The sequence below is a fragment of the Eutrigla gurnardus genome (assembly GCF_963514095.1).
Source record: "Eutrigla gurnardus genome assembly, chromosome: 11".
Lineage (NCBI taxonomy): Eukaryota > Metazoa > Chordata > Actinopteri > Perciformes > Triglidae > Eutrigla > Eutrigla gurnardus.
In genome coordinates, this window is record NC_139925.1 from 20,381,650 (window position 1) to 20,509,109 (window position 127,460).

Below are 127,460 nucleotides of genomic sequence, written 5' to 3' on the forward strand. Positions count from 1 at the left end.
CGAGAGATTGAATCGGTAAATCTCTTTACCACGACGGACCGATAAAACGACCGCATTACTGCGTCCGCCGCACCGATCCGCCTGTCAATCTCACGTTCCATCCTTCCCTCACTCGTGAACAAGACCCCAAGATACTTAAAGGAGTCATCACCAGGAAATCGCAATTTCTCTTGTTAAAACATGCATATCTGTGTTTGACCTCAGTTGAAACTTGCCTGAAAGGCTGGAGTTTGAAAGTGGCGCCGTTTTTTCGCTTCTGCTCTTTTTCCGAACAGGAATAGCACACAAGGGTGTGCATTCCTAAAGCACGAGATTTTGATTCTGCGCCTACGGTGACGTCACCGTGGCGGCTACTTGCATAAGCCCACCCCTCTTTCACCACCCAACCCCGCCCCGTCCGCTACCTGAAATCGCCGAAGCGCCGCCATTATGTTTTGGAGTCTGCATGCAGGCTCTGTCCTTCCTGCGGCGAATCAACGTGCGCCTCATTACATATTATACAATGCACATCCGGACCAGTCAAAACCTCGCGCGTAATCTCGCGTGATAAAATCGCGGTACGAAAAAGGGTCAGAACAAGCTCAATGTTTGATTAAAATTTTTTTTTTTTTTCTAATAAGTTTTACGAATTGATCCAAAGCGATCCAAGGGGGGCTGGATACGTATAAAACCAGGTTATGACTCCTTTAAACTCCTCCACTTGAGGCAGGAACTCTCCCCCAACCCGGAGGGAGCAAGCCACCTTTTTCCAGTCGAGAACCATGGCCTCAGACTTGGAGGCGCTGATCCTCATCCCAGCTGCTTCGCACTCGGCTGCAAACCGCCCCAGGACATGCTGGAGGTCCTGGCTCGAAGGAGCCAGCAAGACCACATCGTCTGCGGAAAGCAGGGATGAAATCCAGTGGCTCCCAAAACAGATCCCCTCCGGCCCATGACTGCGCCTAGAAATTCTGTCCATAAAAATAATGAACAGAACCGGTGACAAAGGGCAGCCCTGCTGGAGTCCAACATGCAACGGGAACAGGTCTCTTTCTATCAATATATTACTATAATCAGAAACAAAACAACATTTTTTTGTATTAAGATATTAAGATATAAGATATAAGTTGAAGGTGCCAAAGTGAAAAAAATATAGAGAATAACACAGTTATCAAGAGAGAGATGAATAATAATGACAAATATTGATGCATTATTGCTGGTTTGTGGTTTACGTCACTAACTTCGGACCGTTTTTAATACAGAATCACAAAGACAGACGATTCAAAACCTACGCTCTCTCCTCTCAGCCGTTCTACGTGCCGTCACGGTTTTAAATGAGTAATACTCCATTAACCTTGTGAACCTGAAGCCACTGATGCACAAAGAGCTCCATTACCATCCTGTACAGTCGTTAGGCTCTCCACTAATTCGTCACCTCCATACTCTGCCAGTTTACCACAATAAACTGCCAGCAGAAGGCTTTTTCCAAGCAGCTGAGTGATTAAATGTGCACATCTTCATGTGATTGAAGTGATCTCTTTGAGTTTGTTGGAGGGAGCTACAAGAAATTGTGCAGCTTTAAATGCATAATTAAGCTCTAAGCTTGAAGTGTGTTGACTGGGAAGAAGCAATTTGAGATGTTTCATCTGGTGCTTCATTTAAAGAGACAGCTCAGCATCAATTTGGCAATCGTATATATATTTCATATATATGTAATAATATGCAATGATATGCATGTATTTGTAGTTTTTTAGGCAGGTTCCCCAAAGATGTCGATGTGTAGATTGGTGATAAATTAATCTTCAGAGTCAGGCAGGTGGAATGAGAATGATCTTTATTTAAACCTGCGTCCAAAACCGTGTGTGGCCACACTTGGTTCTTCTGAATGATACTTAGTTACTCCCTTATATGGGCTTTATTTCCTATAGCTGGTGTGTAACGCACATCTGAAGACAGACAACACGGATTTATGTCTCAGGGCCTCATCAGACAGCTAAGCTTAATTTACAACAGGGCCTCTTCTCATCTCCCTCCTAGACCTAAACATTCCTTACACCTTCGCTCATGCAACATCTGGTCAAGTCAAGTCCCAACTAGAATGTGTTGTTGTTCAACTGACCGTTGAACTGACCAGATACTTCATATTTTATAAGCTCACTTCCAAACTACATTCAGCAACTGCACCCACAATCCCTCTGAAATATTAACATATAATCTCCAATATTAAAGGAATTATGTTCCATCACTGACAGCTGACATCAACTGTGTGATCAGTCACATCTTTTTAATATTATTAAATGATATATATTGTGTATTTATATATATATTTTAAATAACTCTATTCTCAAGAAGGACATGCAGTAGTTTTATTCTTAGCTGAGAGCGCCTTGATTGGGTAAAATATTTCAATCTGAGGACAAAAAAACCCACTGTTTGCAGAAATGACTGACTGAGTTACAAACTGTCAGGCTATCTGCTAATTAATGCATTACAACACGCACTTTGATTCTGACTGAATTAATAAGGAAATAAAATAGTGTTACTGGCTCTGTCAGAGGGAGGAGACAGAGAAACGGCTTTGCTAAAGAAACCCTGCCAGTGGGCAGGTTAGATTCCTTCATATCAGGGTTAATGAACTCTGGGTTTTCTAAACCTACTTTCTGGAAACTGGATTTTGCAATTCTATATATATATTAGGGTTGCACATCTCTCTGTGATAAACGATTCGATATGCATCAAGATACACAAGTTACGATTTGATTCAAAAACGATATCCTTTTATTACAGACCGATTCCATTCGAATCGATTCCATACAGCGTAAGAACGATACGATTTGATTCTACGGTTAATATTTGTTGTTCTATGAAAGTGACAGTACAATACTTTCTTTTCAAATATGTAAAATACCACATATCCCCAAGCATTGTGGCTGTATGGCACTGGCAAAAAACAAACAAACAGAACAACAAAATCACATGTCAATGTATTTATTTTTAGACATGGACCAATAAAAAGTCTGGCTGAATCGTTGGCTGGCGGTCACAGGACAGTGTCGTGGACGCTACCCGTGCTGCGGCCGCCTCTTGTGGCGCAAGTTGAGACACAAGCGATTGAGATTCAAAGCCGTCCGTCTCTCACGTGCGGTCGTGGAGTGCCTGCGGTCACACGGCAGCGTCGCAGCCGCCTACCTGTGCTGCGCCCGCCTCTCCACCTCCACCTCCTCCATGTTCCGTGTTGTCTCTTGTTTATAACTCATACAAGCTAGCCAGCTACGGCGTTTCAAGGGCCTCTCGCGTTGTTTTAGAGACGCTGGTGTAATGCCTCCCATAGATATGATGCCGCCGACCGCTTCAAAGTCTCGCGATACCCGATCCATGACTCTGTAACCGATTCATCTAGGAATTCATTGATAATTCGTATTGATTGAGGAGGCTGCTACCGATACAGCCGTATCTCTCACTTGTTGAACAGAATATCCGGTCGCATCGGTTTATCGTTCACAACCCTTATATATGTATATATATATGTATATATATATATATAATGTATATGTTTACATTTAATTCGTTTTTTTTAGTGTGGTTTAATGTTCATCATGGTCTGTCTCCCTTTTTAGTTGTTGCCACTTGAGCCAGGTTGTAACAAATGGCTTGTCATCCATTCAGGTTAGTTTGCTAAAAAGGTTGTTTGGTGCTGCAGGTGGCGGGAGCATGCTGGTGATTGATTAGGTGATTTGGTTCAGCTGCTTGCTGGTTTTGAGGTGTGCTTTGTCACAGAGCTGCTTCAGTCTTTACGGTTTTACTGCAACCTTTGGTTCCTGACCAGGAGTCGGACAGTGTTTACCATTCAGAAGGGAAGTGTTACTCTTATGTTAGATGGTAAGGTGTTTTCCCCTATAAGTTGTGTCCATTGGTTATGTGCAGTTGTTTTTTCAACATGTATCCAGAAGTTTTTTTGAGTCATCTCTCAGGCTTTGTGCTTAATCCACAAGCACACAAACAGCTTGAGTCGTAGCAAACTTTGGTGAGGCAGTGACCGGGGAAATTCTCATATCTATCCTGGAGAACTATCATGTATCGGCTTCTTTGTCAGAGATTTTTGAGGTTCTAATGGTAGCATTTGTGGATGGCTGCTAATAGCATCAGTTTGTGCAAATAGCTGATCATTACAGCAGCTACTGGGAAGAAACATAAGTCTGTCTGATTTGCAGGACGAGGCTTTGCCAGTTGAAAATATGAGATGATGCTCAAGGGTACTTTATCCAGAAGGTCCAGTGGGAAATGAACTGTCAGACCCAAGTGGCTGAAATGAGCTTCCTTTGTAGGAAAACAAGCTCAGACATCCAAAGTGAGTTGCTGCCAGGACCCCCTACTTCCCAGAGGTTTTCTGGCCAGGTCTAACACTGAGGTATCCTCCTGGGGGCCTGGGAATGTCTCAGGTTCCCCAGCAACACATTGAATATGGAGCCTGCTGCCTGACGACCCAGATCATAAGCAGAAGATAATGGATGAATACAGGGAGATGTCGACATTGGGGAGTAAAGAAATGTCATGATCATGTCTTGTGCTATTTATTTGGATCTCGACTAAAGCTTGATGTTTACAGATGTCCAGATGTGCATAAACCCCTGCTCTGTTTCGCCTTCCATTTAACAAGAAATCACTGCAGAAGGTTGGCAGTGACGGACAAGGAGGAAATTGAGGAATCGACCAGGAGACAACAGAGGGATGTAGCGAGAGCGACGACAAAGAACGGAGGCAGACAGAGAGAGAATTGTTAGCTGGGAAATGGATGGCGAGTGGGTGGAAGAGCAGAGGTTATCATTGTGTCTGTTATAAATTTGCCTGTTCCCAATTCTGAGCCGGGGATACGTACGGCTACGTGCTGCACGGAGAAATCGGCAGAGCAGCTGCAGAGAGATTTTACCGCCTTCATAAATTTAGTGCAGCAGCTCACAGAAAAATGGACTAACAGCCAGAGATGTGGGATATTTATGGTGCTGCCGTATCAGGCAGGGAGAAAGAAAGGAAAAGAAATCTGTGGGGTCAGAATCACCGAGTGATTCGAGAAAAAAACGAACACAGAGGTCAGAGGTACAGATTGTAATGCTGTTAACGACAACTGCACTCTTTTAATTAGTGTTTAAATTTGACCTGATCGTGATTAGAAGTAGTCCAGCGGTGTTTAATTTCCTCATTGTTTGAGTCCGTATGAAAGTGCATCAGCGGAGCACATAAATTAGCGGATAGCATAATAGTTAATTATACAGGAAGTTCTTAATGTAGCCTACCACATTTATGTTGTTTGCATGTGTTTTTTTGTCCTCAGATTCAAATATTACAGTATGAATTCGCCCTCAGCTCAGAATAAAACCGCTGCATGTCTTTTTTTTTTTCATTAAATATAAATATATAACTGTGACTCAAAAGCTGTAAATGGATGTCAGCTGTCACTTAAGGAACATAATTCCTATAATAGTGGGGATTATATGTTTATATTTCGCAGTGAGCAAGATCGTGGTGCAGCTAGTTAGAAAGGGATTTTTTTTAAATAGGGTGCGTACCGCATTATAATAATAAAAACAATTAATGCTGTTGATCCAAGAAAAAATTAAAATCTTCTATATTTTAAAGGGGCCATATTATGAAAAAAGGTTTTCTCTGGTCTCTATGTTACACTTTTTAAAGATGAGGCGTCGCTCACTCTTGGAATAACATTTATTTCTGTAGAAAACATAAAAAATGCAGTTCAAATCAGGATTAGCGTGTACACTCAAACACGTTCGCCATGTACTGACTTCTACTTCTACTGGCGTCAGCTACTTTCATAACTCTTAAACAACATGCTATCAATAACAGTACACTTTATAATCAACATAACTCATAAACAACATGCTACTCACTATTGCTACCACAGTTACCTTGAGTCAATACCCATGTTAAGTACCCAAATACATGTTTACTTACTCTTACAGGGACTACAGGTAAGTATTTAGCAACTACGAAAACACTGTCTCTTTTTAGTGTCAAATTACTCATTTTAACAATTATACACAGGTAAGTAATGCATAAATTCAAATGACATAAAAACATGAAAATCACAGATCAGTAATACCACATTACTCCAGACTGAATAATCAATGAACTTGTCTTATTACTCTCTCACTGTTTTTGTATCTCACTGCTTTTACATCTCTATGAATTATGCTTATGAACTGAATTATCTAATATAAACTCACAGCCAGTTACTGTATTATTTTCACATAGGTTACAATTAAAGTTTCAAGAACTAACCACCGCACACTCTACTTATCAAAACCTCATGGAATGCTCCTTTAACCTTCATGACTGGGAAAACATACGCTCAGGCCGTGGCGTTAGCATTCACCGGCAATTAGCATTAGCTTAGCTGCTAAACAATACACACAGTAAATACAGTTTTCTAAAACATTGACTCGGTTCATCCCGTATCACACTGTTTGTTCTCACTACTGCCCTAACCGCATATCTCCAAGCATGAATGTCACTCCCCATAGCTCACACAGGAAGATAGTAGCTTGTGCTTAGCAACCGGAGTCGTCACTATCGGCGGCCACCATCTTAGACACGCGAGGCGGCACACACACACACACACACACACACACACAAACTCGTAACACGGTCAAATTCAATGTCTCTAAATGTCACAGTTGTTAACTAAAGCTCTAATAACATAAACTACTGATGTCTATTACCCGGGTTCTGATTACAGTCAGCTTACCTGTAGAAAACATAAAAATGCAGTTCAAATCAGGATTAGCGTGTACACTCAAACACGTTCGCCATGTACTGACTTCTACTTCTACTGGCGTCAGCTACTGATATCCAGTGAAGTGTACAGTTTAGAGCGCCCTCTGCTGACGAGGCTGAGTTAAGCACGACTAATATCACCCACTCAAAGCACATTCATTCAGAATTATAAACTATTATACAATCGAAACAGTGGTTTAAATGATTTTAGAGCTTAGCTTCACAGAATTTAAAGGGGGGGCAAATAGTTAAACACCCAGTGCCACATCTACACCAATAAACTTATCCTCCCTGAGCCTGCCAACTCCCAGGATGAGGAAAACAAGCGACTCCTGCATGGTCTCTGCAGCCCACCCTCCGGTAGAACGGTGCTCCTAAAGGCTGTTCAGATTCAGCTCCTTTCGTTACGTAACAAAATGAGTCATTTGCATAGACGAACTCCTCTGCACGATGATAGGAGATATCCTAAAGGGGGCGTTTCGCAACACAGCACTGAGAGCCAGCCCGACCAGCGCGGACGGAGAGCCGACAGCGCGGATGGAGAGCGTGGACCGACAGCGCTCCGGAGAGTGCAGCCAGACTTACCGGTCATGGCGCTGGGTGATCCGGCTGGTGCTCTGTGAATAAATCCTGGTGCGGGTGAAGCTGGAGACAATCCTCCCTCTGTCTCACGCGCTCTGGTGCGTCTTCACTGCTGGTCCGCATGGCTACTATCGGATACATTTTCCTATCCAATCCTCGCTCACTCTCCAGCTCCTGCTAACACCTTGTCCCGACTCATTTCCGTGTTTGAAACTACGATCGGACAACACGCTTGTTGCCCTGAGCAGTTCAGGTATGGAGGGAAAGCAGAGCGGCAGTAGCAAGCGGCCTCTGCTTCCACCACCGGCAAAGGGTGAAAGAAAGAGAAAGTCTGTCACTGAAAAGACAGACACAAAGCAGAGGCATGCGAAGTAAAGAGGGCTCAGACCATCATTTGAACGTGGCGAAAGCTCCACTAAGATATGGATCTGAAGAGCGATGCTGATACAGCAGAGTTTCTGTTGGAAAAACAGGGCTCTCAAGTCATGCATTTCAACCTGTTCACACGCCACATCTAGTATTTCTCACGCAGACAAATTAACGAGATTAACGATAAACATTTTCTTATTTTACGCAAATAGTTCACCGAAATGTGTTTCTGAAAACATTTTATGCGAGAAAAAGCTATGCAGTTGCTGAATCTGTCTTTTAGATCGATAACGGTCAGTTTAAAAGATTTTCGAAAGCTTGCGGGAGGCGGCGCCCGTCTCTCGAAACTCGCAGCAACGCGACGGCATTGCACGGTCAGCCAAAATCTCCCTCTGAACTAAGTTTAAAAACTTGAGAGCCCTGGAGCAGGTAATCTTTCGTCTTTATTGTGGATGTTGTGACACAGATAACTTTCATGCCGATGCTGGCTTATGACTGTGAAAGATGTTGTTAGTTTTTTCTGTCTCTGCAGTATTGTTTATTTTATGATGGAGACGTTAGCCTGGACGAGGGGAGGGTGATACGAGCTCGGAGGGGAGGGATTAAGGAGCACAGAGAGGAGGGGTGTGTGTTTGGGGGGGGGATGCTTTTTTTCAAACCTTTCAAATCATAGACCATAGCTTTAACCCTTAAATGATGACAGAGATTGTGATAATACAATCATTACTGTCTTTTATTTATTTTATTTTTTAAAATCTTGCCCACTCTATCTACACTCTTTTTTAATGATTAAAGTCCATATATAGCCTACATGCATGAAAAATCTCTACATCCACTGGATTACACTGGAGGTTCTGCCTCTTTTTTACCTGTTGCCATGGTGAATGGTGGGGAAACGTTGATTTTTCCTGTGCGTCCATCTGTACGTTCACCTGTCCCATCTGTCTCGTGAACGTGATATCACACCTTGAGGGAATTTTTTTCATATTTGGCAGAATTGCCACTTGAACTCAAGGATGAACTGATTAGAATTCAATGTTTAAATTTTACTGTGGCCTCACAAAACCAATTCAACTCGAGTATCTAAATAATAGAATAAAATGATGAACTGGACAAACTGGTCAGGGGGAATTAACCACAAGGCTGTAGTTCTCCCAGTTTCAATTTGTGCAAAAGCAAAACAACAAGACAAAGCCTTGATGTTTTAATAATCTGTTCTGGTTTGAATTAACAATTAAAATGGAAAAACTAATGATTGAAATGATCAGTTTCCACAAAAAGTAATTTAAAACACAAACACAGAAAACTTAAATGCAACCCTAAATATTCTCTAAGAGCTGACTGACTGGCTACACATTTCCCTTCAGAAATGTTATGTTAGTGTGAATCAGCAGTGGCTTCAGGCTGGATGCATTGGAGCAGCCTGCAAGCAGTCGGACAGCGTATTTCTCCACTTGAAGAACACCGTACAATCCACCAGAATGAAAAGAAGCAAGCAACCATTTAGATTTGTTTCTGATTACTTAGGCACTATCTATGAAAATAAAGGCTATTTTTTGTAAAACTCTCTTTTTCTGTTTGCAGATCAGTACAGTTTGCATTATTGTTTGGTTCATTCACGTCACATGTGATGTTGTCTTGAGCGAGGCAGCGTGGAAAGTATCGCCTGGAGGGTCATATCCAGACCTGATATGACCCCTTCCATTTTGTTTAGTTCTAGTCTGGTTCCCCTATTGTTGGCTCTTTATACAGCTCAAGATCTGATTTGTAAGTGAACTCATTAGCTAAACGTTATTTTCACGTGTCAATGTGGAAAGGCAATTGGGGAAAAAATGTAGCAATGTAGAGATCAATGTTTACAGTTTTGCTGGAAGTGTGTTATTAAATTGCAAGCCATGTGTAAAGACGGGAGCGTGCCATCAGTCTGGCACACTTGATGAATACGCTGGCTACAAGTGTTAATGGTTTCAGAGAGAGATTTTTTCCTGAATGCAGTGTTTCAGACCACAAAACCTCCTCATTATTTCTGCAGCTGATTTGGCTTTAGGACGCTCGCCTCTCTGCATATCCATAGGTCGAAGCAAAGGTGAAACTAAATGAAGAAAAATTAAATCGCACCCTTTACATTTTCACAGGAGACTAGATCTACGGGAGATATGTTTAGATAAATCACAAAACAGCATTTAAATCATCATATAACACTGTATCTCCACTAAAATGATTTGGGTTCTTTTAGGCAGGTGACTCATCTTATTTCATGACTTGGCAATGAAGGGCACTGAGTTCTGTATGCACAGTATGTCCCATGTTGTTCAGTAAGCTGTGTTCTGACAGCAGTTTTAGCCTTTGACTCCCAGTCGTGGCCCAAAGAGGCGTTTTCTTCCAGCTGAGTGACTTCTGTCAGTCACCGCCGAGAGGTCAGTGGCGCTTCGGGATCGTTAAGGCTCTGAGGCGTCCCGCCGTGAAGACCTGCACCTAATATCACGCTCCACAACCCTGTCAATACCCTGCAGCACTACCAAACAGCCCGGCTCAGCCTAAACGCTCCCAGAACACCAAAGGACACACATTCATTCACCCCACCGACCGCCGAGGTCAAAACCACGGAGAAGAAATCAGCTCTCGTTTGTCTGGAGGGAAATGTTAGAGTCAGCCAGTAAGACGGCCTGTTAGCTAGTCATGCAGTCAGCTCGTCAAAGTCACCAGCCTTGTTCGTGGCTTTAGTTTAGTGATTAGCTGCTGCTTCCCTGAAAGCTACAGTAACAGAATCCTATACATTGTGTCATGGAGAAAGAAAGAAGGCATTCAAGTCCTAAATGTATTGTCATATTTAAGTAAATTAATCTGAGTTCAACCGACATTCTCGAAAAACCGTCCAGCCTCATATTTCAGCTCATAAACATCGTCTTTACCGGCCATTTTCTCACAAGAGCCAGATCGGTACTGAACACGTGCAACTCTCAACAGCTTGTCGCTCCACCTGTCAGATTCAAGATCAAATTCAATTCTATTATCCCAAATAAGGACATTTGGGTGATCAAAACAGTCATTAATCTAAACAATATGCAGTCCCCCCTTCCAAGCACCCTCATGCTAGCATATGCTGACACCCACACACACATTTGATATGCAATAGGCAACATGAACCCAGAGAAACAAACTCTACATCAGCATTAGATATTCTATTAGCACCATGCGAGTTTTACATTCTGATTACCATTCCAGGTTGCCCGGACTAAAATACCACCAAAGCTCATGTTTTTGTCCCTGTAGAGGAGAGTGGCGGTGAGCAAAGCTCCAAATCCTGAATGGTATCAGGTGAATGGTGGCAGCAAGGACAGAAGAAACAAAGCACCAGCACGCACAGATAAAGGGCTTTTTGTATTATTGCGGGCAATGCTAGAAGCCATCATCAGTGTAATCACTCTAGCAGTGATGTCAAATTTCTGCACACAGGTGAGGCACGAACACCAGTGAGGAAAGAGAATACATAATAAGATCCAACCTTGAATGTCGGCCGACCACCAGCAAAAAGAGGGGTGTGAACATTAACGATCAGAATCAAGGACTGGTGTCACAAGCTCAAAGAGATTTTATAAATGCATATGTAATATTTACATTTTATACCCTTTAATTCACAAAATGACCATCTACTACCAATAATACATGCTAAAATAATAGATAAATATCTTAAAAAACTGATCAAATAATGATCAAATATTGAGAATATTTTGCTTTGCTGATGTTTCCTTCCTCTGTAATAATGTTAATGTATGAACATCATTACGGTTTTCTTTTTGACTATTGCATTCATGCCTCCTTTGTTAGGAGGGACTGTTTGCTGGTGATGCATTCAAGGATGGATCCTATTCTAATTATGTTTTCTCCGTCCTGATTGGTGTTTGTGCCTCACCTGCGTAGACGATTGCCATTACTGCTCGAGTGATTATGCTGATAATGGCATCTTGCAGAAACATAATCGTTTTTTCCACATAATAAACAAAAAAATCCCATTTATTTGCGATTGCTGCTGCTTTGTTTCTTTTGTACTGTCCCTGTCATTTAACAGTCTAACTGCTAAAGGAACAAAAGACTTGCTAAACGGGGCTCTTTGTATTTTCCTATGCAGAATCCTTTCTTTGCCTCCCTACCTGTCTGCCGGCCTCTCAGTGAACATGATTTACTCGTCGCCGTCTGAAAAGACCTTTTACTCTGAGATTTAGTTGCATACGAGTGTCGCATTCTGCCTCTCTGTCCCATCATTGCTATTCTCCTCCTGTTCTGACTTTTCCACCCGCTAGGTCACATGATTCGCCTCTTCCACATGTTCACCTCTTTCAACTCTCCACCACCAGCCCTGCAGTTTATACACCAGCACCTTGTCCACTTCAGGTGCCAGATTGTTGCTACTTGTCTTTGCTTTCGACCCATCTTGAACCAAAACCCGAGCCTGAACCTGATCTGTTGTTCCCGGGTCACCTGTTCCTGAGCTGCCCACCAGTCATGTCCTCTAGATTTATTATCATTAAACTTCTTGTTGTCAAACTTGATGACAAATGCATTGTGTTAGAGGGACCATTGTGTTACATGGTGGTTTAAGCAATAGAAGTACATGGTTCAGTGTAGGAAAACTAAACATAGTCTACAGTATAGGCTACATATACATATGACATATATGATATATATGTATATACATACAAAACCTTTTGAATCTAATAATACAACTTCCTTTGTCCGTGCCAGTATACGGCCCGACTCTATTCAGCAAACTGAGGCTTAAGTGCTTTACAGTGAGTACACAAAGCAGACACTAAAAATGAAGGCTTGCGGACAATGACATTTAAAAAACAAAGTGGACAACATTCATGATACAAGGTGAAACTGTAATAGTTAAACACCACAAGACAAAATATTCACAAAGCTTTGTTGGTAAAATGTTTAAAGGAATATTAAAGGACTTAAAGCTGTTGTTGCAAAACTTTGGAACGTCACCTGTAAAGGTCTGTTCACCTTCAGTCAGCAGCTGAAACCAAGAAATAACCAGCAGAGCCACATCCACTGATCTAAAGGGAAGCACTTGAGGAGTCAATAAATCAGTGGTATGTTTTGAGCAAGGCAATTTAATGCTTCTCCACCATCAGCAGCCAGGAAGGACGTCAATGCAACACAGGCACAGCTTACATCTCCAGGGCTTCATTGTGTTTTTATCTTTACCTTTACCCAACCCAGAAAACTGCTGCCGTCTGTTCTTCTAACTCACATTGTGCACGCACTCTTTCCTTCACTTTTCAAAACGGGTTCAGTGAGAAATGAAAGTACCACACAAACTCCTGCAATTCACAAATCAATGATTCTTACAGTAAATGTATGAGTTTGAAGGCACAGGCTTCTCAAAAAGAGACTTTCATTGATGTTTCTTAACATTATTCATGAGCAGATAGTGTCCAGGGTAACTGTTTGGAGGTCAGCTGTGGTACAAAGAAGACAACCATTTCTTCTGGTCAATAATGGAAAACAAACGGGAGTCGATAATGGAAACAAAGCCACCGCTGCCCATAAACCTCTTTATGTAGAGGAGCTCGATTGTTTGTCATAATGGTTCCAAGAGAGGGTTGTGCAATTAATGGTTTGAAATAACAGTCCTGCTTACAAACTGCAAGACGATGCAGATTTCTAGGCGGGCAATGCTTCAGGCGGCCCAATAAACAAGGCATGGCTGTGCAGAGACCGCTCATAAACAAGGCATTTCATATTCAAGGTGACAAAAGACTGAGCAGCAGCATCTGCTGAGACATGTTGATAAGTCTCTAAAAAGAGTGGCAGGGGAATAAAAAAAATAAATTACAGTTTTTCAGAGAAGCTGGTAACTCTTTTTCTTTTTAGCATTTCAAATTGCCCAAGAAGTTTAGATGCTTCGTTGCCATTTTTTCTTTCCCAATACCTGAACTTGAGTGATAGCAAGTAATTATCCAATCCGTTTTACTGGGGGGGAGTTTGTAATGTAAAATATTGCCAAATTGCTGACATTTTGCTGTTGCAGCATTATTGAAAGAGATATTTGCCCATAGACTTGCATACTCGATCCAGTATTTTAAAAACCCTCTCTCCAACAACATTACGTAATACCAAACTGTAGCAGATTTAAACAGTTGGAAAGACGTAGTTAACAAACAAATCTAAAAAAAAAAAAAACTTTACACAAGTACATTGTGTAAACCTTGGTTAGGTTTAATAAAAACATCATGGTTTGGCTTAAAATTACTATGAAAATGAAACAAAACCAAAACTCGTCCCTGAACAGATTTCCACAGATTAATTTATAAAAAAACAATTTGTGATACGTTAACAGCAAATATAATTCACAACAAAATACAATTCGATGTGTGGGAATGTCATTTTTAGGAGAGCAGGGTGCATTTTAGGCTGCATCGGAGGAATTTAGTGTTACTGTGCTGGTCTAAGAATGGGTATTAAGTTATATCATTAATGAAACGTGTAAAAAAGAGAAAAGACATCTGTGTCTGTAGCCCCAATTGACAATTTACTGCAGAAACACCTTTTCTCACAATAAACAATACTGTGCTTGTTTTAAGCCTCCATCACCCACAAACTGCTTCTCATTTACACCGGATAGACGAGGAATTGTCTTTCCCCCTCGTTCCATCAGGTTTAAAACATCCCTGCTCACCTTTTAAACATCGTCTGAGTCTTTGCAGTTTTGGCCCACCAGCTTGCTGGCCAAAGCCAAAATCCCTACACGGCTTGCAGCAGGTGTTGTGAATACAAAATAGAGTGGGAGTGCATCAGTCATTGGCCGGCTTCATTTGGTATGCAAAATAAAAATGAGTTATACAAAACGAGGCCTGGCAGGGGGCTGCAGAGGGGCTCGAATGCAGCTGCAAAGCAAAGTGACACAGTCAAAGCAATTCATTACAAAAATAAAAAGCCAACACAATGTCAAAGCATAAAACAGCCAAAGGAGCTCATCAGCCGTTTAAGTTGTCATTCGATGTGATTAAATTCAAAATGAACGTAATAAAACTCACTGAAGTTGTTAATTTACAATAAAAGTTTCATTATTAATGACAATTATTTTTGTTCAATCCATATTGCCTGAGGACTAAATGTCAAATGTTGGGGAAAAGTGTTTTCTCTTCAGAATCTTAAAGCGTTTTTGAGATTGTGATCCATGATGACAAAACAAACTCTTTTAGCTAACTCTGTTGACCTATTTGTCATGTGTAACGTACGCACTTCTGTAGTTATTCCAACCCAAATCACAATCTTGTCTTTAACCTAACAAAGTCGTTTTGTTGCCTGAACTTAACCTAGTATTTCACAGAAAATGTTACTTATTTGAACCCAAATCAGTCTTTTCCTCAACCAAAACATGTAGTTTTGATGCCGAAATACTGCACAGGGTTGTGCAGGTGCACTGATTGCACAAAAACAAAACTTAGCGATCATATGAAGAGTTTTTGAGGATATGTTGCCATGAAATGCATTTTTAAACAAGACTGTTGTTGTCGAGTCTGTAGGCATGCAGCTCTGTGAGGCCGTAAATGCTCATGTTTCACAGTCAGCGATCCAATAGTTGTTGAGACATTGAATTTTGGATCAAAGTGGCGAACAGATCAACCAACTTACCAACTTTTGGACCCACACTGCCATCTCTATAGCCAAGCTGCTACCATGGAAACTGAGTCCACTGGATGGATGGGTCCAGTTCCACATCAGTATTTAGACAAATATCCCAACTCTGTCTTCTACAAAATGAGGTTCCCATAAAACTAAACTTCACTTTCAATTATGTTTCCAGGGAAATGTATTTTTTCCTTACCGAATGGTCACAGTTTTAAAGGGTGAAATAAATAGAGAAAATACAGAAAAAATATGTAGAAAAAAACCCAGCAACAATTACACTACACCTCCAAATATCAAAAACGTGTCATTTTCAACATAATTTCATGTTCATCAACCAAATGTGCTTAAAACAAAACAAAGGTTTAGGCAACAAAACTGCTTGGTCAGTATCGTGTGTCAATATCGGTTTGAATTAAAATGACGAAGAAACGGAGACAAAAACAAACCCACCACTCAGATCTCCTCCCCACGCAGACTTCCGTGGACTCGCTGATTTGTGATCCGCAACAAAATGTATGTTCCCCTCGAAGCATATTTCACAATGCTGTGTCGTGTGGGAACATCATTTTTAGGAGACCAGGCTGAATAATCTCCGTCAGTTTGGGTATTAATCTACAGCAGCATTGACAATCTTTTCATCACTCGGAAACGTAAACTGAGTTGAAACTTTTTTTTGAAATATTAACCGGTTCAAGATCCGGAGATAAAAGACATGATTAGCATACTGTTATATCAGCTCATTTTGTTTTCTGCTCAAAACCTTCCAGACACAAATATGTGTTCCCATCCGCGTCTTTGTTTCTGTTTTCGCAAGCAGCATTGCTGGTATCTCTGCTCAGCTCCACGTAAGCCTGCCTTTCACATGTTGCCCGACTCTCTGATCCCAAAAAGCTCCTCTGACGTTCCTGTGTGGCTGCATGGTCAGTCATCATGGCAGATAAAAACAAGCACAGTGACATGATCCAGGAATAGTAATATTAACCGTGATAATACTGATAAAGACCGCGGCTTAGTCTCTTTCTTTGCCCTGCAGAACCAAGATATTTACACAGCATTGTATGTGAAAACCCAATTTGGAAGGAGAAATTACTTCTCTCACTTACCTATTGTGTGGTGGTTTTCAAATGATAGATGACTGTGGAGTGATTGTGTCAGTTGTGTGAAAAAAATAACATTTACAGGAGACATCAGTAAATGGACCTGCATTTATATGCTCTCTTCCACTGTTTCATCACAAAGGCAGCAAGTGATGGAAAAGGATTTTCTGAAAGTTTCTTTCAGAAAACCTTTCTCTAAATTACACTAACATTTATTCCTCTCATTTTCATTACATTTTTTATTCATTTCTTGTCTTTTAATTTGTGCTTTAAATGTATTATCTACCACTCCATTATCAATAAAAAGCAACTGGACATGTTGGCCTTAATTGGTCATAAATTATGTGGAATTTAGTTAAATTAAAATTGTGTTCCTCATTTGAAATACTTAAGTTATGAACCAAAAACCTCCAACACACTAATATAAAGAAATGAACAAAAGCTCTAAACTAGCTCCCCTGGCAGACTGTCCTCCTCGAGAAAACGACCACATAGGTCGTGTGTCAAGCACCGAATTACGACCATATGTTACGTTTCAAAATAGCGCGCCCTCTAGCGGTCAAGTAAATATCGACACTCCGGTGTCTCAGACGATCGCCCCCCACACACGTCGACCTAAACCTACCCCGATTCCACGACATCTTCCCCCCACCCCCTCCCCACCCCCCCCCCTACCCCCCCCCACCCCCATCCCCCCCCCGCGCGCCCCCCCGCGCTACCCCCCCCCCCCCGCGCGGCCCCCGTCAATCACCCCCCCCCCGCGCTACCCCCCCCCCCCCCGCGCGCCCCCCGCGCTACCCCCCCCCCCCCCCGCGCGTGCATCATCGGCAGAGACAGCCTCCACACGTCGACCTAACCCTAACCTTAACCACTACTATCGTTGCGGAAGAATCTCCGCAATACGCTCCCAGAGGTCGTATTCGAGTGCATGGACCAACGACAACTGTGGTCGTATGAGTTGGAGGACTTGTTGCCCCTGGAGTGCTGCACTCGCAGTCTCACAGCAGTTTTCTCGTGTTTCTCAGCATGACATTCAAACCGGTGTATTTATTTACTAATGTACCGCTCGTGCTCAAACCATTATTTTTCAGTCGGGATGACATCATGCTACAAAAAGTTAGGTTGAGGCATCAAAATCCACTTCGTTAGATTTAGAAAAACTGTCGCAAAGTTGCCACATCACTTTGGTGTCGAACAGTGGCGCCGTCAGCCGGAATCCAGTACGCACTGTGCGTACTTTTTTTGAAGGTGAAAAACAAAAATATATGGTGCTGAACCGGGGCCGGATTGGAAGATTCAGCGGGCTAGATATTTAAATTATGCAAATCAGCGGGTCAGGGTGACACCAAACAACGTCTGCCCAAGCAAGTCAGAGCTTTTCTTTCTCTCACACAGTGACCTGGAGAGACGCAGCCGCATTTGAGAGGACGATCGCGCGCGTGTGTGCGCAATTACGCATAGCGTGTGTTGGCCCCTCTCCACTACACAATACAGCTCGGCTCTGATCACTGTGGGCCGAGCCGATGCATGTCTCTCTCCCCGGGCCGGGAGAGTTATCATACAGTACTCTGCGTGTGTCCAAGCGTGTGTGTGCGTGCGTGGAGTGCTCACAAGCGTGCGCTTGTGTTTAGGGCGGGGATGGAGGGCACAAAAAAATATTTGCACCGGGGCCTATCACCATGATATACGCTACTGATTTCACCGATACTGAAAACATTAGATTTTGCTTTAAAAAAGTATTTTTCCATTTGTTGTTGTATTTGCCGTTTTTGTGCGTACATTGAAATTGAATCCTGGCGGCGCCGCTGGTGTCGAACACCCAACTCGTGGTCGAAAGTGTGTGTTGTTTTCTCAAAACGTAATACCACATCACTAGCTCTGGCTGGTGTCATAGTCATGTGGATGCCTTTCATTTGTGTGTCTACCACAAACAAGGACCCTAATTAACTTGTTTTCAACAAAAAAAATGATGGACAATTGTTGACGCGGTACATGAAACCAACAGACTGCAGACTATTTCACAAACAGCCATGAGACCGGGTTCCTCCAGCAGCAGCTCTCTCAGCGCTGGTATCTCAAAGAAATAGATGTTAGAATGATTTACGGCAAATCTAAATAATGTACTACCAAGAGTAGTAATAAACAAAAGATGTCTCATTATTGCCCATTTCAAATGATAAAATAAAACTACCATGTGTGTGCAGGAGGGTTCCCAGCATGAAGAGGTGTGACAGCAGGTGCAGCAGCAGAGCGATGGTCCAGCGGTCTACAGTGGCAGTGTCCTTGCCAGGGATATGGTGAACTGAATGGCTGCTACGATCGCTGGTGTCTCTCGTCCTCTCCAGCCGCTGTAGTGATTCAACAGCCGCGTGTTCGCATTCCAGCTCGTCACATGCTGCCGCTTGGTCAGAGCCCTCGGCGTCACTTTCTAACGCACCGGGTAACTGTAAGGGCTGTTGGCACAAACACTTACTCCCAAAATTAACTAAAATGTTGTTCCCACAAAACTAAACTGCACCTTCAATTATGTTCAGAGGGAAACATATTTTCTTGTCGATTACTTGAGTTTGACAAATTTGTTTTCAAAAAGTCCAGAGAAGTCGGCATAGGGAGGACGTTGTTGTGGTGGAAACTCTTTACAACTGCCCTGGAAACGTATTTGAGGGTGCAGTTTGGTTGTATGGGTACGTACATTTGTAGGTGACAGGGTTGCATACAGAAGACTCTTGAGCACAACCCTCCATAGGAGATAAGTCAGAGACGAAAAGTCAACGAGTGCGAGGCAAAAGAACAAAAACACAGTGAAGGCAAGAGAAAATGATGGAACGCTAGACGAAGGTCATAAGATGAACTGGCAGATTAAACAGAGTTTCCATGCAAAGTGAGCAGTGGCTAATGAGTCACAGGTGACACTGATTAAGGGCAGAGCCGACCATACACACTAGCGGAAGAACACAGAGGAAGGGGATTATCTGAAATGAAAGGAGAGGTAAGTAACATAATAAAACGGGGAAACCCAAAAACAGATCATTTACACAACCACTTAGTTAGCTTGAGGCTGGGCTTGAGATAAGTCCATGAACTAAATACATTTAAATAATGTGACATGAGTACGGAAGTCACGTCACATACATCATTAATGTAACTTCAAAACAACACATTGGGACACGAACACCGGTCTTCAGGGTGAAAGTCCTGTGTCTGTTTGACCCATCCATCGTTGGTCTTTATACTACGCTCTCACAAACCAGGAGCATTTGATATTAATAATGACAAATAGTGGGCCAATGCCTTCGTGGTGATCAGGTTGAGCTACCAGGAGCTGGACTTTAGGCATGGACTTTAGGTTTAATTAGCCCACATCCAGACTGGCGACCCAATGACAGCTGGGATCGACTCCAGCCCCCCCGCGACCCTGAATTCAGGATAAGCGGTAGACAATGGATGGATGGATAGCCCACATCCTAAGGTGAAATCTGGGCACTGTGTTTGGTGAGGAAACATTTGGGCAGACTCATCGTCCGGCCCGCAGGTGGAAGCCCTCCAGGTCGTCCTTCAGGGGTCCCAAGTTCTCCTCCAAGGCAGCGCTGTTAATGACTAATTCATCAAGATATGCACGTGTACAATAAGAAACCTGGCAGAGAACTTGGTCCACCAGCCTTTGAACATTTGCAGGGGCAGCCCATTTGGCAAGATCTCTAACTTGGAGGGTCCAAAGGGAGTCTTGAAGGCCATCAGAGCCCAAGAGCACTTGCCCGATAAATGTACTTCCCCCAGGTTTAAGGAGATCAATTTGTGGAGTTGGATAAGAATCAAACAGTGAAATAGAGTTCAGGAACCTAAAATCAATAGAAAATCTTATCTCGTCTGTGTACATTTTGTTTTGAAAGCAAAATCAGTAGTCTGCCTCTCATGATGTCTGAGTAAAAGTTAAGTTTCTCAAAACTCAGCAATTCACTGGCCTTGAAAGTTAATTTCCTCTCGATAAAATAGTCCACAATTTCCAGCCCTACACAAAAGCCCTACACATTTTCAGATCTGACGCACCTGTCGGTAGAATCCTCATCATCATGATTACAGGAAAAAACACTTGAGCTTAGGGAACAATCAAGATTTAAAAAAAATGTTGACTGTTGGTTACAACAGCAGACTTCTGTGTAAAAGTCCCAGTCGGCAAGTCCAGCGGATCGAGGGCACTCTGTCAGATTTTGAATGGTTACAACTCTCACGCTCCTCCCCCACGACCACCGAGCTCCTTCCCCTCGACTTCGTGCCCTTTGAAATCCCTTGGATCACGCCACCTTTGAAACGCTGGTCCGATGTTGACTCTGGTTTTATCACGGGCACCGTCGCCAGCTTTCTTTTTTTTCCTTCTTTTCCACCGGTGTTTTCTTTTCCTTTGTTGTTTTGGACCTCCTCGTTTCGGTTTTTAACAAGGAATTGGAAGCTTGTTGCTACTTCCCTCCACCTCCCCCCTGTGATAGTGGAACAACCCAAGGGGGGAGGGGCTTGTGTGTGCACGAACACAACCCTGCGTGCTGATTGGACAGGATGATCCAGGTGCTGTCGATATTTTGCGAAACAAACAACAGGCTCTACCTGCAAGTAGAGGCACGTTTTTTTTCTTTCTAAAACCGGATGATTTATGTTGTTCTATCGGAGGATAGTGTCGGCTTCAGTGAATATGCTCAAAAAAATGTTGCAGACAGGGACTTTAAAGTCCAACTATGGCCCTTCAATCCTCCCTGATGTTTTCATCCCTCTTGAGAGGGCAGCCTGAAAGTTCCCAGTCATTTTGACCTGTAGTCACATCCGACGGTGCCGTCGCTACATCGCAGCTGCAAGGTGATCAGTAAAACCAATTGCCAAAAGTGGTTTAACAAAAACAGGATTTTCACTGAAGTTTCTCTTAAAAGCCATGCTTTCTCCACTTGGAACAAGATACTGAATAAATAATTATCAGGTGTTATTATTATTTTTATTATTCAAGTCACTTTTTATTATTCTATAATTAGATTCTGAATAGTAATTTTAATCCCTGTATCCTCTCTCAGCTGGATACTTTCAATTGATTTGTAGTGAGTGAGTCACCGAGCTGGGGATCCCTTCTGTGACCAGCGGACCTGAACTGCTGCATTACATGATGACAAACACCGTGAGCAGCAGCCCGGAGCCTAATGGCTTCTGAGACGGCTCTCTCTCTCGAACAGCAGAATCATGCAGCCTGCAAGGGGGGAGGAGGGGGGAGACGGGGGAGACCTATGAAGTACCTTTCACTGGAACTGAGGCAGTAGTGAAAGCTCTCTCTCTTTCTCCGTCTTTCTCTCTCGCTCTCTCTCTCTCTCTCACTCCCTCACTCTGTTCCTTCCCCTCACTCTGCAGAGTGCAGCCGGATAGTAGTAGCCTCATTGCTGTGGAGACGGGCGGATGTTGGTGCTGGTGAGCGCAGCAGACGCACAAGTGCAAAATCCAGCAGCGACCTGGAAAGTGTGAGTGTGGAGGAGTGGAGTGAAGAGGAGAGGCAGACAGTCTCCATCCTACACCCGTCGGGCTTCTCTGCAGCATCCTCCCGCCTCACCATGAACCTCTGGAGTAAAAAAGTCTGGGGAATTATTTCACACGTCACCCTGATACTTTTCAGCTCGTATGGGGCAACAAAAGGAGGTCAGTGCTTTTTTTTATTTTGGGTGGCAGTAAACATCAGATTTGGGGTTGTGGATCTGCTGCAGGTCAAATGTTTGGAAGTGTTTCTCCAGGTGTAGTTGTTACTGATGTCATACAGTTGTTTTTCTCTTTCTTTGTAAAAACTTTTTTTGTGAATGTTGTGACTTGACGAATGCAAATGAGTCTTTTTGAAAGGCATTTCTAACAATGCTCAATGGGGTGGTGGGCGTCTGTGAAGGAAGCATGCGGGTGCAGACGTTTTCATGAGAAACCTCTCACTCAGCATATTAAACAGTTGCCCTTGAGCAAGGCACTCAAGCCTCACCTGATCCAGTGGAGCTGCACAGGCTGTAGAAGTCCATGGTCGCACTGTAAAGAATGACTGTGCATGTGAAACTTCTTATTGGAGGAGGTTTTTCTCATTTATTTTTTCATTATTTATTTCTTCTCAGAAGGTTAGAAGCTGATTTATGAGATCAAAATTCAGTGTTCATTGAGAAGATCACCAGCATTTCATCTCTGCTACACTGTTGTTGACACTTATTTTGATAATCTTATTTTCCCTTATTTTCTTATCGTCTTTTTGTGCTGGGGGTTTTCATTGTATGCGGTTTTAAAAAATATATAACAAAAATCAAATGTAATAAACATCAGAAATACCAGTTCATTTCAGTTGCAATTTTAATAATAAAAACTATCCCAAAAAGCACACATTATCATTTATGGTCCATCATGGGATCCCGATGTGTGGATGGAAATGTCAACAGAGGGATCATCTTACACAGGAGCTGTTTGCAGGCGCCAAACACCGGCAATCCTGCTAACACAGCCAAGCAGGTGTCAAAGGGGAAATCTCTATCTGACGCTGTAGTAGAATGCTGTCTGAGACAACATGTGTCACCAAATAAGATTTATTCAACATCTGAGGAAATTAAATGGCATATGGCGATTCAGTGTGGGCTGACTGGGACAGACAGATAAATGGCTGATATAACCATGTCAGGTTTATATTCCCCATGACCGGCAACAGCTGCGGGAGAGAGATGGGCTGACATAATGGGCTTTGAAGTACTAACATAAAGAAGAAAAAGAGCTTTCTTTTCCATGAAGGAAACCAGAGTGCCTATCACAAACCATAACCAAAATAAAAGAAAATGTGGCTGTCTCTTTCAAATCAATAAGTACTCTCTTTTTTTGTCTTATCTGAGAGCAAACATACAGTATATCATCCACTTTATAATCTCTGATGCCCAGACCTCTCTCCACATTTTATTTGACTTTGTGTTAGTGCTGAGCCGGTGCCACAGGCAAGGTCTGACTCCAGCTATTTATCAGAGTGAACAAAGGAGGTAAAACAGTTGTGAGAGGGCAGATGTTTCTGTTTCTGTAGAAGGGGGGGGGGCACAGAATGGTGACCCAGGACCTATTTAGGGGAGTTTCTGACAGAGATAAGAAACACACTGACCTACCTACCTACGAGTATTAGCACTTGACATTGAACACACACATACAAATATTCCCCCCCAAGACTGAACTCTCTCTCTCGGAGGTTGAAACTCTCCTCCTCAATACGGTAGAGTAATGGAGTTAGAGTAATGGAGTTAGACCAGCTCAAAAGGACATTTTATACATACAGTATTGCTGTGAATGCTGTGATTGTTTGTCATGTTGATTCATGGTGATAAGCAGTAAATTGTTGACTGTTAACCCAACACTTACTCCATTCATGAGTCATCTATTTCAAGTGTATTCTCATAGGACCTGAGAGATGTAAGCATCTCATCTACCCAATCAGGTTAGGACCAGAGGTGCTTCACTAACATTACAGTCTGCACATCATTAACTAGCATTAGCATATATTAGCATCAGACATGGTTACTGTTTGGCTACAGTTATGCTGCAGACCACCACCATACGTGTATATAGCGCTCTTTGGTCCTTGATAGGACCTATAACTCATTTGACTGCATTTTGTGTCAAGGGAGACATTAAATTCACCCGTTTTAACTGTAAAGGGCTCAATACCCCCATAAAACGCAGCAACCTTTTACATCATCTCCACCACCTGGGTGCTCATGTATTATTTTTTTCTTTCCAAGAGTCGGTCCGACTTATCATCCTGCTGCATAAATCTGTACTCTTTGTACATTCAAATGGTATTTCTGATCATAATGGCAGAGTCATAGTAGTTACTGGTCAGATTTATAATACCCCAATGTTTATGCTCCTAATTGCGATGGTGATGCCTTTTTTAAATTACTTTTCTTCACACTTCCTGATATGTCTTCACATTAATTAATATTAGGAGACTTTAACTGCTGGTTTAATAATCCGTTGCTGTCTGAGTGCCATCGTGTTGGGCAACAGAGTTTGGGTATATTAGAGCTTTGTATTATCATTTATTGTACTAACTTTAAAGTATCTAAGAATCATCACCAGTTAATTTAGCATGATGATACAGCGCCAGAATGCATTTTGTGGGATGATGCAGAAGATGATTTGCTAACCAATTATTAGAACATCTTGTGATTACTTTTCTTTGTAGGGCTATATACCAAATAAGAAGATTACATGGCGTTTTAGAAATAAGGTTTTTGTGGGGCAAAAATAAAAGAATAAAAATAAATCAAGTAATAAATACTAAACTTTTGCTGATAACAAGCAATTACATTACAAGACAAGTATACAAGAAAAGCAGAGTTGACACTCAGTCATCATTTCGAGAGGACCAATTTATCACAAAGCAAAGTCATGTAACATGTATAATCCAGGTACAGTAAAATAGAAAACATTGGCTCAACTTAAAAAAAAATAACGTATCACTTTGCATGCAATGTTTTTAATTAGTTCCATCTCTGGCATTATTGAGTGAAGCCAATGAGTCTTGAGAAATGCAATTCAATGCCACACCGGTAAAGGGCGCTATGATTTTTGTAAAGATTGACCGACCGACCGAGACTCTTGACGTATATCGTCGTTAGCCTCGTTATTGTTTACTTTCCGGCTTTAAACATCCACAATTTTTCAGAACTTGGTGTTTTATTTCTTTGTGCAAAAGCGACAAGGTGCAAACAATAAAACGAGGTGAAAACAATAAAAGTAGCCTATTAAAAGTTTAAATGGCGGTGTTTATGAGTGGAAACCGGAATGCGGTCTCCAGCGGATGTAGTTAGCGGACCAATCACAGCCAATGCCGCTGCGTTGGTGTTGCGTCGCCTTGACGCGCGTCTAGGATTTTTGGGCGGTGCACGTCAGGCCCTTGCGTTGGACGTAAGGGGGGTCCGCAAGGACGTAAGGGGTCTGCAAGCCCCCTTGCGTTGTGTCGACGCGGAAGCATAACTTGGGCTTTAAGGCTTAAATACATTGGACAAGCTTTAATCTAAAAATTGTAGAGATATTTAGTTAAGTATTAAGTGTCTTTCTTTAAACTATTCTAACTTATTTATTTTTTCCCTATTCCATATATCAATTCCATCCTCAAGAAAGTCCATTCCATTCGTTACCTTTTTTTTTCTGTGCATTAGTAAACCATTACACTAAAGTCAGAATAAACAACACATTTCAGTTCCACCTTTCATGGTTTAGTATTAAGTACTTGGGTTCTTTTATCCTTGAGCAATTGGAATACATTGTCTGTGGACAAAACAAATGTTGTAAACAAATGTTCAATACTTAGATTAACAACATTACCTGGCTTTCATTCCATCGTTTGGCCGGCAACCGCAAGATTGCCAGTTCGATCCCTGGCTCCTCCTAGCTGAGTGCCTGGTGTCCCTGAGCAAGACACCTCACCCCAATTGCTCCTGACGAGCTGGCTGTTGCCCTGCGTGGTTGACTCCGCCGTCGGTGTGTGAATGTGTGAGTGATTGGGTGAATGACAGTCATTAATGTAAAGCGCTTTGGAGAAAAGCGCTATATAAATGAGGCCATTTACCATTTCTGAAATACCACTAAAGTTTTTAGAAGTTCTTTTTGTAACGGAGGTTGAGCATGTACACTGCTCAAAAAATAAAGGGAACACTAAAACAACATAATGTAACTGCAAGTCAATCATATTTGTGAGATAGCAGCCTGTCCTATTAGGAAGCAGAACTGATTGGGAATCAATTTCACCTGCTGTTGTGTAAATGGAACAGGCCACAGGTGGAAACGAGTGGCAATTAGCAAGACATGGGTGCCCAACTCCAGTCCTGGAGAGCCACTGTCTTGCATGTATAGGTTTCTCCCTACTCTAAAGGCGGGTCCACACCGGACCGAAAATCGGCGTCTTTGAGAGAGTCGGCGTCCGTGACATGAGTCTCCTTGGTGTGGTCGCTCGAATCGGCCCACGTCGGCGTTCATTTCAGCCAATTCAAATGTGTAATCCACCATTCGAGTCGGCCATATTAAGTAGCCCGACTTCATTTACCGACGCGAGTTGGGCAGTCGGTGCGGTGTGGACCCGCCTTAACACACCTGATTCAAACGATTTTCAAACCTGTGACAAGCTTTAGTTGCTTGATAACGAGCACATCATTAGAATCAGGTGTGTAAGAGCAGGGAGAAACCTAAAACATGCAGGACAGTGGTGCTCCAGGACCGGAATTGGGCACCCCTGCTATAAAAGAATGGTTCTGCAGGTGGTGACCACAGACCATTTCTCTGTCCTCGGCCTTTCTGGCAGATTTTTTTTCTTTTTTTAATTTTAGCAGTGTTTGCACCACTAGAGGTAGCATGAGGCGGTTTGTCCAACCCACAGAAATTGCCCAGTTAGTGCAACTCATCCAGGATGGCACATCAATGCGCACTGTGGCAAGAAGGTTTGCTGTGTCCCCCAGCACAGTGTCAAGAGCATGGAGGAGATTCCAGGAGACAGGCCAGTACACCAGGAGACGTGGAGGGGGCCGAAGAAGGATAACCACCCAACAGCAGGACCGATATCTGCTCCTTTGTGCACGGAGAAACAGAAGGAGCACTGCCAGAGCCCTACAAAATGACCTCCAGCAGGACACTGATGTTCAAGTTTCAACTCAAAAATTGACTCCATGAGGGTGGTTGAGGGCCCGACATCCACGCTTACAACCCAACGCCGTGCAGTGCGTTTGGCATTTGCTAGAGATTGGCAGATTCACCATTGGCGCCCTGTGCTCTTCACGGATGAGAGCAGGTTCACATGTGCCCGACGTGACAGGGTCTGGCGACGCCACGGAGAACGTTCTACTGCCTGCAACATCCTCCAGCATGACCGGTTTGGTGGTGGGTCAGTGATGGTCTGGGGGGGCATTTCTTTGGAAGGTCGCACAGCCCTCCATGTGCTTGCCGGAGGTACCCTGACTGCCATTAGGTACCGGGATGAGATCCTCAGACCCATTGTGAGACCATATGCTGGTGCAGTGCTGGAGTGTGTCAGCAGTTCCTGCATGATGAAGGCATTGATTTTATGGAATGGCCTGCCCGTTCCCCAGACCTGAATCCTATTGAGCACATCTGGGATCATGTCTCGTTCCATCCACCAACGCCATGTCGCACCACAGACTGTCCAGGAGTTGACTGCTGCTCTGGTCCAGGTCTGGGAGGAGATCCCTCAGGAGACCATCCCTCGTCCCATCAGGAGCATGCCCAGGCGTTGTAGGGAGTGCATACAGGCACGTGGAGGCCGCACGCACTACTGAGGATCATCTTGACATGTCTTGAACAATCTCCACAAAAGTTGGATCAGCCTGCGATCTGATTTTACACTTTGATTTTCGGTATGATTCTGAATCGAGACCTCCATAAGATGAGGATTTTGATTTCATTAATCATCCTGATGCTCTTTTGTTGTCAACGCATTGTATTTTGTAATGAGTAAAGATTTCCAACAGGAATATGTTATTCAATGAGAACTAGCATGTGGTGTTTAGGTGTTCCCTTTATTTTTTTTTTGCAGTTTTTATATCAGTCCCATTAACAAGACACAGGCTCAGGGTCACTGATCTGTCATCAGACATTATGGCACCATTATTCACTATCCTGTAATAAGTAGATCAGAATAAACACTTCAGTCTTATAGGCCATCACACTTGAACATTGTGTTTTTGTGTTACACAAAGTGCAATGGGGCAGAACCTACTGTAAGGATCTGATTTTTTTAAACTTATAATAAAATATTGCTAACGTTATTATTAAGTTATTATTATAACTTATTATCTCACTAAACTATATATGGCATACCCCCAACGTTGTGTTCACTTCTCAGCCCGGTATTGCATTTAAAGCTGCAGCTCAATTAATGTAAACCCCAAACAAAAATATCTTGAAAAGCAACTAAAATATACTAATTAAAGTAAAGTAAGTAAACTAAATTTGTCACAGGTTCACTTTTCACTGTCAAACAGACCAGCCACGCAGCTGTTACTGACCAAACCTCAATCGATCCAGTCCACAACTCATTTAACCTTTTGCCGTGTTAAAGCTACACATGTTCAGTGTCACTTAACGTGAGTTCAGTCAGACAACTCACGTTTAACATATTTATTGTAGCAGCAGCACATAATTAGAGTTTGGCGTCTAGGCTCCGGCCTCATCACTCCCCAGCTAAACTTACAAGAGACAATGGGTAGTGATGAGTAAATATCTTAACCGCAGCCTACAGGTGGATGCTGGGGAGGTGGGAGGGGTTTGTACGCAGTTGACAGCAGTACTGACGTGCAGCAGAGGCAATGACAGCCGAAGGGGGGACATGGGAAACGTTAAAATAGCTTAAATAGACCGCCAAATAGGGAGGATGTGAGTGGGAGAAGATTATTGGACTATGAGGTATGTCACATGATTATGAAGGCGCGGCTCGAGTTGTCTGCCTGAACTAGCTCGCAGGCTTCGCTCCATTTAATTGGGATACATATTTAAAACAAAACAAACAAAAACACTGATTTGAAGAAAATGTTAGCTTGCTAATAGTGCCGTTGCTAAATTAGCTTGATTTTCCCCTGAAGTATAGTGCTTCGAGAAAACGACTTCCTTAAAGTTATTCTTCGATATACTTACAGTTAGCAGATGTTGTAAATGAAACAAAGCAGAAATACTTACTTCGAAGATATACAGCAACAACTCTCAAAACAAGTCTGGGCAAGTTCAGGGGTGTCCTTAGCTCTCAAACAATGCATAGGGGAACAATGCACGTGACGCTAACTTACCTACACCTATTGTTAACTTCACGCAGAACTATTTATTTACAATGAATATATAAGTTAAGAACATTTTGTAATTTTTTTAGTGTAACAAAATTCTTAAAATAATTCTATTGTGAATTTACTAAAACATGTTAATGCAACAAACGTAATCTGAAATTAAAAAACAAACAAACTTATTTTAAGAGTTATCCACCAACCCCATGAAAAATATCTTGGTGTGTTTGGAGGGATTCCTGAAATTTGAATTTATGCCACGAGGCAGAACTTTCAGACTTGGCAAAGCAATGTAGAGTGATTAAGGTTGATCCACGACACTTACTGAGAAAAACCTTGCATAAAGTCTACCTTTAGATAATGTTTCTGAGTGGTAGACAGAGAGCTTAGAGGCTAATTGGATGTGGATGGGAACGTCTGTAACCTTTCACTGCAGGTCTGAAGTAGAAACAGTTACTGCAACTCATTTATTGAAAACTTTTCCTGCAGCTATGCCTGGCATGATGACACAAACCTGAATAACACAATTCAGATTATAATTATCCTTATTTATTTATCAGCATCAGTAGAACTATCTTCCATCTGTTGGGAGGTGCTTCATTCTTTCATATACAGTCATACATTAATAACTCTGAGCACGTCACCAACTGTGAATCAACTGAAGAATATGTTATTTTAATTCTAGTTTAGATGCATGAACTTTACCATTTGTAGGTATTTGTTAGAGAAAAACTAAACATTTCTACTTCCGTTCAATTTGTGTTTGCAATACGTGAGTCATTTTCTCCTGATATACCAAAGCAGCGGTTCAATCAGCGGCTGTGATTGCCTCCAGGTCATAAACGTGCACAGACATTTTGAGGGTCACTTGCTCTGACCTGAAAAAGTCTTGAAGCAGCAAAAGCACAAAATCAATGCAAGTTGTTTTTTAGCTGGTGCAATTTGGTGCATTCTGGCAATGAATTTTATCCCTGGCAAAGGCACTAATTTATACATGAAAAGCATGAAAAAAAACATTTTGCCATCAAAAACTATGATGAGTCCTATTTCCATTCATACTGAAAAAAAAAAAAATATTTAAAAAATATATATATTTTGGAATTTAATTTGTTGCTCGGTAAAATTCAGCCTGGCCTTGTGCACAACCTTCGCTTCGGGTGCATTCTGTGAGTGAAGCGTTGCAGTTTAGCTGTGGGATTTGTCTGAAATCTCCAAGCTCAGAAAATAAATGACATGTCGCATGACGATGCTCTTTAATGAAGTCACGGCTGTTGAACAGCGGAGTAGAGTGAGCTGAGCTGGGAACAGCAATTGTTCTGAGCGGAGCAGGTGGAGTTAGGCGATGTATGCTCTATATGTGCAAACATCTGTGTAAGTGAACCGTGGGTGTGCAGAATCTTTCTATTTGGACTTCCTCCCATTCTGTAGTCTTTTAAAAGAAAAATCTTAGTTTTTCCTCCAACTGCAGCCTTCCTCTTAAACACATGCACTGTTTGCTCTTCAAAAAGCTATACAATCTTCAACGCAAAACTGGCCCACAAACAGATTGTGCGAAGCGAGTAATTCCAGCCGAATGCGCAACCACTTATCTCCTCCAATTATCTGCACAATGCTCCCTCAAATGCATGAGCAATAAGGAGAAGCAATTCTCACTGCCGACGTACAGAGTGCTTCTGACGAGGCTGTGTCTGATAGAGGAAACTCGCTTAAAACACTCGAACGACACTTCTCTCTCTCTCTCTCTCTCTCTCTCTCTCTCTCTCTTTGTATCTCTCTAGTGTGGCTGCCCAAGTCCACCGTGGGGATTGTATCTCCTGTCTCAGCTGATTTGGTGTCAGTGGAGTGTGTGTTATAATCGCAGTCTAATGACGGAATATGCGGCTGCACCGCTCACCTGTGTGTCTGTGCGTGTTTGTGTGTGCGTCCTGAGATAAGGAAATCGCCACGTGTGAACATGATGAAAGGAGTGTAAGAGAATACTGTGTGTGTGTGTGCACATAATGCCCATAAACGTGGTTCTTGTACTTGTGTCTGCACATGTTGTGTTCAGATAACGAATGACTCACCAGTTACAGTCACAAGTCTCAGAGGAGAGAGTTCCTCGAGTTAAAACTAACGTGTCAGTCGGTGCTGCATCCAGAGAGAGAAGAGGCGGAGGAAGTGGTGTTTTCTGTCATTTCAGAGTTGGCTGCTTCATCCCAAAGCTGTTTAGAGCTGGGGATCGTCGGCTGATGATGGATGCCGAGTTGGACTGTAAGGGCCCTAGTTTCGTAGACCAGGCGCAATCAGCTTTCAGCGCACCTGCGCCGCGCCAACGGGGTGTGTCCGCCTGGACTTTGCAAGTTTCGTGCACCGCGCAGGCTCAGGCAGGCACACCTCCCGTCTCGCCCACCGGCGCAAGTGGGAAAGAGTGAGGAGAAGAAGGCGTGAGTGGGAGACGAGGAGGAGACGAGGCGTGGACTGGGATTAATACAGCCGATTCAGATCTTCACCAATCAAATGAGCTCCTCTCCTCTCCTTTAATGCGTTAGGGGAGGTTCAGTGCAAGATCCGTCACTTGACAACCCGATGACAGAAGCAGCGCCGCCGCTCCCACCACGCGCATCACGCGCTGTGCGCGCGTATCATAATAATAACAATGCCGATATTATAAAAAACAGGAGAGAGAGAGGGAGATGTTTTGGTCCGAGAGGCTGAGTTTCCGTTACGCGTGCCATCCGCCTTTGATCTGACGTCAGATGTGACGGGACAATCTATATAGATATAAATTCACGTGTTGATTCAATTAGTTGCATTAAATAGTGTTTGTTGTGATTATTTATTGCATTTAAATGTGCCTGGAACTGTGGAAACCTGCCTGTGAGGTCTCGGTGACGTGTGCGCACTGCGCGCCGTCAGCCAAACTTCCACTCCGCCAGCTTCGCATTGAATGAATGGACTTTATTTACGCCTTGCGCCGAAAGTAGACCAGGTTGGAGCTGGCGAGCTTTCAGCGCAGTCTCGGCGAGGCTTTTTGCCACGAAACTTCCGCTACGCCAAGCTGAATCTGTGACGCCTCCCCCTGCTGCGCCGCCACACCCATCTTGGCGCAGGCGATCCACCAAACTGCCAAACTGACGGTGCGCAAGGCTGCACGGGTCGAAACTTGCATTGCGCCGGCTCCGCCACCCTGCGCCGCCCTGCACTGCGCCACGAAACTAGGGCCCTATATGTTTGGTTGTTCAGCCTGAGACTCAATGATTTAATATTAAAACTATCGTTTACCTTTTTTTCTGATGCCCAGCATAAACCAGCCTAGTCGCTGGGAAAAATGTTGGCATAACAGATATGTTTAATGTGGACGTTTTTGCATTCGGTCAAAGCAAGTGATGTATTATATTAAGCGGACGTTATTGAAAGTCACATCGGTATAGTAACAATTATAGCAAGTGAGAATGTCCAGTAAGGGCAAACATTGACTGCTTGTTATGTAACCTCACAACAAGTTATTTATTTATGCTAGTTTTGTTGTTACAGTTGTTACTTTGCACTTTTATCTCACGCTGTTGTTAACGTCAAGTCGTAGTTAACGTCACGTTGTTGTTATGTCAAGTTGTTGTTACGTCACGTTGTTGTTACGTCACGTTGTTGTTACGTCACGTTGTTGTTACGTCACGTTGTTGTTACGTCACCTTGCGTTGTTACGTTGCGTTGTTACGTCACGTTGTTACGTCAGTTGTTACGTCACGTTGTTGCGTCACTTTGTTGCGTCACGTTGTTGCGTCACGTTGTTACTTTACATTGTAAGGTTACGTTGTTAGGTAACGTTGTTTTGCCAATGATCTTGATTCGATCCCTCTGATGGTGTCTGTCATAGAACTATCAGAGCATTTAGCTCCAGGCCAGAACTGGGCTGCTCGTGGTCACATGGCAGGTTGTCAAATAGTCACAAAATGAAAATCTACTGATTCAAAAATATATTTCAAAATATATATATTTTTTATTCAGTCGGGATGACATTACCCTAAAAAAAAAGGCTCTAGAAAAAATACTTTGTAAGAACATTATGGTTTGGTTTAAATAACTACATACAGTTAGGTTAAGGGGAAAAAAACCTCTTAGTTAATTTTCGGATAACTGTCATGAATGTGTCACTTCTCAACAACACTTCAAAAACTGTGGTGTTGAACACTGGTCTCCTGGTCTCGCTTCTTACCACCTAACCTTCAATAACCATTGCTTGTTCTTCTACCTCACTTCCTCAGACCAATGCAAAGCTGTTGACCATTCAATGCCATTTTTCCTGGCAACTATGCCGATGATGCAGGTTAATGTTGGGTTCATCAGACTTTGTTGCCTATATGTATACCATCAGTATATGTCCCATTCTTCCACTCCGTCTCAGAATAATATTTTCAAATAAACATTCAGTGGAGCTGAAGGAATATGCTGCCCATTTCAAACAGAATATCAGCATTTAATATTTCAATGAGCTGGATGTCCTGAGAGGAACAAAACCAGTGAATACAATCAAATTAGTGTGAATGTGTTGTGCAAAAAAAAAAAAAGAAAAGAAAAGCCCACTGCTGTTTATGATTCATGAGAAGCTGCATTTTTTTTTCTATGGCTGAGAGGAGAAAAGTGAGAGTAAGCCGAGGAGAAGCCCCCTCTCATATTTCCTCTTTAGTGTCATTTATGAAAATGTGTGTTCAGAGAACTGGAGCCATGAATGCGATCTGATGAAGGGCTACATTACGGCGACGGCCATTGGGGTAAACCTGTAACCGTCAGTCAGGAATCTAGATTTATGAACCCGGGGACAGGAAGCTGAGTGATAAAGCTGAGGCCTGCAGTCTATCCATCTGAATTTGTCACCCATTGATATGTGCTGAAGGCCGGTCCCACTGGAGCCCTGGCACCCTAAACACACACTCATTCATCACATGGCCCTGCCGTCCCCTCAGATGACTTGGTCCAAGAGGCTGTCAAACTGCTCCCGAGCTCCTTGACTGTAGCTCCGTGCCAGCCACAGTCTTGTCGTTGAAAGTCCGCTCACCATAATTACTCTCTCAATATTTAGTAATACACCACCAGCTCTTGCAGTTGCATTATGTGTTTAATTCATGTGTCCACCACCAAAAAGGACAAAGGGCAAAAATGGACAATTCTTGTCCCTGCACACACAACCTCAAATTGCATTTTGTGACTATTTCACAACTTGTTGTGAGACTGGGTTGAATAAAAACAACCCTGACTCTAGTCAGCTTTAAGGATTCAAGCCCTCATGATGGAAATACTCTCCTGTTTACTTGCACAATGCATCAGGTTGATTACAAGCTACAGGAATAATTATCTGATATCAGATGATGATGACGTTGTCAATGACGTTTATTATAAAGAAGAATATGGTGTTGATGAAGATGAAGAGAACATAAAGCTTGGGAAGAAAAGGCATGATAGAATGATGATGATGATGATGATGATGATGATGATGATGATGATTATGCTAGAGTAGAAGTATATGAACAATATGATTGTGGAGATTAAGATGACGATGATAGTGATGAGAAAGAAGACAATGTTGTGAAGAAGAGCAGAAAAGTTGTTTGCTTGGATAGATGTCAGGTATTGAACCAGCAACAGGCAGAAAGGTAATTTATACACTCCGTGCTGCTTCCTGAATCTATATGAATATATCAGCTATATAATCAACTGTTTTTTTTACCGTAGAGTAACAGAGCCAATACAGTGCGATCAGAATTCAGCAGCTAATCTGTTATTCGGTAGACGCCCAGAATGTATTCCTGCGGCCTCTGGAGGAGTCCTGGCCATGATTTAACAAAACGTGTACTTACTGGAGCTGTCTGTATATTCCTTCAGACTGTAAATCGCCATCTGTTCCCTCTTCCACTCCGGGCTGCCTCGAGGGATAATTAAATCACATGCAGTGTCTTGGTAAACGTGGGTGTAGGAGATATGTTGTGGGTGTGAGAGGCCTGGCTGACATTGAGCACCACAGGACCGAGCTGAGTCTGAGCCACGACTTTAAGATGCAACCGAGATATGGTTTCTGGCCAGCGACTTAATGACTCAGGTAATGAGATGGAAGAGATCGCACACCTGCAGTTCCTCTCGTATTTCTCAAACTTTCTCCTTCTTCAACCGATATTTATGGTGCTTCAGGTCAGGGTCAGTTGCAGAACAGCAGTTGCGCAGATTTGGTGATAAATCTACAGGTTACAGATGATAAAACTTACAATAGACTGTTGTCTTTTGTTACATGTGTCAAGACTCATCATCTCTATTGCGCAGAAATGTGCAAAATGGTCCTAGGAATGTGCAAAGGTTCACTGTAAAAAGTAAAAATGAATGTTCATTTTAAGAAAAACATTGTGGCGGGCGTGAAATATGTTAACTAAGTAAAATATGTAAATGTTTCACAACTCTTGGACTAGAACACCGGTGTCTTTCTCACTGTTTATACTGTATCACTAGCTCTGAGCATTGCATATTCACATGGTTGATTTTAGTTTGTGTGTTCACCGACAGCAGATTTTCACATTGTTTCTGCGGTGCCGTCACCTAATTTTACAGTTTTGGTTCTGTTTCGGTACATATTTTGTGCGTAAGGAGAAAAAAATGCTATTTATATATTCCAAAATTATTTATTTATTTTTCTTATGCACTAAGACATTTTTCACATTCGGACAAATTCAAGGGTATTATGTAAAAAATGAATGCTCTTCATCTCCACTCCGACATAAAGCGGACCGTCACAGTGAGATAACTCTCTGTTGCCCGAGAGGTCCAACTATCCGCTAGGTGCTAGCCTCTGTGCTTTAGCCAGTTCTACTTCAACGTATTTCCGCGTTGTTTTATAGAAGTCGAGAATTACGTTAGTGCTGAAAAATGTGCGCGATGGCAGTGTAGCGTCTTGATTAGGTGACAGAAGCCCGCATCTCTATCTATGGAAAAGGGCTGCAAATCTTTTGCAATAAACATCTGACGCCACTGATCATAGTGATTACTCGGCACGGAGGCGTTTCCACATCCGCAGCGTGTGAACAAATGCTGTGTTCAAGTGCTCCTCTAAAGCTCCGACAGAGCCAATTCAGAGAGAAATACAAGCATGGAAACATGAAATTTTATTGCAAAATCGAAAAGACCTCAATTCACAAGTGCAAATTGAACCGCGCATGGCGTACCATACGGTTCAATATTATATTGAGAACTGTTGCATCCTGGGCTGCCACCATGCAATACGCATTTAAGAGGTCGTGGTCATTTCACGTATTTCTCTGAGATGTTTTTGTGCCATGAGCTTTTGGTCATGCTGGGCTGCTGTTTCCCGATGGAAAGGAATGATTGAGAAAGTTTGGGTTCAGGGTGGAAGGGGCCAGCCAGACTCTTTACTGGAGGCGTACAGGTCCTGGAGGAGCAGCAGATTGCAGCCAATTGCTATCTCCACAGAGCCAATGATAGGCTGGTACACTGCAGCCAAGGACAAGGGCAGACTGCAGCGCACCAGATGGGGCTGGAGGACGTGAGGATGGACTCGATGATGGTGTAGAAGAGCACCATCACTGTCTTTGGCAGGTTGAACTAAATCTTTTTTTGGTGAAGCAGAAGGACTCAACTTGACTGGGGAGTCACACACATCCGTCAATCTAACGATGATGATTTCATATTCTGAGTCATAAAGTGGAACTACTTTTTTTCCCCCTGTAATACTGCCTCAAGAACTGATCTGTACCTCATAACTATTTCAAGAAATGGATGCCACCACACATTTCTCACTTGCTTCACAGGGGGGAAATAAGCTTTGCATATTTATGAAATGATATGCTGAGAAACAAACCACAACACAAACTACCGCTTGAATATTGCATAACGTCTTATAGTAATGAGGAGGCTCTTGGACTCGTGATTTCTAGTCAATATCATCGTAAACTGTGTGGTCTTGGATTATTGTTTTACATGCTGACACTGTTAACCCTCCAAAATTGCAAACATCGACTTTCAGAGATTGTAAATGTTGAACTTTGTTTAAGGTTAGATATCAGTGATGCAGCGTTAATTTTTTGAAGTAAATGTTCCCATTTTGATGCAGGGGACCCTGGACCTCAAAAAGACCAATCCGGGCTGTAAATCAGAGACGGCACGGTGGCGTTTAGGAGTCTGTCCTTCAGAATAGAAAGTCTGGCTTCAGTCCCTCGTGTCAGCAGGCCTCTTCTGTGTGTGTGTGTGTGCGTGTGTGTGTGTGTGTGTGTGTGTGAGACACTGAACGCCTGCCAACTCCAGAAGTGCTGATCAGTAGCTCAGTCTGCGCACTCATCTACCTGCGAAACACGGCCGCGGCAATCAATAGAGTAACGAAGGAGAAGATGTTGATTATCAGTGCGGAACTTCTCAACAGGTGATTATGTTTTGAACACAAAGCCATAATAAAATTTGATTGTGGAATCAGTGAAATGATGCAGCCACGTCGTCGCCGGCACACACACACACACACACACACACACACACACACACACACCGTCTGTCTTTGATGTTTATGTATAATGCAGGCTGCTGCAGTGCTTGTGAAGGCTTAACGAGTGCACATGGTGTGCATTGTACAAACCCTGGATGGTTCAGAGACCAGCTGGTCTACACAGCATCGGCAGTCCTCAGCGTGCTTAAAAAAGTGTGTAAAGTGTAGTTCTTCTCTTGATGCAATGCAGCGTTTTCGCAAGATGTCTGTTCTCTTATACTGTTGGGCTGAACCGCGTTCTTTTTCTGCAATATGGCATGGAGGGGCCTGAAGAATTTTCCATGTCTTGCACAAATGATAAAAAGTAAAATGTGTGTGGAATGAGAAAAAGTCTCCTGCTGTGACCAAAAAAAATCGTGTTCTCGTTCATATCATTAACTTGTAGCTACCAGCTATATTTAAAGGACATATGATGTTGGATTCAGTTTTTTAATGAGTCTCATGGTTTGAAAAAAAAGGAGATGAATATTGAAATATTGAACAGTGACTGACATTAACAAGCTTTTCCAGCAATGCACAAATCATCTTGTTGTTGTGTTGTTCCTTTTACTTGCGTCACTCTACTGGAAAATCCTTGAAATTTCTTGTTCAAGGGCACAATGTCAGGAGAATGTTTCCCTCCAGGTCGATGAAAGTCTAGCTGTCTCTTTTCGGCTGTGGGGGTTTCACTTATCTGTTGGTGTAGAAGAGATTAAAGCTAAACCTGGCAAATTCAGAGTAACAAGGATCAGCAGCAGAGTAGTGCTCTTCTGATAATCAAAAGAATCGTCTGCAAAGTGTGGTAGGAGTTTATGTCAGGAAACAGCAAGGGAAAGTGTTTCTGGCGTGGCTTTATGTACAGTAGAAACCTCATAGTGCAAAAGTGAAGCTAGAGGGGAAAGTAGGGCATCATAGTTTGAAGCTAGTTTGACGGGTGGGTTGACGGCTTGGAGTGAGAACGTGTTGTTTGTCCAGGTCAAATAAATAACTTTAAGAAGATGGGTTATAAAGTTAGGCATGAAAAGGACAGCTTCACTATTTACTGAAATGTACGAACTGTTTTCAGTTACAGTCCAGCCGTTTCAAGTTCGGCTTCAACCACACCTGCTTTCCCCGTCCACATTAGGAGAGCCTCCATCACTAGCAGCCCGGACTGTTTCTCCTTTGACGAGCCTGAGGAACTTCCAGTTTCTTTGGTACATTTTTGGCAGTTTGTCATGAGCTGTGAGGAGACAGATAATTACTCTTTTTCCCATCATGATTTCAATTTGCACGCAACAGCAGCCTCAGCTAGCTGGAAGCAGTCGTGTTACAAAGTATCATGGGAGTACATTTGAAAAGAGAATAATCTTAGTTTTAAAAATGTACGAAAACTGTTCGCTGAATTCTTAATTACTAGCAAATTTGCATAGGAATTATTCTATCCCTATTTTGATCCGTATTAATTGATCTCTGTAACTGATTACTAAAAGCCGTTTCCACTGTATAAGCATTATTAATGGTTGCATTCATTCTCGCAAGAAGTTCAAATGCTGCTTCAAAAGAAGTGAGGTTGTGATGAAGAGAGCACTCTTGATATGCTGCCACAAACTGCAGTGAGTCTATAAACTAGTGAGGTGAATGAACAAGGATCCCTCACTTCCTGGACTTCCCAAGGTGCTCCTTATGTTTTTTCACTGCCCTTGTCCTAAAATTGGATGTGGGTGAAGCAGTGAGTACACTTAGGACATGCATCAGTGAACACAGGAGCAGCACCAACAAGAGCTCCTGCATGGAGCGCAGATATTTTAGCAGTTTTAAAATTCTCCACCATGCAGAAGGTCAGCGCCCCCCCACCAGGGGACGAGACTACAAACACTTTCTGCTCAAAGCAGCAGCCCAGTGGATTTTTAATCTGTATAGCAAATATCAAGAGGGACATGATCAGGGACTTGAGCTCATGTGTTTCACTCTTGCTCTTTGGTTGGTCTATGTAGTCTTTCATTTGTCCTTTAATAAGGTAAAACCAACTGAGATTAAATTAAATCTCTTTTATGATGGCGATTGCTCCAAGAAGGCAGTAAAGTTAAACGTTGAATTCCAAAACTGCTATGAAACTGCAGGTCGCACTTGGAACAGTCAATGAACAAAACCAAACAAAAAGTGCTGTGAAACTAAATAGTAAGCTTTAGGCAACAAAAGTACTTGGTTAGGTGTAGTAAAAATCATTATGGTTTGGCTTAAAATGTCTATGAAACATAAAGGCGACAAAAATACTTTGTTCACATGGGACACTAACAGCAGTCTCCTGCATGAAAGTCCTGTGTTCTCACTCATGCACTTTTCCAACATCCTCTCCATGTGAACTTCCACAAACTAGTTTGAAAGTAATTTGTGTTACACTGAGAGCAAAAGTAATCCACGACAAAATACATTTCCCTTGAAACATAAATCACAATGCACTTTCATTGTGTGGGACTGTAATTGTTTAGAGATCAGGCTGAATCAGATTAAACTGATTCGAACACAGATCAATTTCCCTGAAGTTTAACTGACTTGGTTTTATTCTGTGAGGACTAAGAGTTCACTTTTTTGAGCAGTGTCAGTTGTTTTCATCCAAAGGGTCATCCAAATAAAGTGTCAACTCTGCTTAATGTCCTAACAACATACTGGTGCTATATCAACAAAACATCATTGTGGAAATGCTGTCCAACCTGATAGGACATCTTTACAATGACATATTCTCAATACTGCACATAATCATTTAGTCCATGTATTAATTTTTTTTTTAACAGAGAACCTAAAAAGTGAAAAAGTTAAATTTAGCAATTCAACATTATAAGCTTCATAATAGCTGTTAGTGTTTCTGCATTGGATCAGATAAAGTGTGAATTCGCCCACACCATGTACTGTATTTATACTGTATGTTTTACAGATATTGAGCTACTGACTTCGATTTTCTGAGGCTTCAGAAGGCCACAGTCACAAACTGTCAGATGAAGGGCTGTAGACATTGTTTTTTAGCCTCCAGGCCGAGGATGTGCAGATCCTCACAGCTCAGTAGCTCTTTGACAGACAGGCTGCTTTGCTCCAGCCAGAGCAAAGTGCTGGCAGGAAGTCGGACAGGTCAGAGCAGAAAATAAACTAATCAGTCAAATCAAAGGGCCCCGTCCTTGTCGACCAGCTGATGTGTCAAAATCCTCAAAGTTGTTAGTTACAATTCTTAATTAAATAATTTATCAGGCTAAACAAGTCACTACACTGCAACCCTTCTATTCTAAAAAAAAAAAAAAAGTACATAATCTCTTTAGGAATAGTGTTGAGGTTTTTCTCGCCAATTGCAATGCTTACATACAGTAGCTATTATGGCATCAACTAAAGATGCTAAGATGTGTTATTATAACTAATATTTCTACAATATCACTGCAACATCTCCCCCAGTCTCTTCCTCTGAGCAAAAGGCTTTTTATCAGAGTCCTTCCCGGCACTCAGACTGTCACTTTGGATAAAAATGACATCTAAAGAGCAAAAAAAGTCAAATGTAATGTAAATGTACATTGCATTCACTATTTATGCGGCTCTCTCGCTCTCGTTTTATACTTATACCAGGTTTAAAATTGAATGAGCTCTTCCGTGGGAGGTGCAAGGCGTATGCATTTCATCACTGCATCTTCTGATTTAAAAACCGATTCAGAAAAAGTCCCATTCTTCGAACAATTGTACAAATTTACTTGGAAGGAAGAGTAGCCTTTGATCTCTTTGGTCAAACCGTGGCTTGAGGTTGTTCAGGTTTGCAAAGAGATAATTTACTTTGAGGATTATGCTCCGTGTTTGAGGGATGCGGTGTGATTAGTGCACTCAGAGATGCATGGCTTAATGGTATCAGTGAGCAGCATCCAACCGTGTGTCCCGGACCCTTAAAGGGCTCTGAACCTGTAAATCTCCTGGTTGCTGTTGTTAGTCAAGTGGAAGAAGATGCTCATCAGCTTGATTTACTCATAAATGTTGCAGCAATATGGTAACATGGATGCCGTGGATGGATAGATTGGTGGCCGTTGAAGCTCACTCTGCAGGATAAATGATCATTAATAAGTGTCGTCGGTGTGGAGGGTACTGAGAGTGGAAGTTTAGTTTATAGTGCTACGATAGCTCTGTTTAGGCCCAAGGCTGTGCAGCTAACATTCTTTTAGCAGCCATAACACTCGGTCCTCTGTGAGCCTCTCAAACACTTCTACAGTTTGTTGAATGTGTGCTAAAAGTGACAGACTTGGGATAGTAACTTACAATACAGAGATGAACACGCTAGGAGTAAAACCAGAGACTGTCTGTGGAACAAACAACAAGGTCGATGACGTATTTATGCCGAGACGACGTTATGTTCAGTGTTTACGTAACTGCTACGGTGTTAGCATAGCTTAGCTCTGAAGTTATTTGCGTATCGTCTTAACAGACAGACTTAAACCATGACATTGTACTTTTTACTAATCGTCGTTACTTCAGCATACTCTTTATCCGTATATTGTAAATAAATCACTATGTGTTTTTTTGAGAGCGACCACTGCTGGGAATACAGCTCTATGAGATTCACCGATCCCCCTCCGGGTAAAGGTATAAACTCAGACAGTACAGTTTAGTTTCCCGGTGTGTGTGGGACTTCCACAGCATGTACAAAGCAGTAATAGTGTTTATTTCGGCCATGATTGATGAAACATTATCCGTGTAAATGCAGCGGGTGCCGGTCGGATTTCTCTCTCAGCCGTGTCTCTGTTTTGCGCAACACCACAGACTGTCTTTTGCGTTCCGTAAACAATACGGAATAACAGTAATCAATTTTTGACAATTGTGAATCGATTCAGAATCGTCCGCATTATGATGCATATAAGAATCGATTCCCCCCCACCCCTAGTAAGACATGTTACGCGACCAAAATGTTACAATTCAATTTTAACAGAAAACACACAGTGAAAAGGTTGTTATGCCTGGTTCAGACTATCCGACATGCTTGTCGGTTACAGTGGACATTATGTCAGATTTAGTGATTATGTAGTCATAAAGTCTTGGCCGAGAGACACGACAGACTACACATCTGGTCCTCGAACAATCATTGCTGGTCGTCTTTCACCATGTGTGACGTCATCCCGACTCACCTGATTGCTGAAGTACCTCTGCTAGTTTTCTCCAGTTTTTCGTGATAGTCTCTTGAGGAAACATGAAAGAGGCGGGGCTGTTGTTGCCATGATAACATACATTTTTCTTCCTTTTCATAATTCCCCCTCACAGCACCAACATTGTTCCTCTTTTGCCTCTCCGTTGTTTACAGTTGCGACAAATTGCTTGATGCTCTTATTTGTCAATAACATAATTTGTCATAAGTGACGACATGTCATGGAGGGCAAAAAAACACGCCAGACTTTCTGACAACAGCGTGGTAAAGGTCTGTCAATCATCACAAGGGTGCCCCACCCTAAAGCATACCCTGCTATGGTCTATACGACTCTAAAAGGACCATAATTTACCAAACAATCATCATGCTGTATTGAAGAAGACTTGAGACCATAAACTCACGTTTACTATGTTTACTGAGATAATAAATGAAGCAAGAAGTAGGGTCATTTTCTCATAGACTTCCATGTAATCAGACTTCTTTCTGCAACCAGGGAGTCGCCCCCTAATGGGCAGTAGAGAGAATGCAGCTTTAAGGCACTTGAGCTTGGCTTCACTGTTCAGATTTGGAGGATTCCACCTGGTGCTAAGCCACATCGTTGCCAACTTTGCTACCTTATTGGCAGCAAATGACATACAGAATGAGAGATCATGAGGACATGATCATTGTTATTGTGCCTTTTCACATTCATCAAAAAAAGCAATGGGTGTAACATTTGTTTCCATTTTGGAGGAAATATCCTGGAGAAGTTTTAGTTCCCTCTTTAAATAAGAGAGTGGACTCTTTTTCACCGAAGCTGCAGAAAAAAACGCCTGCTTCAAGGTAAGACAGCTCACATTGTTTCTGTGCGCTTAAGGCTGTCAAATGAAGAGTGAAATCATTTGTTCGACTCTGTTCAGTTGGATATTTGTTTAGAGTTTCAGGGTGACTTGACTGCTGATGGAGGTGCCAACTGATGGAAAATACATCTTGTTATTTACGCCTCTATATCTTAATAGAGAAAGAAAAGTGACTTGGCTTTTTTGTCCTGCAAAAATGTCAACATTTGAGATCACCCTTAAGGGAAGACCTCAGTAAAGCCCCTGGGATAGTCAGAAAGATCTGGTGAGTTTTAACATTTCACAGGCTTTCCTTCACTTTATACAGGCTCGGTGTTTAGCAGTAAGGAGCAGTTTGTAACATTTAGCTCAACGTCCTGCTGATGTGTCAGGGGATTTTTTGCTCCACTGGTTTCAGTCAGCACCCCAAACTCAACTGAAGTGAATTAGTTCTGTGTTTTTGGAAATCCTCGGCATTCTAAAGATCTGTCTATTCTTGCAAAATGTTTTTTACTGCTGGGGAATTTTATTTCACCCATATGGGCTTCATTTTGCAGGAAGTAGCAGTTCACGCTTCAGCGATCCCGTTCCCCCGAGTGCACGTTAATATGTTCATTTTGGACAAATAGTTTAGATTACTACTTTAATTTGCACTATCCAGTCATGCTAATATTAGAATGCCATAAAATGTGCCCCAAAAACATTTTACATACATTTCTCTGTAAAGCACAAAGGAGGCAACTGACTACATTTTCATCCTTTATTTCTGTGATGAGATTATTGTAGATCACTTGTAATTTTTGGCAAACTTGTGGCTGAAAATGAGGATGTAAACTGTGACGGCCCCTCTGGCCTGTTTGCTATTGGTAGGCGGGTCATCCACTCCTGCTGACTGGGAGCACCTGGTCCCAGTGCTTCCAGTTACTGTAGCAGCTGCCACCCTGGTCTCTCTTGTAGAGACTCCATCTATTTGCTTTGTTTGGATCACATCCATTCACTTCTACCACTGACATTACTGCCATCCACATCATCTCTTTTTGCAAACAGATGGCCAGATTAAAATGGTGAATTATTCTTGGAAATTCTATTCATTTTAGTTCCAGTTTTGATATCTGACACTGGTTACTTTAAAACAGTGTGACATGTAACATGCAGCCTGATCTCCTAAAATGTTGGCAATTATGGTTAGAGGGAAAATATTGTGTCGTGGATTATGTTACAAACTAGTCTGCATAAATCCGTATTGACAGGCGATCAGGTGATGTATGTAAAAAAAACACAGAGGAGACTGCTGTTCGTGTTCTGAACAGTACTTTTGTTGTGTAAACACAACCAAGTACTTGTGTTGCATTTTTGTTTCAATTTCTTTCTTTTTTGAACAAACCTATCTATGTAATTTTGTAGCATTTTTTTTTATTTTTTGTTCTTGTGAAAAATGTTTGATACTGGTGACTGTTCGGTCCAGAATAAATATATTTGCCTGGAAACGTAACTGAGAGTGCAGAGCTGGGATTACGTCATATTTACACGAAGAGTTGATACTTCTGTTATGTTGAAACCTTTCTCCTCACTGGATGTATGGTTGGTTGCATTCAGTACCAAAGCTCATTTGGTGTAAGATTGATAAACAATTCTGAAGCAAAAAGAATGTTGCAGATGCTTGAAGGTTGATTAATATTCAAATCAGATGGCATCCCATGATGAAAAAAAAAGAGGGAAAGTCAAAGATTTATTGCAAAACAACTGTTTTGACTCATGTTAAATGATGGATCTAAAATCAAGCACACATGAAGTGATATTTCTATATTCACTTGCTTTCATTTTCTGCAGACAGCGAGAAGAATCCTCTCATGTGCTGAATTTGCGACTTGGATATTTATAATCAAATATTCTCTTTAAAATCCAGAGTTGTTCCTCTCTACCATCTGCCAACAATGTGCTTTTGCACAGTTTTTGCCTTGGAGCGTATATATATATATATATACACACATACATATTAAATATAATGCTACAGAATCAGAACTGCATCTCTATACTCTGAGCTTTTAATAATTCTGCACATTTCACATATGTTTAAACCAGAAATATATGCTCAAATATAGGTTTAGTTGTATGTGGCTACTGGTTAAACTACTACTACTGGTTCAAACACCAGCACGTTCTTAGTTAAAAATAGATACGTTAACAATGTTATAACTCATGATCATCTTAAAGTTAGCGTGCATTGCTAAATTATTGTACCAGATTATGTAGCATCCTGCAAACAACCCTCATCAATGAATTCAAGCCAGATAAAATCAGAAGGTCTGTGAAAGAGAGACCAAAGTCAAAGCTTCTGCGTAAGTTTCCTCAACGGGCAGGAATCCAATATCAAAGCTGCGAGGCTGAGTGTGATTAAATCTAGACTAAACAAAGTAAAGACAGCTCAAGATCCTTCATTAATATAATCTCTCCAGGAGATATCGCTGCTCTCAGAGATAATTTCCCTTCAGCAATAGAGGAATCTCCATTAACAGAGGGGGGGATTTAGCCGAGGGCTCCGCAGGTCACTTACGTTGAAGTTTAATCAAGAAAAAGGGAAAAAAACAACTAATTTAATAAAGTGCCTCAAAAATAAGGAACGTTATGTGTCAATGTTCACCAGAACAAATTTAATATGTAAAACAAATGTGAATGTGTCTGTAAGATAGTAAACAAAAAAGGGTAAATATGTGTTGTGTTACACACAGCATTGGTGCTGCAAAGTCTATTACCATCAATATGCCTCCTCTGACATCACTGATCCACTCCAGTGGCCACTTTGTCCAATGAATGTGTCTGCGTTGTCAGGCACATAAGACACAATGCATTATTTATCCAGCAGTGTCTCATTATGAGCATTTACTGGGTTGATATGAGGACCAGTAATTGGGGATTAGGCTTAATAAATCTTAGACGCTTGGCGTCCTTATAAGGACTATCAGACGGGGTTCAAGGAAGGGCCGCGTCTTGTTCCTGAAATTAGTAATGATTTTTAAACTGTCTGTTCCTTCTGTTCTGTGACCCACAGAGGCGTGTCACAGTCCGCTGGTGTCTAATCTACTGCCGTCGTCCTTCAGAAGCTCCTCACAGTCATCCGGCAGCCACGGGCCGGGCTTCGCCAAGCTGAACCGCAGAGAAGGTGAGTAACAGGAAAAACCATCGTGTCTATGGAGACGGGGAATGAAGAGAGGTAACAAATCACAAATCAGTGGTTGGTATATGCTTGCTTTTTACATAAATGGACACAAAACCTAGATATGGGATTAAGCCTGGATTTCCCAGTAATCCTGGCTGAAGTTAGCCTTGATCCAGCTGTTCCAGACCAGGATCTATCAATCTCATCCAGTATCTCAGTCACTTCGTTTGGAAACCAATGCGTTCATTACAATTATCCTGTTGCTCATTACATGTTGCCATCCAGTGAAGTAGGCCTACTGTCATTATTTACCCATTATGACCTTTATTCCACATGTGATCGTCATCGTCACAGTTCCAATCGTTAATGAAGGTGTTCATATTGTTAGAAAAAGGGATCATTTTAAAGGGACAGTGTATAACATTTTAAGTGATTTATTAGCTAAAATCAATATCTTCATTCATAAATAGTTATTTATAGTAATTGTATTGCAGGGCTCCAGAGTGCGACCATTTTGGTCGCAAATGCGCCCAAAATTTTTATGAGTGCGACTGAAAAAAATTGTAGGTCGCACTGGTGCACCTAACGCTGCTCGGGTGAAAAAAAAAAATCATAAGCGCAGCATCTCTTTGTGTTCTCCTGATCGTGGTCTAAACCAATAAGAGACGGAGCTCGGGCGGGTCCTTGCCTCTGATTGGCTGTGGTCCTTTTCACTGCTGTAAATTGTGTCAGTTCGAAAAATGCGAGCGAGCTGAGCAGGTACTCTGAGCGCTTCGACAATGAGTGCTGAGCGCTTCTCAGGGCCAGAAAGCCTGGCCCTGAGACTCTAATTAAAAAGCCCAAAAATATGCCTTCAGACAGGACTGGTTGAAGCAATTTCCCTGGCTGATGTACGATAAAGAAAGGGACTCAATGCACTGCATTTATTGTCGGGAGTGCGGTCAGAATTCGGCCGGTAATAGTGTATTTGTGGAGGAGTCAACAACATTTCGCATCGAGACGTTGAAAAAGCGCAATATGTCCAAAAAGCATACTACATGCCGTGATAAGTGTGTTAATAAAGTGGCCCCTCTCCCAGCTGCATTTCAGCGTCAGGCTGTATCAATCAGGTCCGCTGAAGAATCTGAAATGATTATAAAAGTCAACGTCGCATACAATATTGCAAAGGAGGAGTTGTCGTTCACTAAATTTAAGTCCAAAATTATTCTGATGAAAAAAAATGCCGACACTAAAGAACAAGACGGCTGCGGAGGTTGGAAACGCCACGTACACGTCATTCATGATTGACTGCGACACAGACGTCTCTACGAAGCAGTGCGTTATTGTCTACTGACGCATTTTGCGAAAAGGGAGGCCGGGAGGCCGGTCAACATTGGACATGTCGAGGTGGAGCATGGACACGCACAGTGTTTGAAGGCCCACATTACAGCATGAGAGATAATGAATGGGAAATTGTATAGTAGCCTATTCCTAATATTATTAAAAATTAATAGCCTAAGTAAAAATATAAGTAGGCTAGGCTAAGATCACATAAACAGTTTTCCATTTGCAATCTATAGGCTAGTGACCTTTTTATTCTTGAGGAAGCCACAAAGCAAGCATTTGCTGCGCTTGGGCATTAGTGTGAAGATTGGCTGGAGAAAAGGGGTGCTCTGGGTGCTGATGGTGTTGATGGTGCTGCAGTTAACCTAGGCCATAAGGGGGGCATCATCATGTAAAAGGAGAGCGATAAAAAGGTGACTTTTTGGCGTTAAAGGCGACACGATGAAAAATGTGGGTGCACCTAAATTTTGTGCTGGTGCACCTAAAAAAAAAAAGTTAGGCGCACCAGTGCAACCAATGCAAAAAGTTAGTCTGGAGCCCTGTATTGACATTGGACGGGTAAGTCCTCAGAAGGCTTCCATGTCCATTTTGAAGACTATAACCGTTGAGGAGGGACAACACGCCTAAACGCGATTTTGTTCAGAGCCAGCGTGAATGAAAGGAGATCACATCAGCGAGAGACGCGTCTGGACCCGCAGGGTGTGAGCACAGGACCGGCTCTCCCCCAGGGCAGACAGCGACTTTTACCGGCTTTTCTTACGCCCGTCACGCACGGATCTCGGATACAGGTGCACGCACGTCCCGCTGTCCCCCCTGGAGCTCACGGAGAGTGAATTTTACAATATAAGGGCTTTAGTCACATTAGTTTGTTTGTTGTTTGTCTAGTTGTTAGCTGATGCTATAGGCTATGACATAGTAATGAAGGCTACCAAAAATAAACAAAACATGGCAACATAAATCACTATCTTGCTCAAGGAGTAATTACTTATACATGCTCACACATGTTTGTTTGAACCTCATCAACCTCATCACCTGGACTGGTATTGGATGACATGTTGTCATAGCTTACAGTGTGCATGGTAGGGCTCCCCCCGAAGGCATAACTCCCCTCCCGCTCTAGTTTTTCTTTTCATCACAAGGTCCAACTTTCACAGGTTTCCTCTGTTGATCTCTGTTTTGAGGACCAGGTCCTACATTTTCCTCTTCTGTACCGGATCTGCACATCCGGCCGCTCAATTTGGTGCTTTAGGTGTGTGGCATTGAGCTGTCCGACATCGATTAGCACAGCTGGAAATGTGCACTATTGAGATGTCCTTCCAGTAATACTCACCATGGTGCCAGGATGGCTTTCAGTCTGTGCAGGGTCTGATGATATTTCATGTGGGCACCACATCATGACTTCTCTCACCCATTGTGGACTGAATGAGTACCTCCGCAAGCTTGACATGGTACCTCAGGCCTTCTGGAGTCCAGGGACAGGGTTTCCTCAGCATCTGCTGCTCCACTGGTGCCTTCACTCTGCCACATTCAGTGGGATTCATATTGAAGCGAGTTGACATGTCATGCCAGGCCTTTGCCTTTGATGGATTACACAGAGGATCCGCCTCTTCTGGTGCTTGTGGGTCTGCTGCTGGTGTTGGTGGCTCCATGAGGGTGATTGTGTTGCCAGACACTGCAAGACAAGCCAAAGTGAGATGGCTTCCTGTGAATGGTTGGTTATGTCCCATGTAGGGGTGACGGAGGGTTGTACCATGTATGATCTTTTTACTTGCATGTGAAGTCAATTTAATTTGGAATTTAAAATAATGCTGAACACCCGTTCTTCAAATAACATTTCATAAAAAAATATAATAAAATACAAAAGTAGATTATTTCAATTTATTGACATCAATCAGTGGATGACCCTAACCCTAACCCTAAATGTCAACAAATTCCTTGGATTGCTATTACGACGGTTACAGTGGATTAGTGGTCAGAGAGTGTGTTTGTGGACTAGACTACTCACACATACAGCACCAGCAATTGTTTGCCACCCTCGCTTCTCCTGTCTGATTATGGTGTTTGTATTTCCTTTCTTTTTTATGAGATGCTTGACCTCCTCACGCCTCCATCAAAAGCTCTTGCTCAGTTTGTGAGAAGTACGCCACAGGCGCCATAGTGAGTTTGGGATCTGCATCAGTGAATCAGTGATCGATCTCTCGGTCTATTTGAGGAAGCCGTGTCACGGGATTAGTTGCACCTGGCTTCACTTAGTCGCAGCTTCTCATCCTGCTTTTGACTTTGTGCAACGAATTAAGCCGGACTGCTCTCATTGGGATACGTAAAACCCAGCTTTGTCATTTATCTGGATCCTGCTGTTGCGCAACAGGCCCCTGGTGGTCCTACTTTTACGCAAATCTGTAGGTACTTGATGACCCGCATAATACAATTAGGAGCCTGGTCTGCTGTTTATTGTCGTGAATTACATTTTCTCCTAACTCATCAAACATTTTCAAGTTTCAAGTAAGAACGGGCTAGTCCGCACAGGAAGGATGTGATGGTGGACTTTCACCCAGGATACAGCAGTTTGTGTCATGTTATTTTGCATTTTATTTTGTTTAATTCTGAGCCAAACCATGATGTTTTAACTTAACCTCATCAAGTAGCTTTGTTGCGTAAACATGACTATGCAGTTTTATAGATTTTTTGTTTGTTTGTTTTGTTCTTTCACCAAATGTTTCAAACTCTAGAAAACTGCAACCCGTTCATTTGTTCAGATTTGTTCAGAAAAAAGCGTGTGTCCCTGGAAAACCTAATTAAGAGTGCTACATTTGCATCTACTGGACAGATGATTGCTAACTGGTTACATATTATCAGGAAACAATCCAAATAGTTATTGTTCTGTCTTCCAAAAAATCTGGGTGATGTTTTGCAATATCCTAATCCCAACATTGTTATGCATATGCATACACATAGTGTATGTGGAATATTCTGAAGTTAATGTTGTTTTTTTCTCGATGAAGATACGTTAAGGAGCAGGCTATTATAATATTCGACTGATCATTAAGGGCCTGGAAGCTGCAGTTCATAAAAAAAAACATTGTATCATCAGACCTGTGACATGCCGGCTCTGCCATGGTGTTTCAACCACTCTCTCCATCTGCCATACTCCTCCAGTATTCACATGTAAAATTTAGCAGTTTAACATCAATAAATTATCATTGCAATATTCTCCTCTTTTCTTCTCCCTTTTTTTCTTTTATTATTATTTTTTTTCAACCCCCAGTGTTTTTTTGCATCGGCTGTGCATATAAAATCAGCCATAAGGGGAAGCTCCCCTCTGCTTCTGTTCTGATGTGTTGCAGCAGCCCCGCTCACCTCATGATTCACTGCCCTGCAGGACACGACATCAAAGACAAGTCTCAGTTGACTCCACACAAACTGGCAGACATCTCGTTGGGCGGATGATGGACTGTTGTGGGACAGATAAAACCCACAACAGTCCAGCGGTCGCTGCCTCCTTTCTGTTGAGGGTGTGAAGAAGAGTTGGACAAGAAAGTTGGACAAAACAACATGTGCTGAAACATGGAGATTTCAGGAAACACTACTCTGTATTTTGGCGCGTTGTGGCAGGAGGTGTTGGTTGATAAACACAAGAGTCAGATGTCCTTGTCTCGGACACAGAAGAGGATCTGATTGGTTTTCACCCCCTGCAGTATGTTCAGCCTGCATGCTGCTGTTTCCCTGGTGGCTGTGATGATGTTCCTTGACTTCAAAACGGCTGATCTCAGTTCAGTCTGTGTTCAGCATCTGATGCTTCTAAAGGAAGATGGGATCAGGTAAAACTTAAGTTAGTTGATCTGCACAGAAGAAAAAGAGAGAAACAATGAGATGAAGTAATGAAACAAGATGTAAACTGAAAGGAAGTTGAGATCTGGTCTTTTTTTTTTGTTAATCTGGCACTCAAATAAAGAACCTAAAGATGCTGGTGAATGCAAACACGTTTAATTAATTTACCCACATCATTTGAACATAAGCCATATAATTACATAAGTATTATTCATAACATTGTGCACGCAGTGTCTTGCATCTGATTTGCAAGCAAAGTGCCCTATGGATGTTAAATGTGCATACATTAAGCGTCCATATATAGCTGTTATATAATGCCGGGGATGTGATGAGCTTTGAGAGCTTTGAGTGATCCCGTTCTTACGTTTGCGATGGTGTCATTGTAAAGCTCATTAGCTGTGTCAGTGATTTCTCTCTATCAACAACGATCGCAGGTTACAACGCTTTATCGATCCTCTGCCTGAGACTTGAATTAAATTACAGTTTAGAACCCAATTAGACGGATCAATGAATCCATTTCAGTTTTGAAAGCAGCAATGCACATTAATGAAATGCATCGATGTAAAAAGGAAAACCACTTTAATTCCTGAATCGCAGCTGTTTTTTTTAGAAATCATTGGATAAATTAAAAAACCCTGGTCATTCCCATCTCCTCCAGCTGCTGACGCTCCTCATACTCTGCTGTCGTTCTCTGAGGAACCGACTCATTCCGAGTTAATTCAGCAGCAAAATGAGAATAATGCACAGCTCTGTTGAAGAGAGACGCTGATATCTCCAAACGCTCTGCGGTAGCCTTGTTGCACTATTAACCTGTGGATAACCCATGAGATAGAGCTGTTAAGAATGCACATTTTCATTACTCATTAAAGGGCTTCTAAAATACAACATTCATGTTTCTCCCATTATGAATTTTTAAACAACTGATGGGCTATTTTTTTTTACAGCATTAGCATATGTGAATCATCATAAATTAAAGCCCCAATGCGTTAATTAGACTTTAATGTCTCATAGTGAAAGTATGTGGAAGAAACTGATCTCACCGTAAGAACCTGAAAGCAACACAGGCTGTACCAGGAACTGCTATTAAACTAATTAGAGAAGTGTGGTATTTGCATATAAATTGTGATCAAATTGCCTTTAAATTAAAATACACTGCAGACCTTTATTTAATAAATGGCTGGACTCCATTTATCTAATACTTCTGTAAAAATTGCAGGCTTTTCAGTGAGACATAAATTATGTGATAGACTAATGTAGAGCACTGCAAGTAAAGCCTTATCCTCTCTTTTACCAATGAAATACCACAAGCAGTGGAATACAAATGTCAACGAAGTAATTAAAGTCACTACAGGGAACTTTTAACTGGTTGTGTAACGGTTATTGCGGGGCACACTGGAGGGAAGGGAGGCACAGGAGAACCAGGACCCTGCTGCAGTAAAAGAAAAGTTTTCGAAAAGGAATTTTGGTGCACCGAAACTGCTTTTGACCACAGCGATGGCTAAAATCAATAAAAGTAGCTTTAAGTAACCCAAAACACACAAAACCGTGTGCTACAGCTTTGTTCTGCCGCTCCTGCAACAGTTCATATCCAGCCACGATATCCAAGACATCTAAACAGTACTTCTCTAAGAATATATCAGATAATTCAAATAATTCTAAAGTCCTGTTTAATACCATTGAGAGACTAATCAACCCTCCACGTTTGATACCCTATGAGCTCCACTCTAAAGAGAAGTGCAATCAGTTTGCTAAATTTTTCAGTGAAAACATTTCAACTATCCGGAGCAGTATCACATCATCTTCCACTAATGGCTTTGTTCCTCAATCTCTTAGCCCACCTCTGCCCGACAGCACAGTTACTCTCCATAATTTTGCTCAAATTAATCTGAGTGAGCTGGTAGAAGTCGTCCAAAAATAGGGTCAGCTACTTGCTCCCTCGACCTTGTACTAACTAAACTGTTCAAACAAGTCTCATACATACATTATATTGTTAATACTTCCCTGCTATCTGGAACATTCCCTGGTTCCCTCAAACATGCCATTGTTACACCACTTTTAAAGAAACCTACGCTTGACCCCTTGGCTTGTGAGAGTTATAGGCCCATCTCAAACTTGCCTTTCTACCTATTTGTCTCAAAATTCCATCTTTGATGCCTATCAATCAGGGTTTAGAGTAAATCACAGCACAGAGACTGCTCTAGTCAGAGTTGTAAATGACCTTCGAATTGCAACTGAAAATCAAAAAATATCAATTCTCGTTCTCCTCGATTTAAGTGCTGCATTTGATACAATCGATCATGCTATTCTTCTTCAACGTCTTCAGCACTCAGTTGGCCTCCAGGGTACAGCTCTTGATTGGATCTCATCCTACTTAAATGGGAGATCCTTTTCTGTCGACAGCCTCTCTTCTGATGTAAAGCCCATCTTATATGGGGTTCCCCAGGGGTCAATTCTTGGTCCTTTGCTTTTTTAATTTGTACATGTTGCCACTTGGGTGTATCATTCGACAAAACAACATTTCCTACCATTCATATGCTGATGATACCCAGCTTTACTTATCTATCTCCTCTGATAAACCCAGTTCGGTTAATGACCTCACTAGTTGTATCTTTAACATTAAAAATTGGATGTCCCAAAATGTTTTAATGTTAAATGATGCCAAGACAGAGATTCTGGTTGTAGGCCCTAAGGCCCTAAGGCCCTGAGAAATCGCCTTCAACCATTTCTGACCTCCCTCTTGGCAAAACCATGTGAGAATGTTAGAAACTTAGGAGTGACTCTTGATGCAGATCTGAATTTTCAAAAACCTATATCCAACATTACTAAGATAGCCTTTTACCACCTCAGAAATATTTCTAAAGTCCGCAGCTTCCCGTCTTTACAGGATTCCAAAAAGTTAGTACATGCTTTTATGTCCAGTCGGTTAGATTACTGCAACGCACTCTATGCTGGTCTAACAAAACAATTCTTAAACAAACTTCAACTTATCCAAAATGCAGCCGCTATAATAGTCACTAGAACCTCAAAATGTAATCATATCACCCCTGTTCTTAAAGGAAAACACCACCGCATTTCCATACTGAACTATGTTCTGCTCTGATCTTAGACGAGGTGATACATACCTCCCTCTCCTCTGTGCGTGCACTCAATGGCTCTTGCACGCACTCCGCGCAGCGCTAATTTGCTAGCATGTAGCTTGTCCCAGTATATTCCTTAGGATCCAAAAGGGGGTGAAGTTAGAAGCAACCAAGCACTTCCACGTTGTCCCTATTTAAATACGGTTACGTGAGTAGTTACACGACCCAAGTTTGGTTACACAAAATGAAACATGCCAATTTTTCTAAGCGGATAACAAGGATAACTATATAGTATGGCGGAATAACAACTGGAAGCACTTCGACGTCGGCGCAGTAATATCATCACTCAAAACATGACGGGACTATATACCTTCTGCTTGTTTTCACAACCCTGTACGATGCACGTTATAACCATGATGTTTGATTGTTCACAAACTATCTTACTACAACCTGATGCTTCCTCAACTGTGCACAAACTACTACAGGTAGTGCAGGCAACGGCGTGCAGGTCACGTAGGTTCTATTGACGGAAGTAAGAGGGGGAGCGGAGTGATGATATTACTGCGCCGACGTGGAAGTGCTTCCAGTTGTTATTCCGCCATACTATATAGTTATCCTTGTTATCCGCTTAGAAAAATTGGCATGTTTCATTTTGTGTAACCAAACTTGGGTCGTGTAACTACTCACGTAACCGTATTTAAATAGGGACAACGTGGAAGTGCTTGGTCGCTTCTAACTTCACCCCCCTTTGGATCCTAAGGAATATACTGGGACAAGCTACATGCTAGCAAATTAGCGCTGCGCGGAGTGCGCGCAAGAGCCATTGAGTGCACGCACAGAGGAGAGGGAGGTATGTATCACCTCGTCTAAGATCAGAGCAGAACATAGTTCAGTATGGAAATGCGGTGGTGTTTTCCTTTAAATCACTCCACTGGCTGGTAAAACAGAGAATTGAGTTCAAAATACTACTTCTTGTTTTTAAATCACTTAACGGCCTTGTCCCACCCTATATTTCCGATTTGATTTCTTTTTATGATCCAGAGCGTTGCCTAAGGTCCTCTGGGAAAAATCTTCTCTTGACCCCCAGAATCAACAACAATGCTGCACATGGTGCCTTCAGCTACTGGGCCCCAAAACTCTGGAATAGCCTACCACTGGAGTTAAGGTCATTGCAATCAGTGCTCGCTTTTAAAAAGGGAATTAAAACTTTTTTATTTTCCTCAGCTTTTAATTCAATATAGGTCTTTGTTTTTAAAACACTTCTTATTGTTTTTATTTTCATGTGTATACATGCATGTGTGTATGTGTATGTCATTACTCTTCTCAAAGCACATTGTATCTATGTATCCATATGAAATGTGCTATATAAATAAACTTGACTTGACTTGACTAAACTTCCAGCTTCTCTCTGTTCTGAGTGTGCAGAGGGCATTTAATCACATTTCATCTGGGGGAAAAAGATACTTGGGTAGAACTTTGATCCTCTCCTCTCTGGCTGTCATCCAAGTTGGGAACCAAAGTCACAATATCTAATCTAATGAAACGTTGGCTCCAAAAGTACTTGACGGTTTCACACACAAAAAAAAAAAACAGATCTGGAAATGCAAATCAAGTTGTTCCACATGTAATTGGGCTCTGATTCCAGTGATGTCCTTGGATGAAACTCATGAGGAGATTCAAAGGCGAAATCTAGCGCAACATGATTTCCTTTAATGTTCCCTGAAGGCAACCTCTAACGACTGGTTCCAAGGGGCTCGATGGGCAGAGAGCCCAAACTCAAGAGAAAAAATTCTTCCAGCACTTTGTAGAAACATACCGATGTCAGTTACAATCTATGGTTGTCGCTACAAAGGGAAATGTAGTGACAAAAGGATGACACTGATACAATCTGTGGTTGTTATTATTAATTAGCAAGTTGTCTCTGAGCTATCGTCTTTTTGATAAAGATCGGGTAAAATGAAAAACACTGCTCCCCTGACATTCGTGTGAATTTAGGGCCTTGTAACTTTTGTGTACTGTTTTAAGGTGGATTATTTTGCTTGTACTCCTGTGAGGACCATTTCTGGAGAGTGGGGACATTTTGTCTTTTCCTTCCATCTACAAGACTGTTGTTAGTTTATTGTTTCCTCCTCTGCCTGCTTCGCCCAAGGCTCTCTCCTCTGTGGAAAGGGGAGAGTGATGTTATGCATCCAGGTGATGGATGTGAGGGCAAATGGTGGTCATGGGGACAAGATCCTGATCGACTCCGCCGATAAGACGGTTAGAGTTATGTAGTGTGCTGGCTGAGGTAAAGGGGACTTTATGGTAAAAGAATGAATGAAGAACGTTGATCATGATGCAGGAGCCAGAAAATATGGTGGCATTGTACTTTTCTGCAAACTGCAGATACGTTTCATATCAGCCTTGTATAGCGATTACAGCAACCCCGTCTCCAAAATTCCTTACAACCTTTACATTCCTTATACATTCCTTATTGTTTTCCAGACTGAACAGTCACAGTTTGAAACGCGTGGTTAATGAATAAAACAAAAAGCAGACTACACAAGTGTAAAGTTATGTTTAGCTGTTTGCAGAAATGCATTATGCCACATGGTTAACATTGTGAAATGATTGGTTTCACAACAAAAACTACTGATTATGATGAAAAACGTTATGATTTGTGTTAAAATATAAATGAACAAACCTCCTTGCAAACTCTCATGTAACGTTAAGTAACGACTTTACATAAAAAGCATATATTAAGAGCATGAACAGTGGTTTCCCGGGTTAAAGACTTGTTTGTTTCACCTGAACTTTGTGGCCTCTCGCTCATTAAACCACCCATGTAACGGTCGAGAACGGCCGCTCCATATCCTACATCACTGAATGCAAAAGCATTGACAAGGTAAAGAAAAATGTTCATGTTTTCATAGTTTGCAGAAATGTAAATCTTTTTTTCCCCCAGAGGTTTTAGCATTGAAGGAATGCAAAAAGGTACAGACATGTATGCATATTGTTATATAAATCCATCCACATGGTGTTCTTGCTGCAAAATGCCACTTTGGTACAACTCAGCACAAACACACTCACACCTTTTGCTCTGTAAATTATTTACTGTGTCTTCTTCTTCTGGTCCTCTGCCCTGGTTCCTAGACTATGTGGAGATCTGCTATGGTCACTTTAATATTGTATAACGCTTCAGCTGCAGCTCATATAATGTGCAGAACTTTCCTTAAGCTACAGATTAAAACTCTTTTGACTGTTCCAAATTAAACATCAAAGAAATTGATTAACTATTTGTGCTGGGAGCTTTTAACACGATGGGAAAGTTTGGATCTGATTAAATAACTTTAGTATAATTTGTCTTTTAAGAGACATCTGAAAACATTTGAACATTTTATAGTTCTTGTTAATGCAGTGGTTATATTTAAAGCATCCAGCAGTGTAGATGTTCCTACATGGCTGCATCTTTGTTGATAGGCTTTAATTAGTTTTATTTTGCTGTAGTAATTACTTAGTTTCTTTAGAAAAGGTCTGTATAGCACCCAGATATGATTTTTATGTTGAGAAATAGTCCGGGTAATTAAAAGTTGTTTCTCTCTTCCAGGAGCTGGAGGTTGGTCTCCTCTGACTTCAGACAGGTATCAGTGGTTGGAGGTTGACCTGGGTGGACGGACACAAATCACCGCTGTTGCTACGCAGGGTCGCTACGGCAGCTCTGATTGGCTGATGGCCTACCTGCTGATGTTCAGCGACACAGGACACAACTGGAAACAGTATCGGCAGGAAGACAGTATAGGGGTGAGTGCATTGTGATCCACAGAGAGGCAAAGTCTCGCCCCGTCTATGTACAGGAGTCAACGGCAAGAGCCAAATAATCCTGTTTTAATTATGCCATGAATTACGCATATGAAGAGTCGCTAGATAAAACACAACATTAAACATTTTGAATTGCAAAATTTTCTTTTAAAATTACAAATATATGTTTACTGAGACATAAAATTGCTGAAAGTAAATTCAATTATCACTCACTAAAACACTGGTGAGAAAAAGTGTTTCATCTTCAAAATGACCATTGCACAACAATTTAAATAAAAAAAGTATCCAAGATAAAGTCCCTCTGATGATTTTACGAACACAATAATTTATTAAAAAGGCCAATATTGGCACACTGATCATTTTAGTTCAACTGGCCAGTTGGCAAAATAATAAAATATTCTGCTAGAACATAACACTGGTATAAACAGTACAACACATAAAACACAGCGTATTGCTTGCTTTACTTGTTACATTACCCAGTAATTACAGTTTCTGTTGTTTATTTACTGTTTTACATAACTTAAAATTAACCACTGACATAATAGCTACTTTATATAAAAAATATGTGTCAGTGTTTTTGGGGGTTTTTGGAAGATGATCTTCTTTAAAGTCAGAAAATGGTTTGGCTTAAAATGACTACAAAATTAAAAAATAAAACGTCAGCAAAAGTTCTTATTTCTGTCAGGACGAGGACGAGGAGGGAGGACCCAGACGCAGGACAAGCAGTCTTTAAAAGGCTTTATTCAAAAGTACAAAACAAAAGACAGAGGTGGAAAAAACACTAACACTATAAACAAAAAATCACTCACTGGGAGGAAAACATGACTTCAAACATAAACTGCAACAAAAACCACTTAACTTGGATTCCGAGGTGACGTGGAACATGAGGTGACGTGGAACATGAGGTGACGTGGAACATGACGTGACGAGAGACATAGGACGAACTGGCACAAGACAAGGGGAGACGCAGACTTAAATACACAGAGGGATAATGAGCAACAGGTGACAACAATCAGGGATCAGGGATGACATCAGACCAGGGAACACATGGAGGAAGGGCAAGTGACCTGAAACGAGAGGGGAGTTATTTTCAAAATAAAACAGGAAATGACAAGACAAAAACCCAAGACGAGACATTACCTCACCGGCGTGACAATTTCACAAAGTCCCTTGGTCTTTTGACCCGTCGACCACCCCGACCTCCTCCATACACGCACTCTTAATCCACCATAAGATATGTTTCCCCCGAAACATAATTCGCAATGCAGTTTAATTTTGTGAGGACATCATTTTTTTAGGAGACCAGGCTGGTGTGTGTGTGTGTGTGTGTGTGTGTGCATGTGTGTGTGTGTGTGTGTGTGTGTGTGTGTGTGTGTGTGTGTGTGTGTGTGTGTGTGTTGAATGCCAGTCACAACACACACAAAGGTGACAACTTTTATTATGGCTCCATTTAAAGACATGAAGTGTCATCCTCACAGGACACAACTTGATTAAGTTTGGGTTAAAAGAGTTCCGGAGGTGGCGTTAAGGAAGTTATCTTACAAATAAGGAACGGGAACTGCAGTCTCCAGGGTGAAAGTCCAATGTTTTTGCTCCCACCTATCCAACCCGACGATCCAGATTGTGTCACTCTTTATTCTTCCTGGCTCACAGTCACATGGATTAAAATACAAATTGATTTTGTGGGTTACAGAATGACAGAACTTCACATTGGATTAGCTACAATCTAACAGTGTGTGATAACAGCCAGTAGCAACCACTCATTTGCACCATGAAAACGAAACCAGCACTTAGCAGCACCGTTCCAATCGTGCTGATTCTTAGCAGCCATCATTATTCTTTTCCCCTTCATTACTGATGAAAGCTCTGCCACTGTGAAGAATGCTGTAACAAAAAAAACTCCTCCAATCTAAAGGAATGAACATTTTAGCACATTAGCACAATTCCTTATTTCCTGTCTCACTTGACCACATTACATTTTTGTAGGTAGAGAAAGCAAAGAATTACCTTGGAGCTCATATGGACAGAAAAGCCTTGTGACAAACAGCTTCAGTTTAAAGTTGATGATGAGGGTCGACTCACAGAGGGGGTCAAACTAATGTCGGGCTCAGACTCCTTCGCAGAGAGAACAGAATAAACAGAGCTTCTCGCAGCTTAAAAGCTTGTTGATTTCACACTCAGCATAAATCAGGGTAAATCCACACTGTGTCTCCGATGTCCTTCTGAAGCCCTGCACATTAGTCAGCCCAGTTTATTGTGGCTTTCGGGGAACAGCGTCGACCACTGAGCCGCTTCAGTCACAATTCCTCCAGGATCTCTCCCCGTTCAGCCTACAGGCCGGAGTTTGATGCTGAGTGATGTTCTCTCGTTATTCCAATTTTCTCCCCCCAGCAGATGCTGTTGGGAATATACTCTCCTCCTAATCAGGGACTAGAGCATCCTTAAGTGTTAATGGAGGTAAAGGGAGTACATCATTATTTTCCCTGTAGGACTGATACAGACACATATTCTGTTAACAAGCTTCATTCTGTCATGCAAATATCTTTGTGCCAAAAGTGGGGAAAGCCATAAGTGGCAGTAGGTGAAGAATGGAGGTCATGAGATAATCGATGTTGGATACCTTTAACAGTTTAAACTGGATAATTGGGTTTCATTTCCTATCTTTGTCTGATGGAAATGAGAGAATGGAGGGATTGACCAACACATTTGGTTCAGTGATGATTTCAAAGTCGTCTTACGAGTTTTAAAAATGTCAGCTGAAGGAAACAAGTTAAGTGCAGTCAGATCTGCTCTACATTTACATTTTCTGTTTGAAAAGTCAGTTCTTGACATTAGAGCACCAGTGTTGGGAACGTTACTTTAAAAAAGTAATTAGTTATAGTTACTCACTTGTTCCAAAAAGTAACTGAGTTAGTAACTGAATTACTTTATAATAAAAGTAACTAGTTACCAGGGAAAGTAACTATTTGCGTTACTGTAAAAAAAAAGTTGCTTTATGTCAAATAATTTGGATTTTTCTGAGCAGTTTTCACAAGTCAGTTGAAATGAGTAGAACAGACATCTCCACCTTGAAAATGCCAACTTTTCATCGGATTGCTCCGGACTCGCCATCTCTGCTGCTTCTTCGAATTAGGGATGGCCAAAACGAAAAATATTTTTGACCGACCACCGAGCCTCATTAACCGGTTGAAACCAGTTAACTGATCAGATTAAAATGCGCTATTAAATGAGCTATTAAAATGCCCCCCCCCCCCCTTGGAGATTGGCGCTTGCTGCTTATCTCTCTCCCGTTCTGTCTCCGACTCACTCACACACACTCTGCCCCGGCGCCGCCCTTCCACTCACGTCACTTTTTTAAATCCCCTACAGCGCGAAACATCGAGTCCCGCGGCTCATTTAGGAAAATGACAGCTCCGAGACGCTGCTTGTTTAGTTTGAGGAGATGGTAGTGCTAATAATAATAAAGCAAGATGATTATTATCATGACCTTATCTTTTACCATTGAAAATCCTGAAATGTAGTAATGTCAGAATCCAAGCCCATCCAAGATAAAACGGGCACCTTCGGAATGCGTAAAAGACGCACCGGCGTGAAATGTTTTTATTTGGGCTATTAAGTATAATTTATGAAAAATTCAGTGTTAGGGATAAGTTGTTCATTTCACACAAGATCTTGTAATGAGATGGCAAACTGATCTTGTAGTCTACTCCTATAGTCGCGTAGCGTGTAGTCTTGTGTATAATAATTGAGATTGCGGCGCGCAAGCAGAACACGATCCTGACTTTTTTTTTTAACCGACAACCGACAAATTAAATTCATAGTAACGCACCGCATTTAACGTTCAGTAACGATAACGGCGTTGTAACGACGGAAACAGTAATTAGTTAGATTACCCCGTTACTGAAAAAATAACGGCGTTACCTAACGCCGTTCTTTTAAACGGCGTTATTCCAAACACTGTAGAGCACCCAAAGTTAGTCCACACACAACACATGAGGCCATGGCCTCTGTTTAATAGGGTTGCACATCTCTTTGTGATAAACGGTTCGATATGCATCTAGATACACAGGTTACGATTCGATTCAAAAACGATATCCTTTTATTACAGACCGATTCGAATCGATTCCATACAGTGTAACGATACGATTCGATTCTACGGTTAATATTTGTTGGAGATATTTTATAAAATAAAGAAGCCGATTCTATGAAAGTGACAGTACAATAGTTTCTTTTCAAATATGTAAAATACCACATATCCCCAAACATTGTGGCTGTATGGAACTGGCAAAAAAAAAAAAAACAGAACAACAAAATCACATGTCAATGTATTTTTTTTTAGACATGGACCAAAAAAATGTCTGTCTGAATCGTTGGCTGGCGGTCACAGGACAGTGTCGTGGACGCTACCCGTGCTGCGGCCGCCTCTTGTGGCGCAAGTTGAGACACAAGTGATGGACATTCAAAGCCGTCCGTCTCTCACGTGCGGTCATGGAGTGCCTGCGGTCACACGGCAGTGTCGCAGCCGCCTACCTGTGCTGCGCCCGCCTCTCCACCTCCACCTCCTCCATTCTGTGTTGTCCCTTGTTTATCACTCATACCAGCTAGCCAGCTACGGCGTTTCGCGGGCAGCTTCAGCTCTCGCGTTGTTTTAGAGACGCTGGTGTAATGCCGCCCATAGATATGATGCCGCCGACCGCTTCAAAGTCTCGCGATACCCGATCCATGACTCTATAACCAATTCATCTAGGAATTCATTGATAATTCGTATCGATTGAGGAGGCTGCTACCGATGCAGCCGTATCTCTCACTTGTTGAACCGAATACCCGGTCGCATCGGTTTATCGTTTACAACCCTACTGTTTAATAATAGGTGTACATGGGACTGCATTCAGTACTAAGTAAGCTTTTATTGGGTTTCCATACAGCAAGCTAGGATCCAGTCTGTTTTCTTCAAACTACAAAACAGAGGGTCTTGTTATGATAATAAAACAGAGCATACTAGGAAGTCTACTAATATAATGCATTTGTAGAAACTTACAATTTGAGTTGGGTTAAATTTCACCATTTCAACTTTCAAAACGTCATCAGTCCAGAAGTTCTGAAGTGAAGCTCTGAAAAATGTGATGTACTATTGCATTTCGGTGGATGGGTCTTTGAAAGCTTATTCGTAGGCAACTGGACTTGTTTTTTGAATAACGTATCTCCTCTCCTCCTACAACCTAAAGCAAGTCCAGTTGCTTTCAAGGATAACCAGATGATTAAGAACCTTCACAGACAGGACTTTAAACTGGTGTTTGTCGCCGCATGCGTCCCAAAGTGTTGTTGTGAGGGATGCATTTGTGATGGTTTTCATAAACCTAACTTAGAGGTGTTGTCCCCTAGACCTATCCTTTTGTTTTTTATTATAATAATAATAATAATTATTATTATTATTATTAATAATAATAATAAATCAATTTTATATAGCGATTTTCTCAATACTCTAAGACGCTTTACAGAGAATACAGCCTAATGTCGTCCCAGCTGACAAAGAAAACAAAAAAAAAGAGGTGGAAGCAGAAATAATGTTTCCAAATGAAATAAATTTATTCAAAAGTCTTGTTGAAGGACGATAAATAAATAAATGTATGTCCATATACGTGAATCAGTAGATTTCAATTTCAGCTAAAATTAATCTTTTGCGCTCAAATCCCATATTATCAGAGCTTTTTGTCAGCTCTCTCCATTCTCTGACCTCCGTTTTTCCTTCAAACCTGCAAACTCTGTGTTACTTTACTTCTTTCCACTTCCCTACAATCAGTCTCCCTTCGGAGGATATGCTGCCTCAACTCGGGGTGATATTTGGAAAGCCAATTCTGAGCTAAATGAGGTGCTGTTCTCCTCAGCCTCCCCAGCGGGAAACGGTCATTTTAGGAGGTTAGGATTCTTTTTTCTGTCTGGACTCACAGGATACAGTTCAGATGTTCTTCCTCCTGCCATGGACTCAAACCTCACACCTGATCAGATGGAAATCTGATGCTAAAAGTGTTGATGCTGTTCCGATAGTTTTCAATCATACCCACCTCCACAGAGAGGTCAGAGGTCAGGATCAGCTAAGGACAGCATTCACCAGAGTCAACAGGAATCCAGTGGTTTGTTCAAGGATGTTAGAGTCTAATCCTGCAGCCCTTTTACTTCCCAACAGTGAAATGCTGCAATGTAATTGTCTGTTCGGTTTACAGTATTTGCATATAAATTAAAAATGAATAAAGTAATCAGAGTTGGTATGCAGACTTAAGCTTTTAAGTGAAACACTCAAATGGCTAGGGCCCGAGAGGAGGAAGTCAGGGGAAAAATCTGAAGCTGAGGTAATTTAGGAGGAGCAGGAAGAGATCAAGATTCAGACTGGAGCAATACCAAACAAAATGTTGTTGTTTGTGAAAAGAAGCCAAACTTCCTGAAAAGAGAAAGGAAAGTAGTTTAAGAGGAGAGAAAATGTCTATGTTTTACAGTGAACGTTAATAAAAGGGCTTCAGATCGAGTCTAACTTGAAGCAGAATGAGTGTGCTAGGGTCACAGAGGGTAATACATGTGAGTCTCCACAGACCAAGTGTTTACCAAAGCCTGTTAAACATATAAAACTACCACTAGTGCTTCACAAGTCTAATTTTCTACCTGACTGAGACTCCATTCACCAGGAACATGGCCCCATCTCCACAATTTTCCCTTCATTAAGAGGAAAATCAAACATATCACTCCTTACAGAAGGAGGGGAGGAGTTGCACTTCAGCTTCAATAAAAAGATGAAAGAGCAGAATTTAGTGGTAAGCTTGCCTACATTATACCTGAGGGAGAGATTTTAAAGGTATCTTTGTGGTGTCAGCAGACGGATGCATGATGGAAGGCAAGATAATGAGATAACCTGCTGTTTTTCCAGGCTTTTCCAGGCAACAGTAACGCAGACAGTGTGGTTCAGCACAAGCTCCAGCACCAAGTGATCGCCCGCTACGTCCGCCTGATCCCCCTGGACTGGAACCCCAACGGTCGGATTGGACTCAGACTGGAGACCTATGGGTGTCCTTACAGTAAGTGTGGACTTTTTTTGTATTCCTACACTTCCAGATATAAACTGAAAAGATGAGAGTAGAAAGGACACCATTGCATTATTGAATGGAACAGAAGATTCTCTACGTCTCTTCACATTCACTTCAAAGCCACTTTAAAATATGTGTTGTTGCATTACCAGTCAGTGTTATAGTATCAGCCTCATGCTTCCTTATTCAGTGTGCCCCAAGAAAATCCTTTACATCCTTAAGGCTGGTTGCACCAACAAGGATTCAATTAGAAGATTTAATCAGCAACCCTGTCTCCTACAACTCTCAATTAGGTTTCCAGGGAAACTTATTTTTAATGGACTGGAAAGATGCAGTTTGATACACCTGGTTAACAAAGAAAAATATAATATGCAAAACTACAAAAACCACTTGGTTATGATTAGTAATAGTAGTTTAAATTGACTATGAAATTCCAACAAAACAAAAGTAACCTAAAAGCATGTGATTCACACAGGACATGAATAGCTTTCTTCTGGGTAAAAGCCATGTGGTTTTTGACCTTTCCCTACACCAGCCTCCACACTATGCGGCTTCCAACGACGTAGTAAAGTAGAGTAAAGAGCAAACGTAATCCACAACAGGATGAGACCGAGCAGCTAATCAGAGTCAGGCCTGTCCAGAACAATTTCCTTGCAGAACTGGTATCTTGAGAGAAATTAGGCTGCAGCATAATCAACTCAATTAGTTTAGTCTGTCCCTTAATATTGTACGAGGAACTCCATCAATCAATCTAAAATAGGCTGCAGGTACTAAGTTCATGCTACTACAATATTTTATTTCTATAAATGGATCCGTCTTCTCTCATATGACACGAAAAGGGTGACATGCAACATGCTACTGGAAGCTCTTTTTTTACCATAATGTTACATATATTTTACAAATTACATATACACAGCTTAAAAAAATAAGGGAACACGTAATCATCACAGTATAACACTCTATACTATACTATACTTCTCTTCATAGATGAGATCAGGTTCACACTGAGAACAAGTGACCGACATGAAGCAGTGTGGAGACGCCGTGGTGAACGTTGGGCTCCCTGTAACATCAGTTTGGTGGTGATCTGGGGAGGCATGTTCTTGGAGAGTCACACAGACCTCCATGTCAGCCAACAGTACCCTGACCGCTGTTAGGTACCGGGATGAACTCCTCAGAGTGATTGTCAGACCTTACACTGCTGCAGTTCGGGTTCCTTGGGTTTGTGCTGGTGTAGGAGGTCCAGGATTTGTCCTGAAGTTGTGGATCCTGGGTTCCTCCTGGTGCAGTGGGCCCTGCGTTCATCCTAGTGCAGTGGGTCCTGGGTTCTACCTGGTGCAGTGGGTCCTGGGTTCTTCCTGGTGCAGTGGGTCCTGGGTTCTTCCTGGCGCAGTGGGTCCTGGGTTCTTCCTGGTGCAGTAGGCCATGGGTTCCTCCTGGTGTAGTGAATCCTGAGTTCCTCCTGGTGCAGTGGGCCCTGGGTTCAGCCTGGTGCAGTGGACCCTGGGTTCTACCTGGTGCAGTGGGTCCTGGGCTCTTATTGGTGCCTCATGTAGCGAGAGTGTGTAGGCAGTTGCTGGATAGCGAAGGCATTGATGCCATTGACCGGTCCTCACGTTCCGATGCCCTAAATCCAATTGAGCACCTATAACGTCCTACGCCAGTCCAGGAGCTCACTGATGCCCTGATCCCTGTCTGAGGAAATCCCCCTGGACACCATCCTCCTACTCATCAGGAGCACAGATGTTGTCAGGAGTTCATAGAGGCACGTGAGGGCCAAACACACTACTGAGTCACATTAGGAGTATGAACTTCACGCAAGATGGATCAAACTATGATTTTTACCTTTATTTTCAGTGTGATTTTGAGTCCAACCCTCAGTAAGTTGATGATTTTCCATTGACTGTTGTTATGTCATTTTGTGCTCAACAAATGACACAATGTAGACCAGTAAAGGATTTCAACTTGAATAATTCGTTCATCAAGGCCTAATGTGATTTAAGTGCTCTGGTAATATTTTTGAGCCATGTACTTTATATTGACACAGAAACTTCATCTCATCAAGAATTTTTCCAGCATGTCAAAACCCTGATCTGTACGTGCAAATGAAAAATGTGCTTATAAAGAAGGATGGAAACCAACTGTATATGTATATTATATAGAGACTAATTGGAGACAAGGAGCAGATGGGAAGCATGCAGCAGATCAGGCTTGATTAGAAATGAGCCACAGGAGTGACAAACAGTGGGAGCTGATGGGAAGTGAAGAATGGGCATGAAAACCAGACGCAGCATGGGAAGAGAAGGCCTCTTGCTATGTCTGCTGTTTGGAAAGGAAAATTTCATTATGCCACATGAATGCAGCCAGAAGTGATTTGTCCGTTAGAAGTCAAGCCAGTGTTAAAAATTAATGAGTTCTTCTTCGCCTCCAAACAGAGTTTCCACACACTTGTCATGCAAATCCATCTATGGAGTTATAGAAAGAAACAGTCCAGCTCTTGAAAATGAGAAAACCACACTGCATGGGTAGAAGAAGGGAATTCATAGATTGTTGTGTAAGAGTGTTACCTTTTGAAAGAGTGTGTGGTTGATAAGAAAGAAAGTGTGTGCTTGTCTGTTCTGTTTGATTCAATGGTTGCTCTCAGCTATATGAAAGGGTTTAATTTGTTGATTTTGATGATGATGCTGAGATTATTTTCTGCAATAATCCAGAATGCAATGGAAACATTCCAGTGTCTTTGTTGTCTATGGAACCAGTGTGAAGCTCACCTCCTGTTGGCTACAAAAATCCATTATCCCTGCAGCGCTCCATCCGGGGACAAGACACGAGCAGTAAAATCTGGTCTGCATTTGTTGAAAGGCTCACTAGCCTCATAGAACAAGAGAGCAGTAGTAGCAATTTTTGTTGGTTCTTATTAACCATAAAATGCAAAGCCTCTGGAATATATATAAAGGCATACTTGACATGATAATGTTCTACCATCATTGACTGATGGATCCACTTAATGTATTTATACATAAATAAAGGGGTTCCTAGTGAAGATAGCAGCTTCCTGTTGCTGTTCAACTTTAATTGATGTTACTTGTCATTTACACATGAGAGAGAGAGAGAGAGAGAGAGAGAGAGAGAGAGAGAGAGAGAGAGTTAATGATGATCAGTGAGAGTGTACCTGTAATTTATTCAAATGTATCTACATTTAGTCAGAGCGCTCTCTAGAACGCTTTGTTTCTTTGTTCCTCATCAGTTGGAGGTGTAGAGGAATGATTTATGATGAGATCACTTTGTTGGATCTCCGTCCTCTATGAACAATACGCTGCCATCTCCTCTGTAAAGAGATGGATTAGAATGGGATTAGGATTTATGTGTTGTGAGAAACCGATCTGCAGATCACAAGAATGTAAACTTTGGTGAAATACCTTTTGTCTCGGGCTGCATGACCTTTGTTCTTCTGGTTTAAGCATCTCCATTATTATCGTATGCTCTATTGAATTTAAATCTGTGGTGGTTAAAAATATGCCAATGAGTTATATTGTACATAATAATAAACGTTTATTCACAACTTAAATGTGACCGATAAATTAAGACATTTTTCATAGTCCCTATAGCTCTGTATGTATGCATGTTTGTGGTCACTAGTATGTTTAAATATAAGGATATATTTATTTATTCTTAATGTGTTTCTGTTTCTCAGACTCTGACGTGGTGAGCCTGGACGGACGCAGCAGCCTAATGTACAGGTTGAGTCCTAGGCCGAGGCAGAACACCAGGGAGAACATCTCTCTGATCTTTAAAACCCTGAGGAACTCTGGGATACTGCTTCATGCCGAGGGACAGAGCGAGCACAGCCTCATCCTCAAGTTGGAGAATGGAAAGCTTCTCCTGCTGCTCCGCAAAGGTACAACTCTGAAATCCTTGTATACGCATAATGTGATTTCTCAAAGTCTGACTGGTGCTGTGTCAAACTTTTAAAGGGTACTTGTGTTCTGCTTTCACTCTAATGTTTTAGTCTCCACTGAGATGTCATTAAGACAGCCGTGTACTGCTTGTGATGGATAGCATATCATTATTCCTTCTGCTCTGATTAGTCTGACTGTGTGGTTAGAAATCAGAAAGCTATAAAGTGTCTAAACCTCGCTGACTTTTTATCGCTCCCCCACTGATCCGTTGGTCGACAATATGATGATGTTTGCTGACAACAAGTTTTTGTACTGTTGCATAGACTTATTTGCAGTATGAAAATGTCTGAAAAGATCAGTAACATGTTGATAAGATGTGAGATTCAAAGTTAGTAAAAGGTCAAAATTGTTCGCTGGAAACTATTGACTAACATGAAAAACATGAGTAAAATGTCCAAGAAATATTGGTAAAATGTCTGAAAAACTTGACTTATTTAAAGGGGTGGGAGATGTAGGGTTTTGAAACTTGCTGGATTCCTCATTTTTCTGAGCTCATCATGTACAGTATATTTTTTCATGGTGTTGATTTACAAAGTGGTGGATTACTTGCTATTCAGACAACCTTATAGATGTTTCTTTGTTTTATAAAATAGTTTCAACAAGTTAAATATGCGTGGATAAAAACATGATAGATCCAGTCAATCCATAGAGTCAATACCAAGTGCTTGTGATAAAGTGCCCACTCAATATAAAGTGCTCCTCAGTAAAGTGTGTAGAGATGTCGGAGTGCAGTGTGCTCTTCACATTAAATGTTTAGTATGTATCAGAGAAGAGACAGACTTGTATTTTTAGTTCTTCAGAGGTCACCTCGTATTTGTTTGTCTACCATCGCTGACAGTATCAGTCTGATCAAACCAGGATCAATGGCCAGAACCAACACCATCTGGTCTCCCACTGTTTTAAACACACAACGCTGAAATGAGTTGGAACGGATCAATTCTAGAAGTCCATACAGGCGGCAACTTCCGGTTCTGAAAAGTGAAGCCGACGCTGAAGTGCCTTTAACTTGCATTCTCTCTGCTGGCCATCAGGGGGTGGCTCTTCTGGTTTTCATGGAAGTCTGTGAGAAAATGATCTGACTTCTCACTTGATTTATTATCTCGGTAAACATTGTAAAGATGTTTTTATGGTCTCAATTACTATTTTCAAGTCTTCTCCAATACAGCATAATGTTCATTTACTAAGTTATGGTCCCATTTAGAGTAAAATAGACCATAAAGCAGGGGATGCTTTCGGGCTTGACTGTGATTGACAGAAGGCTCAGCGAGGCAGATGCAATGAGGTTGCCACTCAGGTTGACGATATTGTGTTCTTCAGATCCACCTGTCGCTCCTCTGCAATCCAAATATGGTCACTTCCAGTCACTGGTTGCAAAAATTAAAAGATTGCAATGGCCAAAATGCCGAATTTGAGACTTCAGAAGTCGACAAACCAGTGGTTGACATCAGGATGTCCACTTCTTATATCCGGTCTATGGTTGTAGCTGAGATTTAATAAGAGTCCAACTCTTTGTGAGATGGTCCAGACCTCTTGTGTCTCCTCCTCGGTCCAATAAATCACTGGTTTCACAGTTTTTAGAAAGCAAGTATAGGAAACCAAGGGTCTCACTGGAATTCTTCCAACAGAGATGAAACACTGAAAGACTGTTATCACCTCTGTGCAGCACAAGCTACACTTTTATATTAAATGATCCCTCGATGTTTAAAATTATACATTATTGTCAAGATTTCGCTAGTAAAATCACACCAGTTTATCTCTAAGTACTATTGCTGGATAAATCTCCATTATCTCCATTAGTATATAATAACGGCCGTGTCTTCACCTCATGGAGCAGTTACTGACCACAAGAGCGTTTCTGGAGCCGGCAGCATATTGAGTGAAACCCTTCTCTCCGGCTCCCTTTATCTATTAGGTCTCTTTTAGTTCCCTGGTTGTACCCAAAATAAATGTGCACACTGTTTGCTTAATATGATTATCATTTTGTTGGGTGGAAGGGGAAAAGTGGAGTTTGGGCCGGATACAGGTCTTGACAGTGTTAACTTGTTTTTACATTTGTTTTCACCTCTTCTTTCATTTTCACACCCTTTTTCCCAGCTCCTTCCATCTTATTCTCTGCTACAAAAGATCAATTGTATTTCTTGATTAACTTGAATGTTTCATCTGTCATCCTCCACTCCAATCCAGACTCCCTCTGTTTTTATTATGATTTAATTTTGCATCAGATGATACAGATTTAAATCATGAGTTAACACATTGTCTCATGCTGATTTGTATAATGATAGTAACATCAACACCATATAATCCGCAGTTGTAAACGCAGTTGTTTAACATAATCTGTTAAAACATTCATACAGTCATGTGATTTGTCATACAGACCTTCAACTACAGTAATGAATGACACACACACACTGCAGTTAATCTTTAACATCACCACCTAAAGTCACGTTTCACAGGATATCCTCCTCACAAATTATGATGACATTTTAATATACATTATTAAAGGTCTAAAGGCCTTTACACATCAGGGGCGTGACAAATAAATGGCACGGAAATGTGAAATACTCACCTGTTGATATTTGGCTAACTATTCAGACTGGTCTAGACAACAGGAAGTGAAGGCTCTGGATCAACACCCGGAGGAAGGAAGTCAGACTTGAATCCTCCCCTTCCGCTTTCTGTGTCTCCGTTCTCAAACTCCCTTCCAATCGGGAAACAACAGCAGCAACTTCAGAGCGAGCAACTCTGGCAGCGGCATGCACCAGTGATGTTGACTTGACCATCGAACCGATCCTTTCGACTTCACACAAGCTCCTGATATTGGTTTAGAGCTACAAACAGCTAGCAAATGGTCTGTGTTTTTAATGAGTCCAGTGAGCTCCTCCAAAGCTAAAGTATAGACGGGCTTCACCGCTGGGTCATCGACCATCACATTATGTTTTTTGCTTTTGTTTTTTTTGCTTTTAATTTGTTTTTTTAAGGTTTTATGCAGTTTTCTTTTTGCGGGGAATCAACCATGACACTATTTTGCTTCTGAAGCTTAGCACCGGCCAAAATCATTGTGATTGTTTGAAAGAAATACAGACGAGCCAGAGCGTTTTTTTCCCTGATACCAGAGAAGCAAGACTAGACTGGCAGTGATGCAAATTTACGACCATTGCAACAGTTAAGTTTTGAATGGATTCATGCAGTCTGCCTGAGGTAAACTGTTGTATAGCGGAAGCCACTCTCTGGTATTTTATTGAGTTTCCTTTCAGCGAAATGCTCTGAGCAGTTTGAAACAGGTACAGAGTACCTTGTGCTTTTATTTTGAAAGGTAAGAACAGAAGGAGTGGATCCGATGGCGGCTGCTTTTTTTCAAGGTTGAAAGGAGGAATACATTTTGCCTTTCTTTGCTTGGTTGAATCTACAGTCTCCATGTTGTTCATTTTGAATATTCCGCACAATTGGTTAAAAGCTTTGAATGTGGTTGCGAAAGCTCAGTAAAGCAACTCTTTTCCACAAAAGATTCACTTTTTCACACATAATATTAACATTCTATGTTAAAGAAAAAAACCCTGCAGTTTAAAAATCTATTGACTTGAGAATCAATTGCACAGAAACAATGTCCCCTGGTGTGTAACGATCCTAATTTGCATGTCAATTTATTTTTTCAGGTTTTGTTTTTGTCATGAATATTTATAACACGGTGAAAAAGCATTGTGCTTATGTTTTGGAGTGAGGTCCATTTCTCTGAGCTATCGCACTGCAAATACAGGCATCAACCAACGGGTTGAGTTGTGCTGATATTTGTGAAACAACATTAACAGTGAACCTGATCCACTCCTTCTGTTCTCACGTTTCAGTAAAAGCCCTCGTCACAGAACATTTACACTCCCGGTGTGAGAAGGCCTTTATTCTGCTGCTGCAGTTGTTGAATTAGATGAATCCATCTCAGTTCACTGAAGAGTATATTTTCTTTGTGGTCTTAGTTGTGTCACAGTAGAACGCTCATATGACGGCTGGCGTCTGGCTCAGTAACTTTGGCTTTTCCTTCTGTGTGGTTTGAGAGGAAAAGTTATTATTGTCACTCCCCATCTCCGCTTTGCTGAGCCCGGTGTTGGTGTGTGTGTGGAGCCGTGGGGTTGCTTTGATATAATTTATCTCTGTGTCTTCGCCCTCTGCTCTCACTTTCTTCTTCTGTCGTTTCTGCTATTATTGTTCCGCACTTGTAATTAATTGCAGCTCTATATGTCATTGCAGTTCTCTGCTTGCTTCTCTTATGTTCCGCTTTACCTTCTATGTCTCCACCGCTAGTGTGGGAGTTTTTTTGTCTTATCCTCCTCCTCCTCCTCTTCTTCCCTCCTTCTCCTGAGGCTTTTGCAATCTAAAAAGCAATACACTTTTGGTCTGCAGCTTTGTGCATCGGCCTTGAGCACAATGGATCACATCCTGCCACTTAAAGTATACATTTGTGTTTCTGCAAGGGGGATTTATAATGCATAGAGTACGGGACACACATGTGTGCCTGTCATTTTGCTTACTGTGTGTTGAATGTTTCAGGGAGCTTTTTATATTTTGCAAGATGGGTTTTCATCTGTGTGATGACGCAAACTCTCCTGGCTGGCAGTGTGCAGATTTCTGCCACAGCAAAATACTGCTGAGTGAATGTTTGCATCTTCAATTTTATAGTGTATCCTTATACAAAGGTTCATGTGATATCTGATAAAAATGCATTCCTTGTCATTGTGTTCTCCTAGTAAAGCGCAGCAACACGTCAAATTCCACGTTTCATGCATACCGTCTTAAATAAACTAACAGGTTTACTGTTGTCTAAACAGGTTTATAGGAAAAGTTTGTGGTTTGGGTTGAAATAACTACAAAGTGCTGTTAATTAATTAAGCAGTAGTTAAGATCTCCTGGGTGTTTTTCAACCCACCCATACACCGACCTTCTCCCTCCATGGTTTTAATTACTTATGTTGTACAAGTGCACAAACAGAAATCGACTAAAAATGGACAGAAACTAGACCGAGGGGATACTTTATGCTGCTTTTGCAAACGTCCACATAAGGGCATGGAAATAGAAGCTTGAAGTTGAATTAATTTATGGATATGGAAGCTTGCAGCTCTCTTGGAAGAGTGACAACAATGTTAATTGTGCGGCATCATCACCTCCGTCTTCTATGTTGCTGCACAGAAGCTTGGTTTTCTGAGCTGTCAGAAGCAGCTCTTTGTGATTTTGTTTCTGAATTGTAGCCTGGGGCAGATTCTAGTCGTTGCATGTGTTTTCTCACTGTCTGCAACTTGTTCAGTGCGCACTGATGGATTGTGGGGGTTTCATAAGTGCCAAGTTTGATTATTCAGCAATCCCTGATCGTCGTTTTGAGCAAGAACTTTTTTGCAACAAGCTCTCGGAGAAGAGGTTGCTTTCATCGTCATAATCATTAAACAATCAACTATGATGAATTTATTTAAAAGATGCTGACGACTACATGTTTGTGAGGCACTAAGAGGAACTGTCATGAATCTATGATGATTTGGACATTATGCAAAGCAGCATCTGTCAGGATCAGGAGGTCAGAGAGTTTGTTTTTCTTTTTTAAACCAGTGAAGGATCGAGCCAGTCATGAGCTAATAACACTTTCACATGTGCATACCTTCAGGAGGGTCAACCATAGAGCAGGACTTATTTCTCGGTTCAGTTCTTTGCTCTATAAAAATGTAAAGGCTGCCTCTCTAAATCTATGCACCACTTTTAAAAACACAGATAATTAACTAACTTGCACATCCAGCCCCCCAAAACCCCCCTTCCGCCCATCCTTAACACCCCTTTATGAGAGTCTAGTTCCTCCGTGTCCCCCAAGCAGCCTTCAGCAGCACTGAACAGAAGACACTTAGTTCCACTCTTTTTGCCTGGAGCCGGCAGAACTGTTTGAATAAATACACCGGCTTATTAAAATGTATGCGCTCCCTCCAAGAGCCATCCCATTTCGTCGCCGCTATCCATTCATCAAAATGTCAGTTTATAGTTCTCTAGCTCACCAGCTCATAATCAAGCTCAGGTCTTTTCCTGCCACTGGTATATTCTGTGATAGTAAATATAACAGTGGATCGATGTTCATGGGTCTCATGCCCTCTGGCTGAGCTTTTGTTCGAATGAAGAAGGATGACTGGATATAACTTGGTGGCTTTTTATGAACGCATGAAGTGAATGGGTGATAAAATTGCATGCAAATCACCGCTCAATTTCAAAATCCCAAACTAATTTGCTCTCCAGTGGGAAATTTGTTTGCAGAAAGGATTGTTTGGTGTATGGCAAGAGACATCAAAATGACACATATAGACAATCAATCCATAGAAAAGAAATAAATACAAAGCAAACAACAATAAGAAAAATCTTCTCATGTAGTTGTTGTCCTTGTATACAGTAACTAAAAACAGATGCTGAGTGCTCCCAGGTGATGACTCATTGTGGATACAGACTGTCAATTTGGCTGTCATGCTGAATGGTGAATGTGTGGAGTGTTCAATACCACAGTATTGACCACCCGTGTTGTTCTACTGTATCCGCAGTGATTTATAGGACAGCGTGCCAGTCCTACAGAGTTGTAAAGCAGCTCAGCCTTCATCTGGGAGAGAGAGAGAGAGAGAGAGAGAGAGAGAGAGAGAGAGAGAGAGAGAGAGAGAGAGAGAGAGAGAGAGAGAGAGAGAGAGAGCCAGCTGTGCTTTACTTTACAGCCCACAGCTGGATCACTGCTGTAACACAGAGTTGGCTCACAATGACAATGTGATTAGCTGCTTTGAGTGCTTATTATAGTGGGTTACAATCTGTCTATAGCACCATTTAATCATAGCTACTTGTAAATATCCATAGTGCTTAATAACAATAATCAGAATACATTACAAAGCAATATCTTATATATAAGATCAATTATACTACTTCATAATTGCTGCTCCTTCACTGACATTTTGATTCAAAGATATTTTTTCACTTCACTTCAAGTAAATACTGACTAATAAAATTGTTTCAATGTGTAATATCTGCCTATGCCTCAGGATATCTAAGGGCAATTAATTATACATTTTTTAATGAACCCTTAGCTGACTTTCTTATGTAATGTTACATAACAAGCATAAGAACATTGAGTGAAACAACGTTGCGTGAAACAACGTTATGGCGAGAGCGTAAGGTCAAAGATGACTTTCACACAGGACACGAACAGCAGTCTCCTGGGTGAAAGTCCTGTGTGGACACTCTTGCTTGTTATGGTTTTTATACCTCATAACTTTCAAAACGGGTTTCTTGTTGTATTACCTAACTTTTTCTGACCAAATCTCAAATTGCCATCAAAATGTATGTATTCATGGTTTGCCTAAATGTTGACAAGATTTTCTTCTGACGACCTGGCTGATTATAATACACTATCTTCCTTGCAGAAAAAAAAAATGTCCGTTACTCAACTGCAATTATCAAGTATTATGACATTTTTACTGGTTACTCATTAGAATGATTATTGTTATATAGTATTATGAATAGTTCTGAGTTCTGAGTTCTTAATTCTAATTCTAATTCTAATTATACAGTGCTTTTTTTTACTTTTAGACATAAGCATATGGAACATTAACTTTTGGCCAGGCTTCTTTAAATATTCCTGAAGCGTTGTAAGAGGTTCCGAGGTTGCACTTTCTGCTCGTGTTGACTGATTGTGTTTACGGTCTCAATCATTTAAGCTGAACGGAATAAAATGAAAATGCTGAAACAATTACAGCAGTCTCTCATCTGATAAGAGCCGTCAGTGGCTTCCAACAAAATTAGATTTAGGGCTGTGATGCAGAAGCAGACAGCAGATGATGAGGTGATATTGCCTTGGGGAGCTGTCTGCAATGATCTAACACAGGAGTCAGCACTGTAAAAAGTAAGACGTCTTCAAGCAGCTTCTCAGGCCATGAGAATAGGACTGTTCCCTTTAAAAAATCCCTTAATGATGATCACGTGCATCCTGAGGACTCACTGAAAATGAAGATGACCTCAGTGAACCCTTATTGATTCTGGAGATCACACAGATGAACTCCCAAGTTTCTTGAACACTGCAGACATGAACATAATGGTTTCGAACAATATTCTACGGTGGAATTTAAACAAAAAATAGGTCTAAAGTGTTTCAATGTTTTGCTTATCTGTAGGGTATAAACAGACATTGTTACCTCATTAAAACATTATTATATAATTATTTTTACTTTGTTCTAAAATATTTAACATTGCCCTGTGGAGCAAAGCAGGTGTTATTCACCAAAACTCATTTCAAGAATATGTTACCTCTTTATTGTATCTTACAGTCTCTTACAAGTGGTCTCATTCGAGCTATCAGATTCAGGAAACGCTCCTCTCTTCAGATAACTGTGTTAATGACCAGACTCCCATAAAGGCTCCATAAAGTATTCATAAAGGATTCATAAGGGAAAGTCTATAATTTTGAACAGGGTAAGCAGCAGAATAAAACGACCTGCTAAGGCCAAGGAATCAGGACAAATTATGAGCGCTGTTAATGTCGTGTCACCTGAGGGTCAAACTATCACTGAAATACTGAAATGGTTCCACCTGAAAAAGGAGGTCTCACCATCAGCAGGCTGGCTGCAACGGGGGGCATATATGAGCAAATGAATGCTCATATTGTTAGGCTTTATAAATACATTTAGGACTATATTAACTTTTAATTCAAAGTCAACAATGATTAAGTGTAGGATTGGATAACAGCAGACTTCTTGCACTTGTCTTCTATGACAGGTCACTCAAAAATAGTGTTCGTACAGAAGAGAACATTCAAAACATGAGAAAGGTAGCAAGAAGTTCTCCACTGAGGAACGGATCTGTTCGTACGAGTGGTCACTGCATACAGCCCATTGTGTTTTTCTGTAAACCTTTTAAACCATCTATTCAGGGCTCATTACTGCCAACTGTAGACCAGTGGAATAGAGTGAATCCATTGGTTGGACTGGATGTGTCACCAGCGTGCATGTGACAAGACTTGACTATAGTGCCCACTCACAACTTCATGTATTCCCTCCAAAAGGAGTAGTGACCGGTCAATCACAAGGCAGCCCGCCCTAAAGCATGCCCCAGTTCAGTGGTTTTCAAACTGGGGGGCGTTTTATATTGAATTTATAAAAACCGGAGTTTTCTAAAACATAGAATTATGAAAAATGTCAATGGAAAACTGGAAAATGAAAACTGATTTCATAGAGAGGAGGGCGGGGGGGGGGGGGGGCCCTGCAGAAAAAGTTTTGGAATCACTGCCCTCGTTTATGGTCAATCTAAATCTAGATCATCATTTTCTAAACAAACATCATATTGAAGAAGACTTGAAAGCAGCGATTGAAACCATAAATTTAGCTTACATTTCCATCTCTGTCTCTCTCTCTCTCTCTCTCTGTCTCTGCATATGCATGCCTCAGACTGCTGATCAATGATCATTAAGTCCACTCTTTCCCTCCACGTCTCTGTCTGTATCTTTCCCGTCTCTACAGTCTCACCATGCGATGCCAAGTATCTGTCCGACTGATCAATGATGATGGATGACTTGAACACATTTGACTCGGTCTCAGTCTGTCTCCCGTTCCCTTCCTCTCCACGTCTTTTCCCACACAGACAACATTGTCTCCTTTTCAAACAATACCTAATTCATATTTAATGACCGACTGCATTTAGCTCCGTCTTCACCTCCTTCCCTCGGCAGAAACTCTGCACTCTGCCAACGCTTTAGGGACGACAGAGAACCAGCAAGCATTTCTTTTCATTTATTTATGCCTTTCTGCCTCTTTGTCTTCTCCCTTTTGTGTTATCGCCTACCTTTTCTGGTTCTCCATCAGTTGGTTCCGAGATGTGATCCCCAAAAGGAAACTGTACACATTAGACTTAAGAGGGCTGGGAAGTTAATGAGCAGCCAACTGGATTCAGTGCACACTTTGGTCCTAGAGAGAAGCGGAGAAAGAGATATGAGAGCAAAACAATTTCCTTGACTGAAACATTAAAACGTATATGAACATTATATACAATATAAAAAATAATCAGCATGAAACGTCCCCTTTTGTTTACTTACATAATACTTTTTAGTGTTAGAATAATTCTGAGAATGTTAAATATCTGCCAATGAGGCATGGCATTTGATCATATATGCGCTAATTTACACACAATTCAATTTCACTTCAATGTTATTTATAGTGTCATATCACAACAGAAGTCATCTCAGGACACTTAACACATTGAGCAGGACTAGAATCTGCTCAAGATTTCCAGAGTCAATGTAATTTCAAAGTCCCAACATCACCAGAGAGAAATCTGAACGATGGATGAAGCCAGCTTTAAAATTGTTTATTATTTCATTAACACATAAGTAAAAAATGTTTACAAAAAGGAATTGTTAGTAACTCTTTTGCATCACTCCATTAATAAGAAAATACTGTCAACAAATGTTTAAAAACATCTATTTAGTCAATGTTTTCAGGAAAAACATATAATAATAAAAGTTTCAGAATATATGCCGCTGAAGTGACCGTTTCTGGCTCAGAGTCTGAGAAACTTCACGCAAATAGACACAAAGTAGTAAAATAAACACCTGAACTAGTCTGAAAGAAGACGTGTCAGGGAAGGAAAATAGCCCCAAATCTAAAAAATGACCACTACATGAGAAACATGTTTTTGCCTGTACCCTTCCTCTCCTCTACCTTCACCAGGTCTCCGTCTCACTCTTTGTCTCCCGGCTGCACTGCAGGCAGGAGTCCTTCTCCCGTCAGCCAGCATGGGGTGTCTCTGGGCAGCCTGTTAGACGACCAGCACTGGCATCACGTCGCAGTGGAGCATCACAGCACTCACCTCAACCTCACCGTGGACAAGAGCACACTGTGGGTGCAGATCCCACCCAGGTTCACCCACTGGGACCATGACCAGGTCTGTGTGTGTAGTAACAGAAAAACACCCTTTTACAGTCACACCTGCTCAGGTTTGACTGTGTGACAGTTGCGTGTGCTCATGTTTCACCGTGCAGATGAGTGTGGGAGCAGAACAGGGCCTCGGCTCTCAGAGGTCAGTTGGGTCAAACAGAAATTTCCACGGCTGTTTGGAAAACCTGGTTTACAACGGCGTTAACCTGGTCGACCTTGCCAAACAGAGAGACCAGCGTGTCATTGTGAAGGTAAAGCATGTTTGTGTGTGTGTGTGTTTTACACGTGTTGTATATGAACACATCTGCACTGTAGAGACACACTAGATAGATAAAACCATCTCTACCATTTGGTAGGTGGGCCTCCAGTTGGATCCACTGCTGTATCTGAGAGTAGTATTGCTTTCACACCTGATATTTTCTTAATGTATATTGTGCATTACTATCTAGGACTGGAAAGAGTCTGTTGTGGAAATATACTCTACATGTGTTTGTTCAACCCAGTCTCAATCCTGACACCGAGTCACCAGACTTTCAACTAACTTTACCCCTTTCACATTGTTATAAGCTGCTCAGAGTAACTGATATAAACCTTTCAGTTTTTGGTGTCCTGTGTGAAACCAAGTCAACGTTTATTTATTTTATTGTGTAATTTACATATGTAATGTCTCCTAACTTAAATTACCAACAACTACACTCAATTATGTTTCAGGGGAAGCTATTTTTTACGATGGCGTATTAGGGCCACTGTCGAAAAAAAAAAAAATGGAGCCGAGAGAGGTGGGCAATATTCTGAGATTAAAAGTCGCAAATTTGCTAGTTTATTACGATGCTAACAACCAGCATTTATGCTAGCTAACTTCCCATGAATGTCGCTTTTATCTTTCTAATTAATCCATCCCAACATGCAACAACGCTTTACTAAGGTCCTTAGGGTGATGGCTGTAGATGGTTATTGTTCATTTTACATGGGCCAAATTGTCATCTATGTGTGTTTGTTGATCGGGTGGTTTGGCTAAGCTAGCAGTAGTTCATAGAGGAAGTAATCACATAGCTTGACCCGGATGTTTGCCGTTGCTATGACAACAAGTGAAAGCTACCGCTAGCTTAGGCAAACCACCCGCACCCGGTTGTTAGCATCGTAAGAAACTAGCAAATTTGAGACTTAAAAACTCGCAAATTTGCGAGTTTTAAAGTGGCAAATTTGCGACTTTAAAACTAGCAAATTTGCGACTTTTAAAGTGGCAAATTTGCCACTTTAAAACTAGCAAATTTGCGACTTTTAATCTCAGAATATTGCCCACCTCTCTCGGCTCCGTTTTTTTTTTTTTTTTTCCGACAGTGGCCCTAATACGCCATCGTAATTTTTTCCAGAATAAACAGTTGATTTAAAAAAGATTAAATGCGTAGTTAACGAAAAAAACAAAATAAAGGGATCTACAAAACTACATTGTTGTGTTTAGTTAATCATGGTTTCACATAAAATTATTTTAAAATTGAAGGAAAACCAAATCAAAAGCATTTGGTTCCCACGGGACACTAACAGCAGTCTCCTTGGTAGAAGCCATGTTTTTTTAAGGCTATCCGCCACCACGGCCTGCTGTGTATGTGGATTTCATAGGACTCGTTTGAAACAAATTTGTGATAGGTCAAGAGCCCTGGTTTTGTTGTGTGAGAAGATAATCAAAGAAGACCAGACTGTACATACGTAGCTAATGTTACATAACAAACACAAACCACAACCTTTTCCTAAACACAACCTACATAGTTTGGTTTCGGTTGGTATCATGATCAAAATGTAAAAAAAAAAAATAATAATTAGATGATGATAAAGGAACAAATAGAAGAACACAATAAACTGAGGGTTATTTGATTAAAGGTAAAAATGTTATCTTGAAGAGCAATCATTAAAATTTGAAGAAGTTAGGAAAATATGCCCTCACTTTCATCCTTTTACCGTAAATGAGAAGGTGTGTGTGTGTGGATAACGTCAAACTAATGCACAACACCGCTGAGTCTCGGCGGCACTCTCCTCTTCAGTCACCATTACTGTGTATCACTTCAACTTTGCCACAAAGAGCTTTTAGATTTGATCAAGTGTCTGTGTGCTGCGTCCTCCACCCAAAATAGAAAGTCAGTGGGGAACCTTGGATGAAACACATCACTGTTGGTGCTCTGGCAGTGAACTTACTGCAATTACTGCTTCCCAAAACTACGGGCCTGCATACGGAGATCACCAACTGCTCCTCATTGCTCACTCTGTCCCCTGTTCACTTTGATCTCCGGGTGCATTTCTAACCCTGGCTATGACTCCTGATGAGAACTCTGTGCATCAGAAATGAATTCAAACGAATGCATTATCTTGTTTTCCCTCTTTCGCTGTAATCATATCTCCTTTCCCCCTCTCCATCCACCTCAGGGCGATGTGACCTTTTCTTGCCCTGAGCCCGTTTTTGTTGCTATGACGTTCACCAGCCCCCAGAGCTTCCTCCGGTTGCCAGTAGCGACGGAGCCGTTGTCGACGGGCACGTCGGTGGGGCTTCAGTTCCGGACATGGAACAAGGCGGGGCTGCTGCTGGCGTTTGATCTCCCAAAGCAAGAGGGCGCGGTGTGGTTGTACCTGAGCAAAGCCAGGCTCCATCTACAGATCCACAAGTCTGGCAGGGCGCCGCTGGAGCTTAATGCAGGTCAGTCTGACCGCAGACCTCCAACTCTAACCTTCAAGAGGCAGTGTTGAACACCGGCCTCGTGGTTGAAAGCCCTGTGTTCTTGGATCCATCCACCCACTATACGTAGTCTTTCATGGGGTAGTCGATAACGAAGGTGTTTAATTTATGTGTCAACCACGAAAAAGGATTCTTTTTTCATTTTCATAAGTTGTGTCCCTGTCCATGAAACCAATAGATTACATTTTGTGATTATTTCAAGACCTGTTGTGAGAATGGGTTGTGTACACAATAGGCTATATTTAATTGTTTGTATGTGCTCAGGCTCATCTCTGAATGACGGCCAGTGGCACGCTGTGGAGCTGATCTCTAGACGAGGACATCTGACCGTCTCCGTGGACGGAGGTGAAGGAGCCACTGCTCACGCCAGCCCCCCGTTTCTCGTCACCACGGGAGGTCAACTTTTCTTTGGTGGTAAGAGAGAGATGAATAAGTAACAATAAGCACAACTCTTTCCAAAGTTTTCATTTTGTAATAGTGAAATCCCGCCTGTTCCGATAGACCATGGGACCTTATTTGGGGAAAAATACTTACAGTAGTCAATGGTGAGAGAATGGTGATAAGTTCTGATCCTCTTTGAATTGTGGAATGAATTAGACATATGTTTATCAATTAAAAATATTTAATATATAATTTGTAAATTCTGGATTATAACTGTTGAAGAATTATTGACTTTTAAAATTATCTTTTAAATTGACAAACATCATACATGTAATTCATGGCACAATTCAAACAGCATAAAAAAAAAATTGTCTCTTGCAACCGAGTTATCGTACATGTTTTCTGAACAAGTGCCCATGCAGGAAACATGAATGGGCATGACTCAGCCTCTAAGTATTGAAGTTCAGGGTGGAAGTCATCGTTAGTGGTGTTGCCTGATGTCGTTTCCTCTCCTGTGTGCAGGATGTCCTGCTGAAGGGAGCAGCCAGGACTGTATGAACCCCTTCAAGGCTTTCCAGGGCTGCATGCGTCTGCTGACTGTGGACAACCAGCCGGTGGACCTGATCATGGTTCAGCAGAGGCTGATGGGAAACTACAGTCATCTGCAGGTTGACATGTGTGGCATCATAGACAGGTCAGACCCCAAAAATACTGATTACGTTTTGCCCAGGAGAAGTTAACCTTGTGAATGCTACGCTAAATGCTAACTTGGTTCTTACCTTCATTTCTTCAGGAAATGTTTGTTGGCTTCTGATTGTGTAACTCCATATTGTGTGTGTCAGAAAAGAGGATCACCCCTGTTAATCTCCCTCTGAAGACTCTGAGACTGGTTTCCCGTGAAATGGGGTTACACAAGGATTATTAGACAGCAGTGGAGTGGATACAGAGGGAATTATGAGAACAGAGTTGGACAGTCTCAATGTTTCCCAAAATGTTTCCTCGCTAAGAAAATAATCCCGTTATTGTTTTGTCTATCTAGCACCATATGAGGCATGCAGGAGCTTCCTTTCTCTGAGCTGAAATGCGCTTTTGCTTTCTTCCCAATATGATTTATTTGTGAGACGCAGCAAGAGAGTTGCCTGGCTCTGTGCCACAGCGTATGATTGAGTTTGGAAGAATTCTGGGAGATATTATTTTGTAGTTTAGTGTCAGTGGATTGAGAGCATTGGTGGGTTTGTTAAGACTCTGGCTAAGGCTTTCTGCTTCTGCTGTTCAAACTTCTGTTGCCAGATAATCATTATCATTATTACCAGCATGTTTGTGTTGATTGTTGTTTTTATGTTCTGGACTCTAATGCTGTTGGAGGCCGACTATGCCCATGAGCTAAACCAATTATAGTGTTTAAATATGTATGTTACAGTGTTATGAACAGTTTGCACTACTCTCCTAAACTCAATTCCGATACACCTAATGTCCTAATATATTTAGGTTAATTTAGGTTAACAAATTACGCTGTTGGTCCATTATGGTGCTATTCCACACAAAAATGCATGCAAATATTATATTTATTGTGAAAGGTAAGAATGAAAGGAATGGCTCTTGTCTATGTTGTTTTCGTAAAGGTTGCATTGAGTGATAGTTTGCCATCCTGGTTCGTACTACAGACGTGTTGATCAGTATAGACACAATTCAACCCGTTCCACTCAACGTGATTGATGGTTGATGCCTTTACTCACAGTGCAAAAGAAAAACCAACCTTGTTCCGAAAAAAAAAACATTGGGATATTCTTGCTGACCATGTCCATCACTTTATGACCACAGTGGACTCATCTTCTGATGGCTACTTCCAGCAGGATAGCACACCATGTCACAAAGCTCAGAACATCTCACACCGGTTTCGTGAACATGCGATGAGTTGACTGTTCCCAAATGGCCTCCACAGTCACCAGATCTCAGTCCAATAGAGCAACTTTGGGATCTGGTGACAAATCTGCAGAACTGTGTGATGCCAGCACGTCAATGCAGACCAAAATCTCTTGAGGATGGTTTCCAGCACCTTATTGAATCTCAAGGTTGAAGTTCTCAAGGCAAAAGTGAGTCCAACAAACTACTTGCAAGGTGTACCTAATAAAGTGAGTGTATACATAAATGCTGAGGACTAAAACTCACACATTGTACACTGAAAAATCCATTACCACCGTTGGACGAAATCATTATTATAGACATTTCTCCGTATCATCAAGTACTGGAGAGACCATGGCTTCTCATAAATTTCTATTGCAGAAAATGTCAAGTCGAGCTCTGCCGTGTCAGTTTAATGTTGCGTTGTGTGTGTGAGCGATAACACATTGCACTCAGAACATGACATTAGACCTTTTTTCCGGATCATTAGAGCCCACTGGTATATTGCACATTATCCTCTGAGCAGCTGTTGTTTCAATAAAATGTCAACTTGGAAAAATGGATTTACACTTCTCCAACCCCTCACCCCCGACCTACAGTGTACCTTTCTGCAATAAGTGCTGCTCGACTGATCGCATGCATGCAGAATTTATCCTCGGAGTCGGGGAAAAAGATACTTGTTCTGCAATATGTTGCATATGGATATTTTCAGATAAGCAAAGCAACAATGCACCTCCAGGATTTATAATGCATGTGTTTAAAGGCACAAAGCACCCACCTGCCTCCATCCCAGCTTACTTTTAGATTAAAGGAAAGTAAACGAAATTGGTGCTAAAAACCAAACTTTACCATCTGACAAGCCTGCTGAGTAAGGCTTTTTCCGACAGTGAATTTCCCACTGACTAAGAGATTAAAAATACATGCTGCGCTGCCGCTCTCTTTCCCTTTACGGTCTCTGTGCAGTCACAATTCGTTGACCTCGATTCCCCTTCCGAATATGTTTATGCAGTCGCTGCTGAGCTTCATTCACCTCAACTTTCATCCCCTTTGTCACTCCCTCGCTCCTTCGATTCTGCCCTCAAATCCCCTTCCTGTATCACTCGCTTTCGCCCCTCTATCTCTAAGGATCTCCACCGTTTAATCGCTTAACTCTCACGGTTTCTTACATCCTAACCCATTTGTATTCTTTTATTTTCAATTCCTTGTTTTACTTGCCGCCCCCAGCTCAGTCCTGACACAGGGCTGACATTGTAAATTGGAGAAGAACAAAAATCCAAGTTAACAGCTGCTACGTTTGCTCCTACATGTTCCACTGGGTGCAAAAATAATAACACCAGGACTTTTACCATTCAGATAAATACATTGCAGAGCTCTCACAAACAGACAACAGTTAATCTCAAGTCACATCCACAGAAGACAAGAAAAGTATGAATTATTCACCTACGTGTGTAAACATTGTTTGTTCCGTTAAGTGTCGTCGGAAAGATGCTTCAGATGACGGGAACATTTTGGAGTTTGTCGGCCTCAGCCGTGATTGGTGTAGAGATTAGCCTCTGATCACATCCACACTTCACACTGCTTCACACACATGGTTACTCATGTTCAATCAGTGCCGCGCTGCTGCTGTAGAAGGAGGGAAGGAAGCAACAATGTAACATAATTTATTCTCCTCTGTGGAAATTTGTTTTCTTGGGTCCTAAGCCTGAAAAACAAGCGCACACTCATGCACACACTCACACACACACACACACACACACACACACACACACACACACGAACGGACACATACAACCACTGCAGACAAATGCAAATTACTATGCCACCATGATGAGGCTCCCCATGCAACTCCCTTCCTGCAAACCAGCCTGAGATCAGCACCATGGACAGCAGCCACAGCGCCAAATTTCACAGATTTCCAAAATTTCAATTGTTCAAGAAGACAGCATAGAATGGTCCAAACTTCTCTCCTACAAAATGATGTCCTCATACAACTACACTTCATTCATATTACATTTCAAGGGAGACATTTTTTTCTCCAGGATTACATTCGCAGTTTGAACCAGTTCGAAACACATGGTTAGTGCTTTAATTGACACAAACAAACCTAAAAGATGGTATGGGACACAACAGGAAAGCCCTGTGATTTTTGACACCCCCACCCCAAAAACTGCTCCCAGACTACCGCTCCCCTGAAAACATGATTTAAAAGGCAGTTTGGTTGTATGGGAACTTATTTTTTGGGGGTGAGAGGCCCCTACCTAAAGTATATATAGTATGGCGACAAAAAAAACTGCATCACTACGCCAGCCCAGCACAGTCAATATCTATCCCAAAGGAAGGAAGGAAGGAGTGAAGGGAAGAGCATTTCTGATCTACTCCTCCTGTCTCCTGTTTCCTAGTCAGTCCTATATTCATGCAGTCGAATGTGACAAATATTTAAACAGGTTTTATTAGGATTAACAATTTCTCTGAAAAGATAAAATGAAGAATGGAAGACAAGTGTGTCTTAAAGCTTGATATTCTTTATGCATTTGTGTTATATGTGACTCTATTGTTGTCTAAAAATGATTAAAATTGCATAAAAAAGCTGTTGCCATTGCAAAGGGTGACATATACTTTCATTGCCGTGATAAATGAGGCAGCACAGCCAGAAAGAAGCAGTAGTTAGATATTGAACGCAGTGAAGAGTAAAGGTGTTTAGGTTAGGGCGGTGAATGAACAAGAACATTTACTTTTATCTTCTGCGATCCTGTTCAGCCTCCAGCTAAAGAGGAACACTTTTAGTGGACGTTTATCGTCAGGAAAACGTTCCCCTAACCTGCTTGCATTAAAATTGACAAACCTGAACCTTAATGTTAAGCAAGTTAACTTTGTACATGCACAGTGTGTGTCTAACTCGGTGGTCTTTTCATCTAATTCATCATCAGCCAGACGACGACGCTGCTATTGTTTTCACCTCGTCTGTGGTTGTGTCCAAAATCAATATTAGGGCCATTGTAGGTAAAAAAAGAAAAGAAAAAGAAAAAAGAAACAGAGCTGGGAGAGATTAGAGAAAAAACTCTTTCAACATTAAAGTCGAACATTTATTAGAAAAATAACTTTGATAATCACAAGAAAAACTCTCAAATTTGGTAGAAAATAACCTCACTTGCCATGTATGAAGCCTGCAGTTGATGATCTCATCAAATTATACTATTGTGGCATAGAAAGTTGCCACCCGGGGTTCTCACAGCTCAAGTGATTGCAGAGACACAGGTAAACAGTTCTTAAGTGCTTTATATTTGCTATTTTATACACACTTTATACACACAGCCAATTGGCACGTCTTGAATGGCGCACGGACCAAAGCCACTCTCACCGGCCTCATGTCGCTGTGTGTTCCACGTCCCTCTCGGCCGCCTGCTGTGGAGTAAACACGGCTTGATAATCAACCCAGATCCCCTGTAGCTGTGCCAATCAGCGGACGCTGCTCCCGTGAGCCGCCCCACACACACCTCTCTCTCCTGCAACCAGATGCTGCACCACGTCAACCTCAACAACTTTGCAGTCAGATTTAGCAATAAGGAAATTTTAGCTCTGAACCGTCATATTATGCACCTCAAATTGTACTTTACTTTCCACCACTGCCGCTTCGCGGGTTTTAAAGTGTAAACGTGTGTCTCTTTGTCTCTTAGGTGTTCTCCGAGTCACTGTGAACACGGAGGCAGCTGCAGTCAGTCGTGGAGCACCTTCCACTGTAACTGCTCCAGCACCGGCTACAGCGGAGCCACCTGTCACAGCCGTAAGGCCCCGAAGCTTTGTTGCTTTAAAGGTCACACACACACACAGTATTGACTCTGTGTGTGTATGGTTGCACTTGTTCACATGTTTCCCCGTAATGAGACAACCTGCCGCTTTTAAGTTGACGTCCATGCAGACGTTGTTGTAGCAGAAGGTCAGGCTGAGATCAACCCTCTTTCTCGCAATCATCACTGACAATGTTTACATGCACCGAATATTCCAATTTGTGCCCTTATTCCGACAAAAGGCAATTGCTAATAAGCCGTTTTCATGGCTAATTGTTATGAATATTCCACTTATATTACAGTTTACATGCAGCTGTGTATATTCGGATTAACATAACATTAGTTGTCCTTTTCCCCACCTTACCAGCATTATCTGCACAGAGCTGACTGTGTGACACACGGCCTCTTTACAGTCAAAGTGCCCTAAAAACCTCTTTCAGTCACATAGTGCAAATACAATGTATACAAGTCCAAAGAATGCTCCTGAAATCTGAATAATATCCTACAAGATTTAATCGGAAAATGCTCCATCCAGAAGGCCTCAGAATATTGAAACAGAATATGATGTTCACACGACCCAAATCACATCAGAATATTGTCATAATCTGTGCATGTTCATCACTGTATAAGCATCAATAAGTCAGACATGAACACAGAGGGAGATTTAGAGGAGGGTTCGGAACAAGGGAGATTGAAAGTGGAAATAAATACCTCTGCTTTAACGAATATACTTCAAACTGAACTTCATTCCAACTTTGAATTTAATGTTTTGTATATTGCCCTCTACTTTGTATAATAATTGTCAACCAAACTTGCTCTGAACGTCCCTCGTTGCTCTGCCTGCACACAAAAACATTAACATTGAACAAAAATGAAATGTTGAACCAACAGTTGTTCCTGGTACCCCGGCTGGTTTCCAGACGGTTGCAGAAGGAAGTAGAAATAATTTAAACATCGATGACAGTGATGTTTATGATGATGATGTGTCTCTCCCTCCACAGCGATTTATGAGCAGTCCTGTGAGGCATACAAACACAAAGGCAACACGTCAGGCTATTATTACATTGATGTGGATGGCAGCGGACCCATCAGACCACAGCTGATATACTGCAACATGACAGGTAGCTGACACGCTCATCAAAACACGCACACATCAAAACATGCCCTTGTGTCCTCTTTCACCCTGCCTCTACTTCTGTCTGTCAGTCATACTATAACCCACAAATATAAATGAAAATAAATAATGAAATTACTTCTGTCTTTCTCGTCTCCACCAGAGGAGAAAACCTGGATGGTGATCCAGCACAATAACACAGATCTGACAAGAGTCCGAGCGCCTCCGGGAAACAACCAGCACTCTGCTCACTTTGAATATGCATCGGAGGAGGAGCAACTGGTGGCCATCATCAGCCAATCAGAGCACTGCGAACAGGAACTGACCTATCACTGCAGGAAGTCACGCCTCCTCAACACACCAGGTAAGGCTCGCATTTTAACTTATTTTTAAATAATATGAAAATAGTATGTTGGCTCATAGTGGTAGTAGTAGTAGACAGCAGTGCAGTGTGTAGACAAGCAGCAGCAATGGGGGTATTTGTGTGTTGCAGACGGCCCTCTGCTCAGCTGGTGGGTCGGGGGTCCCGGAGCAGGACAGGTGCAGACTTATTGGGGCGGAGCTCAACCTGGCAGCCAGCAGTGTTCCTGCGGCCTGCAGGAGAACTGTGTGGACCCCAAACACTCCTGCAACTGTGATGCTGACCGCACTGAATGGTATAGTTTTTTTTATATCATTATGTATTGTCTCACCGCCCAGTCTCATGGCAGGTTGTGAAACAATCCTAAAATGAAACCCATTGGTTTCGTGTACACTTTTGCTCGGTATGAAAATAAGATTGAGAGAAGAAGCTTCATGATTGTTTTCCTAAACCTAACCAAGAGGTTTTGTTGCCTCAACCTAACTTTTGTTTTGCAGCATTATGACGTGTAACCATTCAATTCAATACTGTGACTGTTTCACAAACTGCTGTGAAACTGTGTTGGACTTTATTAAAATACCAACATTAAATCTGTCTATCACAATAATATTTTATATAAGATCTCAAATTATGTCAGTACCTCTATAAAACTCAGACATCTATTAACCTACAAAATATGAATTTGAAAAAAGTTGTGCCAAGCGACATGAAAACAAACCCCAGGTAATTAGTGTCGCTCCGCCAGAAACCAATAGATTCAAATCTGTGACCGCTTCAGGAACCGTGTCATACATTAACACGATTAGAGACCTGCTAATGGTGCTTTCATTCAGAAGAATATTAAATCAAATGGACTAGTAGGCAGGTAATTTATACCAATAGTGTTGTTTACAGTAAACATGGAACATTTCTCCTCTTTATACCGAAGTTTTTTTCTTTGTGTGAGCTACCAAGATATTTTAAAGGTCCTATATTATGAAAAACATGTTTTCTCTGGTCTCTACACCTATAAACTGGTCCTTCCTGAGCCTGCAAACTCCCAGATTGAGGAAAACAAGTGACTCCTTCATGGTCTCTGCAGCCCCCCCACTGGTACAACGGCACTCCTATGGGCTGTTCAAATTCAGCTCCTGTCGTTATGTAAAGAAGGGAGTCATTTGCATAGGCCGAACTCCTCTGATGATAGGAGACATCCGAGAGGAGGTGTTTTATTTTTAATGACAATGTGCCGGTTACACGCTCACTACATCGGACTGCTTCAGTAAGAAAGTACAAAGCTGTCTTTGCCTCGACTCTGACCCTCTTATAAGGATCTGTCCCAACCATACGGGACCCAGCAACTTCACCTGAGACACATAGGCGAGCCATAGTGAGACATCCACCGTAAACATCCAGCGTAAGCGGCATCGTCTATCATTGCCTACTCGGAGAGAGACGGAGTTCATTAGCATTTAAAGGTGCAGACACAGAAACAGCCTGTTCTCAGGAGAGCTCATTTAAGCAACTTTTAGACGGCTGAAATTCAGGACCATGGATGGGTTTGGGGCAATGCATATGGAATACAGTGTTGTTGGACCTCTGACAGCTGTGTGAAATTGATGAAAATCAGTATAATAGGGGACCTTTAAACTAGATTATTTTATAAGATGGAAGCACTCAAGTGCATTCAGCACTCAAATGATAAAGGATCATTTCAGTGCTGAATGTACTGGCTTGATTTGTCTGTCATCTCTTTATATTATTTACGTTTTAATGTTTAATTTTTGCTGTTTTATTTTTTTTAAGTCTGTTATTTCTGTTTCTATGTGGTAAAACTTTTACGCTGCCATCTTGTTCTGAACCTCCTCATAATGGAAATTCAAATTCTCATTTTAATTATCCTGGCTAAATATAGGTTATAGAAATAATACAATAAAACATAGATACAGTATTATATCTTCTGTAAGTTCATCATGATTGATCTCTCTGTTTCACTCTCTTGCTGGTGGTAATGATGCATTTTCCTGATCATCTCCCTTCCTCTTCTTTCTGATCTAGTTTCTTGAAAGCGAATCTTTTTTCTCCCCTTCAGTCTTTGGTTTCCTCTTTAACTTCATCTCGGTCCGTTTCCCGTCCAGGGCTAACGACTCAGGCCTGCTGACCCATAAGGAGACCCTCCCTGTCAGATCTCTGGTGCTGGGCGATGTCCACAGGCCTGGCTCAGAAAGCGCTTACAGGGTCGGACCTCTTCGTTGTCATGGAGACAGTAAGTCAAGTCTAGAGCCCTCAATGTCACCTTGTACGAAAAATGAAACAATGTGTGTTCATGTCTCAGTACAAGGCTGGGCAAGAACTAATGACATTCATAAGGAATTATAATAGTGAGCTGAATTCTAAGCCCATGATTAATATTTTTTTTTTGCGTATTTTTCAGAAAATGTCTGGAACGCTGCATTTTTTGACAAGGAGACATCGTACCTCCACTTTCCCACATTCCATGGAGAGCTGAGCGCAGACATCTCCTTCCTCTTTAAAACCACTTCATCCTCCGGCGTCTTCCTGGAAAACTTGGGCATCAAAGATTTCATTCGGATCGAACTCAGCTGTAAGTAAAAACCTCTCCGGTTAGAAGTCTAATCCAGACTCCACTTGGAAGGATCATCCTGGGACTTTAAGTTTCATCTGGGGGTTTTTGGTCTTGCCTCGAACTCCAACTCAGAACATTTCGACTCGAAAAAAAGAAGTTTACTTTCGCGCAATAACGCCATTTATTTCTCCTCCTCTGGGAAATCACTGCAGTGACATTCTTCTAGTCCGCTGCAATACATTTCCTTTATAACCACCTTCATTGTGTTGTATCACTGCCGAAATCATACTACTATTTTTGCAGTGCACATATTGTGTAGATGTCCTTTATGATAGCAGCTATGATAAAGTACATTATTACATGTGTTTGCCAAAGAAAACATCTACTATTATGGAAAGGGAACTCTGTACAGTCCTATATATATATCCACACAAAGAAACAAGGTTATCGAAGAAATCCCGTATAAGATATATTTCTTCCCTGAAATTACCATTTGTGTATCAATTACTCACGTTGTGTTGCCTTAAATGCTTGAAGAGGATGTTGTTTTTCTCTCATGCATCTAGGCGGCAGAATAAAAAAAAAATTGAGAAAAGTTGTGATGAATTGAGATAATGGGGGTAAAAACCTAACAAAACATCCGCTTTAAACACTTCAGACAGATGAGAAGCACGCCTGTATAGTTTGAGACTGTTTATGTGTCTAAATAGTGAGGTTTTAGTGAAGATGCATGTGTTTGTGATCATCCGACTGGATGAATGAGACTCTGATTATGCTGCACCAGTTGTGAGAGTTCCTAAACGGATGTTTTCATGTCGTTTTGCGCTTGAGAAACAAGCTCCACGTTTACTTCGGTTTGACTTCTTTCTGTTTTCATCGTTCACCGTGGAGGAGAAAAACAACATCCTCTTCAAGATTTCAAGTTCAGACGCAGTCCGTTATTTGTATACAAGTATTGCTGTCTGCAGGCCAATAGTGGCGTGTTAGTTATATATGAAGCTCAGTAAAGCATGCACTGAGAAAGAGGACAGTGGCAGAGATAGTGCCTCTTGTTAAGCACTGTTGCCTCACAGCCTCACCTCCTCATAGCAAGACGGGCCCGGTTTCAAATCTGCATGACCCTGAACAGGATAGGCGGTGATTGATAATGGATGGATCATATAAACTTCTAAAAACCTTTTTGTTGCTTTTATTTACAGACTGTTGAATGTGTGTGCATGGATCTGACACATATAGCCTACACATATCATATTTAAAGTACATTTTTGTGTAGTTTTGAGTCCCCGAACCCAGCCTCTGATGCACAACATGTTGCCTTTAAGTGCTGGTGGAAAATATGTTGAAAACTCTATTAAAGCTAGGTGAATTGTTTTACATTTGTTTTACGAATTGATTGCTTGTGGCTTTGCGGATTGTAGCGTGCATTTATAAACACCAGCAGACATGTTTCTCTTAGAATTACTCCTGTAAGTAGTCGGGTTCCTGCAGGAAAGCGGCGGTGCTCGATGACTTGGAGCATGTAAACACACCAAATGTAGCTGCCCATTATAACAAAGAGCTGTGCGTCCTTGCAGTCGGTTGATGTATAAACAGCCTTCAGTTATCTTTGTAGCTCGTCACAACTACAGCAGTTTAGACGTCCCAGAGTTATTATTGTAACTGGTTGCTATGACGACTGCTGTATACTGTCTCATCAGTTTGTGTTTGTTTGCTTCACTTTGGTGAGACATTACTTTAGTCTGAACATATTTTCTTTTCAACGTTCAAGTAGTGCACCTCATCTTCTTCCCTCCTCAGATTGTGTAACGGTTACAGGGAGGAAGGGCTTCAGAGGGATGTATTTTTTTTTAGAAAGGTAACAAGAGAAACACAAGCAGCCGCAGAAGAAGAGGATGAAAGGTCTGTTTACAGACCTGCAATCAATCAAATAAACCACACAGATACAGTGTGTTGCAAATAATTCTGACATGTTTTTCATTCTTTTTCTTTGAGAAATAAATACTTTGGGATTTGCTTTACAATATAGATCAACAAGCTCATAAATCTTTTTGCCAGTGTGTTGATAGTGGAGCACTGGCAGACAGCAGGCCTGTTTAAAGGTGGAACAAGTGATGAACAGGCTGTAGGGAGAAACAGGACGAGGTGGCTAATTGCTGAGAAGGAGCTGTGTTGATTGGTGACGTCAGTATTGATTTTCTTCCTTCCCCGACTCAGCTTCAACTGAGGTCCTCTTCTCCTTCGACGTGGGCAACGGTCCGTTGGAGGTTCGTGTGAAGGCTGAACTGCCACTGAATGACAACAGGTGGCACCGCATTCGAGCTGAGCGCAATGTTAAAGAGGCCTCGCTTCGCCTGGACGAGCTACCCGCCGCCACGCAGGAGGCTCCTGCTGATGGACACATCCACCTGCAGCTCAACAGCCAGTTATTTATAGGTGTGTATCTGTTTGCGTGCGTGTGTGTGTGCTTGTGTGTGTGGCTGCTGCACACGCAGGCCAATTCAAAGCTGCCTTGACAAATAAAGAATCAACACAATATTCGCAGCAGCTCTTTTCCGTACATCAGCAGTTTCCCACTTTCCCTCTGTTCCATCCTCCAGGTGAAACTTTTCATTATCGCAGAGTGTTGGTGTTCAATTGCTATCCTCTGTCTCTGCATTCCTCTCTCTTTTCTTTTATTCTCTTTCGCCCACACAAAGATGACTGTACTCAAATGTCTGGCGGCCTCCAGAAGTTAGCAGTCAGTGACTAAACTAAAGGCAAACCATCCTTATTCACACTGTACAGGGAATGATTGCGTAGCTATCTGGTTTTAGAATAATTCAAAAATTAATGAAAACTATTGGCTTCCTGGAAAGTAGAAAATACATTCAAAAGCATGGGACATGGACAACGCTTTGAAAAAATGGTGAGAGAGTAAAATCCCATATTGCCATGCTGTCTGATTATTAGTTCAGGTTGAAGCTGGCAGATATAAGCGAGATCCACCAGCCGATATCAATCCTTGTTCCTAAACGTACGCCTCTAATCAGGGACGGTGTGTCCGTTTCTCATAGTTACATCCATAGTGTCCTTTCAAAATAAATGTTGTCTGTGGTGGTGTGGGGGATCAACTCCACACGGCTGTTTGTGAAATAGTCATGAAATGCAATTTGTGTCGCTCAGCATGAAATCAATACCAATGTAAAGTCAATTAGGATCCTTTTTCATGGTGGACACACAAATGTAATTCCCATTACTGTGTGGGGTTAACTGTATTTCAAGCCTACTCATCAAACACTTCAGTGACCCCGGGCATTTGAACTCACAACCAACACAGACATACATTATATGCAGCAGCAATGTTTACCAGGGAAACCAGCATTCACTGACTGCATGTCAAGATGCGACTCAACAAAATACCTATATAAAAACAATATAAATGCATCACATAAAATGTTAATTGTGTGACAATAGTGTGAATGAGTGACTGATTTCGTACACAACCAGAGATAACTTAAACGCTCAGAGCAAATGATGTAGTGAGAAAACAAACAAAGGCTTTCACCCAGGAGTCCTCTGTTCATGTCCAATGTCAAACCAGGTCAAGGTTGTGTTATTTTTTACTGTTGTTTTGTTACGTAATGTACAGAACGTACATTATAAATGCCATGTACCTAAAAGAAAAAACACAGCCTAACCAAATTGTTTTCTTTTGACTAAGTTCACCTAAAGACTAAGAAACCAACATTGGAAGTTTAGCTTGAAAGGAGACTGTATGTATATGTGGCGAGGTGAATGCGTGGCTGGAGGCCACCAGAACCTGACCCAAACAACGCCACCTGGGGAGTTTCACCCCAGGAAATATCCTATGAAATTCTGAACAAGACCTCAATACTTTCACAGACAACACAAGTTCGTATACTAAGACAAGACAGAGACGTGGTTTCCAAATGAAGCCAAATTTATTTGTTTCAATTGAATTAATTAATAACTGGAGATATCTGTAAAAAAAAAGGGGATTAGTGGCACAAAAAAGATGAATCAAATTAGGAAAGTATAACAAATTTTATTAACAGGGGATTCTTTTATAAAAACACTAAAATTACTATTTTGGTGACACTTATTCTGAAATTAACAAAAAGGAGTGGACAGAAGCCAACTACAGGGAGGCAGCCTACCTAAGGATGTGTTCCAGAGGTGCAACAACTTACCCACCACGCATGCTCACGGCAAATCACTGCAACTGTGTCCCGGTGCGCTTTAACACTACAAACGGTGAAGGGAACCACTCTATCGTGACTAGCCTCCGCTATAAGCCGACTAATGCCACTAAAAGAAATAAAGCAAAACAAACATTAACACAAGCAACAAAAACACCAGTTGGTCCAGACTAACAATAATCAACAATAAAGGCAACACTAAAAGCAAGGCAAAACAGCAGCTGACAATGACCTATAAATTCAAGAAAGGTCAGTTAATTATAATAAAACCAAACATGCATTTCAATTCAATTTGTCTGCTTACAGGTCAAAATCACAAAGTCTACCTTAATAAAAAGGTGCACCGGCTAACCCAGGTACCAGCTAATGAGTACCCACATTGGAGAACTATAGAAAGGACAGAATTTCATTTGTTAGTACCACTCCACATCAGATCAAGCATCAACAGTTCACAACATACCTCCATTCATTCATTAGTAGATGCAGACACCAGTAAGACCGGGGGAGAGAGGGAGAGGAGAGCTGTGGCAAACAATTGCAACCTGGTCACTACATATAATTGATTTAAAGTAACATTTAAACTAGTGGCTCTATTTCCTACCTCAGAGTCAGAGGAAGCCCACACAGCAGCCAGAGAGAGACAAAGACAGCCAAGAGGTCACAGGTGACTTAAATGCCCTCAGTCTAATCAGGAGGCAGTAGAAAGGGGTTGGCCTGAACACAAGGGTGTGTTCAAGAACCAACAACTGCAACTCTGGTTTCCCCGTCACATATATAACAAGAAGACATTTCCTGAACATAGAAGTTCATTTTGAAAAGACCCGCATAATAAGCAGAAACCAACACTACGCATCTAACATTGATTTCACAGGCTTACCTAGAGCATCATATAGGGCCTATGAAGCTTAAGGCCACTGACCAAGTATTAGTATTTTGCTTGAGATTATGGGCGTAATGCCTTTTTATATCCACTTAATAGACTTAGAGAAAATCCTCAGTACTTGATAGAAACATCCTCAGGATGATGCAGTGAAAGGTTGTGTTCGTAGCGGTCAGTTTCCCTGCAGTAACCTTGGTACATTCGTTAAGATAGTCCTTTCCTGACAGCTGCTGTTGACACTCCAGGACCTGATATGAGCCTCGTCCAGTCCAGGAAAGCTGTTTATCTCATCAACAGTCTTGAGGTTGCCAGTTTGGCGCTCTGAGACAATTATAATGTAGCAGAGCCTGAAGTCCAAGGACAGTTGAAGGTTGTAATGCAAGATGTCGGACAACAATAACTTTTTGAGTTTAAATTCTGCTCCAGAAAGGAAAAATATTACAGTCAGGGAGACTATCAGACAGATTGACAACTCGCCAGCTTCCAAGATGTGAACAATCAGCGTGATGCTCACAGCTAGAAAAAAGTAAACTCCTTGAATTTTCACCTGCCAGTCTTGAGTTTCACTATGTTTCACCAACTCATCATTTGAACAATTCACAGTTCTTTGTTTCTGGAGGTGGCAGAGCCTATTCAGCTGTTAAAAAAATCAGATATGAGAGATGATAAGATTTGCCTTCTTTTCATTTCTGAGTATGAAAAGAATTTTCCTTGGGTTGCATAATCAATTCACAGAGAACATCACATCTGCGTTTATTTTTGATTTAGTTCCATCACTGTTATGAGGTGCAGCGGTGCAGACCTATAAAATCAATCTGCACTCAAGCTGCATTACCATGCAGCAATAAAGGTACTTGGAAATAGAAAAGACTCATTGTGACGGATTATACAACATGAATGAAGTTTCATGGTGGGTTTGTGCATCATTCAGAAATTAATGGAAACGAATGGCTGCCTAGAAAGGGAAATACATTTAAAAGTATGAAACACTATGTTAAGAAAAGTTGTCAGCGGTAAGTAGTCATGATTTGTAGCTAAAAAGCTAAAACACACCTAAAAGAACATTTTAGGATTTTATGTTCAAAAGTTCAAAATGTTTTCTCTCTACTCATAAGGTAAATTCTGGGGCGTACATAAAGTAAGGGGGCTGAAAATAAATTATGATGGGCTATTGAATAGGCATATTTTCTCAAAATACCTATTTTCAACCTTCAAAAAGTGCACCTTTTATCCATGAGTAATGTGTGTGAGCGCAATGAGTGCTTTTTCCTGCAAAAGTGAAAAAAATATTCAGACAGAACAGCATATCACAGTTAATTGATTTAATTTACCACAACAACAGTTATCTGCAACACTTTGGATAATAGATTAATTGCTTCAGGCCATTTATCGAGCTGGATGAGAGGATTGAATACATTTCACATTTCGTCTCATTGTGGCTTGAATGTTTTTCGACAAAACAATCTCTATTGAGAAGAGATAAAAAATAGAGACGAATTGCATCATGATGAGGTTCATCCTTTTGTGCGTGTCTTCAGGAGGCACGGCGTCCAGGCAGAAGGGCTTCCGCGGCTGTGTTCGCTCCTTGCAGCTGAACGGCGTCACACTGAACCTGGAGGAGAGAGCGAGGATCACGCCGGGGGTTCAGGCGGGATGTCCGGGCCACTGCAGCAGCTACGGTTCCCTCTGCCAGAACCAGGGTCGCTGCGTGGAGAGGCCCAGCAGCTTTACCTGCGACTGTGGGTCGTCTGCGTACGCCGGCACCTTCTGCGACAGAGGTACTCACCCAGCAGCGCCTGATGGGAAATACTGTAGGTTACGCGAGGATAATGTGTGTTGAAACGTGTTTAAACCAAATTTGTTTACAGCCCTATTTTAGCTCAAGTGGGACAGACCACTAAAACCGTGACATAATAACCTTTAAATCACAGCACTACCAATTGTTCCCTTACTTTTAGTGTAAAGAAGTATATTCTGAAAACTTTCACAATTAATGAGCAGTCTCGGCTACGAATAAAAACACACACTGCTGTTTCCTGCTCGCAAGTATTTTGCCCCATAGGTGTGATAGCGGTGCTAAATATTATAGGTGCGAACACATCAAGAACATTGGCTTCTGTGAAGAAACAGGCCTGCTCCATATTACTTTGAAAACCTGACACATTAACAGTAGCCTATTGGAGATCTTTAATACTGTATCAGCATAGGGCCTGCTGCTCTTATAGGACAACGAGACCCCTAACAATAGTGGTAGCATTATAATAATGAATTCTCTGCAATTTTCACACTTTGCAAAGTCATATGGTGGGCCGGACACAAGGTGGGAAAAACCATCTTGTTCCGCCCCTACAGTCCCCTGAGTATTTACATATTATTTAGTATTTATACATTTATATTGTCATTCCATAATGTTAATCTCTACTATTATGTTATTATGTTATTTAAAATGTTTTACTATACTGTTGGCAAACACAGATTTATATACTGCAAAGTTTTCTGAATGATCAGTATTTAGTAAGTTGTCTATTTCATTTAAAATATGTTTATTGAGCCAAGGATTATATCTTCAGTAAACCAAAAGGGAAAGGAAAAATCCCCCAAAATCAAATGAAATAAAAACTCAAAATAAAATAAAATAAATAAGTAAGGGGACAAAAACCTGTTAATAGTTGATTCTACAGTGGAAACCCAGAGGTGTGTTTCTTCACTTATTGTGTCATTAAATTGTAGCCTTCTAGTTGTTTTCAGACACCTGAACTTGTTCCTGAAGTTATCACAGAAACACTGAGTCATCACGTCAGCGCAGTAACATAACACCTAACATAACACCTCATAAGTATTCAATAATTAACAAGCCCAGCTGTGTCGGAGCATTACAGGTGTTTCATGATGGAAATCACAACTCCGTTATAATGAGCGGACACAATTTTGCATTGTTCTCTTCACCTGTAAGCTGGTTCTCTATGTCACCACGTCATATGTTACACATATATATATATATATATATATATATATATATATATATATATCACTGATACTGCCCCCCTGTAAGATTGGTTGCAGAGTGACAGAGTGAACACATAGAGTAGCCTATATACTCATTCATATTTCATATCATGCTGCCCCTGCAAAATAAAGCTGCCAACCAAACAGGCAGATTCAAAAATCCCACATGTACAATACAACAGCAGTAAAGAACACTGCTGTAAATCCACTTTATGGTTCGACTTTCTGACATGATCGCTGCCGCTTTGCAGAGGTTTCAGCCTGCTTCAAGCCGGGGACGTCCGTCAGCTACACCTTCAAGGAGGCGGTGTTGAACGAGCCGAGCCTGAGCAGCGGCGCCCTGCCCTCCTCCATCTACTCTGATGTGACCCTGAGGGCAGAAAACGTCTCCCTGAGCTTTAGGACCAGCCAGAGTCCGGCCCTGCTTCTCTACGTGGGCTCCCACCACAGAGAGTACCTTGCTCTGCTGCTCGACAAGCATGGTGAGCACTCAGACAGTACAGCACTTGTGTCCTATTCTCGACAAGGAATACTGATGGATCTTTCTAGATCCACATTTGGCTCCACATTCGGCTGATAGCCCTATCTTGACCAATGTTGACCATCGCTAAAAATGCTTCTGAGGGGGTATTTGGTTGGATGTCATGGTAGAAATTACCTAGGGTGCATTTTACTCTGAAACATAACTTTTAAACAATGTACAAAGCAGTAATGTTGGTTATTTCAGCCATGAATGATGAGACATCACTGTGTACACTAGTTAAGCCCAGCCTCCTCTCCAGTGCGTAATGCAACACGAAAATCTTCGTCACTATTAATTAAAAATCAAACCAGTGTTTTTGAGAATCACACAAGATGAGAGTGCAATACTCAAGTGTGTCTATATTTTAATTTGATGCGTCTGCTGCCTCACTTCACTGTTTAATCAGACAAGCAGCAAGTGGGATCATTTGAATTGGAAAAGGGCAAAGATGGCTGATAAAGGTTTCTTTTGGCGAGGAAGCACTTTGGCATTTTTTAAAGACCTGCATCTTTTTACATCCTATTTAGTGGATTTGTTAACAATAAAAAACATTGCCTGCATTATCCTCTAAAGATCATTCTGATAGTTTTAGTCCATCTGAATCTGGGGGTGACATGAAAGTTGCGATAACTTCTTCTCTCTTATTCTCATGTTGAAGTTACGTTGTTGTGATGCAGCTATGAGCAGAGAGTTTTTTTTCGTCTTGTTTCCTTTCATCTGACTTCTAAGATTACAGAGCTGAAAGCGATGCTTTCAGAAGCAACTTTATTGAAAGTTGAAGCTAAACGACAAACAAAGCACCAATATGATTGGATATCGTAGAAAACATGATTGTAATTATATTGTTTTCTTGTGTTAAAATAGAGGGGGAGATGTTGTTTTCTAGCCGCTGATTCTTATTTAGATATTCAGTTTTGTGCGTACACTCATTCCTATGCATAGAAATGGATTTATCAATTTCTTCTTATGCCTGACAATGTGTGTACCAGGCATACCAACAAGTTCAACGGGTGTAATCAGACGGACGGATTCTTTTATTGCAGATTACAACAACTCTAAAGTTTTCTATGTAATAGCAGATAGATTGTAAACTATTTGCCCTGAATGCAACCATTTCTTTCACAGTAGATTCGGCAATTACTTCCTCTGTTTCTCTCAACACCGAGAACATTCGGCTCAATATGAGTGATGCAGAGGATTTTTAATGGCAGTGAATTGTGATTAATCTCCATTAATTAAATGTTCTCATTAGGTTTCATTCATTTCAATCGCAACAGTGAAAAAAAAATTAGACAAATGTTTTTATCTCTGATGTGCATTGAAGAGCTACTGTGCCAAATATTCTGTTTTATTTTATTTCAAATGTATTTAACAAGGAAAAAACCTCAACCCCAGTGACCTGGGCCAAGGCAGCACGGCACTTTGCACACAAATTCAGATTTTAATTCTATACAAATGGACAAAAAACAATTTCAAATCACAGCATGATTTTACCAAAAAAACATAAGGCTCAGGGCGTCACATCGGACATTTAGCTCAGTCAAAGTATCTACAACCTGATGTAACCTCCAAATCCTTCAATCTACCTGTAACGACATTTAAAGAGACCAGCTCCCCTAGACCCAAATCAGTCTGCAGCAAATTCCAAGCCACAGCAGCAGCAGCAGCATACCGAAGAGCTCTTTTTCCCATTTCAAGATGGACATTGTGAACCGATAGCAAGAGTAACAAGAGGGCTAACTTAAAAAAATATGGCTTCAGGTTATCAGACCTGCCAGTCTTCCTGTATCTCAAAGTTTTAGGGCTTTGTGCACCTTTTTTTGTAATCAGGAGTTCAGTCAGAGCCAGTGTGTAGTATACCAGGCGGTCGTTATTGAAACAAACAGACTTTCACCCAGAAGACAGTTGCTGTTTAAATAATATAAGTAAGTCTGCAGGTTGTTGTTACTTAGTTACGCTAGTTAAGGTTGTTACATCATGTGGTTACGTCATATTGTTACGTTACGTAGTTATGTCACATCGTAGAATCAAGTCACGTCATCGCAACGTCACGTTGCAACATCACTGCGATTTTTATGCAAGCGTGATCCGAAGCTGATATGAGACAAACATATTTTTGGTTCAGAAATATCCACATTCAAAGTATCCTGTGGTTTACAGAAACATACCTGGACATTTTATGTGGCGACTGGGTTGAGTAAAGTGGATCATCTGCCAATCACCTGTCGACATATCGTTATTTATCTTTGGACTAGCCTCTTGTGCAAGTGTCACTTAACAAACTGTTTGGTGTATTGGGATTTATTACCATGGTGACCTCAGGCACTCGCCAACAGGAAGCTAATGGAGTGTAAGCTGAACATTATCCACTATGTTAACCATTCATCAATGTAATGTATTATTATAGCTACTGTAACCTGAGAGAACCAGAGAACTGGTGAGATGAATAGATTCATTCTCCATTTTAGACGCACCAGATGTAACTCCTGTTCTTCACTAAGCAAACGTGAGAATCTGCTACTGGGTGACAAGTTCAGCAGCACCAACTGTTCACCACTTACACACTTGCTGACAATCTCTATGTCAGAGGTGTGATCTGGCCTGTCACCGCCTCTGACTCATTGTGGTCATTGCAGTGTTCTCACTTAGTGTCTTCTCTAATAGGTGTAGTACAAAAGGCAACGTTTAGTGTTAAAACAACTATGGAAAGTAATTACCTGGGCTGAACAATAAATAATGCATGAATTGAAAATCAATAAGTAATAATACTCTTCTGTCCTGGTCAATTATTTACAAGATGAGCATATCTTCTGAATTTCTAGAATGCTTTGTGATGGACGTGTTATACTGTTAATGGAACGTAAGCTTTCCTGTCTCATCATCCATAGCCTGCAGAAACTCTGGTATTCACGTGAATGCAATGAAATTAGCCTCAATAAAATGAACATTTTCTGAATACTGAATTATTTTTCCTGGAACATCCAGATCTCACTTGATACATATGAATATATCATATACAATTCTATTAAAATAGCTGATGGCGACAGGGACAGATTTACCAATGAATATATTTGAAGAAAGCTTTTATTGGTTCTGTTTTAGTGCTTTGAGCAAAAGTTAGAAATCTTTCTTATTCAAAGTAGTTGTATAGATGATTAACCAAATATGGCTAATGATTGGGAACTAATTTCTACACTTGTTATTTTTCATCACGGAAACATTGTTTATGTACAACCCATAGTACGTTAAATTTGCTGAAATAATAAAATGTTGCTTTTGAGATAATATATTTAATTTGAAATATTTCATTTTAAAGGCTTTATTTGTTTATTGGGAAGTCCTTTCATTGCCCCCTGTGTTTGATTGGTTGATTTGTGTTTGCAGACATGCTGGAGGTGAGATACAGACTGGACAGCAGCAAAGATGCAGAGATCCTGAGGAGCAGAGTGAGGAACCTCGTCAACGGACAGCTGCATGCTGTCACCGTCAGTAGACTGGCAGATGCCGTCTCTGTGCAGGTAAACAGACACTGAAGTCTTCCTGTTGGTCAGTATTAAAGATAGTACACAGCAAATAGTAACGGAATTTAAATCTTATTTGTAGGGACACACATTTTCATTTTTTTTTAGTTAAGTGATGCTTATATGATGTTTTTCCTAAACCTAACTTAGTGAGTTTGTTTCCTCAACCTCATGTTCCTTTTTATTCCATAATGTTGTTCCGTCTGAAAAAGGTGGTGCAGGCATGAACGTTACTTTCAAATCAAATACACTCGTATGAAAAGTGGTTCTGAGTGACATGCAGGGTTACTGCAGGGGGTCCCTTAATGATTTGATCCCAAAAATGTCTTTCTTTAAAAAATGTCCAAAAATACACATAAACATGAATACAACCTGTAAGCACATATATAAACCTCCTGTTTATTCAATGTTATGAGGTGAAATTGTAATGTAGAAATGTAAATATATGAATCTGTCAACAATTATAATTTTAACAGCTTAGTTTTGTAAACATACATCATTACAATTTTATACCTAGCACTATAAGCTGACATAAACATAAATTGGAAAAAGAATGAAATTTTAAATGAAGTTTAATTGAAACTGGTTCGTGGTCGGAATTGTAACAGGTTTTTACAGCACTGGTTTTACACCGTATGAAATAGGCAATGAAACCACAGATTAATTACAAGTCATTAATCTGTGAGATCTCGCTTAGGGAGACTCTCTGCGCACGCTTAAAAATAGGTTAAAGCACAACTATAGTTCGTAATTATCCTTGTCATGTTATTCGTTAGTAAATTATTTACTTAGAAAACTATAGGAAGTGTAGTAAATTTCTCACCATGGCTATCTGAAAAAAAATGTGAGAAACTTTCGAAACAGACGTTATTTTGACAAACTTGGGAATCTACATGGTTTCATGGCTTTATCACAAACTGCCAGGAGACTGTGTTGCAAAAACACCTGCAACGTGCTTACCTTCAAAATAAGACGCTTTGGGCACTCGATCCTCCTGCTTATAAAGGTCCCTATTTTATACATTATTGTGGCACCTGACTCAAAGACATGATCTTTATTTAATGATAATGTTGCAAATTGTACGTTCAATCGTGTTTCCATGAACAAACACCATATCTTAATATATTGCAGCCTTTTGCTTTGTTGGTTTTTCAGGATCATATAAACACGTAGAAAATTATGCAATCATGAGGAAAATCACAAAAATCGTAATGAGGAAGATCACAAAGGACAGCATCTATATCTGTTAAAAATGTGTACATTTCTTCACATATTTCATTTTAAGATGTGTAATCAGTGAAGCATCTACAAACCAGCGATGTTGAGGTGCCCGAAAACTCATTTTGAAGTGAAACTTTTAATGTTCTTTTAGATTGACCAGAACACCAAAGAAGACTTCAACCTGACATCTGATGTAGAGTTGAATGACGTCAGGTCGCTGGTTCTGGGTAGAGTGCATGGTAAGTGAGACGGCTATAAAACCCCTGACAAGGCCTTTCAGACTGAAGAGAACTCAGACAGACTGAGTTCAGAGAGGGCTATACTGTATTGGAAACTTTCCTCATGATGGTTGGATCCCATAGGGCAGCGTCTAGACAGCTGTCTAGATTATATCATCATTAAAGAACTAACATAGAAATACATAAACATGCCCGGCACCCTCAACACAAAGGATGAACTTTAAGAGGTGGTAGGTTAGACCTGACAGAAGTGAATGTAAGAGATTTTAATTTTTAAAAACTCACCTGCAAACACAGGTGATGCAACAAGACTATGCTATTTTACCAAAGAGAATACCTAAACAATAACGGATTAAAACACTTTTCTTGACCTGGTTTGAAGAATAACGTAAATTTAGACTAGGGGTTGACTGAGTATCGGCCCGGCTGATAATCAGCGGTGATATTCAGCATCTTTATGAGTGACATTATGATCAAGATCTAATCAGTAAAGATGAGTAACACTATCTTCGTGTTCAAATATAATCTTGTAAAAAAAAAAATGTCACTATTTTTTTACTTAATTAAATACAGTTGTTTGAACAATATGTTTTCAGAGCAATGTAAAATTAGAGAATTATGACCTGTTTTGATCTTAAATACACTGGTTTCAGATTGGTAATCGGTATTGGTTGATACAGAAGTCAAGGTATCTGAGTCTCTAACAGGAAGGCAGAGTTTCTATGGAAATTGTCATGTTAATCTATCCAATAGTTGTTAATTAATTCTTTTTGTAACACTTCTTCCCTGAAAAATACTCTCCCTGGCTCTGTTGAGCGTCAGCCTGTAAGACACACACAAAAAAATGGTTTCACCTTTCAGGTGTTTTTGTAGGAGGCGTCTAACACAAGTTTATGTATGTTTTTATAGAAATGTTGTCATATTGAAACATTGGGCTGAGTTGGGAGCAGAATTTCTGTATTTGTACTCACATTATCTGAACAACAATTCAGAACAACTATTTGCAGGGTTGATTGCTTACTTAGCCCCATAAAGGTATAGAACATTAATAATAATCACACATTAGTCATATTTTTATGAAGTCATTTATTAAAAAAACAACAACAATTGAACAGGATGAAGTTGTATGTAAAAAGGTTAATTCTAGCGTTTTCTAGAAACATCATCTTTTCATGACTTTGACTTTCATTAGTCGTGAAAGTTCCCAAAAACAGTTCTTGTCCTCTGAAAAGCAAAGACGAACATCACACTTGCTGCATTGCGTGTTGGTATATCCTTTATTGCAGTGTCTGCAGCGTCCTCTCACTGTCTTCACTGGGAAATGTGCAATTAGGTCCTTGCTTACGTCCAGTGGGGGTGTGCACATCTCTTGGATGGTCTTTTCTGAGCATTCAGAGGGCTTCCTGATGTCACTGTCTGTGTTGCTGGGCTCCCTTTCCCTGAAGATGGCCGTCCTGCATTTGGAGTTTGGATTGTTGTGTTCACCAGGATGAGAGAGGATGCTAGCTGTTGTAGGAGAACAAGGGTAATACCTAATGGTACCTACGTAAACTGTGTATCTAAGGAAACTACGATATTAAAATATGTCAATGTATATTAATCTACAATTTCAATACCTGCTCTCGTAAAAGGGGCACCATCTGTTGGTCAGACAGAACTTTATAGAATTCACGTTAATGACTCTAATGACCACTTATTAATTAATTAACAATTAATCAATATAATTTAATAAATCAGTCTCATTTCCTTAGATCATAAGTTCTTGAAATAGGGATCTTTGTATTCTGCACAGAAGAAATATCCACCGACAACGACTTTATGCTTTAGGGGAATTTATTGATTAACTAGGGATTAAACAAAAGTGAATAAAACAATAACAGATGTGATAAACAAAACACCAATACAACGCCAGAAATATAACTGAAATGTGCTTAACAGCTCATCTAGCACGTTTGGCGATAAAGGCGAGTGTGTTCTTCCTAAGAATTTGGACTCCTTAGTAAGAGGAAAAGGTGAATAATGGGATAAATGACCTCACAGATATTAGATATTAACAGACGCTATACTTAGTTTCACCCTGCAACTCGGTCATTACTGTTGAATGCGGATTCGGTCTTACTTTGGGACGCTTCTTCTCGGCTTACTGAAACTCCAATCGGTCGCTCCGTCTTCTTTTGGGGTCTTCCTTGCCGTGGCCCGAGGGAACCGTTAGCGCCGATCTGCGGTAGCTTCGTAGCAGGCGTCTGTCTTTGCCGTAATCCGTCTTAGTTCAACAGCTGTCTTCTCCTTGAGTTCGGCCTTGGGTGACTTAGGTATAAGCGTTAGTCAATATGCCAAATCTTGTGGCCGCTGGTTGAGTTAGCATTGATCAAAAATTCTTGCGGAAAAGAAAAGCTAAAAATGCAAAAATGGAGAATCTAACGTCGAACGAACTATTCTAATAAAAGTAGTAAAAGTTAGGAGCTAAAAAGGGACTAAATTCGAAGAGGGTAAGAGCAAAGGCGAAGGCCGGATGGCCAGCGCCTGTTGGCACGAGCGGGGAGGCAAGAGCCGGGAGGCCAGAGCCGGGAGGGGAGCCCGGGAGGCAAGACGCGCCACGGGTGTCTGTAACACGCAGCTTTTATGCTGACCGAGGGGGCGTGTCCAGGAGGGACCCGTTCAAGTTACAGTCCGAAATCTTTGTGATTTAAATTGTTAAACAAAACGAAATGCAATCCTATGACTAGAACGTTTGAACACCATCTCGCCGTTATGGTCAAAGTTGGCACATAGAATGATAGGTCAAAACAAATGAAACATGAACTGTAAACATTTCTCTGTACAAATCATTTTTGGTAGAGTTGAAAGGAACTTTGATCCAACACATACACTGCAAACCTATCAGGCTAGCCCAAACAAGTTTGGTAACTTAGTAAGCATTTTGTCCTTGGTGATGCGGGCAGATTAATGAGCAAACATATTTTCGTCTGACTGCGTGAGTGCAGTAGTTATGTCCATTACAATGACAATGTTAATTTTTAGCAATTTTGTTAACTTCTCTGTCCTTCGGCGTAGAACGACGGGACGTTCGCCAGTATGCTTATAATTCCTCAATGATTATTATGGATGGTTTTAAACTAATGTTGAACACATATCTCATCCTTTTCTTGGATTGGTCAAAATGTGAACATGATTTCCTGCAGAGTTCATGTGACCTCTCTCTGCATGCCAGCAGACCAGGTCATTAGTTTATGACTCCCAAGAGTGGAGGAAGGGGTCTTCACCATGCCTTGGGAGTAAATGGTGAGGAAGAGATATGGTGTTATCCTTTATACTTCAATCGAGGCTCTCTGTCAAACAAAGGTGTTAATCAGTTTCCAGCTGCATTCAGGTGCCTCAAAGTCTGGTCCTCCTCGTTCGGGGGTGCATGGAGAACTTGTAGATGCTCTGATTTAAGGGTTCGTAAATCCTCTAACCGAGCCATAAAGCGGCCTCCATTTCCTCCAGGTCGGTCCAGTGACCTGAAGGAGAATGTTTACTCATCTGCTGCGATGGGACCTTTGTCTGTATATCTTTTAAAGGTGAATAGTTCATCTTTCGTCCGTTGAGAAGTCACATCCGAGAATCATGGGGCTGTGGCCCCTACACTGTGCCTTTAACTGTCTCCTGTTCATTGTCTCTTTGCTAGACATGTTGAGAGCTTTGCAGTCCTGCTTGTAGAGGAGCCAGGCATTGACCACAGTGAGGGTGATGGTGTGCCAGAAGATTATATATTTGGCTGTAAAAGGGTCCAATAAATCCATCTCATTCTCAGAGTTGTGCTCTTCTGGTAACACCTTCAGGCACTTCTCTGTGAATGAATCAAGCCACGGTCTGAGATTCCAGAGTTTGTCTTCCCTTTCTGTCTCCTATATTGTCAAGTCGTTGCATACTAAATGCAATGAAGTAAACAGAGATTGGAATCTGTTCACATCAATGCAGCAACAGGGGAGTGCCTTGTCTCTGTCTCCCAATACGGGTTCCAGCCCTTTTTTCTAGGCCCATCTTTAGGTACATTTTCTCAGTTTTTTTTGTTGTGGTGTTTACAGATATTCCAAGTGTTTGAAAGCTGTACTCATTTGTGTACAGCCACACACACTTCTGGAAGTATTCCAATGGTGTCTGGAGGGAAATGGTTTGTTTGGGGCTCGATGTCCACAAAATCATCAGCTGGACAGTCCGTGGGTGGTTGATTTTCTTTGTCCAGACAGACATCTTCATCTGAGTCTTCTTCACTCTCATCAGCGTCATCTAGTTTCATCTCAACTGCACTCTCTCCATTTTCGACGATAGCAATCACATCCTGAACACAGTATTGGGGCTCTCTCCTTGATGGCAGCATTCTGAAAATAAATATTAATAAATTGTATAAATATTATTTTTCTATTGTAGCACATAACCTGAAGGAATTAGATAGGGCAGTGGACCAAGTGTTCAGGGTATAAATAAATGTTTTCCAGGCAAACAATACTGTCTGGCTGTGCCTTTGCTGTCTACTTATACTAAAATGCAATCTTTTTCCGCCAGTTTTCCTCGGCATCGTGTCAAAAAAAATCTGCGTTCTAATAAATCAACCGTAAAAGACTTAGCACGCTGTGGTACATAATCCAGGCCTATATGTGGCGCTGTTTCTGCTACCAAAATACACCAAAACGGAGAAGAAGAGACGGAGCTTGCATGTAACTTGCGTCCTGTATACAAACATAGACAGTAGAAGAAACCGAACACAGTAGGAAAGGTAATGGATTAGAATGCTAAAACAAAGAAGATGTGTGTGTGTGTGTGTGTGTGTGTGTGTGTGTGTGTGTGTGTGTGTGTGTGTGTGTGTGTGTGTGTGTGTGTGTATATATATATATATATATATATAACATGTACTTTTTACATGTGAGAAATATAATGATAGTAGAATTATCTGGCAGGAAATGGAAGGAGAGAACTCAATATGTTATACTTAGAAGAACTAAGAAAAGGGCATGACAAGGGAGCGACTTAAAGCTTTATTTTTTTTTCTTTAATAATACTGGTATAATGAAAAGAATAGAAGTGTTCCCTTTTGTGTGTGTGTGTGTGTGTGTGTGTGTGTGTGTGTGTGTGTGTGTGTGTGTGTGTGTGTGTGTGTGTGTGTGTGTGTGTGTGTTTTGAATTAATTCAAGCCTAGACTCTATGACGTTCATGGTATTACACACTCAAGGGTGTCGTTTTGACTTTTTCACCCTGGGAACTGGTTTAAAAAAAAGTACGTTTTCAGGCACCAAAAACTCCGGATCCGTGTGAACGGTCGGCCCAAACATGCAAGACATGCAAGCATTTACACACACAAAAAATGTTTCCGTGTGGACATGGTTAAAATATAACAGGTATTTTTTAGGATGGCTAAAAGTTCCGTTGAAGGGGTGTCACAGGGTTAAAGACAAAAGGAATACTGAATGCAGAATACCAAAAAGGAGGCGAAGGGAAGTATTTTAATTAAAATGGCAGGGATTAGGAATGCTGGGTGCTCAGCCGGGGAAGAGTCTCTGGGTTTGAGGAGGTCAGGTGAAGGCTGGTGGAGAATCTGGCAGACGAGAAGACAAAAAAAGGCTTTTCAACGATGGGCAGGCAGGCAGAGGGTAAACCAGAGGATTTGTTCATTTAACCTTCGAAGAAGCAGAATGTTTTATGGCCAGTGCTCAGTCTGCACAGCTTTAACTTTAAGACAAGCCATTGGTAATGCCAATTCCTGTGTGTGCAGCACAAGATTTTACACTTCCAGGACAGCAAAAGCTGTGAGGAGGTTATGGTATCTTTCCATGATGCTAATGACTCTTTTATTCATCCATATTGCATCTTCTTCGGACAAGTACATTGCCATAGTGGTAATTCGGGAAAGCTGTAGCGTGTTTACGTCCGTCCATATTTTGTAGGTTTGTAGGTTTGTTTTGCAGTGTTAAACCATATTAATAATCATCATAGTAGTAACTTTGCTTTGGCAGACAAAGCAAAGCAAAAGCAAGATACAAGGCAATATAACAAGCCTGACAAAAGCAAGGTAAGGCAAAATTAAACACTAATAAAATGGTACAAGAACAATGAAAACAAATCAATATATACAATTAAAAAGAAAATGGAATAGAAACATTTAAAAGCAGTAAAAAGACACGACATCTCATTAAAGCCAGTCTGTAACGTTTTTGCCTCTGATTCACTCAGACAGACAGAAATACACATCAGGCTGCTCTGGTAAAATGTTTGCACACTGTTTAGAGGAGGAAAAGCAGATCCCGATGATTTGATCAGTGCATTTAATAAAATCCAACTCAGGCAGGGAGGCGGTCTGAGTGTTTAACCTCACAGCATGAACGACTTCTCTCCATGCCTGGTGTGCCTCAGACAGATCACACATGTAAACGAGACACAGCTTCACTCTAGTGCACTTTGTCATGACCTACTTCTGTTCTTTTTGAACAGCGCCTCCGGAGACGGACTGAGAAATAGTTGTTAATAAGATGAGAGGCAGTGAGACTTCCCTCACCCAGGTGAAGCCCTGCCACGTCAAACCCACTATAAAAAGTATTTATCAGCAGATTTTTTTTCAGCCTTTGACACAGAGTATCGGTTTTGAGGCAACATCAGAAATGTTTCGCGCGATGCATGATACGTCCTTATATCGTCCTCTTTGTCTCCAGACTCTGCTGAGCTTGATCCGGACCTGTCTCGGGTTGCCTCTCTGGGCTTCACAGGCTGTCTGTCCGCAGTCCTCTTCAACTCCATCAGCCCCCTGAAAGCTGCGCTGCTCCAGCCGGACACCAGCCCCGTCATCATCACCGGCCCACTGGTCCACTCCGTTTGTGGCTCCACGTCAGCCAATCCCCACGCAGCAGAAACCACACACCACCTATCAGGTCAGAGGGAACGTTTGGTTGGCATTTTCACATCTGTGATGTGAGTCAAGTAATGCACTATAGTCGGAATGGAAACTTGCAAATGTTGCATGTAAACAACAAAGTCTCATAGCAGGTCTTGAAATAGTCACAAATCTATTGCAATCTGTTGGTTTTGTATACAGGGACATGAATTGTCATGTTGTTTCATGTTGCACGAAAACAATGGAGAGATAGAAGACCTTTTTTCATGATGACACACAAATGCATCCAATCTAAACCTAAACAGCATAGCGGCTGACTGAAAAAAAGCATTGTGCAGGGACGAAAGTTACTTCTAATTGAAACACATTAGTTTGGCTGATGGATGAGATTGAAAATGTGTGTTCATGTACACGAATCAGGAGATTTCAATTCCGTGACAATTTCACAAACTGCTGTGAGACTATGTTATTGTAAAGGGATAGATGCTTGGAATTGCTAACGGTACACAACCAATACTTTGTTTGCTTGTTGTAAACGGAGGAAAACATTACTTTTAGTCATTTTAGTTGCTAGTGCTTCTCTTTGCAATCACAACTCACTTTCTTCAAATATATAAAAGAACATTTTTATCAGCACCACTTTTCCACAGCATACTCTCAAATCTAAACCAAAGCATGGCATACTTAACACACACAAATAACCTCCAGCACTGTCTCGGACATTGATCTCTGAGTCTGTGGAAGACATGACGTCAGTCACAAAGTATGGATGTCAAACATACAGATTAGTATCCAAGCTGCAGTTTGCTCCACACAGCGTCTTTGCAAACATTTCTGATTCAATAAGTGAGAAGAAGGCCGGTAAGTAGCAAACTTATTGTTGGTGTATTCCTACAATTAGACCACCATGTTTCTCTGGGGGCTCACAATAATACATATGATTGAGGCTGTCGTAGGCGGCACTGTCCTGCTGTCTGTGTGGGTGCTGCCTCTCAAACTATATGATGGGACCTTTGGGTGTCTGTAGCCCGTGTAATAACGCCAGGTTAATGTTCGCTAGATGAGGCAATTAATTCAGTTTCCTTTGCCATATCTTTCCCTTGTGGTTAAAAGACAGAGAATTGTGTGGAGGTGTGCTGCATCGTGTTATCTGCTCAAACAGATGGTGCACTGCATATGATTCCTGTTGAGCATCTCTCCGCAGCACGTTTTTTCATTTTTATTTTTCATGTCACGAATGACCTCCTCTGTTTTCCTTCATCTCATCTTCTCACCTTCTCAACTTCTTTGTTACTTCTCGTCACTCTTTTTATTCTCCTGTGATCCTTCCTCTGCATTTGTCCCCACTTTTCTTTCCTTTTTCTTCCTTCGCGTCTGCACCTCCTTCTCGCCTCTCTCTCTCTCTCTCTCTCTCTCTCTCTCTCTCTCTCTCTCTCTCTCTCTCTCTCACTTTCTCCTGTGTCTCCGTGCTGCAGGTCAGTCTGGATCAGTGGGAACAGGTCAGCCTGTGGTGAACGCCATCAGAAGTGACTCAGCTCTAATTGGAGGTACTGTAGCAGCAGCAACGTTTTTCACTGTCCCACTGCCATTATCCTCAATCATGAGACAGGAGCTGCCTGCGAAACTGGAGATGATATGATGTACAAGAGCTCCACAGTTCCTCAGTGCAGAAGACCTGACAGTGAACTGATGGTCGCAATCCAAGAGTTATATTCCAAACTCCGATGTGTACTGTGTATTTGAGTTTGGTGGAGATATTAAGGTGTTTTTTTTTTAGAAAATATTCACTGGCTGCAGAAATGTTTTTGTAAAATTGGCATGCTGTGTAGAGGTTTGATTGAAAGCCCCAGTTGTCCCTCAAACAGCGTGACTGTGTCTGAGCACAAAGGAATCCACAGCTAATTAGCATACAAATGACTTTATACTTATAGTTTTTTTATTGCTAACATTGGTGCTGAGACCTTCTATTAGCTGAACTGGCCCTGAGAGCCTGGAGAAAATGAGCTGGCTGCACCACTAATGATGGAGCAAAGCAATCTGATGTTTTCCTCGCTGCCCGTTGGGGCACTGACCAGTTGATTTTAAGTGGGAGTTTGATTTCCGAATGTAGTGTTTCATCTCCAATTAGTTTCTGAAGACCTAATCTGTCCCATCTGAAAAAGTAAAGCATTCATTTTGAATTTAGCAGGTGTTAGAACTGTTTGAATTTAGCAGGGAATTTAGAGCTATTTAATTGTGCAATTCTATTTTCTAGATCAATACTACTTTTCATTCTTGCTTGTTATCCTAGCATTATGGTCACACCTTTCATAGCAGCTTTTATTTTGAATGCATTGTATTTTGCAATTGGCAGGCTAATAAGTCTCTCTCCTGATAGGACTTCTTTTTGTAGAAAAATATAGCCCACCGTTTTTTGTTGTTGTTTTTTTTAATTGATGCAAAAACAAAACCTATTCTTACAGATTAAGTAATATTCTTACGGTTTATTTACATTTACATTTCGGGCATTCAGCAGACGCTTTTGTCCAAAGCGACTTACAATAAGTACATTTGTCAAAAGAAAGAAACCACAACATATCATTGCCGATAAAGTAAGAGCGAACAAGTGTTAGATCCTCGTCTGAGTAAAGTAGTAGCTGTACAGCAAACATACTTTAAGAACAACTGTGCTATGATCAAAGTGCAATAGGTAAGAACATAGAAGTGCTATTTTTTTTTTTTTTTTTTTGGGGTGTTAGTGGGTCATGCTATGTAGAGTCGAGGTGAAGTCTGAACAGGTGAGTCTTGAGCCTTTTTCGGAAGATGGCAAATGACTCTGCTGTCCTGACATTAGTCGGGAGTTCGTTCCACCACTGAGGCGCCAGAACAGAGAAGAGTCGGGACTTTCTGAGCGACATTTGTTTGATTTCAGCTATGGTGGTACCAGCCGGCCAGCTGAAGTAGAGGAGCGAAGTAGAGGAGCGAAGTAGAGGAGCGAAGTAGAGGAGCGAAGTGCTCGCGTGGGGCGTGTGGTTTGACCAGTGTTTGAAGGTAGATGGGTGCCGTTCCATTGATGGCCTTGAAGGCCAGTGTCTTGAATTGGATGCGTGCTGCAACGGGGAGCCAGTGGAGGTCACGGAGGAGGGGGGTCACATGGGAGAATTTGGGTAGATTGGTAGATAGGGGGGTTTAGCTCAGGAGGTAGAGCGGGTTGGCTGGATTGCCAGTTCAATCCCCGGCTCCTCCTAGCTAAACCTGATCAAGGCACCTCACCCTAATTGCTTCTGACGAGCTGGCTGTCGCCCTGCGTGGTTGACTCCGCCGTCGGTGTATGAATGTGTGCGTGAATGGGTGAATGTCAGTCATTACTGTAAAGCGCTTTGGATAAAAGCGCTATCATTTAGATTGAAGATAAGGCGTGCTGCAGCGTTCTGGATACGCCGAGGCCGGGAGTCCGGCCAGGAGAGAGTTGCAGTAGTCAAGGCGGGAGATGACCAGTGCTTGGACCAGGAGTTGTGTTGCGTCCTTTGTGAGGAAAGTCTGAATCCTGCGGATATTGTAGAGGGCAAATCTGCAGGGGATCGGGCCACAGCTGTGATGTTGGGGGTGCAGGATAGTTGGTCATCGAGGATTACACCCAGGTTCATATCAGCAAACGAGAAAAATGGAATAATAACAAGTCTACCGTTAACGGCGAGAGACAATTGTACCATGAACTACACATCTTTTGTCATTTTAAAAGATTATTTGATAAGGCGGTTTATTGTCAGATCATTTAGTTTAGTGTGAATCCGCTCAGTAAACTACACTCTTGTCCCACACAACGTACGTCACCAACACGGCCGTTAGCTTTGGTTGCTAGCTAGCTAGGTAACTAGCTGATGTGTTTTATCAGCCGGGAAGAGAAAGAAGGAGACCTGTTGTTAGTGTGAGTATGTTACATCCAGGCAACGTAGCCTCAGAGAGACGTCACTTACACACAATTCAAAACGGATCATAAAATAATTTGTACATACATATTATTAACAAAATAAAGTCCTGTGCTGGTCCACTGGAACAGACGAGGCTTAGCCTCTTTATTGACTTCGCCATTATCATTAACTGCAGTTGTTACACTTATTTTCTAGCAGGTCCCTTCTTATGTGAAGTCATACAGTTCAGGATGACCACAAATCCAACCCTATCTTCTAAAACATCACGTTCCCATACAGCGAAACTTCACTTTCGATTACATTTTCCAGGGAAATTTTGAGTATCTCGAGATGGTGGGAATCTCAAAGTTCTGCTCCATGAAATCATGGGAATTTCTAGTGGAAACCTTTTTTTTTTTTTTTTTTTATACAGGTGCAACACATACATATACATATACACATAGACACACTCATATATATACACACATACATAGACGAGTAACCATAATCATACCCAAGAACATGAACACACCCCAACCATTAGACAAATTAATATCGTTACTATGTACAATTGGCAGAGACAAATCATAACTAAAGCAATGAAAAAACAACAACACACAACACCTGCACATTATTTAACCCCTTAACCCTCCCCAAACCCCTCGCACAGGTCCTTCTCTCATTTTCAAACCGTGCTGGATATTTCAGATAGATACATAAAAATATTAAATAATAATAAAAGTTTAAATCATAGCTCGAGCTAGCTCGAGTGCCTCCTTCCTTGCATTGAGCACCCTCTGACCTGCTCCATTCATTTTTGCAACAGAGAGCTCCAGGGATAACAACTCTATTAAAGAGTAAGTCCATTGAAGTATAGGAAGTGCATGCGGTGGTTGCCACCTAACCGCTAACATCTTTTTAGCCACTGTACAAGCAGAAAGCCACAGCAGCCTTTGCGTATGGTTAAGGTTTTGCCCAGAATCATCATTTAGAAGCATACATTTTGGGGAGAGGTCAAACTCTAAGCCGAGTGCATTGTACAGATGTTTTACTATTTGTTGCCAAAAATTTTGAACTGGTGGACACTCCCACATGATATGCAAAAAGGTCCCTATTTGATTCAAGTCACATAGATTACAATTTGGAGAAGAAGATAACTTAATCAGTAAGCGCCGTTTTGGTGTTAAATAAGTGCGATATAAGAAGTTGAGATTGGTTAATTTATTATTTAGATTTTGTGAGGAGTACGCATTATTCCTCCAAACTCTATTCCAGTCTATAGATGATTCAGGGCAGTCCTTATTCCACACATTAGTTATCGCTAAAGGGGTCTGCATATGTTCCAACAAACTATTATAGATTACTGAGACATGTCCTTTAGGTAGCCCTGACATTTTCTTAAATAATTCCATTATTGGATGATAAAGAGGTTTCCTATCTGTCAAAATACCTGCTGCTCTTAAGGCAGAACGTAATTGTAAATATAAAAAGAAGGAATTTGATGACAGTTTAAATGTTTCACTCAAATCCTGAAAACTTCTTAACCCATCGTCATTCATAATGTCTCCTAAACTGTGGATTCCTGCTTTAGACCACTGAGGTGAGATAAAGTGCTCCCCACCAGACTTAAGAAGGATGTTATAGAATAGTGGAGTACTTGCATGCCATTTAGATGTCCAATTATATATTCTTTCTATTTTCCTGAAATTTTGAATTGCACTGGCTATTACTGAACCATACTCCAGTTTACATTTATTGACAGAGAGACCTGTAAACAAACAATCATTTAAAGAGGCAGGTGCCACCAAATTCTTCTCTATATTAAGCCATGGAGGAGAAGTTTTCTCACTAAACCAATTTAACAAAGGACGGATAGTTAGGGCATAAAAGTAAAGTTTGAAATTAGGAACTGATAAGCCTCCCGATTCCTTCTTTCTTTGTAAATTAGTTAACTTTATTTTTGATCGTCTGCCTCTCCATAAAAACCTTGTAATAATGCTATGTATTTTCTCCCAATATCTTGGAGGAGGTGCCATAGGTAGCATATAGCTACAGAAATTAACTCTAGGAAGCACATTCATTTTAATTATTGAAATTCTACCAGACAAAAATATAGGTAGCTTCTGCCATCTTTCCAGGTCTTGTTTGACCATATTTAGGGTGTGGAAACCTTTTTTGAAATGGTAAAATGAGTGCAGGAAAACACAAGACGTCCTGAAGGAAAACCTGCCGCTGTGTGTGTGTGTGTGTGTGTGTGTGTGTGTGTGTGTGTGTGTGTGTGTGTGTGTGTGTGTGTGTACTCAGGAATGTCTGCAGCACAGCAACAAAGTGTAATGTCCTAGGAAGGATCCAGAATTCTAAACAGGACTTCAGAAAAGCTGCTCAGTCAATACTCAGGAAACTTGCCAGACCATGAGCAGGTTTCCAATGTGGAATTGCAAAAAAAGTGTATCCAGAAGAGAGTGTCCAGCTGTGTAAAGCTCACACAGACCAGCCCGGTCTCATGGCAAGTCATGAATAGTCATAAAATGCTAAATATGTGTACAGGGACACACACAGGGTGCCTATATTAGAGTTTAATGCACTAATACGTTTTGTGTTTGTATCTTATTTTGTAGATTTTTCACTGTTGATCTGTGCCAAAGCCCACATTGCACTAACTTGTGCCATTTTCTGTGCAGGTGTGATAGCGGCGGTGATCTTCGTCGCCGTGTCCGTGTTGGCCGTAATGGCCCGCGTCCTCTACAGGAGGAAAGGGACGTGTCGGAGCCAGGAAGTCAAAACGGTGAAGCCTGAAGACGGCCCGGAGCTGGCGTTCAGCAGCCAGACCAGCTCACAGAACGGTCCGAGCGAGCACCAGAAGGAATATTTTATTTAGGTGCTGCTGAGCCGGCAGCGTTGGGAGACAGAGACAGAGATGCCTTGTCAAGCCTCAGTGCTGTACACTACAAACTGAGCAGAAACAGAACTACACACTCATCTTCTGTCTCCTTTTGGTTTTGCTTCTGTGGTTGTATTTTGTAAAGACTGTATATAGATGCACCGGAACAAAGTGTTGAATTTATATGTCAATACTGTCAGTAGATCAATTGTAAATATTTAAATCTTAAAATTCCGTCTTTATATCGATCAACCCTTTCTCTGTCATTGAAATGTTTGAAATGATTAAACGAGGAACTGTATGTGTCATGGAGTTGCTGGTATGACGGTTTAAACAGCTTGGTTCGGTCTGACGTGGTGTAAATACAATTTCCCGACATGGACACTGAATGTTTTGGGCGAGTGAGCCTCGTTAATGGAATTCACAGTTGTTTTTCATGATTATTTATTGTTGTTTTGTTCTCATTTTCTGAACCCGCTGTGTGATCTGTGGTGTTCACATTGAACCTTTTTATTTTCCCAAAGTTTTACTCTCCAAGATTCTCTTTCATTACGTTGCAGCTTGAAGCAAAACTCAGGTTTATTTCCCTTTGCTTGATTTTTCTTCTTTCTGTGGTTTTCCTGCCTGCCACTCTGAACAAAGTATCGAGACACACGTTACCGTTTGTTCTCAACATCATTCACACTAAAACATTGTATGTGTCTTTTAAACACAACTGCCATTTTCTGAAAGAGATTCAGCAAAATATGTGTCTTTTTCAAATAAACATCCATCTGCACAGTAAGTTACAGGGTTTTTTTTCCCCTCAACAAAACCACTTAATTGAGTTAAGGGATTTAGGGTTGACGTTACTAGCGAGTCGAGTCAAGTGACTATCGACACTGAGGATTCATGTTGCCAACGACTGATGTGAAGACATGTCAACTTTGCTTTTAGTTTCACATTGGACACGAACAACGGTCTCCTGGACAAAAGTCCCGTATATGTTTGGCCTGTCCCAGAGGCGATTCTAGAGTCTGTTGGGGCCCCAAGCAAAATTTTCAGTGGGGCCCTTCTGACTAAACAATAACAATAATAATCTTCTAAATAATCTGACGCCAACGAAAGATGTATGAAACCAACGTTTTTTATATTCAAAATGTGCATATATAAATGTCAACAACAATAAAAACCATATAATAACTAACTAGTTTATTTACACTTTATTTTTATGAGGAGGTCGGTTGAAAAAAAAAGTATCTTTTTTAATTCTGTCTTCCATTGTGGTCTTTAGCGGCAGTGGCGGCGGCGGCGGGCATCAAATTGATTTTTTAAACATTCATAAAACAGCCCTCGGGCCGAGTCTCGGGGGCCCCCTGGCAACTCGGGGCCCCAAGCAGTTGCCTGCCTTGCCTGTTCACAAACAGCGCCTCTGGCCTGTCCGCCTCAAATGTGTCCCTCTCTTGAGCATCAGTGTTAGATGCCAAGAAGCTCGGACCAAGCTGGATTATTATAGAATGGGTTTGAAAAATATGTTCTATCAGCTGATGGAGAGAAAAGGATTTCATGGAGAGGTGTTCATGTCCATGACTTTCTGTGTTTTAATTTGTGTGTTTCTATGCTAAACTTTTAGCAAAAGTCTGCAATGTGAAGTTTGGAAATCTCCAAAATGCAGATTTCTTGCTGGGAATATATTGTTAAAGGGACAGTTTCAGCAGGATGGATCATTAGAATTTAAAAAAAGTAGTTTTGTGTAGGAACCTCTCTGACCAAACTACAACCCCAACCGTATCGCCACGCAGAAGGAGAGGGTTGTGGGTGTAGTTTGGTAGAAAGAAACTAGTTCCACATGAAACTGATCACATCAAGGTCTGTTAAGTTTTCCGATGTGTTCTGAGGGTGATATAGTCCCATTATATTGTAGAAAAAGCAGACATCTCTACGGCTGATAATCTCCAAATTAAGGCAACTCACACAAACAATTTAGATTGATAAATAGGACTCCTTTTTTATTTTGGGGTGGAAAATGTATTTCCCCAAAACTTGATGTCTTAAAATTGGAACATAAATCACGTGATAATTGTCTTGCTCTAAACAGCACGGCATGGAAGGGACACAAGGCATGCTGGGAAACAGCTTTCTACTAAACACGCATCACCAAACATAAAAACAGCGATCTTTGGAGCAGATTTCAACGCTATGAACTGTCTGCTGAATGTAGTTTTGAGGAATTTGGGTGTTAGTGATTTGGTTTCTCTCCTGGCAGTGTGTCAGATCAAGATCATGAGAGAGTTCTGATGTCAGAGAGTATATGGAGTTGGATTTTAATTTGTAGATATATTTGTATATATTTGAGAAGAAACACAATTCTGTTCAGTGACAATAAAACATTTGATCTTGTCTTATCTTTGCTCACAGCTCAATCACAATTTTTTATCACCGGCTCTGGCAGCATCTATTGTAAAAGCCGAGCCTTTGTTGAGTAGAATCAATGAACATGAGATTTTGAGGTTGATTGATGGAAACCTTTCAAACACCTACATAAAGCAACATCTGTTACATGAAGCTCAAACGTCCAGGTGCTGGTGATGTCACCGGCCCACCGCAGGCCCACCTAGCCTCGGATTGACGCAGAGCTTTGACGTGATGGGGCCTCCCACCGCCTGCTGTCCGCTTTCTACACACACACACACACACACACACACACAAGTCAAACTTATCAAGTCACTTATCTGGAGTGACTTGAATGACTATTATGTTCTTCCAACTAAACCTGAATTATGTGACAATGTGCTGCCATAAATCTGATTATTAAAACTAGACAAATCTGTGGGTTTAATTTGTTATGAGAAACTGGAGTAAATAGAAGGCATAAAACTGATGGGAACAGATTCTGTAAAAGGCAAAAAAACACTACAGATGAAGTGTTATATTTAGATCTAAGTAGAGTTCTTGAACAAATTGAAGCGGGGATGTGGCCCATTTTCATTGGCATACTTCCACTCTTAGTGGGCAAATATGTGGTCTAAATATTCAACAGTTCGCAAAAGAGTCACACAATTTGAATCTCTTGATTTGTGTACATGGACAGGGATTTACTCTCTTTTTCGTGTCGCTCATCTCAACTTTTAAACAAATGCATTTCAATTCAATGCAATGGGGTTTCGTTTCCACGCCTGCACCTCAGCCCTCTGAAATAAACAAAATGCGTGTTTAACAAAGAAGTGATGAACAGAAGAGCAGAGCTTTTGTGATGTCTCCCGCCACGCTCTATGTGATTTGGATAATTAACAGCCTGCTATCTGATTAGAGACCCCGTCGGACTGCAGCAACACAAACAGCTCCAGAAAACCACCTGATGAAACGCCAGCGCAGACCTCTGGCTCCGTGCATCCGTCATAATCATGCAGGGAAACGCATCCAGAATACGAATGAGACATTTACTGATGTTAAAAGACTCTTCGGCTGTGTGCCGCCGCTGGCCGTGTCACAGCCGCGATCCCGCTGTCCCTCGTGTCAGCTGGCCCGCGCTGTTCGAAGGCCCCGCTGACAGAATGCAGACCGCCTCCGTTTGCATGCTGACAGTGCAGTCGTCAGGGGTCAGCAGCACGCCGGCCACAGCTTGTGTCACATTTAACTCATGACAACCTTTTTTCCCCCCCTGGTTGCAGATGGCAGCTGGGGAAGACGCAGCGGCGGCGGCGCGGCTCGCCACATGACAGCGGAATCTGAAGAACAGTTTTAGTTGTCATCACCTTGTTTTCCATACCGCTTTATTCAAGGCAGTGACACTGTGATAGCTCCCCTGCTACCACACGCCGGAGATCACAGCACGGCTGTCAAAGCTTTCGTCTCACTTCACCTGTGATGGGTTTGCTGCACAGCAGCAGTGGGAGAAATCATCTTTTGCGAATAAACCTCATCTTAAATAATGCTAACAATGACGCCACCATGTGCCAGCTGAAAGGTGCTTTGCATTTTGGGGAACAACTAAACTGTGAGGAAATCAGTGTCGGCCAAACCCAACTCATCCTTTCTCATTCTTCGATAAGGAGAAACATGTATGTGATATGTAAGTGCAGTTAATGGAACAATATTTAATGTATTTACTGCATTAAATCATAAAAAGACTGCAAAAAGGCTTCTCTGACGGCCATGCTGCATGTTCTCCTGTGAAATTTCCATCGCGGCGTGGTACGTCTGCTTTTGTTTTGGCCTGTTTGATCCCGCCCACTGCCTGTTTCAACACCATGTGGTGCCAGATATGAAACAAATTGGCACGCAAACACAGCATGCTGCATCCATGGAGACAAGCAAACGAACTGGACCGGCAGAGATAACATTGAATTCTACCTGACCAAAAGCGCCTCGACATCTTCCTTCAAAGCTCCACGACCAGAGACGCGGTGGAAAACGGGTAAATATTGGAGATGGAAAATTGAGACAGCTTAGAGCCACAATGGAGGATAGTTTTATCCTGAATGGGTCAGCATTGAGCTTCAGCTAAGGTTAATGAACCTAAAGCGGCGTTCACACCACCTTTAAAGCTGCAGTGTGTATTTACAGGTATCTATTGGCAGAAATGGAATATATTATTATTATCTCTGCCAGAGGATCATGAGTGAGTGAGAGTGCGCCTCCCTGTCCCTGTGTCCCCCTAAAGCTAATTCTTCATTCTGCTGCAGCAAAAGGCATCATATTACGGGTGACTAGTTATCTGCATGCTCTATGACTTCTTGTCTTGGTTGCAGTAACTCACACTTTCTCAAAATACCTTATATTGCCTGTTTTACTGCCAGTGACTGCCTGCTGACTCCTTACTCATTACTCTAACTGGCCAAAGTATTTACTTTTTACTTTTACTCCCTACATTTTAAAACAAATATCTGTACTTTCTACTCTTTTACTCTCTACATTTGAGGGCAATTATCAATTATATTGTTCATTCATTCATATGACATGAGATTCAGTACGCCTTGCCAGATAAACAGCCAGTAGAAATGTCCTTCATAGGGATATTTTTTTCTTTATGCTTTGAGTAAATTTCAGAGCCTGTAGTTTTTCACTCACTTGAGTGAAGAAGTTGAATCAGGACTAACCAGTCGTTTTGAACAGTATCTGTACTTCCACAGTATAGAATGTATCTTCCTTTAACACCTTAAGCATTTAATTTTAAAAAAACACATGCACAAGCAGCTATATAATAAAAATGCAGCTGTATAACTCGTTGCCTGCAGGTGACAAAAGTGTAGATGCTTTTAATTTTTGGCTGTAGATGGTGAACAACTTACTTTCTAAAGGTATCCCTTCTAATATTTGTTTCTTTTCTCACCAAAAGTGTGAAGAGAGGAATTGAAACAACTTCAGCATCTACATGAAGTTTGTTGGGACCATGAGAAAGAGAGCTCTTATTCTGGGTTAATGCAGACGACCCCTCTGAAAGAGCAACAGTCTACTGTGGATTAATTCTAAACTGCTGCTGGTCTGTTGGGAATATTTATGAGATTAATGCAGTTTCACCCACAACACGGGGTGCTTTGCTGCCTAACTCCTAAATAAAGATAATACTGGGAAGGGTTTTGAAGAATAAACACCCACAGGATCTTGGGCTAATCTGCAAAACCATAATTATAATTCTAGACGACAGTTTCACAGCACAGACTCTCTGAAGATGAGATGGAGTTCATCTCTTTGTGTTTAAAAAGTCTGTTTTCATCCAAAAAGTGGATTTATAGAGTCATCAGTGGTTACATAAATACATTATATATATATATATATATATATATATATATATATATATATATATATATATATATATATATAAACTTTCTTACATTCTATTTCACATTATTTCTCTTGTTTCTCTGCTGTAGATCTGAATAATCCAATCGATCAATCACTCACACCTGCCTCAGCTGACACTCCTGACTTCCATCACCCAATTATCTCAATCCTACAGATACACCTCTCTGGCAGCGTGGTGCTTATTTGACCCTCGCTGCTTTACCTGACATGGCTTCACTGCGATGACAGAATAGAGAAAGAGCTGTTTTGATCCACCTATCACAACGAACAAAGCTGTTTAACAGAGCAGAGGCAGCACCGCTTTGACTTTCTCATGTGTCTATCCAAGCAACAAATCCACACTTGCGTGTCCTTCTGAGGCTTCAGTGTCTTTCTTCTCCAGTTGAAATGGTCCTACTTTTAACTTGAGTCCCAGCTTAACAAGTCTGTCCTTCAAAAAAAGCATTAAAATAAAAGACTGTGGGTGAATTAAAGTGGAGTTCATCAATGTTCCATTCAGTCGACTCTTAATCTGCTGCCACTCAGCAGTCTGGTCTCCTAAAAATGACCTTCCCACACAAGTAAACTGATGTAAATTACATTTTGAGGCAGACATATTTTGTCAAAAATTACATTTGCTCTTCATGTATACAAATAGGTTTTTAAAAGAGTCTAAATTCATGGGCACAGAGTAGGTCGGGGAGGGCTTCCCCTCGGCAGACTTTTTCTATCCTGTGTGAATCAAGCAGTTTTTGTTTGTTAACCACGTATTTTATTCATCACAGTCTGGCT

General features: G+C 41.4%; 1 protein-coding gene across 1 annotated transcript; it reads left to right on the plus strand.

Moving 5' to 3' along the window:
• Nucleotides 1–22,039: 22,039 nt before the first annotated feature.
• LOC311021246 (contactin-associated protein-like 4) lies at nucleotides 22,040–121,661 on the plus strand (the record flags this gene model as incomplete). Its single annotated transcript, XM_084021699.1, has 24 exons — nucleotides 22,040–22,124; nucleotides 46,771–46,881; nucleotides 58,693–58,886; nucleotides 65,821–65,968; nucleotides 69,669–69,872; nucleotides 80,681–80,856; nucleotides 80,954–81,100; nucleotides 83,268–83,535; nucleotides 83,839–83,988; nucleotides 84,478–84,649; nucleotides 89,532–89,638; nucleotides 90,644–90,763; nucleotides 90,920–91,120; nucleotides 91,250–91,412; nucleotides 93,235–93,362; nucleotides 93,531–93,701; nucleotides 95,898–96,116; nucleotides 100,301–100,540; nucleotides 102,020–102,250; nucleotides 105,676–105,809; nucleotides 107,185–107,272; nucleotides 113,956–114,171; nucleotides 115,610–115,681; nucleotides 120,706–121,661. 24 exons carry the CDS (start codon nucleotides 22,040–22,042, stop codon nucleotides 120,900–120,902), a joined length of 3,942 nt encoding a protein of 1,313 aa, XP_083877825.1. The 3' UTR covers nucleotides 120,903–121,661.
• Between the last annotated feature and the right edge of the window lie 5,799 nt (nucleotides 121,662–127,460).